A 144,179-nucleotide genomic window follows, 5' to 3' on the forward strand; every position below is an offset into this window, starting at 1 on the left:
CATGTGGCAGCAGAGCAATGCCACAGCAGCAGACTTTAGGCTTGGTTATGTGCCAGATGGCTGGCATTTAGGTAATTTATGCTCTTAAACTTTATTTACATGTACTCTGGGGCTGTGCGTGAAGCAACATCATGCACACACTACATGTTATGACATTACAAAATGGTTAATGTGAACCTCTAGGTCACCGTGGTAACCCATTTCAAACCTGGGGTACCAATCCTAGGGCAGCTGAAAGGACGTTGGTGCTGTTTGGACAGAGCTGGTGTTGTTTTTCTTCACAATGTGGCAGTCAGACATGGACTGTCTGTGCCTCAGGAGGAGAGGATGGAGGAGCCTGAACTAGGCTATGAAAAAAGGTAAACAGAAGGTAAACCATACTAAAACAATGCAAGAATGCGATTAAAGCACTCAACTAAAAGGACACCTAAATAAACCTAAATAACATAACACCTAAATAAAATAAAATAAATAAAACATAAATTCAAATAAAACATAGAGAGAATAAACACTACAAACTAATTCTGATGTGTGAAACATTACTTCTTCAATTTTGCCATGTCTGCAGGGACAAAGCTGCATGGTATTTAACATATGTTTTATAAATGCTCTATAAATTCAGCTGCAAAGTTTATATTGTGCTTGATGTACTTACCAGGGGTGACACACACATTATTATCCTCACAGTCAGCCTGGTTTCCCCCATGATGGCATCAGCCCTGCACTTCTCTGGACCCTCTCCTGTTGCTGCCAATGTGCAGAACCTTTTTTTCTGCCATTGTGCAGAAAGCTGACACTGTGCCACTCCATGGTTTTCCTGCTTATCACTAATACCTAACGATGAACCGCCAAATAAAATACATCATCTGGCTTCTACTTCTCATACGAGCACCTCAAGGGCACAGTAAGAAAGCACAATCAGCTATAACTCGAGCAAGTCAGTTTTTCTTTTTCCCTCTCTCTTGTTTAGGGGGTGGGATTGTTATTTATCATCGACCAAGTTACTGTGTTGTTGTTTTATATCCTGACGTTTCATCTACTGCCATCACCAGGACAGGTTGTAAAGCGACCACTACAGAAACCCTTTTTTTGAAGGTGTTCTGAAATATCAACCTGCTGTATTCAGTGTAATCCCAGCCCAGAGAGCGGGGGGTGGGCAGTCAGACGCAGTATGGGGCTGTTGAGACATGATAGGATGTGATACCTTTATCAACAGGTAAAGGGAGGAGGCATGAGAGGGCAGGAGGGATCACAAAGCCCAGTGAACACAGCTGTGAGATGTCGGAGCACTTTGTGGCATCCTTGACAGACAGACTGTACCTATCATACTCACACACCGTCAGTTGTGGCATGTGTGTGTGTGTGTGGTTGCGATGGTGGGATAGAGAGACAGACGGGTGATGTGAAAAGGTCTTGGCAGCTCAGGCCTATATGAGTGTGTGTGTAGCCGAGTGTCTTCAAAGGTTTATGTCACCGTGGTTACATGTCTGTTTGCACATGTGCTCAGTCATATGTGTTGTATAGCACTCATCTGTCTGGCAAAGCTGCAGTGACATCTCCAGACAAATGGTTCTGCCATGCGGTGCTCCACTATCTGAAATGTTAAAGGTACAATTTGTGCTATAAATGACAAGCGTGTCCTTGGCAGGTGTCATGTGATGCTCACTGTGACATCCAACAGCACTTCAGCATTGTATTATTGTCCCTCAGTCAAATCATTGGACCTGCAACAAACACCTGTGCTCAGTATAACAACAGTCGTAATATTAAAGGGTGCATTTCACTGACTTTGAAGCAGACATGTCCACTAAAAATTAAATATGCTCTCTTATATAATTAATCAATAATCATTGCATACACACAATAAAAGCACGTTAAAATTATTTAAAATAACAGTACATTTTAAAGTAAGAGCAAAAAGTGAAAAGTAGAAAAGTTAAATTCAGTTCTGTGGGTTGGTTACTTTGTTGAATTAGGAATACGGATGGCTTTTGGGAGAAAGCTTTTTTTGAAAACAAGGGGACACAGTAGCTTCTGCTCAAACTAAGCAGAAAGTGGACGTGAGCTGTCAGCCAAGATCGTTCTGGCTTTCTTCCTCATCTTTAAAGTTGGCTCAGAGGCTTTTGTGGTTTTCCCACAATTCTTCTTACCAAGGATACAGTCCTGTTTTACATTTGAGAGGACACTCTCAATGTGCATGCCATACACAAGTTCCAGGATCTGGGAATGAGAAATGATGCGCCAAATCATCCACAACATCCACATTCAAAACTCCATTGTTAAATCTTTAGATTCCTCACACTACTACTGCTACTACTCATCTTGGTGAGGCAACATCTTATCCAGTTTTTGATAAAATGTCTGGACGAGGCTGGATTTGATTGGCAGACTTGACTTGACTCGTCCAAGTGAGGAGAAATTGCACTTTTGTTTTTCTACCAGTTCTAGAATATGAGTTGAACTACTTGTTTGTGTGTGTATTTATTTGTTTGTTGTGGATAGGCTGGGGTACCCCTGAGCAATGTACCCAGTTCTCATTGCTCATTGTTAATTGGACTCTCTAAATTGACCCCAGCCACGGGGTGTACTCCTCCTGTCAGTCCCAAGCCAGGATGAATGGGAGAGTTGCGTCAGGAAGAGCATCCGGCATAAAAATCTCTTCCAAATCAATATACGGCTCATCTACTGTAGTGACCCCTAGAGAGGGAGAAGCTGAAATAAAAAAAAAAAAAATATTCCTGTGAAATTTTAATATACATGAGGTTGTGTTTCATTCAGTGCAGGTAACATTCTTGTAAGGTAAGGTGCATTTTGTGGCTGGACTTAAACTTAAATGGACTTTGACTTAAATTCATAACCAGGAAATGGTTATGACACTAATTTCCCTAAAAAATTGAAAGTGCCTGAAGCCTTTAAAACACTATCTCATTGATATGCATGTTTATAGACTTCTAAAAGGGTAATGTAATTATTTTTCAGAAAATACAATACTTGATAATTGAATTTAGTTGTGTGGTAACAACTTTTGGAATAAAAGATGGCCATACAGCTCTTGATTAAGGAAGATTGTGGTCTGGGTGAAAAAAAAAATAAAAAAAGCAATAAGCCTTTAACTGAGCCATGCACCTAATTTATTGCTGCTCTCGCTCACCTTGAGCTTGAAAAAAAAAAAAACATTCCAGTCAAATAAAGTAGTCAGAAAATGTGGTTTAAGTTTTTGTGTCATTAATGAATTAGTCCTGGAAATTATATTTAGTGTCACCGATATTAAACTTATGTCCCGTTTGAACAGGATTTATTTCTCATGGGGACATGGGTGGAGAGAGGTGATTTTATTACCACCTACTCTGGGTCAGTGATTTTAATCCAGTCCAGAGTGCATATGTGGGCAATTTTTCTCTTCCTACCCAGTAATAATTACAGTTTAAAATGACCAACCTTTTTTTTTTGTTCTTCAGGGAGCTTGCCTTTACTGTTTTAATTTAAAACATGTCCTATGAGGTGACGTCTTTATATTTTGATGAAGAACTGTGTCACTGCTTTATCAAGTGTACATTATTATGTTTCAATAAAGTATCACAGTCTTTAATATAACAATTCAAACCAGGAGCATGTTTTCAAACTTGGCAAATAATATTATTTAAACTAAACTAAAAGCACTATTATTTATGTATTTTTATACTTTATATTTAAATAAAGAAGTCATAGATACCTTTTACCTTTTGGTGGTTTAAGGTATAGGGTGACCATGGCAGGTGAAGTGTTAAAAAACTGTACATGTGTTTCATGTATTGGAGAATGTTTTCCAATTTTAAAGGATTTTTGAGGTGCGGATGGATGAGGTATGTGTTAAGATAAGATAATAGATAAAATAATCCTTTATCTGACCAGTAATGGGGATGAAGGTAAAGATAATGAATAATAAAGTTTAATTTTCACCTCTATGAATGTACACAATAGAAGATATTATTAACTAAGATTATAACAATAGAATACAACACACAATATGATTTTAATATTTACAGTGTAAAGCAGGATTGCACTTGTGAAAATGTGTTTAATTGCACATAGACTGTACAACAAGCAGTCTCAGTAGACCACATGTAACATGGAACTCAAGACCTGAAAACTACTCACATTTGGGATTTTAGTGCTATGCCCAGTGCTGTGATGATGTCCTGCAGAGAGTGGGACATGATGTCCATCAGAGATGATAGTGTTGTTATCATCATCCTCTCTCCTACCACCTCCACTGGGTCAAGGGGGCATTCCAAGACCGAGCTGGCTTTTTTTAAAAATCCGTCTGTCCATCTGGCTGTCAGCACACCACTCAAAAAAAGATTGCTGATGCCACTACACAGTATTAGAAGGTCTAAGGGAGCCTCCCCTGCACCCCTAAAGACCTTATGGCGCTACTTTTTTAACTACCTGATCTTGTGAGGTTCCAAGTGAGCTGAGCTGATGCTATACATGATGTCGTCAGATCTATAGAACTATAGATCAGTTAAAAAGACTTCTGTGTCTCCCTAAATGTTAAGACTTTAAATTCCTAAAAAAAAACTTGTGTTAATACATTTAGCCAGCAAATGTTTAAAATCTCAACATTTAACATGAGTCTGGTGTGCAATCCCACCCCTTCCACTGTATTTCAGTTCAGTGACTGTGTCAGACAGCGTCTGTGCTCCGGTCATGCAGAAAGTACTGAACAAATATTTTTTAATTAACTGAGTCTAATGATTCAGTACACTGTAAACAACTGCTTTACAAGTCACTAGTAAAAAAACAAAGTGCGTGTAAAACAAAGTGCCGCGCTGCGCCGCACCGTGCCGGGGCATGACTGGGACTGTGTAGTGAATAAGTGCCATTAGTCTCCTCAACAGCTAATAGCCTTCTCTGACCGTTCCTGTAGAGGGCAGCAGCATGATCAACCCAGTCCAGTCCTGCTTGTAAAATGTCACCATCTCAATGTCCATGATCTGAAAGTTCACCGGTGTCTCCTCCTTCTACCACCAGTTATTTTGTTATCCCCGCATTGATCTGGATGAGGCTCCACAGGCATCAAAGTCCTGTGTCAGTTCTCTGCAGTTGTCGGCCTCATCGCAGATGATGAAAACCGGGAGTACAGAGGCAATTCATAGTCAGTGTGTTACATATCATATTTGTGCTTTTGGAATGGGGAGACAGTTCTGCTGTGAACGAGGACAGCAGAGAACATATGCAGTTGCCCTGTAACAGAAGGCTCAACTGGCAGCAGTAGCTAATACCCATCTTATACTTCATTATTGATTGTTTCATGATAAATAATTGTGGATTTTTCTACAATGTTGTGGAAGTCTCTTCAATCTTGGCACCTGGTGGATCGCCACACCACCAAAAATCAGAATCAGAAATGTTTCACTAATCCCAAGGGAAAAATTGCACTTGCCACAGTCACTCCAAATAAGAATAGAACAATAACACATTTGCGACCTATTAAAAAGTAGTGTAAGTACACTTAAGAGTATAACAAGAAGAATAATAATTAAAAAATGTAAACAGAAATATGTACATCTGAGTCACAACATGCAAGTCTGAATAGTGAAATTAAAAATCAATTTTCATTATTCTACAGTATGTGACAGAATAGACAAAAATGTCAATCTAAAAACAAATGAATTCAAATAAGTGAACCAGCTTTAGTGTTTAGTGTAAAACAACATAAATATAGAAACTAGCTTTATTTTATACTAACTTTATTTTTCCTTTCTAAAAATGTTAATATTATTGGGAGTTTTTCTTGCTGAAAATAACTCATACATCCTGCTTGAATACGCAGTCTGGCGCAATATAGGTGTGGACCTCTGAATTACTGTTAAGCACTTACTGATTTACACAAAATCTTTGTTAAACCCCAAAAGCTGAAATGGGTCAAATTAATCTGTACTGCTATGATGAGAAAGTTAAATTACCAAGCCAGGGAAGGGGAGAAAAATCAATGCACTAGTTCTTTAAGTGCATCCTCACAGTAGCTGTGAGTTGTTTCACCTGGGATTGTTAATTGTAGAGAGGTGAGAGCCTTGACTTGATTTGCTGAGGAGTTCAGCTGTGGATCAAGTGAAAGCTCAGTCAGTAACAGGCACACGTGCTTGTGTTTGTTCTCCGGAAAATACATCGACAGTTCTTGTTTCCAAAGCAAAATATGAAACTTTGTTTGGCCTAAACTTATCATATGGCTGTTCACACTGATTGCATAGTGGGATGGTGATTTGCCATCATCAGTATTTTTATGTAAATGAGTAAGTAGATCAGTAGTTTCAGAATTAATCAGACCAGACTGGCACCAACAACCATGTCACGTTCAAAGCCACTTAAATCATTTTTCTTCCCCATTCAGTCACAACCACTGTATTTATGCAAGTCCTCTTTGTTTGGACAGTTGTCTTTCAACTTTGTTGTTTTTTTGTGTCTGGGTTTCTGTTCCTCGCTTCCTGCTTTATCTTGTAGTTTTTCCTTGGGTACCTTGTCAATAATTTACTTCCCACATGTTGTTTCTCCTTCATTGTCTGTCTGGCCCTCGTGTGCCTGATTATCCCTACTTATCTTGTGTAGTTTCTGTGCTCCCCAGTATTTTCGTGGACTCATCCTGATTTTCCTTTTCCCCTGTGGTTCCTGTTGCCTTCCCTCCTTGTTTGGATTGTGTTGCCTTTTTGTATTGTTTACTCTGTGTTGTTAATTTGTTCCTCAAATCTGCATTTGGGTCCTCTTCTTTGTTAAAACATCACATTCTGAGGCTCAGTTTGAACTTGAAAATCATCTTGCCCAGGTCAAATTCAGATAGTGAGTGTGTCTCAAAATTATTTCAACAGCATCCATGCAGACAGCATTCTCCCACCGGGTAACCTAAATGGCTGTTTTCAGAGAATAAACCGTCTGAGAACAAAAGAGAAAAAAAATCCACTTCAAACTCTATCTTCATTTTGTGTTCCCACTCCACCTCTAATTTCCACTCCATCAGTCTCAGTCAGTGTTTTACATAGTCAAGACTGACAGGTTTACTTTACCTTTCAGCAAGCAGAGCTGTCAAACTTTTCCAGCCTTTCAAAACAGTGCAATAAAAAACCTCATCCAACTCTGCGGCTCCGGCTGTCTGTGGAGGCGAAGCAAATTGAGTGTACGTATTTATGGAGAGGCTGGGAAGCCTCAGCAAATAAATGAAGGTCAGCTTTCACGTGTAGAATGCTGAGAGGTGGTGCAAATGAACCATGACTGCTCTCCTAATGTTGGAATATGTTATCTGCATTTCATAGAAATCCCCTGTCCACCTCAGACAACAACAACCACTGTGTTTCTGAGCTTCCATTAATTAGATGGCTTCCTAATTCACTTAGCAATTAGGTTAGCGTAAACTCCATGGCCCGTTGCAGGGTTGCAATCCATTTAAGCTCCATGATGGCATGCACTCCTCTTTTCTGAACTCTTTTCTGAATTCAGTGAGCTGTGTTTTTAGCTTTCTGGGTGTTCTTGCTTGCCACACTGGACACATGCACACAGAAAAAAAGCAAGTGATCCTGGGGTGTTTCTCTGTGTTGGCTACAAAGCCTCTGTGTTCCCAGTCAAGTGCCATGGAAATCCTGTTGGGACTGAGCACATAGCTGCATTCACCGCAGCCTAATCAAGTGGTATCTGAGCCCCAATCCTCTTATACTGCTTGATTGGACCACACTTCTCTAAAGCTGGATTGAAGTTCCCAGTTAGAACTCCAGAGAGAGTGAGATGGAGAGAAAGAGAGAGAGCATAATACTGGCGCTGCTTTTGTTTCACACTTAAATGTACACCCTCGACATGTACGTGTATTCATGCATCAGTAACACGGTGAGAAATTATGCGTCTGCTGCTTTTTTTTCTCGACTTCATCAACACAGCAATGGAAAGCAAATGCAGGATGGAAATGAGTGTAAATGAACTCCCCTCTTCATCTACCCTTTCTCTGAATTTGAATGCCTCTCTCTCAGGCTCCAATTATCTTTGTGTGAGGTACAAAGGTTGATCCTTTCTTCCTTCGATTGGGCCCTTTTCACACCAAATGCCATGACCCTGAGACTCAGAAGTACATAGTTCCAGAAGCGGCTCTCGAACCAAGCCACATCCCACCGAGGCAAATCAAGTTAATTTCACGCTTTGTTATCATGTGAAAATCCAGGCCTTTCACTTTTTCGAGAGGCAACAGAAAGACACCGTCAGAGGTTTCGATAGCCCCATCTTCATAAAAGAGGTAAAGACAAGACTCAAGGTCCAGGTCAATCGCTTGGGTGAATTGAAGGAGGTAATTAGCGTTCCCATGGAAGACAGAATTATGGATCAGCCCATGTTGTGTCCAGATGTCAGGGCCAGTGCTCAGGCTGTTAGCGCACTGGTCCATGAGACTTGATCCATAGATGGGAGACAATGTCACTGGCAGTAATTAGCTACACCAGTCAAGTGTCCCTAATGGGATTATGGGTTGGGAAACTGTGTATCCAACAGAGAGCAGTAGCCTTTAGGGGTGAACCAAGCAGAAAGGCACCCCTTGTCAACTCTCAGAGACACTGTGACAGATACTTGTGGATAGTTAGAATCTGGATTTGTAAGTACATCATAGTTAAAACTGTAAAATCAGTTGTACCCAAGGACTTAACAACGCTAAAAAGACAACTCAACTGGGCCACAGAGGATGCTCTGTCTGGTGTCTTTGTTTTCACTTGTTAATGGAAAGCAGATGGGTTATGTGATGACATACTGGAGAGGCTTGTTTAGCATGCATGCTAAGCTTCTCTTTGCCTCCGGAAAACAAAAAGGTGTTTCACAGGGACACAATGCACTGAAAAGGAAACAGCTCGAACAAAAGACTGAGCAAACCATTGTATCAAAAAATCATGCACGCTCTCTGTTCATTTTCGTTTGTTTGAACCCCGCAAGGTCAACAAGAGAGCTGTGCAACTATTCGGTTGCTCATAACACAAAGTGATTAATGCAGCATGAATCTACATCTACATGTGGACTATGTCACAAGCTCACAATGATTTCTTTCAGCGTAAACCGGGACTGGTTTCCCTCAACATGTGTCGTTGTCTCAGCTATAGCTGCTGCTATGATGTGGATATATTACTAACAGATTTTCAGGCAGAACTGTGAAAAACTAACGGAGACTCTGCTGGTTGGAGAAAGAATGGTTTCTTCTATTTGTCAGAATTTAAGTTTTGACTACAAAAGCTTGGATCTCCAAACTCTGAGCAACTTCACAACCGCAACCCCAAATGTTGGATTCCAAGGGGGCTGCCTCCAAACAAGCACTGCTACTTTTACCATGAATAGTGTTTGTTTCACATTAAATCAGTCATGTGCGGAACATCCTGTCCAACGTTCGGCCACATTTTATACAACCCACAGCTTTGGTTTTATAATGCATTTTTCATGGCCAAGGACAGACTGGGACAGAAAACTGGCTTTGGCATTTTTACAAGAATCATGAGCTGTCCCCATTAGCTCAGCTGGTAAAGAGTTGTGCTCTGAAACCTGATTTGGGGTTTCTTGTCTGGGTTGTGACAAACAGATACATGATTGCATGTCAGGGAAAAGAAAGGGGTAATCATTTTTGGTTTATGGTCTATGGTAAAACAACATCTAAACAAGTGATTCTCTTATGAGTTTACAAAAGAATCAACTTCCTTATGATAAGTGGCTCTATTTGCTGGAGAGATGTAGGTCGACAGTAAATCTGAATAGTCTATGCATTTTGCAGTAAACAAGGATTTTTGAAAATGACAAAGAGCCAGAAAGTTCAGAAAATGTAAAGAATTGGATATTGATTAAACCGGTTATTATTTCTAAAGGCCTAATGCTGCTTTGGATAAATAAATGTGAATGTACAGGTTTAAGCTTATTGTCCTATTGTCCTATTAATGACTGAATATAATATATATTCAGTTATGGATATTAAGTTATTCCATCAGACCTGGTATTAACATCCAACCTGAGAGATCTTAAGTGGACAAAAATGTCTGTATTCTAGATCTTACTACCTCATTCAACATACACATGCATATCATTTCTGTTTGTTAGGACCAAATAATGGTTTTGATTATATGTGTTATTATTCACATATGTGATTTTCTTTCTGCAAGCTGTCAAAATGGCTGCTGTGCAAAGAATCATTACATTACATGTCATTTAGCAGACGCTTTTATCCAAAGCGACTTACAATAACTGCATTTAAACATTTGGATACATATAAGAGCTAGAAGTAAGTAAGAGCTTCAAGTAAGCCCAACTATGAAGTGCTAGTCATAAGTGCGATGTATAAGCAAGTATTATTTTTTTTTTTTCCTCGCCTTAGTCAAGGTAGAGTCGGAAGAAATGTGTTTTAGTCTGTGGCGGAAGATGTGGAGGTTTTCCGTGTTCCGGATGTCGATGAGGAGCTCGTTCCACCATTTGGGAGCTAGGACAGTGAACAGTCTCGAGTTCTGCGAATGCCTCTGCGAGCCTCTCAGTGAGGGTGCAGCAAGCCAGTTTGCCGATGCAGAGCGGAGCGGGTGGGCTGGGGTGTAGGTTTTGATCATGTTCTGTATGTAGGCTGGAACGCAAGCACTAGAGTCTTGAAGTGGATGCGAGCAGCTACAGGAAGCCAGTGAAGGGAGCGGAGGAGCGGTGTAGTGTGGGAGAATTTTGGTAAGTTGAAGACCAGTCGAGCTGTGGCATTCTGGATGAGTTGCAGAGGTCGTATAGCACACGCAGGGAGACCAGCCAGGAGGGAGTTGCAGTAATCCAAGCGTGAGATGACAAGAGCCTGGACCAGAACCTATGCCGCCTTCTGGGTTAGAAGAGGCCATATCCTTCTGATGTTGTGCAACATGTATCTGCAAGATCAAGCTGTTGCAGCAATGTTGGCATTGAGGGAGAGATGGTCATCAAGTGTCACACCCAGGTTCCTTGTGGTATGAGAAGGAGGAGTCAATTAATGTCACGGATAGGATCAGGAATGAGTCAATCAGAGGAACAGCACATGTTAGATGATTTGGAGATAAGGTCAGAGAGGCCATAATGAGATGGTTTGGTCATGTACAGAGGAGGGATAGTAAGTATATTGGTAGAAGGATGCTTGGGTTGGAACTGCCAGGCAGGAGGTCTAGAGGAAGACCAAAGAGAAGGTGTAGGGATTTAGTGAAAGAGGACATGAAGTTAGTTGGTGTGAGAGAGGGGGATACAGAGAACAGGGTTCGATGGAGGAGGTTGCCAAAAGGAAAAGAAGAAGATTCAACTTGAGCTAGGTAGTTAATGATAATATAATGTTCCCTGGTGTGACCACTTTGAACTTTTCTCCACAATGACACACAGTGGTTCCCAGGTGACTGAGACAGAATCTAAATCAGTGCTGAACATTAGAACAACAGTTTAAAACAATTCAATATGTTTGCTTTATGAGTAATGGAGTTCAGTGTAATGAAAAAGACAATATTCCAGTTGGAGTGACGGATGAATGATAGGCTTATCAGCTGCCAGTACACACCACAACTATGTGTGACAGAGACATGATTTTACAACTGCATTTGTCATCATGGGATCTATTTTCAGTTGTGTTGAAGCTAAATGCAGGTTATAAATACTATTGATAGGGCAATATGTCAACATTTCATATTGCATTGCAATTCAGTTGAGAGATGATCGTTGGTGGTATTTTTGTGCAGTGCTTGACTTGCTGTGAATGTCTGGCTCAGCTTGTCGCACCTTTGTGTTCCACTCTCCTGGACATGATCATTTTTGATGTATACCAATTACAGTGAAACTGGGCCAGATTTCCACTCCTACACTTAACCACACACAGGTGTAAACACTGCTAATTAACCTGTTTGGATATCAGAGCTTCTGCCTGCTCCACCTGTCAAAACAAAGTAAAGCAAAGCAGCGATGTTGCCAGACAGTTTTCCCCCTGCAAAAAAAGTTAACTTTTATAGCAGAGGTTCCAAACTACCAGGGAGTCAAGTAGTGGTTGATGTGCCGTGATATAAAATCCCAGAGTTTTTCTAGGGACAAGGGGACCGTGGTTTCATATGATATTGGTCACTTAAGTCTGCCTATCTGCCTATATCATGCAGGTTCTATGTGCAGGGGCACTCACAGCATTGACAATGTGTCAGCAACTCAATGAACCACACCATTTATTTAACCTTTGTAGAAATACTAGAAAAACTGTAATAACTGCCAAAGGGACTAAAATAAAACAGCAGAGAGTGGGGTTCAAACATCTGAGAAAATTGTGCCTTGGATTTTTGTATGTTGGTTTTATTAATTTAAATGTCTTAAAACATTTACAGGACCAAGCAAATACCTACTATGATATGAGCTTTAACCAATGCTAATGAAAACTTGAGTAAAAGCTGCCAAAGGTTCAAAGGGATAAGATGCTATTTTGTGCCGTTATGTAACACGCTGTCGAGGTTGAAAGATGTTCAAGCAGAAAACAAACACGAATGTGAGACGTGGGTGTTGCACTCAAACACATGTCCAGCATAATTATGGCCTTTGTGCAGTGAAAACACTGTGGAATATTGCGGTTCACATCACTTGCTCCTTAGTTTGACTGCAGCAATTTTGACATGATTGGCGTTAGATGAACTGTTTCACAAGTAAAGGCATTTTAAAAATGTTAGGGTGAGTGTGAGGGGAGTTATCAGGGCAGAGGAGGTGCAGAGCCACAGCAGAAATGGATTTATTATGACCGGCAGGCATCTCAGAATTCTGACTTGATCTACAGTAGATGACACTTGATATTTCTGGAGCAGCTTAGCTCTTCTTCCATTATTGCAGCATCACCCTTGTTCCCTCAGCAAAGAGACAGTTTTTTTCTTTTCTTTTGATTAAAAAGGAAAAAAAAAAAAATAAAGTGTGTAAATTAATCTTTAAGAATTAAAGGGACAGTTCTGGTTTTGTTTTTATTGTGGTTGAATGACAGACTGACTAATTATCAGCCTCTTACATTCAGCTGACATACACTGTGCTCTCCCTTAGAACCCGAGCAACACAATATTCTTAAGATAGTGAACACTTAAAACTGTATTGTGTGTCAAATAAATGAATATGTGTCTGTTACATACTTGTAATGGTTTGGAACCATTACAACTTCACAGACTGTGACAAAGCATCAGCAATCAGAATCTCCATCCCCCTTTTATGGACAATCTCCAGGTTGTAGTCCTGTATAAACAGGGACCAACGCATAAGGAGATTGTGATTGTACATTCTGGACAGAAAAAAAAGTGGATTATGATCAGTGAAGACCTTTATGGGCTTAACACTTGATCACAAAATGATGTAGTGCAAACAACAGAGCTAAAGCTTCCTTTTCAATTGTAGTTTAGTTGATGTGTTTTAAAACTTGTGTGAAAAGTAACTCACAGGTTCATCGATGATTCATTGATCATCCTCCTGTAGAAGAACAGATCCTGCTCCAACTGTACTAGCATCCATACAAGTATGGGGCAGGCAGAACAGGAGTAGAACATAGTAGCCCTTTTAGACTGTCAAAAGATTGTTGACACGTGACCAGATGAGGGAGTTTCGAGCGACTGGTTAGAGCAGTTAAAGGTGCCGCAGAACCGACAGTAATGGTAATGCCCTGCCATCCCCACAAAACATTGCAGCGCTCTTCTGGTGGTTGGTACTGGAAAATGCCTTAAGGGCCATGTTTTTTTCCATTAGCAGGACACACCTGACCTTGACCCACCTGCTGACCAAGATAGACTACAGTGCATTTCCCAAACTCACATTTTGTGAGATTGAGGGTAAATGCCATGTGACTAGCCCAAGCAGTAAGAGTAAACAACAATATCATCAGGATATGCTCTGCAGTTGGGTACCCATCTCAGTACCATATCTACAAGCCTTTGGAAGGTAGCTGGAGCATTACACAGCCCAAAGGGCATAACAGTGTACTGAAGGAAGCTATCGGGAGTCACAAAGGCAGAAACCTGAGAAGCATGTGGTGTTAGCTCACAACAGGGATGTTGTGAGCAGGGACTACAGCAACAGGCAGAACCTTTTGTTTGTACATATACACTGTAAACAAGAACACTATAGCATTTCAGTTTTACATGTCCTTAAGTTTCCTTGTTCTAGTTATTTGTTTACGGAATTTATGTTAGAATTTATCTATAAATAACTGGGATCAGCAACCAACACTGGTGGCAACCAAAGCAAATTGGTGCTGTATTTTAAGTCATGTCTACAGTGCTAATAGTACAATTTTTGTGGGTTCTCCCAAAAAATCCCACTGAAAAGAGAACTATCCAGCAGATCATGTGACTAAAAGAGGTGGATATACTCTGCATGCAAATCAAATAGAACCAGGCAGTAGAGCCGCGTCACATTTTTTTAAAAGAGGCTGTCGCAAGTATGGGGAACAATAAGGCACTCACTTTCTATAACCAATCGCACTGTATTCCTAAATTAACCAAATCGAAGGCCTGGTAATGACATGTCTTTGCTCAAATATACAATTCAAAATGATGAAGGACTGTTTCAAAATCAAATGGCACTTTTCAATTATAAAGTTCTAGCATAGCATCTATAGTTTGGTATCAGGCTTGTAGTTTCCCATTACTTCATCGACCCCCTTAACGTGGGCCGGGTCATCATAGCATGGCAGAAATGTCCTTGATAAATGTTGGAGATTAACACCTTTCAGGATTTTTAAGTCTTTTTAACTGATTCTTGTGTCGGACATCACGCTCATGCTAATCCCTGTTGACGTCACATTTTAGTATCGACTCAGCTTTCTTGGAACCATGCCAGAGCAGGTACCAAAGAAGCACCAAGTGCCAGGAACTATCCCTTATGGAGAATCAAAAAAACAGTAGATTCTAGCTGAGCCAAGTAGTGCTAGAACTGTATGATGGAAACGTGCCAACAATCAAATCAGGGGTCAGAGAGAGGTGAAAGTAGTGGAAACACATGTGATAGATGATGAGGGGGGTGGGGGTAGTTGCCTTCTGCTTGGGGCCTCAGGCAATCACTCGTGTTTCCAGCCATTTTACCAATAACCTAGCAATTTTACAATAAGGTAATCTGGACTAATCTCCTGGTTTTAGGTTGAATTCCTGTTGGTTTGCTGTTACTCTCCTGAGTTTTCCCAGGAGGCTGTTCATGCTGACTATCACTGCAGGGGCCCGCTGTTTAAACAAGCTAACAGGATATGATGTCAGAGGCATAAACTCTCCACAGGAGCCATTGGAATTGATAGCCAACCCCTGCCTGTGTGTATAAATGACTCTAATTACTCTTGGTGAAAGCTCACCCTGAGTTTATTACATTTTTTTTTTTACTACTGTTGGTTTCTCTCTATTTTTAGACAACTAACTGTTATTACATTCTCCTCTAAATGTTTCAATAAACCCATCTGATTCCACCCAGCTGATCCTTGTTTTGGTGCATAATCATTTATTTTCCTTTGAAAGTTCAGACCCGGGCGAGGAAAGTACAACAGCATGGTTTATTCACAGGGAGCAAATCAAACACTAATTTGCTGTGTGAATTCATCCTCAGTGGGATGTGTTTTGCCTCTAAAAAGCAAAGCAACACACACACAGACTTGTGTCAGTGACAGCAGGAGAGGCCGTGGCAACAGCAAACCCACATAACGGCTCCCGTTTACGAGCTGTTATATCTTCTCGTTCAGATGAAACTGTGACAATTTAAAGAGTACAGCTCCGACAGGAAGCCTGAGCCATAAATATGGTTGATGCTGGGGTAAAGTCACTGGTTTCACAATGTAATAAGATTTGTTTCTGTGGATTTGTGGCTCTTACAATTCCTTCTCTCAGGTTCTCCTCTCGCCTGTTTGATCACCTAACATGAGATTAGGCTATGCCGCGGGATTAGCTCCCCGAGGGAGCGTCCTGGCATCCTAGGTGTGTCTTTCTGCACCCTAAGAGGCTTATGGGAAAATCATATGCTGGCTAATAGCTTTATATTTCAGGAGAGAATCAGATTTCTCTTACCCTGCTCATCCTAAAAAAGTTTTGTTGCTTAGGTGCTGATTTGTCGTTGACACTACAAATCCAGTTTTACTGTGTAATACGTCTGAACATGGTAGTAAAGCTGTGGAGTTAAGTCTGGCTACACCGCAGGAGAGGGGGTTTGCAACAACATGGGCCTGTCGAATGGATACTTGGACTATTCTCATGCAAGAAGAACAGGGCAAAAAAGACTCCTTGTCAAACTCTTGGCTGATCATTACTTGAATTGACTTTGAAGTGCTTTCACACTTTCACTCAGAGAGCACACACCTCCGCCCAGGCTTAAACACTGTCACCTGTGTTCAACGTTCAGTAGAAGATGTTCTGAACAATGCATGTTTCATGTGGTTTCAGTAACATGGATGTGGACAGACATAGGTGGGAACTGCCCAGGAAACCATGGACAAACCCACTTGGCACCCATGTTATCGGTTATATCGGTGCCCACATGGGGATGTAGGCTGGGTAGCTATTACCATCTTATATAATTATGACAAAATGAATCCTGATCTGTTAAGACAGGGGCGTCAAACTCATTTTTGTTCAGGGGCCACATACAGCACAATTTGATCTCAAGTGGGCCGGACCCGTAAAAATAGTAAAATAATAGCATAATAACCTATGAACAACAAGAACTCCTTGATTTTTTTCTCCTTTGTTTTACATTTAATGAAGGATATTTTTTTACAAATCATGAAGTTTCTTGAGAAATATAAGTGCAATTTCAACAATATCGTGCCTAAATGTGCTATTTACACATCACACTGGCTCTATAAAGGCACAAACAATTAGTCACAGGTATCTGGAAGAGATTTAGATTGTAATCGTAGTGTGAAATTTTAACAAATTCATCCTGTGGGCCGGATTGGACCCTCTGGCGGGCCAGTTCTGGCCCCCGGGCCGTATGTTTGACACCCCTGTGTTAAGATGTTGCTGAGATCTCAACTTGTGAAAACTTATATTGCGTAACCTGGATCAGATCTGGATGACATTTAGACTTCAGACCTTGTCTCAGGAAAAAAAAATGTAGTGATGGTTTTGTGTGATAATCCATCAATTTGACACCAAATCGACAGGTTCTGAACTACGCAGACCACCTCACCTGGCACCAACAGCCATTCCACATTGACAGTTGCTGTCAGTTGCCATCATCTTTCTTTTTCAACATTGTGATGGTTGTAGAGCTGCTCGCCTCGACCATACATGCCTAAATGCAATGAGTTGCTGCCCTGTCATTAGCTGATTAAAAATGTGCCTTACAGAAAACTTCAAGTGATGTAGCTAATTAAGTTTGCTGGGATATAGAGTTGATATAGCTGCTCCACTCAGCTTCTCTTGTCAGTTTTCTTTGGCCTTCTCCATTCTTATCATTCAATTTTCCTTTCTTTTTTTCCAGCTGCTCATTTTTCATCTCCCCCCACTTCTTCACCTCACCCCCTCAACTGCACCCACTCTTCCCTGTCATTCCATCCCTCATTCCCCCCCCTCCCCCTCCTTATCTCGTAGCTGGCCGGGTTAGCCAGTGAGCCTGCCTCGTCAGCAGAAACAACAATGGCGGGGGGCCCATTTTGCAGTCGGGTCCCATGCATTGCTAATCAGCCTCTCATTCAACGTGGATGGGATTAGGCAGCAGGTACATGCAGCGCTGTGAAGCAGCCGTGTCTAAAATGCTGTAAATGATTGGTGAAGGAAAAAACGGTGCACCTTGGAAGCCAAGGTATTCTGTCGTACGTCACCGCGCTCTCAAAGCACGAGCTTATATACAGACCACGCAGGCACAGTGGTGCTCTGCATCTGAGGTCGATGTTTCGTCAATGCAGCCTCATAATGGTGGACATTTATGAGCGTATGAAATATATGATGGCCACTCGCTCTGCTCTTAAAGGCATGTCGGCAGGATGGTTATAAATAGGCACATGTGCAGAGGTTGTGTCACAGCAGGTTTATAACCAAGACAGCATGCCAGTGGGCTTATGTTCCTGTTGCTTTCTTGGTGTCTTCTCATCACTGTGACATTTACCCCAGAACAAAAAAAACAAAAAAAACAACAAACGACAGAGAGTGAAAAATCCCTGCCACCCTCACTGAGCACCATCACCTTCAGGTCACACTTCTATCTCCAGTCCAACTCAAATGTCAGCCGTCCACTCTCATTTCTGTCCATCTGCCTTTGCATTTGTCAGGAGATGATTCTAACGTGGGACTGATGCAGTGAACTGGAAACTTCTCTGGATGTCATATTTAGTCAAACATTAATATACTACACACCACACTTTAGTACATGAATAATGTGCTACGCGTGTGCTTTTCAAACAACTAACCATGTAAAGAGTGTATCAAGTATGATAGTAGATATGCCCATTAAAGGTTAAACTTTTTCCCTGGTGTCTTTTGTTCCTTTAAAAAGCCTGTTTATGTTATTTTGTTTAGCACCTGTGGGAATAAATCCCTTTTTTGACTTTTATCTGGCTGTCTGACTTTACATTTTCTGGGTCCCGTTTCCTGCGACACCATGACAACACTAATCATTTTTCAAATGTGCTGTTTCTACTTTAAAACAATTAAAATACACAACAAATATGTTTATGTAATAAAAAAATGTGTTAATGAATGTTGACATGCTTATATTTGAATATTTAATGAATCAATCTTTGATTTAAATATATTTAGTTAAAACAGCAAACGGAAATACACCCGGATAGTGACTCAATATAGTCCTACCAAGTACTTCATTGCATCTGCAGTAGTACTAATAATATATAGTTAGCATTCTAAACAACTAGAAAATAGTACTCTTTCAGTTTATTGGCGTAATATGCTTTTCTATCCAATACATGAAAATGTACATAGGAGCATATAAATTATCTTTATGATATGCTGTTAAAATAACAGTGACATACTGACCAACTAGGTATGTTTACATGATATTAGCTAAAGTTAATTATTGTGTCAGTCAGACTAAAACTGGACTTGTATTTTTCTGGTTTTCTGAAGTTGTACTAAATCAAATTTCACGTTGAAACAAATATGGAGAGATTCAGACGGGTACATTTTTTGGACCAATGAGGAAACCAGTTCAATGTTCTGTCAGATCAAGCATAAGTTGCCATCTTTCCACCACCATAACGTAGAGATTCTTTCCCATCTTGCTATCTTTACTGGTATCCATAAAATCATATACAGGTATCTTTCAGATGGAAATAGTATGTTCGCTTAATGTGCATCAGAAATGTTTTAAAAGTGGACATGAATATAATATACAGGTATGGCTTGCATTGTTTTCTGACAAACACATCTTTAAGGAGCAACATAATGTGCCGGTGCCCACTGGATGGCAAAATGACAACTGTGTGTGTGTTTTTAAACTAACAAAGAGCACCCGTCTTATGTTGATGTGGTGTCAGATGAAAGACAGCGCTACGTGTCGTCCTCTGCTGTTAAAGTCCAGTGACGATCATTCACAGTCTTGTTTTTCTTCCTGATGACCAGCAGGGAAATGAAAAAAAAAAGTAGGTCACAATTTCCTGGACACTTCAGTCTGCATGTCACTCCAACTTGTAAACATCATCCTCCCACAAAGGCAGCAGCCGTTGCTGTGTACACTATGACTAAAGTGCCTTACATCAAGTGAAGGATGACGAAAGGCAGGGAGGGGGCAAACAAAGGGAGGATGTTTCGCTCCAATATATCAAGGGAATTGCTTTGTTTACCTGTGTGGGCTTTTTACTATTACTGGTAGGTAAACCATTGGAATAACACAAGGCCCAATAAAGTACACTCGATATCTGTGCTGCCTTTATTCTCAGAAAACAGCCTCCACCAACGCTGCCGACTGAAATGCGTAATTAATGCATGCGGTGTTTGTTTATACATAGGTTTATTTATCTATTTTTCTAGCGTGTGTATTAGCTTTTATTCGCCCAGGGTTCTCTGGAGGTTTGAATAATTGAAGTGATTTGTATTCTCTTAAAGGCGGTAAAGGAAGGGCCCTAGGGGAATGACGGAGATTGAAAATACACACGGCCAAAAGTTTATCTCCATCCGCCTCCTTAAACGGTCCTGTTACTGTTTAAATATCCCTTATGAGTTTTTAATATGGAGGTAAACAGAAGGGAGAGAGAGAGAAAGGGATTGTTACTGACATGTTTTTCAAGGGCCCGGATGATAAAAAGGCATAATAAACATTTGTTTTAAAAATAAATATCCTCTCTTTTCCTGCAACCCTAAATATAGATGGCTTTTTTTTTGATGTGGTAAGCCGTATATCATCGACTGCCTTTGAGCCTCTCTGTACACAAGGTAAAATGTTGGCAAAGACAATATTATTCAAATGTTGCTCGGAGCCTTGGCAATTGTTTGAAAGGTTAAACAGCACTTTAAACGTGGGCCATCCAAATGTTAAAGCGCAAAAAAATAGCGCTTGCTGTGGCATGAGACATGAAAAAGCACAACAACAGACGAGCATGCCCACACACGCAGGCAAGAGCTGAGAGCTCGGGCACTGATGGTCACTGTGATGTGTTGCCGCCTCGCACAAAGGTTATTCACGCTGCACCTCATGTTAACAACGCAGTTGATCAATTTGCAGTTATGTCAGAGGTGCGTTGTTATACAAAGTGTTTCTCACTTTTAAATGGAGTGCTGGCAGCAATTCTTAAAAAAAAATAAGCAGAGGAAAAACATCCAAAAATTCAATTAGTGGACATCTTCCTACAAATGCACTTATCTGAGGCTCTTCCCTTCATTTACATTTTTCATTTCAACACAAAACCATTTTTTTTACTATTGTGAATTTAAAACTGGGAACGTAGCACATTTCAGTGCAACTGATCAATATTTACATAATAACCTTTCAGCATATTTGCAAACCAAGTTATCTAGTGTAAAGTGTTGCTAATCCAGAATTGATTACAACTGCTTGAACTGCAAAGCGACATAAAAATAGAGACACATTGGACAATAAATGGGATACAAGAGTAGGTATGGTAGAGGGATGGCCTGTCACATATGAAACAAGTGCCTCTGCCCATCTGGTGGATGGGGTTCAAGTGAGAGAGACCCCTCATTCAAAAACTGAGTTCAAACCAAAAGGTCCAGTGTACACAATTAGTGACATCAAATGGTGAGACCGAATATTTGACCAATTGCAGGATCTCTCTGCTCCCTTTCTAATATCAGGAAATGGTAGCCTTCACATAGACGCTTTTACCTCAAAAACACACATTGGCTGGTTTGTCTGTTCGCTGGATGCTGTTGACAAAATTTTGATTTTAAAGCTCCAGCATGGAAAATCTGTTGCCCCATGGTTTTCTGAGGAATTACCAAAACAACCCTCTCCTGCTCTACCCACTCACACATGATTGTGCAGCATTCAATCACATTGAATGCTGCACAATCCCTCAAAGTCATAATGCATTTCCCAGCCCCTAACCCTAACCATCACAACTAAATGCCTAACCCCAACCTGAACCCAATTCTAACTCAAACCCTAAAATCAAGCCCTTAAAAGATATGAGGACCAGACAAAATGTCCACACTTTCACAAAATGCCCTCACTCCATATGGTTCATAGAGTTGGTGGTCCTCACAGAGCTAGAAATACAAACACAAAGACAATTACGGCTACTTTCCATCATGTAGTTCGGTTTGGTAAAGTATTGTACAGTTTGGAATGGTAAAGCACTCAGGAATACTTGCCTGTTGACTGAGAACAGTACTGTGCCCAATGGCCGTGTCAGCAAGATATGTAGAGTGGTGTTGTACAGGTGCACCAACAACAAATGATGACATCCAGCAGCTCTTTTTTTTTCTGCTCAGTTTGTGGCTGTTTTTCTCAAAAAGATGTCAAGCTTTGTATGAGAATAGAATGTGGGCAATGAAGAAACACCAGTAGCAAGGGAAGTGGCGCCTTTCTGTCACCCAATCAGCTGACTGTCGTCGGTGTAGCTCCACCTATACCGTTTCATTACTCTGGTACCCCAAGGGAAGGGTCCCGAGAAAACTATTCCTAATGGAAACACAAAAAAAACATATATTCAACCGATGCGTTACTTATTATTATGTATAATACTAATATTTTACAATATTAATGTATTGCAAAATGGTCAGAGTGCTGAGTGCAACAAACTGAAGATTCCTCCACTCATCTCCCCTTTACCATACATATCACCAAAGTATATGGTGGCCCTCACATATACTTAATGTGAGGGCCAGCATTAACATGTTATAATGTTAATGCTGTCACAACCCTCTCCACTCTTCCAGTTATTCATTTATGTGATTTATGTGGCCAGAGCCATTCTTCTTTGTTTGCATGGCAAGCTTTTCCCTCAAAACATGAAATGGCACAAGATGGCAGCCTGCAAAAAGCAAGGTCCTGGCTTTTATGTGTTATTGTTTTTTATTATTATTTTTTTTTTCTAAAACAATATACACTAATATATAATACCCTTATATAAAAGCTAGTATATTTAATTTCTGCCAGTAAATGTTGCACACTGCATCCTCCACGTTCAATCTGCAGTCAGCAGGATTGCTATAAAAACAGCTGATAGTTGACTTTTTGGGATTGCAGCTTCATCAGATTAACATGGACAGACACATATGCAACCAGTAACCATCCATCTACATCACTGAAACCCTCTGCCCATGCTGAAGCAGGTTTTATTGTTTATTGTCCCTTGTTTTCCTTTAGACTCTCTTGTTTCAAGGTTTCTTTGCAGAATGGGCAGTTTTGAGCTGCATGTGTATGCAGACTAGCATACAAGCCCCCCCGCAAAAAAAAAGTTAATTTGCACCTAAAGAAAACGCTTCTTTTTAAAAGCTCTTTAAATCCACATTTAATTAGCATTAGACGTATAATGTTTATGACCGCCTAAGATCACAGAGAGTTTGGGATAATTTACTTTGATTTTATTGCCAAGTGCTGCAATAGACACAGTTTACAGCTCAAATGCTTGTAGACAGTCGACAGTGGGTAATATGTGTGATGTGTGATGGAGGGAACATGGCGGAGTGTGATGAAAGTCAATTTCCACACCATGTTTTTTTCCTGGATATGAAATATCCATTAAAAATATGTAATTTTCACATATTTTTAATGCTGCTGTGGTGGTAGTGCAGTAGGATAAAAAGAACGTTTTAACAATATCTTCATTGGGAAACTATCCACTCGTGTACATTCAGTACATTTATGTACCTACTATGACGTGTTAATACAGAATGATAACAATGATACAAAAAAAACCTGTACATATTGGTATACTGCTGTGATGGCAATGTAGAACATAAATAGCGTTAGATGTAACATTGCAATCTTATGTCAGGTAATCATTACATACTTTACACAAACTGCACACTTGTCAGTTTTACACATAATATTATATTTAGTATTTATATATTTTTTCATTACTTTGCAGAAACTACTCATTTGCTCCAGTTATTCATTGTTGATATAGATATTTGGTTGGTTAGATTATTTTTTTTCTTAATTCCTTGTACAGCTGTGGTGTATGCCCTCACACGTTACTGTCTATCTTCTCTGTATTTTTTTATTTTTTTTTCTCACTTGCATATTTTTGCTTTTATCTCATATTTTTCTATTTCTTATATTGAATATTTTTACTGTGTCTCAAACTGTGCTGCAGTGTTTAAGTTTGCCCTGGTTCTTGCTGCCTATTTGGCTCGCAGGTACCTGTGGGTGGAGTTCATTAACACAACTGGGAGCACCTGGCCAGTCTGCTCACTCACTGTGATCATTGGGCCTCCAGCACTACGTTAACTTAATTACCATGTGATTCAAGCCAGTATCAAGGTCAAGCTGATTCACAATCCCACAAAACCACTTGTGGGTCAGTCTCAGCTGACATTCTTCACACTTCACCTTGTCTTCACAGCACTGAATAATTACATCCAAGGTTTACAAAAAACTGAAAACATGAACTTGAATGACAAAATAAGAGAAGAAAAAACTATACTTTGACTTTTTAACTTGATCATTTACATACATAGTTTTACTTGACCAGAACACAGCCCCAACATTAAAAGCAGATAAGGTTTGGTCACTTTCATTTTCTTAATAATGAAATAAATCAACAATACACACATCTGCCACAAAAGTATTTAATGTTATGGCTGATCAGTGTCTGTCCTTTTGTCCATTCTGCTCAGTCCACATTTGTTTTTTTGTATTCAGCCTCATTTGCTGACTAAGACCAGGAAGTCAGAAGGTATCATACCAATCCTGAATTCTCTGCATTGGCTACCTTTGAGTTTCAGAATAGATTTTAAGGTCATTTTATTTTATTTTTTTAAAGGGCACTTTCTAAAAGTGGAGGTTAGACGTTGCAGTATACAGAGCCTGTACTATGAAATTTAAACAACAAAGAATGGCAATGACTGGACATTGTCTTTGATTTAGAAAGAAGAAGAACTGCTTGAGATGATAAGAAGCACACTATGTATAGCTTTACAGATTCACAGAGGGAAGTCACATTCAGTCTAATGTATGGTAAATCTTTCACGGTCGATTCTGCCCTGGTGATAAACGACACATCTGAGACTTCAGCTAGATCCAAGAAAAAAACATTCAAATGGTACAAGATTTTGAAGGAGAATGCACTTGGCAAATCACAAAAGAAAACTGCTCCAACATGACAACTATCTGGCACTTTCATTCTCTTGTGCAAACTCTTGAAAAAGACACTGTCAGTTATTATGATAGAGCAGCGGATGATGGCAAAATAAATCATGTTGAGCGTTGTGCCAGGGACAGAGACAAACTCTCACACTGTCATCCTTAAAAATAATGTGCGATGCAGTCATTGTGGCTTTACTCGGGATTTGTCAAAAACAAGTAAATTGGAGATGATCAAAAGATTACTTTCCGGCTGCTTTTGTAAAAACTTGCTCTTGGATTGTTTTGGTTAAATTTGACAGATGCACTTATCTTGTTTATTTATATGTACAAAGCTTTACAGCTTTCTTTGCTGTTTGTTGAATGCACAGGTTGACAACAATTTGCAATTATACAACTGATTTGGAACAAGATTTAGGATCTCCTCCACTCAGGCAGATGCTTCATAGTCCTGCAATGCAGGCCCAGCTCATTACTGCTGTTCATCAAAGCTCTCAATAGTAAATATGGCCAAGAGCCAGCCTCTGTAACTCTGGACGAGTGATGTATTTATGCACTGAGATCTATCTTTTAACAGCATATACTGTATGTGTCCAAGACAAAATGTCTCTAAGACAGTACAGACACACCAAGTGTGGAATATACCAAGAATATGTCCGAACCCCCCTGCTGTTCTTCATAGGTCTGAACGCCCTCCACTAGATCATCATAAAGAGTGTCTTTGGATAGCAATTCAAAAGTGGGGCAACCATCAGTCACTATTTCTATGTGGATGCCATCAAGCTGTATGCCAAGAGTGGTTCTCACTGATCCACTCCATTCAGACTTCATAAATGTGGTCTTATGATATCAAAAGAGGGAAGATGATCAGAACTGAGGGAGTGGTACTTCCTGAATGCAACATAGAAGATGTGCAAGACAAATACCGTGGGGTCCCATAAGCAGACGGGAACCATGATGAAGCCGCAAGGAGCCACATCCAAATATCCACACCGAGTTAGACAGGTCCTCAAGAGTCAGCTGAATGAACACACTCTGCTGGTAACTAGAATCCCTTCTGGCATAAGTGCTTGGCCAAAGGAAGAGATTGCAGCAACTGACAGTAAAACAAGAAAGCTCCTGACCATGTTCAGCCTAAGCATACTGAGGTACACTTAGTAAGGAGGCCAAGGACTAGTGAGTTTCAAAACCACTATCCAGGATGAAACAACTAACATCCAAGAATACATCAGGAAGATCGCCCCTACTGATGACCTGGCAAGTGAATGCCTCAGGCAGCTGAAACCCAAGAGCAAGAGCAGACAATACATACCAATGGCTGGAGAAGGCTGGACTAAAAACATCAGTACAGAGGCACCAATCATGGCTGCACAGGAACAGGCCCTAAGAATTAAATCAATAGAGGCTGGAGTCTATCACACCAGGCAGGACCCCAGGTGTAGGCCTTATAAAGATGCCACCGAGACACATCACAGCTGTATGGTGGCTGGGAAGGTGTTCAAGAAACACCACAACCCAGTGGCTGGAAGAACGTACCAAAACATCTGCACCAAGTATGGACTGGAGATCCCAGCGTCAAGATGGAAGATCTGTACCAAGATGATGGAGCTAAAATTATGGAGCTATAATCCTGTGGGACTTCCAGATCCAGACAGCCCAACCGGTGGTGTTTACAAAAAGTCAACAAAAGTTGACTTAAGTTTTACAAATGATTTAGTCTGTGATATTGACTAATAATCATCACAAGTGGCTGTGCAAATTTCCATGGCTCATTAACATTTTGTTCTCCTCATAAACTTTATTCTCCCCAGGCCATGTTTGGGAGTTGGTTTACTGAAGCATTTAGAGCTCAAACCAAAAGGGACAACACAAATGAAGTGACACATTAATTAGTTCAGTTGGGTGTTATTGAAATGCAGTGCAGTTATTGAAATTCAGCAGGGTTTGTTTGATTGATGAGAGAAGTGCAATATTAGTCTTCCTCTTTAAACTGAAACTTGAAACTTCAGTGACTTCCCTGCCTGAATTTGAACGAGTGTTGCTTTTCCCTTGTAAGGAAAGCATGGTACAGTGACAGTGGTGCTGTCCATGGTGCTGATACATTTTAACACAACTGGAAACTTGTGCTTTTGCTGTTTGATTTTCCTAGAATTTCATTGACAAAGTGGTTGCATTGTAATTTTACTTGAACATAATCAAGCTTAGTTAAACTCCTGTGTACTTAAAATGTGAATGTGTATGGACTTTGGTGTGGGGAGTGACTACCTTACAAACTTCAGTTCCTAGTTTTTAAAAAAAAAAAAAAATGATGTGTCTAAGAATGTCGAAAATGTTGTTAATGGCTGCAGTGTGTCAAATTTTAAATTAAATACAAATACATTTCTGTTACGTTCCAGCCACACACTTCTTATTAAGCCTATCAGCTCCACATGACTTTCTCTCTGTTCCTCAGAATAGCAATGTTTTGTCATGTCACCTGGCAACACTCAAAGGCTCCACACAGGAGGTGATTCATTTGACGTCAAGACTGAAAAAGGGGGGGAACAGAGCAGCAACATTGGCCAAGTTTTACAGCCGGAAACACAAAGTGGCATCCACGAGAAGTTTCAGAAGTGGATTCTACAGCAAAAATTTTCAGAATTACTCAGACTTCCTTTAATTGTAATGACAAAAGCTTAAAGTAGTCCAATGTACAAGAATAAGTGACATCTAATTATCAGACTTCAGGTGATAACAAAAGGAGGACTCCTGCACTTAGAATTTTCATTCATTTCTGCTTCAAAATGTGTCCGCTAGCTGGTTTGTCCTTTCAGGGCAATTGGGAGGGGCCAAGCAAATGGGAAGAGCCTGAAGTAGATGGTAGATGGTCCAAATCAATGGTTCATTTGTCTAAGGGCCCAGCCTTCATACACAGGGTTACCTTAACCCTCACACACATGTTTTGGCATGAAGTTCAAGGAGAGGGAAATTTGAGTGGCAATGTTTGTTTTGATTATGTTCATCCCCTGGATTTGTGTTTGGGTGATTGTCACAGCAGAGAGAGTGACAGAGAGACACAGAGAAATGTTTTGACAGACAAACTCTTTTAACTAATTTTCCAGCTCAGACCGTTACAAATTTTATAGGATTTCAGTGTAGCTAGTGGGTGGTCAATCCACCCTTTCTGACCTGAAACCTACAAAATAAATCAGGAAGACAACTGCTTTGCTACTGTGGAAAATTTAAATATGAATGTTTTTAGTGGCAGGACTAGTACAATTAAATGCACAAAACAATTGTTTGTGGGGTTTTTTTTTGTGTGACAACTATCTGGTAATCCCCAGAAAGTATATTTTGAGCCCTTGATTAAGAACCACTGCATCTTTCAAGCTTTAGTTAAACTTTTCTCAATAACTGAATTGGATTTGAATTTGAAAGACCAGTAATAGGTGTGATAGATTAAAAACATGAGCATGTTGTTTTAGATGTGAATATAAAGAATTACTGAAGCAAGTCAGATGGAGATCTATAGCCAAATTATTTGATATGTAAAAATAAATGGAGATGTGAAACAATTAATTGACCGATAAAGGGAACTTTAACAACCATATGAACATTATATGATGTAATCACAATAATCACAAAGCCTTGGTTGGAGAATCAGAGCTCTAACAAAGTAGGATTTTTGATAGAACAGCTAAACCAAGCTTGCAGGTGGTCTACAGTATCTTTACCTGCGGAGTTGCCAAAGAAAGGTCACACTGATGAAGTATTTAAGAATGTCTGTGAAGGAATCTGGGCTACACAGCTGGTATGAGATTCGAACCCCTGACCATAGGAACTCCAGTCTTTCGCTTAACCACATGAGCTATATGTCCTTGTATGCTTTTTTCCACAATTTAGAGGTCTTTCAATAATAGAACCCACGACTTCCAAAAAATATCAAGCTGATGACTATTTAAGACCGTCTGTCCCTTAAAATGGGCAACATGGTTGGTGTAGAGGTTAGTTCTCTTGCCTTTGCAGCGAGAGGACCCGGGTTCGAAACCCACTTGGAATCAGGATCTTTCTGCATGGAGTTTTAGAGACAAACAACCATTCAACACATTCACTCTGACACCTTTACAAGTCTTTCAATAGTAGATTACCCATGACTTCACAGACCTCAGCCTGATTGACCAGCTCAGTCGGTCAATTTAGAGTGACCAATTTACCCCCCCATACTGCATGTTCTTGGACTGTGGGAGGAAGCCGGAGAACCCGCAGAAAGGCCACGCCCACAGGGGGAGAACATGAAAAACTCCAGAAAGATCTGTGTTCCAAATGGGTCTCGAACCCAAGTCTACTCCCTGCAAAGTCAAGAGCCCTAACCACTACACCAACCATGTTGTCCATATTCAGGGACAGATGTTCATAAATATTTCACAAGTCTGATGTTTTTTTGAAGTCATGAGTTCTATTATTGAAAGACTTCCAAATTTGACTCAAAAGCATATAAGGACATATAGCTCACATGGTTCAGACAAGTACTGGCGTTCCTATGGTCGGAGGTTCGAATCTTACCTGACGTGAATGTTTACCTCATCACTGTATTGCATGTTTTGAATGGACTGGCGAACAGTGCAGGGTGAAACCCGCCTATGACCCTATGACAGCTGAGCTTGGCACAGCAGCCCCCAAGACTCTCCAGTGGACGACAAAGCGGTAGATGATTGATGGACTGTGGGAGGAACCCGGAGAAGAGCCACGCACACACGTGGAGAACATGAAAAATTCGAGAAAGATACTTGTTCCATATGGGTCTCGAACCGAGGTCTTATTGTTTCAAAGGCAAGAGCACTAACCACTACGCCAACCACGCTGCCCATGATGAGGGACAGATGTTGTTAGATATTTCATAAGGCTGAGGTCTGTGACGTCATGAGTTCTATTATTGAAAGACTTCCAAATTGGATGAAAAAGCATACAAGGACAACTAGCTCACACAGTTCAGACAAGGACTGTCGTTCCTATGGTCAGGGGTTCGAATCTTACCTGAAGTGGAAATTTACCTCATGACCGTATTTCATGTTTTGATTGGACTGGCAAACAGTCCAGGGTGAACACCGCCTACGACCCTATGACAGTTGAGCTTGGCACAGCAGCCCCCACGACAAAGTGGTGGGAGGAAGCCAGAGAACGTGGAGAAAAGCCACATTCTCACACGGGGGGAGAACATGAAAAACTCCACAAAGATCCATGTTCCAACAGGGTCTCGAACCCAGGTCTTCATGTTTCAAAGGCAAGAGCACCAACCACTACACCAACTGTTTGGCCCATTATGGAGGACATGTATCCTTAAATACTTCATCAGTCTGAGGTCTTTCTGAAGTCATGTTTGTGCTCATCTGTTATTGAAAGTCGTCCAACGTTGAAGAAGAAGTGTGTGAGGACGAATAGCTCACGTGGTTCAGACAAAGACTGGAGTTCCTGAGGTCAGAGGTTCAAATCTTAGATGAAGCAACTTTTTAAGCCCAATATTCTACACAGAGAGTGAATAGGTGTGAGAAAACCCGAGGAAGAGCGTGGACAGTTAGCTCAGCTGGTTAGAGAGCAGCCTTTCAGTCCTGATGTTGACGGTTCAATTCCTTTATAGGTCAAGGTTTAAGGTTCCACAGCCAAAGTGAGGACTCAAAAACGCCCGGAGCTCCTTCCCAAAGCGCAGAAGGGTTTGTGGCGTGGTGGGTTGGTTCGCAACCGCAAGGTTGTGCCAGTCTGGCTGTGGCTGGTTCAAATCCAGCATGCTCCGAACACTTGGCCCCGGCGCCGGGGCCAAACTGCGCGCTCTCACTGCGATTGTGTGGTGGGGGGCCGGGGCTGGGCTGTGCTCCCCCGGCCCCCGGTACAGAAGACAGCAGGGGGTTATACCATTTTATTTCACATTTTTGGCCCAAAAAAAGCCATAAAAAGACAACAAAAAAAATGATAGGGGTTCTCTCCCTGGACTGTTGACCACACAGTTGGGTCCAGGTGTCCAGTAACTGCTGCTTAAAAACGATGAGCACATGAATTAGACTTCTGCGTGATTAATGTGTTCACATCATTTTTACATTGTTAACAAGTGAAAACTTTGGTCGAGTCAAAGTGGCAATATTCAATCAATGAATACACCATTAAATAACGACTCAAATGTGTCTCACATTCATTCATTCACATTGGAATTAAATACATAAATGTCTCATTATTAAATGTGACATTCAGTCATTAAAATACCAAATTCATTTGATGTAAAAAAAACATATATAATTTCTTCACTATTTAATGAATTATTTCATGATCCTGTGTTGCAGTAAATCATGAAATAATTCATTAAACAGTATTTAAGTAATTCTATATGCTTTTTTTACATTAAATGAATTTGGTATTGGAATGAATGACACATTTACTAAGATGTGTATGTACTTAAATCCAATGTGAACGAATGTGAGACACATTTGAGTCATTATTAAATGGTGCATTTATTGATTGAAGGTTGCCACTTTGACTCGTCCACAGTTTTCACCTGTTAACAATGTAAAAATGATGTGAACACATTAAACAGAGGCTCTGTTGACAAGTGCTGTTAACGTCCATGTGAGGTGATGAAATCACAGGTGAAAGAGTGATGGTTTGGTCCATAAAATGTGCTAAAATGTTGATGAGTGTTGTTTAAAGGTGAAAATGATGATGTTGTCAAACGTGTTGTTTTTGTTCACGAAGCAAAAATGATTGAGTTAGAATGATTACTTTGTTTTTATGGAGCAAAGAAAACAGAACATGTTGCCATTTAAGAAGCTGTAAAATCAGAAAGCTTGAATTAATTCTTTAAAAAACAATAGTTTGTTGTCAGTTTACACCCGACACGGAAATGTGTCGGGATGCACGATGTTATCGTTATGGGTAGATATTGGCTTTGAAAAGTTTTATGGGATATGTGCGAGGTCTGCCAATATGACTAATGACTGCACTCTGATATAAGGGCTTATTATTATTATAATAACAAAGAAATAATTAAAACTGAGTATTGTTTTGGTTTGTGGATTAAAAAAAGACATTTGAGAATCATCATTTCCTATTTTGAGAAACACTGATCAACATTTCTGGCCCAAACAAATACTCAATTAATGAAGAAAATAATAACATTAACATTTGCTGGATTCTTTGTCTTTCTGTAACAATCAGAAAACAACATCATTTGTATCTGAAGAGAAATGAAATGAAAGGTGTGTGTGTTCACATGTGGAGCAGTGACGTCACATTAGCATTAGCAGGTGTAATCTGAACACCTGTGATCGGATCCCTCAGGTCGGACGTTAACAGCAGGTGTGAACAGAGCGTCAACAGAACATCTAAGAAATGTGCAGATCATTTTTAAGCAGCAGTTACCACACACCTGTCCCCGCTGCTCCTCGTCCTCCTCCAGCTCCTCCTGGTCCTCCTCCAGCTCCTCCTGGTCCTCCCCCAGCTCCTCCTGGTCCTGGTCCTGGTCCAAACATAGCTGTAGATCAGTTACAAGGACTTTAAAAATCCTGTAAACGTTTGTAAAATCTCAATATTTAACAGAGGATTCTGATGTATTTAGTGACAGCAATGCCAAAAGCCCCTTTTTACTCTTCACTGTAAAGTCATAGCTTGTTTGTTTTTTTCTTATTGCCCTAAATTCTGATGATAATGACCTCATTCAACCATGCTTGAAAACAGTGCCTTTAACTGCAGCTGTTTGCAGGTGTTCAGTCAGAGGACATGATGACAAAAAGCAGTGTCCACTTTAAAGTGTTCAAATGTGTTCACTGCAGTAAATGAGTGAAGAAATGTGAGGAAAATACATGAAAACCTTTTTACGGTCAACTACATATTGGTCCATATCAACACGGACACTTATTGAAATTTTGAAATTCTACTAAACCACTGCTCCTCAACAGGTTTTTTTTTACTTAACCTGCCCCCTACTGGCCAGACTAGATACTCATTCTTAACAGTTTTAATGGTATAGTGACATTTTTGACAGTTTATAATTGGATAGTTTACTAAATAATATACCTTTTTTTTTTTACAACATACTGTACTAGGACACTTGTTGACAGTATGAAGGCAGTTATATATTTAACACTAAGTCAGTTTTTTGAAAACAGATGCGTTAGGCAGGAAAGGGCTTAGGCAGATCACCAACTACAAGCCTAAAGCCCCCCACTCCTTTAACGACCAACGCCTAGCCAACGACCTGAACGAGTTCTACTGCCGCTTTGAAAGACAGAGGGACAGTCCTGAAACCATCCCCCACAACACCTCCCAACTCCCCCAGCTCCAGTGTTTCACCTACACCTCCCCCACCTCAGCAGGGGCCTGGGCATCTCCACCAATGCCCACCTTAAAGGTCCCCCCCTCCACCTCCCCACCCACCTCAGTGTTGACTCTTTCCATCCATGAGAGGGACGTCAACAAACTCTTCAGGAAACAGAATCCCAGGAAAGCAGCTGGTCCGGATTCTGTCTCCTCATCCAGCTTGAAGCACTGCGCTGATCAGCTGTCTCCAGTGTTCACAGACATTTTCAACACCTCATTGGAGACATGTCACGGGCCAGCCTGCTTCAAGACCTCGACAATAATCCCTGTTCCCAAAAAGCCAAGGACCACAGGACTCAATGACTACAGACCCGTCGCCCTGACCTCTGTTGTTATGAAGTCCTTTGAGCGTCTTGTGCTTTCACACCTGAAAGCCATCACCAACCCCCTCCTGGACCCACTGCAGTTTGCCTACAGAGCCAACAGGTCTGTAGACGATGCAATTAATCTGGCCCTCCACCACATCCTCCCGCACCTGGACTCTGCAGGAACCTACGCCAGGATCCTGTTTGTGGATTTCAGCTCTGCCTTCAACACCATCATCCCGGCTCTGCTCCAGGAGAAGCTCTCCCAGCTGAGCGTGCCTGACTCCATCTGCAGGTGGATCACTGACTTCCTGTCTGACAGGAAGCAGCATGTGAAGCTGGGAAAACATGTCTCCAACTCACAGGTCATCAGCACCGGATCCCCCCAGGGCTGCGTTCTTTCTCCTCTGCTCTTCTCCCTGTACACAAACAGCTGCACCTCCAGTCACCAGTCCGTCAAGCTCCTGAAGTTCGTGGACGACACCACTCTCATCGGACTCATCTCTGATGGTGACGAGTCCGCCTACAGGTGGGAGGTTGACCAGCTGGTCACTTGGTGCAACCAAAACAACCTAGAGCTCAACGCTCTAAAGACAGTGGAGATGGTCGTGGACTTCAGGAAGAACTCAGCCTCACCTGCACCCATCAACCTCTGTGACTCCACAGTTGACACTGTGGATTCCTTTCGCTTCCTGGGAACTATCATCACCCAGGACCTCAAGGGGGAGCTGAACATCAGCTCTCTCATCAAAAAAGCCCAGCAGAGGATGTACTTCCTGCGGCAGCTGAAGAAATTCAACCTGCCAAAGACAATGATGGTGCACTTCTACTCCTCCATCATTGAGTCCATCCTCACCTCCTCCATCACCATTTGGTACGCTGCTGCCACGGCCAAGGACAAGGGCAGACTGCAGCGTGTCATTCGGGCTGCAGAGAAGGTGATCGGCTGCAATCTTCCATCTCTCCAGGACCTGTTCGCCTCCAGAACTCTGAGGCGTGCAGGAAAGATTATGGCTGATCCCTCCCACCGCGGACAGAAACTCTTTGAGTCACTCCCCTCTGGCAGGAGGCTGCGGTCCATCAGGACCAGAACCTCACGCCACAAGAACAGTTTTTTCCCGTCTGCTACTAGCCTTATCAACAAGGCCCGGAGACCCCCCCTGACACTCTGACTCCTCACACTCCTCCTCTGCCTCTACATGTCACATTATCATTACATCCTTTTATGCGTTATATTAACGTCATTACTATTACTTATTACACTTTGCACTGTTACTCACTTCTGCCCAGTCGTACTGCTCTTTACTGCTCTTTACTGCTCTTTCTGTAGTGCTCTTTTTCATCTTTAAAAACATTTATATACTGTGTATATATACGTTTACTGGTCACTTTTAAAAATTTGAGTATTCTCATAATATTACAACTGTATTCTTGCTGCGGAGCAGTGACGTCACGTTAGCATTAGCAGGTGTAATCTGAACACCTGTGGTCGGACGTGAACAGCAGGTGTGAACAGAGCGTCAACAGAGAATCTAAGAAACGTGTGTGTCATTTTTAAACAGCAGTTACCAGGCGTTTGTCCACATGTTTGTTCCCGCTGCTCCTCGTCCTACCGTTTTCTGTCTCTGCGTAGAAGAAGCTCCGCCTCCGACAAAGGAAGTGGAACATTCCAAATAGATCGACTCAGAGGGGAGGAGTGGAATGTACCAAGTCATGGAAAGTACACAAAGGCTTGTAAATCAGTGTGTCTTTGTGCAGGAGCAGCTCCACCTGTAATTAATCAACGTTCATGTCCTCGCTGGACAAATAAAAGAAAAATGGTAGCTGAAATTGTTATTTCAAAATTTTTTGCTAAAATAGAGAAAAAAAAAAACCACTTCTAGGAAATGCTGCCACCTGCTGGACTGACACACACAAACACACACTGGGCTGCTCTCAGCTGTGTTTTCACGCCAAATAAAGTCTTGAAACTTAAATTCACTGCGTTTCGCTGCTTTTTTCCCTCAGGGACACTGATATGTGTCATCACTCGCGTGCAAAAAAACATAAAAATAATAATAATTTAATTCTTTTTTTTATTATTATTAATTAATTGGTGGTCACGGGGCCCTAAGCTGCTGCTTCGTTCGCTTATGCCTTGGGCCGGCTCTGGCCTCAGCTCTTGTCGTATTTGGCTGTGATCACTTTTTTGTATTCCGCACAGCTCTCCATTAAAACAACCTGCTCCTCTTGGCTGAAATAAGCGGCTCGCGATCGCAGCTCAGGTCTACCCTTCATGTAATAACTGCGCCACCCTGTGGCTAACCATCAACACTGAAGTCATAACTTCACAAGTTCTCATTTTCAATGATTATTAACACTATTATTGTGATTTAAAGCCATGTCAGTCTTAACTGTGCGTGATGGGGACCTCTGTTGGGGACTTTATAGATGCTCTTTATTTAGGCAGGGAATGTAATTCGGGTAAAAGTTTTCCACAATGTGCATTCACACACTCAGCTAAAATAATGTTATAGTTTCAGTTGACTAAAATAAATATGAACCATACATGTTACATATTATGCATGATAATAAGTTAGCACGCTACTTTTGTTTTGAGGTTGTTCCATGCCACTTCCGGTCTGTCCGCCAAAAAAACAAAAAATAGGAATTTGCAAAAACCAAATTTGAGCCATTATTTGGTTTTGGTTTTTACGTTTTTTTCGTTTTTTGATACTGAGAGCTGTTATGCCGTGTGGTGCATTTCAAATAATACTCTCACACGGTCAGCGTAGGTTTTGTTCGAACTTTACTGGAGCGACTTTCCACATACAATCCTGCCATGTACTTCCTGTACGCCCCAGTGCCTTCTGGGTCATGCAGTTCCTATAATCTGTACATAACAATATTTTGGTTTTGTTTACGTTTGTTTTGTAAAAAAGCAAACATAATGTATGTTTGGGTGATGCCCTAATACAATGTTCAGCACTATATGTTGAGATTGTTTCAAAAAGTCAAATGTGTGTGTAATTGCTGCATTAATTGCTTCATACATTAATGCTATTACACTTAAGTTGAAATTATTGTGGGGGAAAAAAAATATGATTTACAATTAATCACTCTTTTCACAGTAAAACCAATAATTAAAAGCTCAGTGTCGAACCAGTCGAACTAGAACTCAAATCACTTATTTTTTTACTGCCGCAACAAGAGCGTGGTTTCAGATCCAGACGTTTTCACCAGTCCTGACTAGACTTCTGTTTGATGAACTTCAGGGACAAATAGTAGAGCACCATGAAGCTGAAACAGACGGCCAGCAGGACGACGTAGCACAAGTACAGAGGATACTGGTTCATGTTCATGGCCTCCACCACCTGAGAGAGGAGCAACATGGAGATCATCAGTTTGTCCACATACAGCACAAGACTGTCTCTGTCTGAAGCCTGTGAAAGCTTCATTTCAGGGACTGAATCGGACACGATCGTGGTCACAGTTCAGAAAATGCATCATTAATTCAAGATATATCATAGGTTATTATCTGTGTTTCTGATGTAAAATCCAATTAGTGGACACTGATTCAGTGACAAGCCTGTGTTCAGGGATGTATCTCAACTCTAAATATACAACCTTTGTTGGTTATATATAGAGGCCAGAAGGTGACAGAAGTTTCCGATGGATGGAACCTGCCACAAACAGAAAGTATCGCTTTTCCCCCCAAACAAGAATTCTTTAAAAAAACAATAATAATAATAATATTATACTCACTAATATTTTAAAATGTTCTATCTTTTTTTTTAACATATCCCTTACACCATTTTTCGAAATAAAATCTGTGTATAAATATTTAGAAATCCTAATTATGTTAAAATATAAACAAATAAAAAAAATAGTTGAATAACAATGACTTTATAATGACGTGGTGTGTTTAACTATGTACAACATAAAATACAACCATATCTGAAGGCTGCAGACCCTGAATTGAGACACAGCTAAGCACTCGGCCATGACAGTGTAGTCTTGAACTCACATATATGCCGTCAATATTCATGGTGAAGTTTCCGATGCTCACAGGATACTTGTTTCCTCTGAACTGCACCTGCAGCATTCCCTCAAAACCCCAGCGCATGAAGGAGGCATGAGAAAGCCATGTGGCCACTGAGGAGGTCAAAGGGACAAACACAGACAGTGAGCATCATCTGCATCTCTATCCTCACACCAAGCATAAATGACTAATTATCCAAGGACAATCTCCTCACCAAGCCACATGTTTTCAAGGCTGATGACGAATCCTGCCGTCAAATAGAAGACGGTGAACAAGGCGTTGCCCATGAAGGCTGAGGTCTGCAGGGTGGGCAGAGCGGCAGCTACAAACAGAGCCATGGCACGGCTGCAGTAAACCATCAGCCAAGCCAGCAGGAAGTTGAGCAAGAAACAGGTGGGAGCATCGTTGAGCCCAGCCAGCCAGTAGATGGGCACACTGTAGACCAGGGTGAACACACAGTGCTCTGGTAGTTCTCCCAGAATCTGAAGATATTCCACACATACAGAAGAGATGGAAATGCTGTGTTAATCCTCAAAATCATCATGATACCCAGCAAATGTCTGCTCCATAGATGGAACAGAATTTTGGAAAGAAATCTTCTGGAATCATTTACAAAAGGATCCTAAATGTTCACAGTTGATCACTTTGCGACTTGGCAAAAGAAAGAAAGAAAGAAAGAAAGAAAGAAAGAAGTTTGTGTGCAGACACAGTTCATAAAACATCCCTGTCCTACTGTCCATTACTAAGGCTGCACTGGAGCGACACTGACCCCTAGTGGAAATGCAGTTTTCTGACCGTGGTTCATTCACCTTGGCAAAGAAGTAAGAGGTGACGGAGTACATGCCGTCCTCCAGCTCATGGAAGAGCATGGCTCTCTCTGTGTGACCTGCAGAGAATAATTTAACTCAGTTCACTGCTCATACATACACTAGGTACAGTACAGTGTTAATAAACCAGAATAACAGAATTATGTGCAGTGAAGAGGTGTAAGCAGTATTTTAAATGGATTATACAGGACTCACTAGTTCCTCTTTATGTACAGCTGTTCAACTGCTTATTAAATAAGTAGATAACCAGTCAATAACATGGGCAGCAACGTCATGCAGTTAAATCATGTAGACATGATTCAAACCGAGCGTCAGAATGTTGATTTTAAAAAGGTGCGGTGTGTAACAGTTTATTAGCAGTTATGTTTGTATAAGTGTGTCATCATATTAAAATGAAATTAAAATTAACAATTTATATGAACTCACAAATATGTGTGGGTTAGGGTTAGGGTTAGGGTTAACCCTAACCCATATGTGAGGTCACTACAGCACAGTAACACGGAAAAGCATCTACGAGGTTAAACAGCCTCGTAAGTAATTATAATACAACAACATGGCTTTTATTTACTCACATTTAGCTATGACGTCCAGCACCACAGCAAATGGAGTGAGAGCTCCAATCATGTAGAGGAGGGCAACTGTGTCCTGGATGGACAGACGCTCTGCTCCCGCCCCGTAGTACAGAAAACCGACCAGCAGTGACATGAGCAAGGCCTCAAAGCCGTGGACCAGTAATGTGACTAAGTCTCTGAAGTCATTGTACATGTGACGCCTGTGGGAGAAAAGTTAACTTAACTTATTAGTGCTGTCAATCAATTCTCAATCATGTGTCTGTTTTAGATGTTTCTCTGCTCCAGCACACCTGATTCAAATAAAAGGCTCGTTACCAGGCTTCTGCAGAGCTTGTTAATGAGCTGACTATTTGAATCAGGTGTGTTGGAGCATAATACATACAGGTGTGTGTGTTCTTACCTGATAAGGGTGGTGAATTGGTGAAGTTTACCAGGTAATCTGTCTCTTTGATTGGAAATAGTTATTACTCCCTCTCCCTCTGACATGCTGGCGCTGCAGGAGATGCAGGAAAAAAAAGCAAAGGATGTTTTAGACTGAGGTTGAAGAGTTTCCATCAGCAGTAAAACAAGTTAGCATCTAATGTTCCTTCTTTCTGACTGATGAAGTAAAACAAACCCAGGCACTGACATATTTTCATAGTACAAGATTTATTTTTGCAAATAAGCTGTCTGGTCATTGTTAATACATTGACATTGACATTACTTCAGCCATACTTTGATTTGTATACTTGGCTCAAACACAACAAACACAACATTGTTTAAAAGCCCTAAATTTGTGCACAGGTTACACTATACTATATATTTAGTCGCCTTTTAAATAAAACATTAGCTTTAACATTCCTGTTTGTGTGGTCTGACAACTAGGCATCAAAATGTGTTGTTTTGATTATGTATCTGCCATTTTATTGATTATTTTACTGACATTTTGGCCAAATAATGTCTCACCTCAACTATGTAAAGGAGAAAAAAGAGAGGAAAAAAGGACACATTTAAGGCATAAGACAGGTACACAAACCTTTCAGGTAGTGTTGGTGCTGTGTTGGTCCCAGCTGGTTTCCACATGTAATCATTCATGTCTCTGACCTTCTCCATGAACCGCGCAGACAGAACTCTGGCTCGCTCCAAACATTCGGCCTCTTTCTCTGGACTGCGTCGGTCTATACTGATCAAATCAACTGGACACACACACACACACACAAATGATTGATAAATGGTTTCCAAAGATGAATGAGGCCACATTTGACATGATAGATGAGATGTTGGTGTATTTCCCATTTCCAAGGTTGTGGTGCCAAAAGCATTCTGACCATTTAAAAGCTTTCAAACATTGCCGCTGCTATTTTAACAGCTTTCTACACTCACACTAACCATAGAAGTCTGACGGGTTGCAGTAGCGCGGACATGGATATCCCAGTGCAGTGAAGTAAGGCACCATATCCCGGGCAGCGCCACAGTAAACGGCTGAACCCGACGACATCAGCACGACCAGGTCGAAGAGCTGGAAGATGTCCGATCGAGGCTGGTGGACTGACAGCAGGACCAGACGGTTTCCCCGAGCCAGGCGGGACAGTGTGATCACCAGGTTGTGGGCTGTGAAGCTGTCCAGACCTGACGTGGGCTCGTCCAGGATCAAAATACCTGGAATGGAAAAAGGCGCAGGCACAGATTTTAGAGAGAGATTGGAAAATCTGTCTCAATGTACTTTGAATAAAACACTATCTTATGACAGGATTGAGCTTTAGGAAAGGGCTGAACTGCTATTATTGAAGAGTAAATCCTGGTAGTTACAGCATCAGGTCTACACAAGACTTATCTGCTACTATTACTTGCCAAGAATATGTGAACGTTACCTTCCCATTCTACAACAGTCAGATAGAACAGTTTAATTTCTTTCTCACCAGGGTTCCAGAGAAGTTGTACTGCGATACTGACTCTTCTCCTCTCTCCTCCAGAAACTCCCCGCACGTAGTCGTTTCCCACCCTGGTGTTTGCGCACTGTCGCAGCCGCAGCTCTGCAATCACATCATCCACCTGTGACAGGAAGCATCAAAAATGAAGAGTCAGTAAATAATGTTTTGGTAATTTGGAGGAAAAAGAAATGACAAGTGAGGATTATAAGCACTCATGTTTACCCTCTGATCCCTCTGGGCCTGCGTGAAGTAGGTGGGGAGCCTCAGTTTGGCAACAAAGGCAAGAGTCTCACGGACGGTGAGGTGAGGGAGGAGACGGTCATCTTGACGGACATGAGCGATGCTCTTCTTCGCCAACTGTTTTGTGCTGGGCTTCCCGTTAATCAGAATCTGACCGGACGTCATTATGCCGCCCTCGTCCCGACATGTTATTATGTCCAGCAAAGATGTTTTACCACAACCTAAGAGAAGACACAAGTCAGTACACAAGTCACAGTATCTGGATATAATCAGTCTTGTATAAAGTACCTTAAAGGGATACTTGAGTAAAAGTACAAGTATCTTACCAGAAAATGACTTTGGTAGAAGTTGAGTTAAGTAAAAGTCTTAAAGTATATAACATTTACTGCACTTAAGTATCAAAAGTATTTGTACTTTGTTGCATTACAACACTGCATAAAGTTAAAGTTCAGACTCAAAATACATGTATATAGTTTAGTATTTACTATAAATTAATTAATTATAGTGTATATATATATATATATATATATATATATATATATATATATATATATATATACATATATTGAAGCTTTATGAGAAATGTACAACATATACTGCATTTATAAGAATGATATTTTTGTAATATATTTTATATATACCCAGTGGTGCAGTATAACTAAGTATATTTTATTGAAGTAGAGCTATTTAGTACTAAAACTTAAGTATACTTGATACTTCAAAGTACAATGTTTACTCCTCTACATGTATTTGCCAGCTGTGTTTTTTTATCAGAATAAACATGTTCTATTATAAGATTATAAAATACTCCTATTTGCAACACCATTGTGACTTCAACTTTTAACTGTAAAACTGTACTTAATACCTTCAATTGTTTTCCACTGTATTTTTTAATTACTTAATGACCATTTGAACAGACCTTGACCGATGACGTCCTCTACGAAGGCCATATTAATATCATGATTAAAGACGGTAAGGCCTGAGCTGTGTGTGTGTGTGTGTGTGTGTGTGTATGTGTGTTACCTGAGCTGCCAATGATGGCCAGCATCTGACCACTGCGGACATGGAGGCTGAGTTTGTTAATGGCCGTCTGCTTATCGCCTTTTATTTCCCATGGCAGCTTGAACTCTGACAACCTCTCATACCAGGGGATCTGAGCGGCGGTGTCCACCTGTAAACACACAGATTTACACGATGAGATTGTACTATGTATGTATACAATACAGACACACACACACACACACACTCAAATAGATTACAAGAGTTAAAAGCTAAAGATAACCTCATAGTGCAGGTTGTTGACCTCCAGCTCATTGCACCCTCCACTGTAGGTGAAGTAGAGACTGCTGTCTTCTTCAGACGAGAACAACTCTGTGTCTTGATGCTGTTAAAGAGAAGGAGAGCGTTTGAGTTTCATACACACAAGGACACACTCGTCTGCATTGTTTTGTTACATTAGTGCCACCAGAAGCTGCGCAGAAAGCCACACATTTTATAAAATAGGTGACATTGAGTACTCAACAAAATCTAAAGTGATAATCTTGAATTCACAAAAAACAACCTTGAGTTTAATTTTAACAACTAAGTTTATTGGACAGTCATTTATTTCATGATATTCAGCATATTTAACCGCGTGTGCAGCTCTGCATGTGCAGGATTGTGCTCTGACAAGCACCTGCTTGCAAACACTTGCCTGAGACCTTTTGCAGGTCAAGTCCATAAATCCTGAATCTCTCAAATAAAATAAGCCAGAGGTTCTTTTTTTTTTCCTCAGTCAAGGACTCACTATGACAGTATTCCAAGAAACCCTTCAGGTATTCCCCCCTGAATAATTTGACAATAAAATGCTTGATTAGAGAGTAATGTATGAAGTGATACTGAAATGACAAAATTAACACTTATTAACTATACTTTATTCACTGTAACCTTTAGTTAAAAATAAGTGAAAAATAGAGACCCATAAAAGAGAGAGAAACTACTGGAAATCTGTAACCAGATGTAACATTTATCTCATTGGACTAATTAACTAAACTGTAATGGAAATAATTACAGAACTGATATGGAGTATATATTATATATTTTAATAAACCACTCAGTTCCAGTCCCCAATGGTCAAGAGAAAGTTATTGTCAAATATAAAAAATCAGAAAAATAGATTAATTTAAATTGCGGAGAAAATGGGAAAACACAAATATATTTGACAAAAATGTCACTTTGAGGTAAAAAAATGGAACGGAAATTCCTTATATATACACAAATGAAAAAAAACCTATTTAAATTGCCTCATGCTATATTTTCTGGGTAAAATATAAAATACTTAAGTATCCATAATAATGAAACACTAAAGCAATTGTTTACATTTCCAAAAAAAAAAGATATTTTCCTCAAACTTGGATATTATTGTTTAAAATACCTTCCAGCAACAATAACACACTGAGAGAGAGAAAAAAGATCTTATAGTTTTATAATTAGTTATCAAATGGCTATGCAGCTGTCAAACAAAGGAAATACAATTTGCACATGGTTTGATTTTAATTTAATTATTTTTCATTTTAAATTATTATCAGAGGAATTTAAACAAAGGCCTTTCAGAGAGTTAGAAAAAATGGCAACATGTTTCTGATTTAGTGATCGACTGTAACAGACTGACCTGTGAGGAGCTTTTTCTGTGATAGAGGTCCATGTCTATGTCTGTGTCCATGATGATGCAAGCTGCTGGTCAACGTTTGCAGGGTCAAGAAGTCAACGTCCCCCTCTCCCTCTTCTGCCCTTTTCTGCTTTCCCTTCACTGTTTCCTCTCCTTGTCAGTTTGACTTCAGTCCAGCTGAAGATCTCCTTGTGTCTCAGCTCAAAAGCCTTCTGTCTCAAAGTGTTCAAGTTCATGTCATGTCAGTCCTCCGTCTGCTCTGTCCTGACAGTCATAGCTTTTCTGGTGGCAGTGCTCAGTTTGAGGACTAACAGCCAGTCCCTCTGCTCACCGTGTGTGTTTTTTCTCTTCTTTATACAACTGCAGATCAAAGTTCTCTAAGATAACGCAGTATTCACTGTGTGTTTATGGTTCCTGAGAGACACTGCTGCTTTGTGCGGGGGAATGGATGCAGAGAAACAAAGTCTGGGACTGTGAGACAACTTCACGTTTAGAGCTTCACGCGTTGTAGATGTGTGGGTCTGGATATGAGAAAAGTGCTCTGAGACGGACTAGATACAGTTGTTGTTTGGGGCAGCAGACTGGCTGGAGAACACGGAGACAGATTTTGTGCAATGCAGGCACTGGAACCAGAGGACAGGACCAGAGCTCATGAGTCCTTAAAGTACATGTCAGATGTGAAGAGGGATGTTTGGAGGGACAGTAAAGAGGAGCGATCGGAGCCTCCCTGTTGCCTGAGCGGCAGCAACATCTCCTACACAGTCAGGTAAATGCAGCACAGTCTATAAAGACTTGGTTTTGGTTCAAAATATCTTTCATTTTCTGTGTTCTTTAAGCCCACTGATAAAATGACTAAGTCTCTGGTGTCATTCACTGGGGAAATAAAAAATATGCTCTGTGTGTGTGTGTGTGTGTGTTGCAGTGAGCGTGTGGGTCCATGGTGGGACTTATCATCCTACAGGAAGCGATGGACACGTCAGATCCTCAACGACGTCTCCTTCCATGTAGAAAGTGGACAGATCATGGGCATACTGGGAAATTCAGGTTCGGCTCACTCCTAAGTTTGTTTGTTTTTATGTGTGGATAATGAATCAATGAATATGCTTCAATCAGAAGTTCATTTAAAAGATCATTTTCTAATGGACTGATTTAAGCATTTTTCACACCCATTACCACATTATTGTTTTTCTACTATATAAACAGAGTCATGGAAATTACAATTACAGGGAATTACAGGGTATCCTGCTTTTGGCCAACTAAAGTGAAATCTAAAAATACCACTGTTTGTACAAATGTATTTAAGTGTAATTGTGTGTGTTTTGTGTTTGCTTGGTAAAGGCTCAGGAAAGACCACATTGCTGGACGCCGTCTCTGGCAGGATTGGACACCGTGGTACACTGCTGGGTGAAGTCTTCATTAATGGCAGGAAACTGAAGAGAGAGGAGTATCAGGACTGTTTCTCATATGTGCTGCAGGTAACACACACAGAAACACACATGTATACATGTGTATGAATACACACCATCACCACCATGCTGCTGCAGCACAACAAGGCCAAGAAAATTATAAAAACTCAACGAAAATACTGCTATTTTATAACTTAGATGTAATAATAATAGACAATGTTCCTCATGAGAACTCGAGAACATGGAGTCAGCATATCCTCATTGTCTGTAGCAATTTCAATAGCTGAAGTGTTGAATGAAATTAAATATTGCCAACACATTAATAACAGGAAATGTAAAAGTTATTAGCACCTAATCACACAAGCTTTTCACTTTGGCTGGCTCTGGACACACTCACATGTGGATAGTTTGTATTTAAGTTGTCTGTGTTTCCACTCACCACCATTAAAAACTAAATGAAAACAACATTTTGCTAAAACTCCTGAAAGGCTGCCCCGGCCTCTGTGTGAAATTAACTTAAGACCCTCGATATCCTCCTCATATACTTAATCTCTCAATGAGAGGTGCTCAAGTGTATCCAAAGACCGAATTAATAACAGTGGCGTAAAGCAGGCCTTTGCTTCCTTTCAAATCATCTCTCCTCTCGCTGATAACGCCAACCCTCCCTCGCTCTCTAAGCCTCGTCATTAACTCCCCTCGCTAAGCTGCAGATGAGGAGGTGATATGAGCTCCTGATATCAAAGTCATTCAGGAGAGAGACTGAAGAGGAGAGGGACTGGGAGGCGCCACATGTTAATTGAGGCAGACAGGAGGTTCAGAACTTCGAAACAATGTGTGTGTGTGTGTGTGTTTGTGTGTGTCTTGTAGAAGGGTATATTATAGTCAGTGCCATGCACATGTCAACATACAATGTACATAGACGTGTGAAGATGCTGTGACTAAAACCTATGTCAGGATGTGACGTAGTTTGATGTGCAGGGATGTGAGTGATCATACATGGTGCATAGTGTCATCCATCCATTTTCTACTGCTTTATCCTCCACATGAGATTGGCAGCGACTGTCAGGGCAGTAGGCGGGATACAATCTGGACTGTTCATGTGATGTCAGTCCATCACATATGGCCACATATGGAGACAAACAACAATCCACTCACACCTACTGTCAATTTAGAGTGTCCAATTTACCTAATCCGCATATTGCATGTTTTTGGACTGTGGGAGGAAATCAGATAATCCGGCGAAAACCCATGCACACACGGGGAGAACATGCAAACTCCATGCACAAAGGCCCTTGTTACGACAGGTTCGTGAACCCAGGTCTTCTTGCTGAAAAAGGCAAGAGTGCTAACCACTACACCAACTGCATGGCCCCCCCTATACTCACCAGCCACTTCATTAAGCACACAGTTATCTGCGTTAGTGTTGCCTTCTTAATCATCTTAAACCAGTCTGGTCATTCTCCTCTGGAATCAACAAAGCCTTTTCTCTAACCATTCTCTGTGAAACCCTCGAGACGGTTGTTCTCGCACAACAACCATGTCACATTCAAAGTCACTTAAATAACCTCTCTCCCCCACTCATGGTGTTCTGAACCTCAGCAGGTTGTCTTGACCATGCACTGAGCTGCTGTCATGTGATTGGCTGATTAGATAATAGCGTTATCAAGCAGTTCAACAAGTGTACCTAATAAAGTGTACGTATAAAATGGAGGAGGATTCTACGATGCGGCAAACTAAATAATACTGTATATCCTCAGTTAGTATGAAGGACCCATCAGTGTTTTCACTATGTGTCTCTCTGTTCCCTCCTCTTCTTCTTGTGTCCGCTAGAGTGATAACTTACTGAGTTATCTGACTGTGGAGGAGACTCTGACATACACAGCACAGCTGGCACTGCGGAATCACTCGGCTGATGCGATCAAGAAGAAGGTGACTGTTGAAAGCATCGTCTCTGTGGCTAAATTTGACATTTTACATTTGAGATTATTTGCTTCATTAGTGCTAGGGTCACTTACTGTTTAAATCTATAGTCGATTTATTTTCAAAGAAATTAATGGAAATATTTTCCAGTGATAATCTTGACACTTGACCTTTGACCTGTGGCTGCTGTGCAGGTGTCCTCGGTGATGGCCGAGCTGAGTCTGAGTCACGTGGCCCACAGCGTTATCGGAGGCCGTGTTTTCCCAGGGATCTCTGGGGGCGAGAGGAGGAGGGTCTCCATCGCCTGCCAGCTCCTGCAGGACCCACGTGAGTACCGATCCAGGCTGGGACACTCCTGAGGATAATCATGATCATTTTATTCATGAAGCTCTTTTTAAGCATCAGCACAATGTGCTTTCTAGATAAGCAAAAGGAAAACTGAACAGGAATTCAGACTAACGTGAAAAAAGACAAATCGAAAACCCCCAAATTAAGAAAATGAGATCACATTAAGCAGCACTGAGCTCAAGGTCACTGAAAAAAAAAAAAGAAGCTAATATAGAAGATACTGTCATAAAAGAATAAAACGTCAACATAAAATTAAAAATCTAAATTATAAAAGGGTATAAAAGTTAAAAAGATAGTAACTATAAAATTAGGATACAACACTATGAGAGAAAATAAGAATTTAGAAAATAGAGATAGATAGAGATAGAGATAGAAAATAAGAATTTTAAATAAACAAGAAACGTGATACACAACTCAACTAAATTGTAGTAAAACAAGTGCAAAAATAACTATAACATTAGCATTAAGAGTAAGCCATCTTATAGAAATGTGTTTTTAAAAGGTGGGGTCAACTAATACCAGAAACATACTATTAAACAGAGAAGTGATGATGAGGTGAACTGAGGTAAAAGCCTATGTGTAAACCTTAAATACTTTTATACCTTAAATAATTTTGTCTTTACAGGACTGAAATTGGGATAAATACTGTGGAGATAACCTGAAGTATTAAGGTTGGATTGATATATCAGATAAATCAAATTAAGAACCCTATTAAGTGCATTTCATACATGCTACATTCTCTAAAAACAACAAATCCAAACCAGTGAGGATTGTTTCAACCTGAAAACAAGAGTAAACTTCACGACAAGATCCCTAAAGTGTTCAGAAGTCCACACTGAAAGAACAAAGGGATCTAAAGAGAGGAATAAGTAAAGGACACATGAGGGGATGAAGGGAGAGATGGAGAAGCGTAATGAAAAACTGGGTTATCACCCCACAAAGGGAATGAGCAGAAACTCACCTGTGTGTGTGTGTGTGTGTGTGTCCAAGTCCTTTATCAGGTCTACAGTCCTCTAGGGAGGATGAAAGGTCTCAGTCCTCATTCAGGATTAAAATAACTATAGACAGAGAGAGAGAGGAGAGAGAGAGTAATGAGGAGTTCCTATTCGCTGCCTCTCCAATCAACCAGGAAATGAATTAATCTCACAATTAAAGCACAAGTTAATTCCACTCTACTTTCATCATGCTAAGAGGCAATCTTTTAATTGTCCTAATTATACTAATTAACTGAAAAAAAGAACTGAATTATCTTCATAAGTTGAATTGGCCCCACAGAGAGGCCTGCATCTGCCACTTAATGAAGAGCGCATTGAAAAGTTTCTAACTTAAAAGAAGAGAAATAAAAGTTACTGTGCGGCTCTTTAGCTTATTCTCAACCTTTCACTGAGTGTGTGTGTGTGTGTGTGTGTGTGTGTGTGTGTGTTACAAAATCACGCATGGACCATGACGTCATTGCGGTGATGTCCTTGCAGGCGTGATCCTGTTGGATGAACCCACCACCGGCCTGGACAGCATGACAGCCAATCAGATTGTGGTGCTCCTGGCACAGCTGGCCCAGAGGAACCGTATCGTCATAGTAACGATCCACCAACCGCGCTCCGAGCTCTTCAAGGTGGGTGTTCAGGAACTGGAGAAAGAGAGAGAGAGATTTGTCAATGGAAACTTCATTTAAAAGGAGTCAAAATTCAAATTCAGAGTCAAATTATTTCCATTAAAATAGCAGTGACCACATGTTTGTTTGTGCACTAAAACAGTTTTGTTCTATCTGTTATTCCTCTTCATAGTGGCTGTTTAATTTTGATTGTTCCCCATATTAGCACTTCATCTTAAGAAGTAATTTTCCAGACTACAGTTATTAGTTATTAGTTATAATTAGGTAGACATCTCAGTCATTCCTGTTGGGAGAATGATTTTTAGTTCTCTTAAATGATTGCTGCATGTACATTTGGGCTATGACTATTGTTTTTAGACCTGAGAAATACACTTACTGAGGAAATAAACTTTGTTCTGTGCGTTTGTGTCCATGTTTGTGCGCACAGGTGTTCAGCAGGATTGCGATCATGAGTCGTGGAGAGCTGGTGTTCTGTGGACAACCGGAGGAAATGGTGGACTTCTTCAGTCAGTGCGGCTATGAGTGTCCAGAGTACTGCAACCCCTTTGACATATATGGTAAAGCACATGTATATGTACAGTATATCAATGGCTGTACATTCTGTATGTATGATATACACTGAATATACAAAAGCTTGCATATTTAAATGGCATGTAATATAGATTTTAGTGCATCTACATGTATGTGCATTTAAAAATCAATCTCCTGTGATGTGACACAGTTGACTTCACCTCAGTGGACACACGCAGCAGCGAAAGGGAGGCAGCCACTTTCAATCGCATGCACGAGATCACGTCGTCCTATCAGGGCTCGGCGATCTACCACAGCATGCTGGGAAAAATAGTGCAGAGCCTGCAGCAGGAGGACAAACCAGCCATTCCCTTTAAGAGCAAAGAGTCACCCAGTGGCTCAGCCAAACTGGAGGTTCTGCTCAGGTCAGTGCTGACTGAGAAAGTCTTCAATCCCCTTTGATTTGTGTGTTGTTTGATCTTTGCGAGACATAAGGCACAGGATGCAGCTCAACTTTGTTCTATAATAAGGACAAACAGTGTCAACAACAGTTATTCCACTCACTTGATGTCTTCCTGCCTTTATTTTTTTTTTGTCTGCAGACGGACTGTGAGGAACCTGTCCAGAGATAGGATGGGTGTTCTGATGCGTCTGTCCCAGAACCTGATCTATGGTCTCTTTGTGGCCTTCTTTGTCATGCGTTTAGACAATGACGTCAGTAAGGGCGCAGTGCAGGACCGCATTGGCATCATCTACCAGAGCATCGGTGCCTCACCCTACACTGGCATGCTGAATGCTGTAGCCCTCTGTAAGCCTAATAAACAATTAGACATTTATTTGACTCCCTTTCACTGGTATGTCACCAAGTCCTGGCCCTCAACAGTCACATAATATGTGAGTAACATTATACAAGATACAATCGCTTCAAGGAAATTCTGAAGTGCACGTCGCAGTCTATCACCTTATTAAAAAGGATGTTTTATCTTTGTTTAGCAGCTTGTTACAAACGTCTTTATCTCTGCTGCATAAGCTCATTTATCTCTCGTTCAGTGGGGGAAAGGAGTTCAAATGTGTGCAGCGTTTCTGTTTCCTTCAGCAAAAAATGTGCCAAGTCCAGCTTTGATTTCGTTTGAGGGAGTCGTATGAGAGTCTCCGTCGGGTCAGATTAAGCGATAGGCTGTACATTAATCTAGATCGAAGGTTCAACAGCGGGGCCGGGAATTGTTTTTATTTAATTACATTTTTTTTTCAAAATTTTATTCCCCCCTCAAATTTAAATACACATTAACAAGGTAAGATAAGTTGTGTGCTACACATCAGGGTCAGACATCTCACTAATGTGGGAGTATGTGTGCCATTCACAGATTTCTGACGACATTCATCCATCCATTTTCTCAGGTTGCGGGGGGTGCTGTGCCAATCTAAGCTGACATAGGGTGATAGGCGGGGTACACCCTGGACAGTTCGCCAGTCCATCACAGGGACACATAGAGACAACCATTCACTCTCACTTTTATACTTACGGTCAATTAAGAGTGACCAATTTACCTAATCCCCATATAGCACGTTTTTGGACTGTGGCAGGAAGTCAGAGAACCCACGCACACACAGGGAGAACATGCAAACTCCATGCAGAAAGGCCCTTTTCCAACCGGGGCTTGAACCCAGGTCTTCTTGCTACACAAACATGAATCTGTCAATTATTTGAATAGCTCAGTATGTTCATACATGGCAGTGGCACTACTAGGCCATCACTCATTTTTTGTTTCATCATTTATATTTAAAAATATAAAAACGCCAGTTTGATTAGCTGACTCTTGATATTGGCATTTTAACAAGGTATGTTTATAAATGGCACGGCCATGCTATACTCACTGTACCGTGCACATTTGCACATGAACTGAAGAAGCCTCTTGGGTGAGATGTCTTCAACTTAACTCAAGCATGTCCAGTCACCTTCAGCACTGTACAGTACAGAAGAAGACACATTTGAATAGCTACGTATAGAATGCACTATTTTATAGTAGGGGGTCCCTGCTCCATCTCTACAATATGTTGAAGACCCCTGAGTATTATCCTGTGAGATCAAATGTATTGTTTTGTTTCCCTGGCTTTACACTGTTGTTAGAAAGGTTGCACTTACCTTTACCTGCAGGTGCAGAATGACCTTTACTCTGTTTTTAAACTCAGTGAACCATAGTGCCTTTTTACCCACAGACCTGTAGTGCCTATACCATATCTATACTACTGCATTATCTGTGCATGGGTGTGTTTGTGTTTCACAGAGTTTGGTATTCATAGCTGCCACTGTGACTTCAAATAACCCTGAGTGCAGAGAAACTGTTACACACAGTAGACACAATGAGACATAAATGCTTCACGAGGCCAAATCCACGGTTTCTTTCATCCGCGCTCACTGAATTGCCAGATTGTGCCGTTTGAAAATCTTCAGAAAAGACACTCACTAGAGACCTCTCACTAGATTCTATTCCACGACTGGCTTTGTACACATAGTACACTGTAAGTTCTAGATTATTCAACCAGTGAATGAGCTTGGCTTTGCAGGTTGATTATCCCCTCAATGTATTCCTCAGTTATCAGGCTGTTACAGATACTGAGGATAAGAGATACGATAAAACACTGGCCTCAGCACAATCCACATTAAAATGTAAAAGGTGTTGCAGCCAAACAGCCACAAACAGTGATTAAACACATCACGCTGACCTTGAATCTCTTGAACACCAGCTGATAAGATACCAAAATTGGTTCACTCATCATGAAAGTGGCTCCAGAACACAGCAGGCCTTATTCATTTTAATGATCAACCCTTTGTCAGCTGTTTCGATTTTTCAAAATGCTTGTTCATTCAATTGCTCTTCATTAACAAATACCAAATATTTGTTTTTAAGCTTTCATCCTGTCACATTGTCTCCTCTGTCTCATCCTCAGTCCCGGCGTTGCGAGCCATCAGTGATCAGGAGAGTCAGGATGGTCTGTACAGTAAATGGCAAATGTTTCTGGCCTACATCTTCCACATCCTGCCCCTGAGCATCCTGGCCATCATAGTGTTCAGCTCTTTCCTTTACTGGTGGGTAAAAAGACTGCATGGCTCTTAGGATGAGGTTTTTGTTTATGGATAATGCATAAAGTTACATTTAATCTTTTTTTTTTTCCCCTGCCTTTCTCTCAGGACGGTGGGCATGCACCCTGATACTATACGCTTCCTGTGTTTCACTGCTGTTGTCCTGGTGCCACATATCATAGGTGAGCTGATGTGATTTAAAGCTCCAGTGCAGAACCTATATTACTATATGTGGACTTCTGAGACAGCAAAGATGGTGGACACTGCACTACATTCTGGGAAAAAGGTCCCGTCCCTCTACAAGTGGCTCTATAAAGTGCGGAATTAGCATTGCAGTTTCAAGCCTTGGACCAAGTGTCACTAGTATTCTAGTAATACAAATCCAAATGCAAATCAGTGAAGTATTCCTTTAAGTCTGACTGAAGGTCCAGATTTATGTTTAGCAGAAGAATCAACTTGTAAAACTATTCATGGACACTTCTTGGTGATTTTAGCTTGCTTCATTCGTACCGTATCTGCCTCACATACTAAGTTGTGATATAAAGTGTCACTCTGTGTGCAGTGCGGGAATGTCGCCACACGCACGCACGCATGCATGCACACGCACGCACGCATGCATGCACACACACACACACACAAAAACTATGCCATACTGAGAAACACAGAGAGAGTCTTGTGGAGCTGATGGGCTTAATCAGCGTTGTGTGCAGTACAGCTTAAAGTGGGAGAATCATGCTTTAAATGAGCTCCCTTGTACAGTACATTAAGTATTCACAGTAATCTCCTTATTAAGCTTTGTTTTACATGTATTATATTCATATTCTGTAACTATTGTAAAGTTTGACTCAAAAGCTAATTTTAATTTCAAAACACATTAGAAGGTAACTCTAGATGGGATTTAATACTGAACTTAGCACAAAAAGTAAGCACATTTGTGTCGATTCTTTCTTTGTTGTATGGTTCTTCCACATGCTACTGATGAATAAATTGTTAAATTGCCAATTCACTTGTTTCTTCCGACTTCAATCATCCAATCCAATAAACAACACCAAACAGTCAATAGCAGAATAAGCTGTTTGGCATTGACAGAAAAGATTTGGCAAGTTTTTCATGGGCACAACCCAAAAATGTATTTTCCTTTCAAACGTGGCTCCAAAATAAACAGGCTTTCCCACAGTAAGATTTATATATATATATATATATATATATATATATATATATATATATATATGTATATATAATAGGCATTATTACAACAAAGAAAGAATCGACCAAGCACAAATTTTCCTTACTTGTTGTGCTATGTTTCTTCTGTTTGTGGCTGTCATTACATACTTGATGCTCTTTTCTTCAGGTGAGTTGCTGACTGTGGTGCTCTTAGGTGTGGTCCAAGACCCTTACATGGTCAACACTGGTGTGGCTCTGCTCAATATTGCAGGGATCTTGGTGGGATCTGGATTCCTAAGGTGAGACTTTGAAAGGCCTTTGTTGTACATAAAGGATCTGTGCTTCCCACTGCTGCCAATAACACACTTTCCTTTCAACAGAAGCACACAGCAGATGCCGGAGGTTTTCCAGTGGCTCAGCTACTTGACTTTCCAAAAGTACAGCTGTGAGCTTCTCATTGTCACCGAGTTCCATGGACTCGAGTTCACGTGCAGTAAGTTGTCTATACCATGAAAGCAGCCTTTGTCCGAACAGCCTGAGAATGAAGAGTGACATGTCATTTTGAATAGAGTGGTTATACTGTATATCTATTTAAATGGTTATAACATTTTATAATTGTTGATTGCTGATTTAACTTATTTTGGAAGCTGCAGTTTGTAGTCTTTTCATTATTTTATGTAACCTGTTCATATTAATGAGCTTAGGCTAAATAAGTATCTCTATTTAAGCTGTTTAACATTAGCGCAGCAAAACTGTATCAATGCTCTACAACAACTTTTACTGAAACTGAAAATTGTTGACCTGAAATTTGGATTCACTGCAGGACTTTTGAATTACTTTTCTCTCGGTTCCTCTTTTCGATTGGCAAACGACTGTATGATATAAAAGATTAAAGATAAGTTATCATTATACTGATGCTCTTATTTACAATGAATGATCAAATATGGGTCCAGCGGTCAAGGACACTTGGTAGGAGAGACTCATTGGCTGTTTTGAGATCTGCTGCTGTGTTTGTGAAATCAGATAACTATTTAATCTTTCTCCTTGGTGTGCCGTGTTGTGTTGCTGCAGATACGACCAAACCTCTTCCAGGAGCCTGTCTGATCACTCACGGCAATCAGATCATTGATGAAGGCTATCCCGGCGCTCTGTCCCGATACACACAAGACTTTCTTCTCCTCTACTCCTTCCTCCCTGTTCTCCTGCTGCTCGGCATGATCAGCTTCAAGATCAGAGATAAGCTTGTACGCCATTAGAACATCAGAGAATAACCGAGTTGGGTTCAGATGATCTAAATCCAGTATGACGTTATTCACACATAATGATGTACTGTATATAGTAAAGTGGCACCGTCTATTACAACGTGTTATTGTGTTTGCACTCAACCATTTCCTCTTAAACTAGAGAGATTATACCTTAATGTTTAAAAACAATTAAGTATCTACTATACAGGATACTGTATACTATTTGTGATTTACTTTTCAGTCAAGGTTCAATTCAGTATTCACTATGTAATATATTTAAAATGTAATTGAGCATTAGCACATTTCACCATCAATATAGTAAACTTTTCCTCTTTTTTCTAAACGATTTCCAACGTGTGAGTTGTTTTTTGCTTTTTTTTAAATTTGCATTAAAGACAGAACTGTCAAAAGTGGAATAACCAATTAGCAGTCTTTCTGATTTAATAACTGTATTGTTTTTAGCTGACATTTTGATTTGAAAATTATTGTTCAGTTTAAAATGAATGATTATGTAACAAAATGATACATAAAAGTACATTCAACTTAAAATGATATATAACCAATTTAATTGAAAACAACTGAATGACTTTGTAGTATTATGTAAATGATAATTTACATGTCACTCATGTATTACTTTGCCCAACCTATATTGTGACTGTAACGCATCATTAAAAGAAAGTCATACCTACTGTAACAATTTAAAAGTGTTTATTTTACACATTTTATCCTCAGTGCACTGTACAAGAAGGTTTTTAGCATTCCAAACCTTGAAGAAAGACATCTCTCTAATAATGTACAATTTGAATGACTTTTTTTTAATCAAATACGACCATGACACACTAGTGAACAATTAATGTCAAATGCATATGAACATTGATTTGTGGTGTGTGTGTGTGTGTGTGTGTGTGTGTGTGTGTGAGAGACCATAAAGCTGATAATCTCAGGTGTCCAGCTCCAGTCCTTTCCATGACTTGGCTGCATTTCTCTTATACTGCTCCAACTCCTGAAAAAGCAAACACACAGAAAGTATGAAAACACAGACATTTGCCACCACATATTTATTATTATCTTTAATAAATAAATAAAAAGGTTGACATAAATTGAGAAATAAATAACTAAAACTCAGTTAAAAGCCAAGTAAAAACACAGCTACAGATATGGGACATAGAAAATGATTGTTTACAACATCGGTGATGCATTTCACAACAGAAGGGTAAAACATTAATTGAGGCTTTATCCAGACACATAATCTGGGTTATTCTGTCATTTTCTCGAGCTGGTCTACAGGAGTCACCACCAAAGACTAGGTCTGGACATACAGGAGATTTTTATTGGGTTACAAAATGAGTGGCACAGATCAGTGCCGCAGGGGCACCCGTGGTAAATTGCCGTGGGAATAATACACAACTCTAATATGGACATCCTGGGATGTGTGTTTATAGGTCACATCTTTTTTTTCTTCTTCTTATGTGCTGTTGAGTCAAAATTAGGATTAATTTTATGTCGCATATTTTTTTTCTGAAAAAGTGGGAGTAGTGAAGAAGTCACAAAATACACACATTTTCTTCTATTTTTGTTCATAAAAACGAACCAAGTGAACTTCACAAATTCAGTCTTTTTAAAGATTTGAGTACTTTTTGCTCAGGTAGGTGAAAATGGAAACAAAAATCGGATTGCTAAAAAAAGATATAAGATACTATATACTGCACATTATTATAAACTCTGTACATAGGTTTTAACATAGTCATGTTAAAAAGCAGCTGAAATGATCTGTGTTCTGAGGGTTAAGATATGTGTTTATGTTTACATATACTGTATATATACACATATCTCTTGTAAATGTCTGGTTTACCAATTCAAGTTAAGCATTATAGTATGCACAACCTTTGTATTGTGAATTAGTATGCTGTGGTTTCTTTCCGAAATAAAGGTTTGGAAAATTTAAATTTCAACAGCATTAAAATGCTGTATTGATGTTATAGTATTAGTCTATGAGGGTAATCTGGAAATACACTTTCTCTTAATGCCTTTTATTATTATTATTATTATTATAATTATTATTGCACTTGGTATAAGAAGGTACATTTGTGTAAACTTGTGGCTAGATAACTGTTATAATAGGTGTATATTACTATGTCATTTTCACTTGAGCCTTGACAGGATGCCTCTCTGAAAGCTTGAATATATTATTTTTAGTTTCTGCCTCCCAAATGAGGAGATATAGCAGCCCCTGATTTCAACAGTTATTTTTCAATATAACCCTTCTGGAACATCCAGAAAACAAAAACAAATGCTTAGCTCTGTGACATGAATATAATTTGAAGCAGCTATCAGTTCACATATCAGTTAACAATCTGCTCTGACAGGCATATATTATGCTTTCACAAACTTTATTCGTTCCAATCAGGAGAAATAAACCTTTAACCCCTTTAATCTGACTGGTTATCCAGACCAATTACATAATGCGTCAGCCAATCAAGGAGCAGGATGACCAGCATCAGGCCAGACTCCCTCACTGATAACAGTGAGCAGATGTTTGTTTGTGAGTTGAACAGGTTACTACAGTTCAACTGCCAAAGTGGCACCTGTGCAAGTAGACCTCTAATCTCGGATTTTATCAACACAGACTATATTTTAGTGTGTGTTAATGAGGACCCGAAAGTAACAGTGCAACATATAGACTACTGTTGGACAGGAGGTTACTCCCGGGCATTCAACTTGTCTAAGATAAGTGTAGTGCAAAGGGCCTATAGTGTCACTATACTTTTATTAACCAAGGAAATTAATCATTATAACAAAGAGGAACAATTACTTCCTTACATGACTTTCTGGGCTCCTCATATATCAAATCTCTTGACTAAAACTTGCGACACCACTCAAAATGTGTTCTTTTCTCAATACGTGTTCGACGAGGTCAACCCGAGTGTCATAGTGTAAAGCAGATATAAAGTAACAGAATACAGGGATGAGAATGTGAAAAAATGTTGTACCTGGTCTTTCTGGGCTCTCATGGCATCAATCTGAGGCTCGCTGTACTGTGGGTCTTTGGCTGGATCCTTGAGTTCCCTCTGCTCACTGATACTCTGAGGAGTCACACGTTAAGAACTGATTGTTTACAGAAGACCTTGTTTGTGTAGACATGCTATTTATAACAGGGAATACTGGATTTTACATAGAGTACACATGTGATTGTACAATATGAATGTGTGAAAGACAAATGGTGCCACAACTACCTCTTGAGGGAAGACACGTTCATAGACTTTCTTCCAGAGATCCATTGGGTTTTTTGCATGAAGCGAAGTGATATCCACATCAGGAGAAGGAGGAGTACCTTAAAATATTAGGAACATTATTCTTTATTCAATAAAGCAAAAGCAAAAGCGTTTATCTTTATTTTTTTACCACTAGGTGATGCTGTGCTCACCTATTTGACTGAAGGAGTCAGAACCTGCTGGAATGATGAGAGGCTTGGAGGAGTCACTGGACACAGTTTTCCTGTCAACACATAAACAGAAATCTAAATAATACAGTCAAATATAGTATACTGTTGACGTTTTTGATGGTGTGAAAATAAATGCTGTCATACTAGATTGGTTTAGTGTTTTAACCAACATTCACTGTAATTTACTCATAATCCTGATAAAGCACAAACATGACATGCAGTTGTGTCACACTAAACTGGTTTTTAAGAAAAATAGCACAATTCCAGCCCCAGTCCTTTCACTACTTGTTGGTGTTGTGCTGTGTTTTTCTTCTCACCCCTTGTCCTGGCCAAAAGCCAGGTGGGAGAAGAAACTCTTGGTCTTTGACATGAGGCTCTCTGACTTGATGCTGGTGAACTGATAACAAAGAATTACAAACAGGAAAAGAAAGACAAATTATGGTAAATGTGAAGTTTATATACCGCATATATAGAGGATAGTAAGCATGCACTTACAATAACAGAGGCTGCATAGTAGTGAGCAACAAAACGCAGTGTTTTACTGACCACTTTCCTCTTCTCAGAGTCAAATTCCTGCAACACAAATAAATAAAAAATACCTCTCAACGTGTAATACTATTATTATTATTATAATACTATATTAAACCAGGCTGCCGCAAAATGAAAGTCTCATTGTACATTTTATATTTCAACCATAACTATAAACTATCATCCTTTTACACCTAGAAATGTATTCAATTTACATTACAGGATATGGAATTAAAAAGTAAAATTAGGTTTAAGTATTTGTTTTACCTGGAAGAGGTCATATTTGCTGCCAATGATGAGCAGAGGAACAGAAAAGGGGCTGATCAGCTCTCTGTCCTGGTAAAAGAGTTTACAGTTGACTGAGGATGCATTCAACCACTAGATGCAACTATAAATGTCTAAATGTTGGACATTTATACTTTATTTATAGACAGTCAAGGATATTCAGGTCACTAACTGACTTGACACACATATATAGACAGAGCGTGAAAATCAGCAAGGTTATCCAAGAAAGCAACACATGCCACATGACATGAGTGTCATTTGTGCTGCAGGCGTGTAGAATGAGCAGAAGAAAAGTAAGATGACCAATTAAAGATGAGGAGGAGATTCAGGCTGTCTTTCACCAAGGTGTAGTTAAGCAGGCTGATGATGCTACAGTGCCAGAGGAACCTCCAGAACAATGGAGGGTGTATGACATTGAGCAGAGATTATGTTAAAATACCATTAAGGTTAAGTGAAATTAGGTCTTACAGGATAGTCTTTAGGTAAGACACGTGCTGCTGAGTGGACAGGTGTCTGGTGTTTGGCTCCAGCTTTGCCTTTCTCTGCTTGTTGAGCCTGTGCAGAGACTTTCTCTAAGTGAGCTTGTGCTGCCTGCAGCAACTTTTCCATGGTTCCCCACAGGGCATTGGGTTTAGAAAGGTCCAAAACGAGAATAACAGAGAGAGACCTGATAAAAACAAGTGAAATACTTTCTTTGAATTTATTAGAATATAGGAAAGATAAGATGTCAGGAATGAGTGTAAGTGACCTACCTGAGGCTGACAGGAGTAATGGGGATTTGAACCAGGTCTGACAACGAGGTCCCACCTGCCAGCTCCCATAGGTGGGCTATGTCTTTAGGCTGAGGGAGGAAATCACCAGGCTGTGAGTTTGATCGCCTCATTACAAGCGACACATTGTGACAGTGCTTGCTACAAAGTCTCACTGTGTTTATTTGCTTAAGAAAACCAATTGGTAAACAGTTTGTAATGCACCATAACACACCAACTCTCACAGTGAGCCTGGTGTTAGAGTCAAGTCCCGCAGGACGCCCTTACTGAGCTGTGTCCTCGAGCCCGTCTGCCGAAAGTGTACTCCAGTGCCAGAGTTGGTTTGGATTGTTCATCCCTGGCAGAATAAAACAAAACCATGTCACTAACTCTGTTGTCTGAGGAGGACAGTGGGCTGCAGCTCAGATTTTGAGAGCTATTAAAGCTACGGTTGGCAGATTCACTGACAAAAAAGCTGATTTTTGACTTTCATCCACAGGTTTCAAAATACTCTGCTCTGTTCTGAGCTCCTCTCACCAAATGAGCACATACAGTCTCACTTGTTTCATACACAACAGATGATCTGAAGAAATCTCTCCATCTCCAAACTCTATTGCCAATATTGACATGTGTTTAAGTGCATTTATCATCTGACTCTGTTTTTTTGTTGACTCATTTATTGATCAATAAATGAGTCAACAAAGTCCTGCCTGCCGTACCTTTAAGCAAAAAGTATTATTGATAACTGTCATGTTCCAGAGTGATTTGGGTGAACTGTCTCTTTTAAAGGTCAAGTGTTACTGACATCTAAGGGTCAGACTGCAGATGCCATGGCGGTAAAAAATAGTGGCCACTGTGTGAACTATAGGTAGTGTAGTCAGTTTCTGCCAGTACACACTGGGCCCTTAATAGCATTTCACACTAATGTGCAAAGGTAAACTTTAATATTTGATGAGGGTAGATTTAAAGAGAAAGCTCTCTCTCACCTGTCCAGGCACCTGAGCAGAATGGACGTCTTACCCTGAAAAACAAAGCATAGTTGACATATAACCTATGTAGCTGTGAGTTAATAACAAGCAAAGCACGTCTTTCTCTCACTGTGTGTGTGTTTTATGACTCTGGAGTGATAAACAAACCCCAGACTTGCTCCCAATCACGAACACACTCCTCTCGCTGACCGTCTCTCCTCTGTCCTCCTCGCCGCCTCCGCGCTCTCTGTCTCGGACCTCGGCTGCAGCCAGCTCCCATAGCGTGTCGGAGCTGACAAACACAGAACAGGAACGCAAAGTTCGAACGTTATTCATAATTTTTGTGAGAATGTTAAAAAATAAACATTAGTCTTTCAGAAAAAAAAGACTCTTACATTGTTTTCGGCATTAATCTCGCTGTGTCTCCACAAAGTTGACAAACTAGCTACATACGATAAGGCTCAACCGTTGCCACAGTAACGACGCACCTTTATGACGTAACCGCTGCTTGATTTTTTTCAGGCATTGTGGGAGATGTAGTGTCTTCGTGAAGACGTTCTGGTCAAGTTGTTCCGAGAATACAACAAAAAGCTTTGTTGTATTGTATATTACATGCACAGGAACTGTCTGTTATAAAACTGTTGATTAATTACATTGTAATGCAATTCCCAACAAATGCTTGTGTATTTTTACTGATATTTCTGTCAAACCTAATTTCATTTCCAACAGGTAAACCAGCAACCCACAAATTGTGCAGCCTTTGGTGACCCATAAATAATGATTTCCAGTGACTCGTCTTTGGGTCCTGACTCATTTTTTCTGTTTATTCAATTCTGACTTTTTTCAAGACAGATAAATCCAATCGTCAATTGCAGTTATCAAATCAGATCTGTGTTACTTCAGTGTGTGGTTCTGGATCAGATATACTGTATATCCAATACATTTTTGTCTAACTTTCTAACTTAACCATGGATACATTGTACAATCAATCAAACCACAAAGAATGAATCCCATATCAGAACCTGATAGTTATTGCAGTAATACAATTTCAAGAAAAATAAAATAGATCAAAGTTGGATCTGTGAATACTCTTACTTTTAGTAACAACGCGGTGGGATATTGTTGCATATCTGTCTAAGTGCAGTAGAATAATTCGCTACTGGAAAAAAGAAACACTTTTACATGAAATTTAATGAAAAACATTATATTACATTTGACAAAACACTAAACATGCTGTCTAAACTATGTTGTCCATTATACAGCAGAGACTTCTTGAAACAGAACAGCGGAGATCTCCAGTAAGTCAAAAACATTTCTTCATGAGGCCATCATCTGAACAACATGAAATATTTTGTTTAAAGCCTTTGTATTGAATATGGATTTTAATGTAGGTAGATATTGAGTCCCTTTTTGTGATGAGAATGATTTAATGTCAAATCAGCTGTTAAGACTTCTTTTTCCTGGGCTGGTCACAATAGGGCACATTCTCCAGTAGAAGGCCTTCTCTGGGTCGAAGCACTGAGAGAGGGAGAGAGAGAAAAAAACTGGTTCATATAAAAACAGCATATTGTGATAAGTAAGAAAGAAGCTATAATTCTTGATGTATACTATATTCTTGGCACAGATTTCGTCCTAGCATTGTATGAAATTTGGAGGATAAGGAGAGAGAAGGAAAAGGATAATATCATACATAGTTTGTTTTCTCCCACATGCTCCATTTGCACCACAGTCTGTCGAAGCACAGCCTCCACATCTGAACCTATTTTGATCATCTGAAAAAGAAAAAGAGTTATGAGGTTTTCAGGATGTGCTGGGGACACGGATGGATGAAAAACTATTGGCCAGTTAACCATAAAATGAAAAGGCGCAGTTACTGGGTAAAAACTATTCCTTTCTAATTAATTTCAGATAACTAGTGACCAGCACCATCTAGTGAGTGAAAAAACTGTTCTGTCAGAGAGCACTGCAGAGATATTCTGTGATTATCAGCTTTTATAAAAGCATGTTTACAGCAGCCTTCACTGTGTAGGTGAATTACGCAAGGAAAAAAAAAATAAAATACATGCACTGTCAGATAAGGAAAATATGATCAATAAAATTTGAGTTTTGTTTTGGACTTTGCAAACAAACACAAATAATGAACAAAGATATGAATGACATATGATAACAAATGAATGGCAGCCAATAGGGCTTCCTCATGTTTTTATAATTTTAGAGGGGACTTTAGCATGCATCTTATCAAATGCGCAGCATTTTTAGCCATTAAAGCACTGATCGGTGTTTAAGACCAGCTCACAGCATTTCCGTTAATTCACAAATGAGAGTACGAAATGCTGAAAAAGAAACAGACACTTTACCTTATTAATGTTTTCTTCTGATGCTTCATTTTTGTTTTTCTTGAACTCCTCATTAATCTTTAATCTTGCAGCTTAAAGGGAGGAAACAGAAATATTTCATTTGAAACGGAAGACCATTTTCTCTCACTCTCTGTCACACATACACATGCTTGTTTTAACACATGTTTTAACCTCAACCATCACAACTAAATGTCCAACACTTACCTAAACCTAATTCTCAACTTAACCCAAAACCAGGTCTTAAACCGCAAAAAAAACCCATTAAAGTTGTGTGGACGAGCCAAAATGTACTCACAAGGTCAAAATGTCCTCACAAAGATAGGTTTGTTTGACAATAGAATAGAATAGAATAGAAATACTTTATTCATCCCCAAGGTGAAATTGTTTCAACATAGCAGCAACACAAACAAATATTATAAACATAAACTGTAAAATGTGCAACAGTGGGAAAAAAATAGTGCAATAATAAAGGAGTGGCATAATGGAGTGCAATGTCATACTATATGTCACGGCGAGAAAACGTGCATTGCGCAAATGAGCAGTTTTTTTTGTTTTTGTTTTTTTTACTATTACAGGGAGTTATTGTAAGTTTTGATGGCTGATGGCAGGAATGACTTCCTGAATCTGTCTTGTGACAGCGGACAATTGGTCCACACAACTTGTACGTACACACACACACCCACACCTGTCAGTGCTCTGTTGTCATCTCTGAACACATCAAGCCTCGTCCTGTGCAGCGCTTTAAACACGTTCAGAACCTGCATGAATACAAACAGTCAGTCGTCTTATCTCACCTAAAGTAGCTGAGGATGACAAAAACGTTCAACCAAACGATACAACGTTAACTTGAATGTGTCTGTTTTACTTCAGCACACTGCCGTGTTGGTGTTTACACATTTTTGAGCGACAAAACATTTAAACTAACTGTACATTTAAACGAACATGAAGACAGTTGTGTCTACGATAGAACATAACAACGTAAAACATCGTTCTGACTGCGTTTTCTTTGTAAAAACGCAAGTCCTCACCTTCAAACGAGTCCCCATCTTGACTTCTTTACCTCATTTCCGGTGCAGAGAACGCAATAAAATATTAACCAATCAAAGCAGACTTTGAAATTACGCAATTTTGTGGTCTATCGGCGTCTGTTTGTAGTTCGCTATTTTATTGTGATATTTACTCATGTATTTTTCATCTCTTTTTTTTTTTACTTAATATTTTAGTTGTTTGTTACTATGTACCTAAAAAAAAAAAAAGAATGATTAAGTGACGCCAGCAGGGGGCAGTGATGCACCGAAATGGATGTGAGCTGCCGTTAAACCCAAAAAAGGAGAAGAAGAGGCGAGGGGTCGCTTCATTCTGTGTCAACATGGCTGATGAAACAGCTAAGGCGCAGGCTGCCCAGCCGGGCGGGGACACGATATTTGGAAAAATCATACGTAAAGAGATTCCAGTCGACCTAATTTACGAGGATGATAAGGTATGCATTGTACATTTTCACTTTCAAGTCTTTTTAAGTCACGCGTGGTAGCTGATTCTGCCGTTTAGCAACTGCTAACACTCTGCTTTAGCTTTGAATAAAGTATGTGGTCAAACATAAACCTACACGTAACTGAATGCGCTGTTTATAGCTTGAACGCACAGCTGTTAATGTAGAAAATGAACATTTGTTTTAACTGGACACGGTTCAGCTTCTCTTCTGCGGCTTTGAGATAGTTTCCTTTTCTAGCCACTTGCCTTCTGCTGCAGTTAGCTGGCTCTGGCTCTGTATCAATGTGTGACACATGCAGCGCACCGCCCCTCCAGCAGATCCCCTCACCGTTCACCCTGCTGTTCACGTGTATTATTATTTATCAAAATGAATAAATAGACTGCGAAATGGAGCATTGCTATTATCTTAAACGTACAATTAAAGGCAGCACTGTCATAATGCCAGAAGTCATGTTCAACCCACTGATTCAAAAGATTAAGTATTATTTAATTTAAACATGAAACTGTTTCAGCTCCAACTAAACAGATGAGGCCATAATCCAGAAATACTGGTCCAGTTATTCTGCTCACTACATGTTAGCATGGCTGCAATTACACTGATATTACATCATAATATTACTGTGGAAAGAGGCATAAGACAAGTGACTGCAATGTAATAGTTAATGTGCTCACTAGAGCCACATTTGTCAGCTATGGTCAAATGTTGCTTTGCTTCATGTGTTCCTCTGTATTTCAGTGTGTTGTCTTCCCAGACATCAATCCTCAAGCTCCCACTCACTTCCTTGTCGTCCCAAAAAAGCCGATTGTTCAGATGTCACAAGCAGAGGACGGTGATGCTGAAGTAAGTATGATTATATGACACTCATTGGTTTCATAATGGGCTGTAAAAATAACTTTTTTCCACTTTCATCATAAAAAACTATCAGAAAGCACAGACCTCTGCCAAACTGACTCACTTTCTGTGTTCGGATCAGCACTGAAATGTTATCATTACTTCCTTTGGACATAAAAAAACATCCCAAAAAAATGTTATCAAAATATTTTTACTGACAGATTAATGCAGGCAAAACATGATTTATTTGGTCTAGTTAACAGCAAATTACTAAAAGTGACCACTAGATGGAGCCCTTTACATGTAGTTTAAAGCCTATGCATAATTATCTGCTGTACCTAAACAATATATGTGATTTAATCTAATCTAGGGGTTGAAATGTTTAATGAACACCTCATTGTCAGTCATTATCTCTCTCTCTTTCTCTCTTTCAGTTGTTGGGCCACCTGCTGATTGTTGCAAAAAAGTGTGCTAAAGATGCAGGTCTGTCTAAAGGCTATAGGGTTGTCATCAATGATGGACCAGATGGGGGCCAGTCTGTCTATCACATCCATGTCCATGTCCTGGGTGGACGCGTAATGGGTTGGCCACCCGGCTAACATCCATCTCCTCATTGCACATTTCATCCTGTCATTATGCACATCTGTTGTTTGGCAACCACCAAAACTGTTGAAATGTATACTTAAAACTGGTTGTCACCTGAAATGAGTCAAAGCAAAACCAGGAAATTCACAAAGGGAAATAAAATGCACTTCTCAGCAAATGAGTCTCTCTTTTTAATGAAGTTGTTTTGTTGAGACTTCTGTCTGAAGATGGCTTTTGTTATTAGGCTCCAAGATTTTAGCATCTGATCCAATGATTACTGTAAACAGCAAGGTGGATATTTCTTATTGAAGTAACCTCAACATTTTTTATGTTCCTCAAACAACTTTCAACTGATGTTGAGGGGTAAACTTGGTCAGCAGCAACTTGTGAGCAGTTGGTATGTGCAAAATGAATTTCCACATGAAGGTTAGGACCCAGTTTTACACACCAAATTCAAGAATTGACTCTTGCTGCCTAGTTCATATTAAACCAGGTGCCAGTGTATCCAGATATTTAGTTTATTCTCTCAGTGTTGGCTGATAAGTTGAAGAAGTGAATGATGGGTCAGAAAATATCAAGAAAGACACTCCAGTGACATCGTCTAGCTAAGGTTTCAAGGAGACACTTGTTTGTATTAACAGAAAATGTATGTGTAGTGGAAATCAGGTTAAATAGGTATTTAAGGCGTTTCTCATTGGATTTAAATGTCGAGCACAAGAACACCAGAGAAACAAGTGAATGGCTCTGTTTTATTAACAGTAAGAGACAATGCAGAAAGTTGAAGAAATATAAAATACATGAAACATCCATAAAATATTAAAACAAAAATAAATAAAATAGTCTTTTCACAGAAATGACAAGGGAAAAAAAGCCCCTGACACTAATCAATTGACACAGATTTGAACAAACATGTACCTAGCATTCACAGTCCCCCATTTCTTTTTTTCTTCCTTTTTTTTGATAAAATTGTGTGGGAGAAAAAACAAACATGGTTAAAGGCTTTGTTTGTACAGACAGAATAGATCTAGAGAAGCAAGGCAGTCATTTCTGATATCAAGCATAGCGCCGTCATTCTTCATCATTCTTTGCCAAACCATCTGACATTAGATGCAGGCTTACACCGCTTCTTCACTACTCCTGTATAAGGGGAAAAAAAACAATCTGATGTGCAAAATAAATCTTTTAGACAGCTACATATTTTTCCTTCTTTTAATGAATGCCCTTCTCTAGACAAAATGGGCACTTGGAGGCATTTAAAGACATTGTACAGTACAGCATAGAGAGAAGGAAATGGACTTCTATTCTGGTACCTAACATTCACTAGTGCGAGAATATTTAAGTAGTGTTACACTGCCTTTTACTAAATCTTACCCTAAAACACAAACTACAAGCTGAAGAGAGATTCAGGAAGTGTTAGTCCCAAAAAATGTCATCTGAAAATTCAGCAGAGAAAAACAGGGATACTGTACTGTCTGTCTGCAATTGAAATACTGAACACTGATGGAAACCTTTTGTATATACATCGATATGAAGGTGTATTAGGAGCCAAATTCATAAAAAAAGATATCTTATTGTCACATGTATCATCAGTTCTATCCATGAGACGTGAATGAAACCAACAGTATATCCAGCAGCTATGTTCGATGAGGTGACTTGAAGCATTAAAAAGTATAAGGTATCCTGTATCTACAATATGATAATAGTATTTATATTATCTAAAATATTTTGTTAAAACAGCTCATCGCTGCCAGATAAAGAAGACATCACACCAGTGACTGGAAAAAGTATAAAAAAGCCAATTGGAAATCATAGGACACTTGAGTGGATTTGCTAAGAGCACTGGTTTTGACACGGGACAAAGACAGATGTGATAGCAGTGAATTAGCTTGTGTTTCAGTATAATAAGTAGAGGAAGGAATTCTTCTTCTAAAACACACTATGAAAGCAACATTAGCTTTTTGCACAACAGACAATTTTAAGATGGCCACTGTTTGAAAAATGTTAACAAAAAGGTTAAATTTGGCAAGTGAATATTTTGACTGAAAAATAATCACTTAGTTTCCCAAAAGGCTGATACTTGTGTGTGGAACTACCATTAGTTAGATCAGTTTGCTCTAAGCTCTGTCTTTGACACATTACTGGAGTGACATGTCATTTTTTCCAACCACTAGGAGGGAGCTGAACGAAATAATAACAGAAAACAGGTGAAAGGAAGACGTGTGATGACAGAAATGAGGAGGCACTACAAATCCCGGTTGATCACGGTTCAATGGACGGACAGTTTTTAAGTTATGATGAAATGTATAAAACAGCTGCACATTCTGCTTAATGTGTGAACCGTTGAAGGTATAAATCATGACTGCACTTTTCCAGGATGGTTATTTAAGGCTGCTGAAATATTCTGAATAAGAGCTCATAAATTATTGCAGTGTTGCATTTTCTTTCTCAGTGTACATATTACATTGCTTGCAAGATTTGTTTTACAGTGCATTCTGTTAGTCTGAAATGACCGTTTGAAAGTCTTTAGATGCTGTCTCGTATAATATTTGAGGGGTTACACAGCTACTATCAAGGGTGTGTTTTAAGGCATGCCCTTGGTGTCGGTTGGGTCCTGACACATGAAGAAGGCAAGAGGAGAGGACTGGAGCAACAGAGGAGACTCCGCTGAGAGAGCAGACAGGTAGCATTTAGTCTTCGAGTTGGAAAGTAAGTGTGAAGGTTTAGAAGCTTGAAATCAGTCATGAGTACATTTCCATTCATATGTGTATTCAAAATGCATCGGTTGGGGTTTTTGCTAAATGATCTTGGTATTAAATGTACAGTATATTCCAAGAGGTCTGTGAAGGTTCTCAGTCATCCAGGTCATTGTATCATTGAGAGAGTAGATATAGGCGTCTATAAGTTGCTTATATCTATCTTGAATATATTCCTAGAGTGGCACAGTCAGCAGAATGGGAACTATTCTGTCGGGGAAAAAAGTGGTGTTTCTATTCCTTGTTGTTAACACTGATTGCTAGACATGTGAACTTCATTATTCACATAACCTTGGTTTCAAGGTTTTCACTTCTGTGCAATGGCCTCCTCGCCGCTTGGCCGGATGCGACTAAAGTGCAACCCTCCAACTCCTGCTAACCCCAGACCCACGCTGGGGTCTCGCACAGTTTGCTCCGTGCTGGCAGATGAAGCCTGAACTCTGGCAGAAGCTGTTGATCCTCCAGGCCCGGGGAGGATCTCCAGCAGTGATTCTTTGGCTCGGGGCACAGACCCGGGACTGGCAGCGGAGGGGGAAGTTGTTGTTTTGGGGGTTAGGGGCTTGGTGGGAGTGGTAGGGCTGGTCAGGTCGAGGCTGGCCAGGGCATCCAGAGTCCCATCTGGGTCAACCATGACATTGATCACTGGGAAAGAAAGATAATCAATGTGGTGTATACCAGGTGTATATCAATCAGGTCTGATCAAACTCCAGTTTCTATCACTGAAGTAGTTGATTAAATGGGTTAAGGGGGTTTAGTTTGATTTTCCCAGCGCCATAAATTCCCCTGAAAACATTCCTGCCCACCAGCTGTTGTAAAGCACTTTCTCACAGTTCCATACACTAATGCCAGTCAATGTCACTGTCTTTATAGGGAATCACTCGGCCCTTATTTATAAATGTCACTACTTAAGTTGTTTACACTCTTTAAAATCCCTCTAGCATGAATGCAACCTTACAAACAGAAGCAGCTGCTTAAAACTCACATAATTAAATACAGCAGCTTATTTAAGTGTATGTTTGCCGTCCAGGTTAAGTTCAGGTTTGTTAGTATGTCCGACATGTGCATGTCTGTTACCTACCTTGAAGCTGCTTCTCAACTCTCTTCAGCTCGAGCAGAATTGAGGAAATCTCCTGCATGAGGTGAAATGATTGGGGGAAAATTATTACATTGGCTTTCAAGTGTCGCTGTGCTTTCATTCATTTCAAATGTTGCTCAGACAGACAGATTTCTGTACCTTATTGGAGGTTTTCAGGAGTGGCACGTCACCTTCTGATCGCAATTTGTTCTCAATTTCATCCCAGTTTCTGTCCTTATCCTTAAACAAAATCCTAAAAGAAAGTGACACAGAACAGGACATGTGGTCATTCACAGTTTTCTGCAATACAAAGCAGCACAATGAAATAAGACACACTACACATTGATACAAGCATGAGTTTGTGTGGTTATAACACCACAAAGTACAATTACCTGATTTTTCCCGCAGTTTTGTCGACAGAGGTTCTGATCTTGGAGGACAATTGAGAGACGGAATGGAGCAGCAGGCTGTCCAACACCGCCTGAATACAGAGAGGAAAATAAACAAAGTGTGACATATGACAGCCTGAGGGTGAGTGCAAACACATATCTGATGTCATGCTCTCGGCATCGGCTCTCACCTCCTCTCGGTTCCAGGTTCGTCTCCTCAAAGCTCGGGGCTCCAGACTGTCAGGAGCACGGGGGCGGAGCTCCGCTGGCTTACCGTTGATCTCTGGTGGCTTATTAGTTGAGATCACTGGTGGGATCTTTCTGAAGTTAAGGCTTTCGTCAAACACCCGGTCAACAAGCTGGACACAGAGGGGGAGAGATTTGAAGTGAAAAGCACTGACTTTGAAGCAATACTATCACACTTGTCAGAGAATGTGTTTGTGTGTAAACACTGGCAACACAGAAGCAGTTGGGCTTGAAAGCGTTTATCCCATAAAAGTGCTGAATGACTGGGTTTTTGTATGGCAGAACTTACATGAATCAGCATTGACAATGGTCTGAATGAAACTGACATGTTTTACTGTATATATAAAATATAAGTACTACAGTTTTAAATAAACCTCTGTGAGAAAGGAAGGACTTAACAATAAGCAGTTCTGAAAAAGTCCTGATCCTGTGATAAATGACCTCACAGCTGATGAGTGGCAGTTTTATCCAAGCAGCGGGTGAGATGGGAAAGGCGTAATGGAAGCACATAGAGTTAAGCAGTGATAGAAAAAGAAAAACCGGCACCTTTCTCATGCTCTCCTGTATGTCCGGCTGCGTGGAACGTGCAGGGCCTACCTCTTCCCGGGTGTCAATAGCTGATCCCGGGGTGGTGGCGGCAGTACTGACGGTGGTGCTGGGTGCTGTGCCCGATGAGCTGACTGAGTCAATCTCGCCGGCGACATCGTGGATCTCACGGGCCAAGATAGCCAAGTCCTTAGCCAGGTCCTGGCTGATCCTGCGCACACAGGGGAATAACCTGTTAACCATCAGACAGGGTTCTTTAGGACTCAGGATAGACATGAAATTGAACAGTAAAACTTAAACCATTAATGATGGCTCCAACTTAAAATATTGCATTAAACATAAAACACCTCTTTTAATTAATAGATCTCTCTTCTTCAGATCATTACCTGGCTATTTCCTCGCTGTGTGCTGTCCAGTCCCTGATGTATTCTTCCTGCTCTTTCATGCGATGTTTGATTCCCATGCCACCCGGACCGGTTGCCGCTGCAGAGCCTGGACTCGCTGTGGTGCTGAGCCTTGAGTTGCGGTGTGGAACGAGGTGATGAGGCCGCACGTGCGAGCGTCCCCCGTGCTTCGGAGAATTCCGATTGGAGCCGAACTCTTCCTCAGAGGTGGAGCCGTACTCTGGTGGCAGACGTCTCCACCTGCTGCTGCTGGACACTATGATGGCAACAGCAGGAGAACACAGCAGTTAAGAATGCTTATTAGTATATTCCAGTACCACATTTGGTATGCATGAAGTTAATGAATGTACTTATGAACATGAGAGGCTTTGTTACTGGGGAAGACAGACACGTGTAAAAGCATAATACTTCTCGTTTTGTTAAGTTCTTGTTAATGAACAGCTGCAGGGATGTTTTTTTTATGATAATGAAGCCATACTGAAAACAACAGCAACAGCAACAGAGGCTATTTGAGTTAATCTAAAAACAACAAACCCCATGCAGCCAACAAATGCGTCCAACAACATCAAATCCAGACAGAGCCAGGAACGTGTTAAGCTGCTTCAAAACCATGATGAGACAACAACATGCTCTATCAATCTCTTAACAGTAAACCAGGTCCAGGCGCAAGTGTCTGCAATTAAAATCTACAAATGGCTGGACACTGATCCAAAGCCATTTGCTGGATTCTGCAGTTTACACTAATGTTGTCAAATGTTTCATCAGAAATAGAGTGTGAATAGAGCATAAGGGTCTTCATCAAATTATCTGGATGGATTTAGGGGAAGGAGACAGAGTTAACACTGCAGTATATGCTAGAGCTGGGTCACACCCTTAAAAAAAATTCCCCAAAAAATTCTAACTAAACTTAAAACTTAAAATTTACATCAAGAAACATATTCCAAGCAAAATAAAGATGATTCTGCATCATCAGTATTTATAGTCCATAACAAAGAACTTCTAATAGTTGCTTTACGACTGAATCCTCTAAGTGCATCGCCACAGTCATGTCAAATTTTAATTTAATGCTAACATGACAAACCAGCTCCTATTCTGGGACCCAGGTCTGACACACAAACATAAGAACACACACACACACACACAGGCCTAACAAGGCTCTACAATTCTGGTACGGTACCCATCAGCTCCTCCTCTGCATCAGCACCCTCAGGTTCAGGCTGAGAGCTCTCTGGACGATGAGAACCAGTGCACATGTAACGTCACTTCACAGTGGGAATGTTTGCATACAAATGTTTACATATTGACACAGTAATGAGGTATGAAATGGAGCAGTTTTATTTGATAAAATAAGAGATAAAATAAAGTAACATTGAGGTTAAGTATTCGTTCAGTCAGACAGAAAAATAAGGTATTTTGGTTACCTTGACATCTTTCGACCACTTCTTGAGGTCTTTCTCACATGACGTTACATGTGATGTGTCTTGCTTCCTGTTTTATATCTTATTTTTCTGTCTGACTGAATGAAAGTTAAGCTCAATGATATTACCAAGAAGACAGTATGAACCTATTTGGAGTGAAAAATAAAGTAATGTTTCCTTTCCTACTTTAATAAACAAAACAAAATCAGAATAAACAGAAATAAGAGGCTCAGTTGATGTGCTCACCTGTGGGCGAGCAGTACCCAGATGTCGTGGTCTTAGGCTTGGACTCATTCAGTTTGGATACACTGTTGGCCCTCATCCTGGGCGTCAGTCTGTTCTCCGTCGGTGTTGATGAGCGCAAGCCCAGACGCAGAGCAGTCTCAGCTGACAGGCGGGGTGAGGAGGTGGAGCTCCGTGTCATTGTACACTCTGAGTCACTGCGAGCTGAGATGGAGCCCACGCGGGTCCTGCGCGGCTGAGCCAGCAAATCCAGTCGTGACATTCCCTTCCGACCGGACGGCGGCTTAGAGGTGGAGCTGGTAGTGGACACCTCAGAAGCCACAGAAACCCTGTCAGCATCAGCTAGGTCTGTGTCAGATGTATCTCCCAGCCGGGCTCGACGAAGAAGGGAGGCTCTTGTGGGCCGTGGCTGCGGCAGTGAGGCCTGCTTGCTCAGAGAGGAGGTAGTGGCTGCCTGGAGAGTGCGGCTGGTTTTGGACAAACCATTGGTGGAGGTCTTTGCAGACCTGCTATCGTGTTTGGAATTGTGGGCATCATCTAAGCCACGTCCATGGACTAAGAGCCCCAATGGTGCATAGGACTCCTGGTCTGAGGAGAGGATGTCAGAGATGGGGAAGGAAGTCTGATCATCATCAGTGAGATCCAGTGAAGGTTGACGGGCTCTGGAGGAGGAAGAAGATGGCTGAGTGGAGCGGCGTGCATCAGTCCTACTTGTCGTCTCCACAGTTCTTGTTTTAGTCTTCCTCTCCAAGCGCTCACGGGCACTTGTATTAGTGACGCTGGTCTTGGAGGTCGTGCTCATGTTGCTCTTTTCCCGGTGCATGCTGCTGAAGGAACGTCTTTTTTGTGCACCAGGTGCTTGTTTCCTTTCTGCCTCTCCAGCCACATGACTAGCTGCGCTGGCCGTGTCCACGTCTGACTCTGGAGAGATGGAGTCCGATCGAAGGGGGAATCCAGAACCCGAAACCTGAGTGCCAGTTTTACTGCTTTTCTGATCTAGTTTGTTTTCATCTCTTAGTTTGGCCTCCAGGAAGGCCATGACAGCTTCAGTGTCTTTCAAGAGTGTAGCCGTATCCATGCTGCTCACAGAGTCACTGCGTTCGCGCCCACTGCTGCCTCTGTTAATGCGAGGGATGAGCTCCGCCGGCACATTAGCACTGGGCTTCTCAATAGTGAAGCTGCCCTGTCGCACTAGAGGCTTCCCAGACTTTTCTCCTCCTTCTACAAGTCCTCCTCCTCCTTTCCTCTCCTCTGACCTCTTTCTCCGCTCTGAGCTGCTGGAGGTCCGGAGACGAGCCTTGGATGGAGAAGAAGTGGAGCTTTGTTTCCGTTTACCGGTCATTTCACCGTCTTCCATGGGAGTTGGGGACTCCCCGTCTCCCTTGTTCTCTTTTTCTTGGGGTTCAGTGTCCTGTTTCTCCCCAATCTCAGACCTCAAATCTTTGATGCTGGATTTAGCTCTGGAGTCATCCACAGGAAGCTGGGGGAGGGTCCTGCGCTTACGGTCGGTCAGACTTGAGGAGGATTCACCTCTGCTGAGTGATGCACCATCAACTCCTGCAGAAAAAAAAGATACATTTTATTAAATTAACTTTAAATTAACTTTTCATTAAATTTCATATGTTTTTAAATATGATTTTTTTTTTGTTGAAAACTTAATATTAATAATAATTCATATTTGAAATACAACACTTTATTTAGTCATTCTGTGTTAGGCAATGTTTTACCTCTCTCTTTTAGCAGAAATGCAGCTGTTTCTGCTCCTGATCCTTCCGGGTCTGTCCTGGTGTGATTGGCAGCCAGATTGGCCCACTGAGAAACCCAGCTCGAGTCACCAGGAATAGCCTGTAACGAGAAGAGAAGGAGGGGAGGAGCGACGAGAGAGAGAGAGAGAGAGAGAGTGAGAGAGAGAGAGAATATGTGTAAGAAAATGAGAAGTAAATCAGCAGTAGAGGCAGCTTAGATGCCTCAAAATAATGCATGTATTACATAGATATTTGTATACAAATCCCAAACAATCACTGTACATGTTATAAGTTTTGAGAAAAGTTGAACAATTGCTCATTTTGCTTGGGAAAAATCTAAACCAAAATGACACAAAAGACTTGATAGAAAGGCTGTCAATGCTCATACACAGCCACCTCCCCTCCTCCCTCATATAAAATTGCCCGGGGGGCTGAATGTGTCTCTTCTCATCATGTGCACGGTGTGTGTCTGTGTGTGCGTGTGTCTAAGTATGATCTAGGTCAATCTCTGGGAGGACTAGCCTACTCCCTCTAACAGGCTCAGGGAGTAGAGTGGTCAGGTCATGGGAGTGACAGTGACTCACGTAATGAAACATGAATCTTGTTGTAACTCAGATGGACTGTTAGAGACTCAGACGTCATTTTCCTCAAACTGACTTACTTAATCCAAAACTAATTTCACAAGTAAAAAAAATTTGTAATCTTGGGCAACATTAGTATGTAGGAATGGGGATGTATTTGTGAAGAAATGACAAACAGAAAGTAAACTAATAACTCAGAAAACTAAAAAAATGTACCTCTTTCCTAGTCTCCTCTTCCTTCTTTCCTTTTGCTTCTCCTTTCAGGTCTGACAGAACAGAAGAGCCTTGGTTCTGCTCAACACCAAACACCTAAAACAGTTGAAAAAGCAAGAGTATAATGCAGACACATCTTCAATCATACATTTGCATGTACTGTGATAATGTCTAATTCGTCTTTATTCTGTATGCACTTTACAGGTACAGCAGCACACTTTGTAATGAAAATGAAGTACCTGTAACATATTAATACTATGTTAATCTTATTCTATACTTTGCTTGAAGAGAAGTGAACTGAGCAGCCAGAGGAAGCTGCTGTTGAATTAAAACGCTGATCTGCACTTGATAGTTCAGTACCATGGCAACAAACGGGAATCACACACACACACACAACCTGATTACAAAAATGGAGAGCAAACAAAAGTGGACTGACTGAGAGCAGTGTGCCACTTAGTGTCAGTTAATTACAGGCATTAACATAACACTACTTCTAGTTTTGAAGGTAAAGCATTCAGACTGACACTCACTAGAAATACACCCCACTAATTACATCATTGCTCGCCCTAGGATAACACCTGTATATAACATATAACTGGAACTGTAAGATGTTATTTCTAAGTTTAATTATATCTATAAAAAACCCACTTTATTGGCAATATCTTAACTTCCAGTAAATAAGCAGGTGTGCTTCTCCGCCAAGCTTCTGCATCTACAAGGTGGTATTTAGAAAGACTTGTGAACTTCTGCCTGGTGTGGTTTTGCACTCTTTGCTTTTGTTGTTCCTATTTAAGGAAAGTCTTTAATTCCTACATGACTTGCGGTGGTAGTCTAAAGAAACTCTTAGCTTGAAACTAACATGAAATCACCTCTGTCTCAGTGTATTATTTTGTCCCTTTCAGACATGTTTCTTCAACCTTGAGAGGGTTCGTTACAGGTCAGGGGCTGCAGTAGTTGTGATGAAGGTTTTCAGCCTCCCTGGAGCGTCGTTTAATAAAACAGGGCACTGCTTGATGGAGCAAGTCTCTCAAGGCTATTACAGAAGCATTAGGTTTACCAGTGAGGCAGAGAGGAGATAGAGTGGTTGTCAAACAAGGCAATGCAAAGATCGTAGTTTTGTTTTAGTGGCAAATGTCTCAAATGGGCATTAGGTTGGGTAATAAAGTCACTTTTTACATTGCTCAACTCTGTTTGGCCAGTTCCTTTACTTTAGACTTACTACACAGTAACTTTAAATAATGATGAATGTTGATTGAAACAATTGAATTATTGGTAATGAAATGATAATGAGGGCCACATGGAGCTGTTGTCTTGCAGCAAAAAGACCCAGGTTCATGACCCGGTCAGAAAAATGGTTCTCATGCATGCATGTTTTTTTTCAGGTACTCTGGTTTCTTCCCACAGTCCAAAAACATGCAGAGGTTCACTGAACACTCTAAATTGCCCATAAATGTGAGAATGAATGGTTGTTTGTCTCAGTGTGTTTGCCCTGCTATGGACTGGTGTCCTGTCCACGGTGTACCCTGCCTTTCGCCCTGTGTCAGCTGGAATTGGCCTCAGTGACGCGCGACCCTCATGCGGAGGATAAAGCAGTAGACGATGGATGAAATAATAATGATTTGAATTGTTTATCAAACCAATATATGGTAGTGCAAAAGAAAAACAACAATGTTTTACTCCATTTCTAACAAGTACAAATGTAACAAAGCAGTGCAGCTGTACAGCCTTCCAAGGAAATTGGCTTTTTGTTGAAATGTTCCGTCGATGAGATTTTAGTACTTAAATGTAATTGCTTAAATTACAATAAAAATACCTGCTCCTTAGCAAAACATGCAACAACAGATTATCAGATATAGTCACTTTTCTAAACTGCAAAAGCTACTGCATAAGAAAATTTCCAGTTTTCTGTAATTGTGGATTTGGTCCAAATGAATGATATCATAATGCTGTAATTAAAACATTAAAGTAATTGTTGTTCTTCTTGGAGTTTTACAGCGGTGTGTAATGCTGCATTAGTGCATTCTCTTGAAACACCCATCTTCTTGTCAAAGTGTTGTGGTTAGACTCATTTAGATGAAATAGATGCTAACATGTCAGTACATCCTTACCTTGTCTATCATGCGCCTGGCCTCCTCTTCCTCTGGGTTCTTGTTTTCTAGTTCGATAGTGTAGGTCCCCTTATCACTGTGATCATCCTGTTCCTCTCCTCCAGCCGTCTCTGCTCCCCTCCCGAGCACTGAGGCGTCCTCACTGGTGGGGCTACCTGTCGCCAGCCCTGTGCTGATTGAGCTCCGACCAATACTTGGGTCCTCAGATCTCTGCTTGAGCAGCACACGGGCAGCAGTCGGTGCCCCAGCAGTCACTGTAGCTGGTATTGGAGCTGGGGTTTTACCTAATCAAAACCAAAATGGGAAAAATATACATGCTTTACCGAAGATTAAGATACAGAAACAACATGTGGTAAGTGAAATGTTAAAGGTCTAGCTCCTGCTTAACAGATCTGCACATTTTATCAACTGACAAGACTTTTGGTTTTCCTTTTCATACAAAAAGAAGTGAAACTGCAGAAACATGCACCACGTTGTTCATAAAAGCAGTATCATAGAATTTGTACAGACAAATTACCTGACTCTGAGGCTGTAGTAGCAGAGGTGGAAATGCTGAACACCTTGGGATGAGATGGAGGCTGAGGGCACAGTCCCTCTCCACCAGCTCCTCCACCCACGAGTGGTGCAGTCTGGGAAAAAGAGTACGATCGGCGCTTGCGAGGGTTTTCCTCGTCGTAGAACTCGATCATAAAGGCAGTGCGAGGGCTAGCGGTTCGGCTACTGCTCACTGTTATGTTCCCTCCACTTGCTCCTCCTATTCCTGCTCCCACGTGGCTGTGCGCTGCCTTTAGACGTTCCTCGATGGTGTGGCGGCGGTTGGCAAAACGCAAGCCCAGTCCATTTTCACAGTCACTCTGGGTGCCATCCTCATGCTTGCTACCTGTGAGGTAACAAAAGAAACAGATAACAAAAGAATGACTTAAATGCATATTTTCTTTCAACAAATGGCTCAAGCTTGCAGCACTTCTTATGTTACTATTACAAAATGGATGTTTGAATAACAAGTTATGTTTACAATAAGACTGACATTAACAGACTGGCTTTGCTTCACTAACATGTAGGAAGTCACAGCCAACATGAATCAACAGTAAGCAAAGCATAGAATCAGACACTACACTACACTGAAGTACACTGCAGAGCAAGAAGAAAAAAGTAAAATACTGACCACAGCACAAAACCACACTTTCCTGAAACCACATCCATTTTGGAAACCACAACAAGAAACAAATGTTTCAGCAAAACTGTTCGATAAACTTTCAACCATGGCCTGAAAAATCATTAAACTCTGAAGTCTCTGACTGCTTACCTGCCGCTTAACTGCTATTTCTACATTTGGACAAGTGTGGGTCACATCAGCACGTCCTCTCAGTGTTGTGTGATGGCAGGATGGCAATTTAATCCAGACAAGCCACCCACCACAGTGAACTGGCCCTGCCTACTTTACTGACACTGAGAGACTACAAGGAGGGGGAGGGTAGGAGGGAAATGAGGGGGAAAGAGAAGGAGTATGGGTGTGAGTGTGGTGTCTGTGTGTGATAGTGGGGTGCTTAAATGATAGAAGGGGAGGTGGAAGGAGAAAGGGGAAAGACATGAACAAGAGTACCATCTAGCTGGGGGATGCTAGATGGTAATAGAGAGAAACAGGATTAAGAGCCAGAGAGGAGAAAGCCAAACAGAGAAAGAAGGAATCCTAATTTGCGGGACACTTGGGATATCGCGTGTCATTAGGGTTGACAGACATCACACAATCAGCCAGTTAGGGTATGAGAGACAGGTGGAGATAAGACACCACATGACTGCTACTGTGTGTAACTATCAGAAAACAATGCACAGCTTCTGATCTAGGCAAACAGTGCACTGCAATTTGTGTAACAAATTAGCTCATTAGATCAGGATTTGCTACAACATGTAAAAGATAGAGTGCTAGAAGCAGACAGAAAAGAGGACATACTGCTCCCGTTGTCTGAGTGAAATCGAGTGGCTTGCCTGAGGATTTTGAATCGCTCTGATGCTTTAATGTCACTTCACTTTTTGTAAAATCACTGAAGGTCAAAGTGTGGGTCATAATATCTGTGATATGTATCTATATCTATATCTATATATCTATAGATAATGTAATATAATTATACAGATGGTGCACACTGGAAATACAATAGCACATTATCACTTCACTATCATATATTTACCATGCATTTATTGATTTTACACAAGGGTCAGGTCACTTGCTGAAGTTATTCAGTGTGTGTAATTAGGTAATATTCTGTGTGGTTGAAGAGGAGCTTTCTCATGTCTGAGAAAATAACCCTTTTCACAAAAATTCTGCAATCACAAATCACAGTGACTCTTTTTTAGAGTCTGCAGCCAATGTGTTACATTCTCCTATCCACCTCCTCCTTCAGCTCTCCTTCACTTCATCATCAATGAAATGAAATAAAGCATATTTCATTAAAAGGAGGTAAAAGATACCATATGAGCTGCAGTGTGTTGCTATAGCTTTAGCAGATCAGCAGATAAGACACACACACACACACACAGTGGCAGGTCTTTCATGCTATGTGCCTCGGACAAAGGCGCTTTTGGCACAGCCAGAGGAGAACAGAGCTCTCTGTGAGAGTCCAGTGCTCTGCCCCACTCACCCCACCATGACTATCACCATGAGATCACAGTGGAGCTGCCCGCTGTCTCTGCTGGCCACACACACACACACACACACACACACACACACACACACACACACACACACACACACACACACACACACACACACACACACACACACACACACACACACACACACCGGTTTGAGCTATCCTTTTAGGGACTCTCATTGACTTCCAGTCATTTGAATGGCCAAAACAGATGTTATTCCTAATCTGAACCATAACAAACTAATAACTAATCATAAGCTTAGCCTAACCACATTTTCTTCCCTAAACTTAACCAGTTCCTCACAAATGAGATTCTGCCTCATTAGGACCAGTTTTTGTCTCCATGAGGACAACTGGTCCTGATTAGGTTATGGTTATGAAGAGGTCTTACAAAGGTAACAAATGCAAGTATACACCCACACTCGTGTGCACACAGCTGCAAAAGCAAACAGATAAGCAAATGTGCAACCCCCAAACATGATCACATGATCACACAGTTCAGTACTGAAGTTCAATCAATGTGTTTGCTATGCTTGTTCTATTTATCTTACTCAAAAGAACGTCTTCTCAATATAATCAATGAATCTAAAATTTAGAGACGAGAGTCAGAATCTTATTGGCAAGGGAAATCCAATACATTTTGGAGGTTACAGCTATACACACATGACAGTTCATGTTCCAACACTAACAGAAATAACACAGTAAAATCATCAAAATCAAATGCATCATCTACAAGAAGAGGAGAAAGACTCACCTTAATGGTTCCAAATCAAAAAAGCTTTGGCTTGTTTGCCTCCTCTCAATCTCTTTAGTAAACCTCTGCCTCCAACTCTGCCGAGCACCTCTATGACACACCCTACGCACATCTCGCATGCCTCTTCTAACACATGCTGCACTGCTTGTCCGCAGATCGGTGCTGAGCATGTTCCAAACACACACACACATGCAGCAAACACAGGCATGAAACCCATCTGCCACACAAATCCAAATATAAGGAGCCCATGCCTCAGTCACCCAACCAATAGACACACATACAGATGTTCACTGCTTACTATTTTTTTCTAAATGTACGTCTCTATTCTCTCTTCTGCTGCCATCACTTGCAACACTGTTTCTATAACAACTATCTACCAAAAACTGCTCTCTCCCCACCAACATCCATTTCTACTTGCACTGCAGTCCAGACAACAACCCTCTCTCACCGCTCTTCTTCTTTGTCCAGTCACCTTTGTTGTAATTGCTGCAAATGCTGTTCTCAGCATTACAGTGAGGTTCTCCTGCCCTCATCACTTTGTCAACAATCTCCTCCCTGTACCTATTTCAGCTGCCATCCACCTGTCCTCTATCCATCCCTCTTTGCCCTCTTCTTCCCTCTTCTCCTCCTTAATCCACCCTCCATTTATCTGTCTTCAGTGGTTATTATTTGTTTGCTGTAACCCCTGTAACAACCCTAGTATTCTCATAGTTTTTTTCCGATCACCTTCAGGGACTGAATACCAAGGCGCATCTCAGGAACTGCAGTATTTAGTAGTCTCAAAGTCAGTCAGACGGTCATTCAGTTAGCAGCATAATCATCCATCAGGTGAGCCATTCTGTCAGCCAGTTGTCACACATGTAGGACTGAGTCCATCTACTGAATTAGCTCCTCTGACTCCAGCTACCTCACAGACTTCCATTTTAATCAACTACTGCTCTTGGTCCCTCCCCCACACATAAACAGCATCATAAATCAGCATCAGTATCATAGCCTCCATTTAATCAACACATGACCAGTGTACTGTATAGTCTACCACAACTAAGGCAACACAAAACAGAGTTTCTTCATTCAAATTCCCCTGGCAGCAGTAATCAGCCGTTGCGTCAGCTTACAGGTAAATGGAACAAACAGACATAGAGAGGGATGCAGTTTATAGTCAGCAACGTCAAACTTTACCCCAAGGATACATAGAAACATGTCCACATAGGTAAACACAGGTGAGTAGTGCTTGTAGCCAAAGAGGATCGGCTATAAAGTGAATACATAGAGCATCCACACTAGAGAATATTATGTGTAAATGGTGAAAATGTGAAAATCCAATGGGGGCTGTGCTATGCTACTAAAGCTAAGCCTTGTCAGTGGCTGACAGTGCATAAGAGGAGTAGATAGGGTTTAAATGTTTCTGTCTGGTAGCAGCTAATCCCCTGGTTTGGTTACCACTGCCAACAACCCCAGCTCTTAACAAGAGCCTACCCAGTCTTCATATATTTGAGGGAGAGACAAATGGTACAGCATGTAAAATCTTGTGATATTGAGGTATAACACTACTATTGTGATAATTCTGGTGCAACAATTGATAATGCTAGAGGAAAGTATTATTGTAGAATAGATGGTTGTGTCAAAAAAGAATGACAAACAAAATGATGAAACAGAAAAGGGTACAGCAACAAACTCACAAAATAGGCAGACAAAGAAAAGAACTGCCACCTTTCAATCTTTTGAGGTAGACCGGCACGTCACTCTTGATGCTCTTGCTGTCGTCCTCTGTGGACTCGCTGCGAATCAGAGTGGGGTCGTTCTGGGCCAGCCAATCAGCCACCTTGCTCTCTGATGCCATCATAGCCACTTGAAGTGTACTCAGGTCCTTCCCTACTGCACCTCCACTTCCTCCTCCACTCTTCTTGGAGCGAGATTTGTGGTGGTCAGGCGTGAACTTTGACACGTGGTCTTTAATGGTGACTTTCCCCGGAGAGGTGTTGTCAAACTCAATGGTGAAAGAGGCGTGACCTTGAGCTGTGGAGCAGAAATGGCAGTTTTGTTACTGTGTCAGTCAAGATTACTGAATACAATGTTGGCATAAATAGATTATGTAAAAATACATAGACATCATCATATAATAGGTTGCTACTAAACAATATATCAAATTAATATCTAATTCTACCATTAAGGATCTAACATTTTTCCTGAAAATATCATCTTGATGAAATTAAAATGTGTACTTTTGTCACAAACTACAACATCTTATCTGCTATAATTATAAACAATTTAAAAAAGGAAATAAATTCACAATATTAACAAACAAAAATCTAATATCTCATTTTAAAATGTAATGATACAGGTATTTTTATTCAGAATAAATGAATAAAATAAATGAAAACTAAACTTTACCTGCAGCGGCCTGACCTCCCTCAGTGTCCTTAGTGGGAATCTCATGGATGCCGTTATTGGCTGTGTTACTGTCCTTGGTGGGGATATCAAAGTAGTCTTTGGTGGTGGATGCATGCAGGTCATCCTCTTTAGCTTTCTCCCCTCGACGTGCCTCTTTGCTATCTGACACTGAAAAACATATAGAACCATTGATTGACCAATGATTTGAATTTTAAGGGAACCTTGAGGTTTTTATAATATATATATACTATATATATAATAGTTTTTATAACAGAAAAGTTGAACAAACCAGTTATATGCCCATAAGTGAATTCATATTTTGTTCAGTTTCAGTGATATTGTACAGGAATATCACTGTCTATCACAGCTTCTGTCTGAACTAGTTTGATAACATAAAACTTGTGCTGAAAAGCCAGAGTGAAAGTTGATTTTGTTGACTTCATTTCAAAGGTTGGAAGTGAAATATCAAACAAGGCCTCAAATTAGTCTGTTCTTTAATAAGCGTGTATCACAATTACAGTCTCCTTCTTGGGGAGGACGCAAATTTACAAAACATGGACATAAAGTGTATGATACGCTACTGGTCATCTCTTTCCATTGTCTTTCACACAGACACAGTCAATCAGGGTAACATGTGTTCTAGAGCACTTACAATAAGGAGCATTTATTTTCTCATCTGTTCATATTAACAAACAGCCTCTGTGGGGTATGAATATGATAAATGATGCTTTCAGGAATTAAGAGGGCCATCTGCTTCATGTTGGGGAGCAAACATAGGAACATATGGCAAATTGCAATTACAAACAAGAAACACAAATTTACTTATATACAAGTAGAATTAAAGTCAAACATTTAGCATGTGATATATTTGAAGTAAATATTCATGTGCCAAATATGGTTCTTCCCAAAAACAGAATCCTTAAACAGAATCTCTTTAAATTACAAATCTTGGATTTGTTTTTGAATTGAGGTCAGCGTTAGCGGCATAAGCTGCTTTGCAGGTTTGTGAGGATTTATAACATGGAGGTTTTTTTTTTTAAGCGTACAAATATGAGGTAGATGAAATACGTTAAATTATACTGGAGATGCACCACACATATAGGAAGAAACGACACAAACAAAAAAGAAGAAGGTAGTGATGCAACATTACAGATGCCAACTGCCATAAAACACCAAGAACAAACAACAAACTAGATGCAACTGAGAAAGTAATACCAGACACAGAAGTCCTACAAAACATGTACAACTATGTCAAACAGCATCAGTTATAGTGTGTTTATAGTATAATTGCTGATCAATCTCTACAAAGAACCATGTAAATACTCCCTTCCTCCTTGAAACTATAATTAACTGAGTAAACGAGAACTTCCCCTGATATCACCATAGGTCAAATGGTTTGTCTGAGAAGCACCCATATGAATTTCTGTGAAAATGAATAAATGACACACTAACAAAATGCGTCCGCTAAGAGGGAAGAGTGACTGACTTTAAATGACAGTGGAAAAACAATTACCTTTTGGCCTGTGTTGACTTCTCATTTCAAATATTTAACTGGCCACATGGTGAGACTATGACAAACCGATCTTAATTGAAGGCGCTTTCCCAGTTCCATTAGCGTATTTGAAATTGGAAGCAGCACTTACCAGAGAATTAGAGAGTGGTTAACTAATGATTGCAGTAGTGTAGAGTGACAGAAAGGTATGTGTGTGTGTGTTAGTGTTTTCTCTATGAAAGAGATGAAGAAAAGACGCTACAATAAAACTCCAAAGTGGCCTCGACTTGAGACCAAAAATAGAAAAGGCACACACATTGAAATTAAATTAAAATTTCAAAAAAAAAAAAAATTAAAACAAAAACACAAACAAAATCACTTCCAGCTTGAAACCTCTCTTTATTTCTTTCACTTCCCTATTCACATGCTACAGCTGACGTCAACTGTTACAATCACATGTACACAGTGTGTGCAACAACTTTGGGAGCACGTAAGTGACTTCACACAACAAATCCAACATCACAACATCCATTCTGCACGTAATCTGAAAGTCAATTCTCCACAGACAAAATTCCCCTCACTCACCCACTTCCATGACTGTAGTTGCCAATTCCTTTTAATTGTTTTGGAAAGTCTTTAGGGTTTTCACTCACCCTGCTATGCTCACAAAGATTTTATCCAAAACCATTCTTGCTAATGTCTTCTATAACACAGAACAACGATCTGCAAAAATCCAAAAAACAAATAAAAACACTTTCTGTTGACAGTTGATACACGTAATTTCCATTTTAAAGTAGGTAAAGATGTTGCACACTCAGTGTCTTCAGCCAGATATGGTGAGAGAATTGAGGATGAGGATGCTTCAGTCTGCTCCAGTGTTTGATTTACCTCCCCACACTCTTTCTGACTACAATGGTGCAGAATAAAGCAGCCTGGCCACAGACTGACTTTGCATCACCAAGCTGTCTTCCTATTGGTGTAACCTCTAATCTTGTTACACTGGCTATTCAACTCCAACCGACGGGACCACCCCCAGTGCAATGGTCACCATACATAAACACACTAAGAGCAAACAGAGACAAATACAAGCTCTGAGAAACAAAATCTATAGGGTGCACCTGGTTGATGCACATACAAACACAGCAAACCAGTCAGCTTCACACATAAACTACAGAGAAGATAGTGGCTGTGTTTAATGTGCTACATTTACACTTTAAAATAGCCAATACATTAAAGCTGCAGTACGTAACTTTTGTTTGTCGTGGTATTTCTCATTAAACTGATGGACAATCACGTTTTTTGAGCAGTGGGATTCACTTTTGAATCTTTTCATGGGCACTTCTTAATCAATATTGGGTGAATTATATGACAATCGTTTTAATATTTAAAAGTTATGCAGGGCTCACACGGCAGAGAAGTGGCTAGCGCCGTTGCCTCACAACAAAAAGGTTGTGGTCCAACCAAGGGCCTTTCTGTGTGGAGTTTGCATGTCCTCTACATTCTACACACTAGATTGACAAGAGTGAATGGCTGTTCAACTCTGTGTGTTGGCCCTGTGATGGACTGGCAACCTGTCCGGGGATGCATCCCGCCTTTCACCCTATGTCAGCTGCGATTGGCTCCTTCGAACCCCCACGACCCTCATGTGGAAGTTGAAGTGGTCAACAATGACTGAATGAATACAATTGCACACAAAATTTTAAAGACTGATATATTACATCATATTTTGTATGAAGTCAGTGTGTAATGTGGCCATGGTATTGTTACTTTACAGGTTTTCTGTATAGTTGCTGTTTTTACAACATTTCCAGCAATAATAAGCTTTCCACCTTTCTTGCAGTAACAAGGTTTGGTGTCTGATACAAACATTCTTATAACGTCGACTTCAAATGTATTTGCAGGACCAGTTTTTTGGGGAATATTTTCTCCATAGCATGTATGAAACATATAGTGGTGAGGAGATGATGTGTCTAATGACAGTAGGAAGATTTTAACAGCAGTACATCCTACCTGAAATGGAGCTGTCATGCTTTTTGGAGGATGACTTTGTTTCCTGTTTGAAGGAGTTCTCGTCATCTGCATCCCCATCCCCCCACCAAGACGGCTGGCCGTACAGAGGCGTCCCACGATGGAGTGCTGCAACATCCGCTGAGATGGATGCACACAAGCAGATACGTCATGTTTTCTGTGTAGCTTACATACTCTGGTACTGCTGACAAACTCTATCGTGGTGCCAAAAAGTGACATATCCTCTAGTCAGGACTTGCCCCACTGACCTATTTTCAGCAAACTAGTGCACGTGCACACTCTCTTTATCATGCGCTCTCTCTTTATTTCACCCTCTCTCTCAAACACATGTTCTAAATGAAAGAGGGTTTTTCCATTTCCCAAACTTAAAGCGGTCATGTGATGAGTATCCTGTGGCAGAATTGGACACCGTAAAAGAAAAGCAACAGGAAAAGCTTAAGATAGAGCGGAATAACACACACACATACTTACCAGAGGTCTCCAGCCAGATTTTAACTGGTAATGTTGCCTCTTAGACCACTGTGTCAGAGGACGCCTCATCCTGTGTTAACATCTCTCAGCTCTTTCCTTTTCCTTCCCTTATTTTCCATAAGTACTCCCCATCCTGAGCAATGGAAGTTATATCACAGATTCTACAGATAATTATAGATGCTCAGCGCCAAATAGCACGCAGTAAGAGGGGGATTCTCTATAAAAGCTACTGAATGTATAGTCTCAATGTGGTATAATATCTGGGTGATGGCATTACAGTAGTAATACTGTAGGATTACATCCTCAGAACCACAGAGAGGTTTGTGTAAAAACATGTGCAGCAGATGGGTTGACTTACAACAGCAAACGTGTATATTTGCTTGTTTTATGCCAAAATGTGTGTAATGTGTGCAACTAGTGCTGGCATGTGGCTTTGCATTATGCAGGCATTCTGATCCTATTATTGCTTAATCTGTGCAATAACACAAGCCCTGTGTGGCCTTGTTTCAACATCTGGAAATCATCCAGGCTCCTGCCAGCACCTTAGCTTGGTCAGTGATGTAATTTTTTGACATCAAACCTGAATTACATTCATCTTACTTTATCAAAGAGTGACTGTTGGTATTCCTGGGGAGCACGTCCACCCCCTACTGGTCTGAAATAAATCTCCACCACACTTAATTTCACAATATTCTGTAAAACGTTTGGTTTCCTTAGAAAGGAAAATCCACCATAAATTTTATAGAACATCTCCAAATCAAACAGTGTATACAGCATAATTTAATATGCATTTTTGAGTCTTGCACAAATACGGTTGATATAAAGTTGTTAAATTATTTTGGTATTTAATGAAGAGAAAATTACTTTTTAAATGAATATAAAATTGAAGGATAGAATACAAATGGTAGATTAAACAAAACGTAGCAAAATCCATTAATTCATAATATAAATTTAAGGTGTGGTAAACAAGATACTGTTAGTGTTATTGATCAACAATTCCATTCCATATTCTGTTTCAGCATGATTTCATCATAAGACTTTGACCTCTTCTGCTCATCTGGTGAGAGGGACTCAGGACAGAGATCCACAATTCCAAAATTGTATTATTTTGAATAAAATGACCTGCCTACAGCACCTTAAGAGTACTAAAATCGCACTAAAACACTGAAATAAGATAATAGTATCAAGGCAAATCACTTTATTTCTACCCATAAGAAGGTCCTGAAGGTAGATTTTACAGAGGTTCACATTTCCATAGTTGCCGTATCTCACCTCCCATCCTCTCCTCTGCTTTGTGACTGTCCACATGTTTTGCTGGTGGCTCTTTGCAGGACACGACCCCATCTGCTGCTCTGCTCTCTACTGGCCTCAGGGTGCCACCACTGGGAGACCTCAGTGCTTTTGTTGGGGTCTTCGCGGGGGACTTGTGGCTTGAAGTTGTGGTGGTGGTAGTGGTTTCACCATTAGATGGCTTTTTGCTGAGCTGGAGGCCACTTGTAAACTTTTCATGCTAGAGAAAAATGAAATTAATTATTATATTGTTAATTAAAACAAATATTTAGAGAACTATAATGTATATGGCTGTGTATACTGGTGAACATGCGAGTGTGTGTGAGAGTGTTCTTGCCTTGAGTGCCTCCTCGGGCACAGTGAGCTCTCCTCTCACCACCGTGAACAGGTTGGTATGTGTGTCAGGTTAGGGAAAAGGCTGTAAATTCTACTATCTTCATACACACCAAACATTTTGTCGTGAACATTTATGCATGAATGACGCTATATACCAAACATTATTCATGTATAAATGTCCATATGGTCATGGCAATGTGTTTGACAATATACACTGCCCAATGTGTGAAGGGATGGAGAGATAAGAAGACCAGCAAAGTGAAAGGATATCATATCCAAACCTCAGCTTGTCCTCCAGCTTCAGCGTGATATACATCTGCTCCTGGATGCGGACATCATTTACAAAGGTCTGCAGTGGGGAGGGAAAGATAAGGTAAAATCTTAAATGAACAATAACGTAATAAAAATACCACAACTTCAACAACAATTATAGTAAAGGAAGATAATATAACAAGTTGACTGATGGTCCAAATTGTGTTGGTGCTTCAGCTGCTATAATAAAACATCTCTACGTCCTCTTTCTTGAGATTAACTAATGACAGTTTTACAACCCAGTAGTAAAACACCTCCAGTATAGGTTCACTACTACTGTGGCAAATCTCTTTATATCCACTGACTCAGCCGGGGAAAACCTCCTCTGACTCCAGCTAAAGAAGCTGGATTGTTAATGACACAGCAGGAAGTGGCTTTGACTCTTGCTTCCTGTCTGAGAGCGGGAGAGGATGTGAAGGCAGTGTGCATGTGTGTCCAATCTGTGGGACTGTGGCTGTGAGTGCTAAAAATCACCACACATGACTAATGCCAAACGGGAACTGTAAAAATGTTTTCTAAGATCAATCTTAGTTATAGGTCTAAAGGTGTTTCATTTTAGTGGCAGAGTGACCCTTTTAAAATCACAAGACTTTGCCCTTAAGTTGTGATTTGCATAATTAGGTTTAGATTAAAATTGACCTCAGCTCTGACATAAATCTTCATTGACACAGAGATTGATTAGGTCCTCATCCCATTAACTCTCAAAATAGGTTAGCCTCTAACCCTTCACTCATCTCCATCTACGTCTTTTTTCCCCTTTGTATATCTTGATTTGTCTCCATCTTCATCTGAACCTCATTTCTTCACACCAGCAGGTTAAAATCATTCTCTTATCTCTCTTCATCCCCCATACATTGTGTGACCCTCCTCTTCTCTTTTTTTCTGTCCTGTCCTCACCATTTCTGTGTTTCACTTTTACCTTTTGTCTTAACCTCACTTTGTTTTGCACATTTGCATCTGTGTACTCACCCCATTTAAGCTGCCCAGGTCCTTGACCTTGTGTTCATCAGTCCCTGTTTCATAGTTGATGACTGCGTGCTGTTTATCCACACTGCGGGACTATAAAACAACAACACAAGCAAACGTGATTAACCCATCATTAAGATCAAATGTGAACATGCAGAAGAAATATGTTTCACTCTTCATCTTTGCTGCTATACTAAAAAGGTTCCTCATTGGCCTTTGACCTATGCTGCATAAAGGTTAAGGAGAAAGTGAGCTAAATGAACTGCATCAGAGCAACTGTTTCTTGTAGAAGCCAATAAAAGCTGTGGGAATGGAGCAAACTGTACCATGTTAAATATTTGGAGGTATGAGCATCTTGTCAGGAATGGAACCTTGGAAGTAAGTCTCAATGTTACAACCCAAAGCAATGTCAGCAGGTATTTCAATGTCTAACATCATACTGGCACCTTGACATTCATGCAGATCTGTACACACCAACACACGCACACATACATGGACAGATGCACAAAGGAGAACAGTTGAGTAATGAAGGACTGGAGGAGGTAAAAGTATTGATTTCCTGCTGGCGCCAGATACAAGCCCATCAGCTGCTTTGAGGATAAATTGTTTCCAACACAAACGGTGAACTGTGGAATCTGGCAAATATTCCTCCATATCAATGTCTCAGAATGTATGCGCTGACACCAAATGGGGGGGAAATTTAGCTGTGTCTCCAAAATGTCTGTTAGGACGCCCTTCAGATATACAAAAAAGTGTTCTGGAATCGTTTGTTTCATCACTGCCGAAGCAAAACCTATTTTAATTTGATTCATGTACTTTTATTTTGTGAAAACAAAAATGAATATAAAAAACAAACAAACAAGTCATTTGTGTGATGAGAAGAAAGAAAGTATTGTACTAAGGTCAAGTACACGCATGCTTTGGTTTCATGATAGCACTTAATTACAGCAAAGGGAAGCAGCCAGAGCTTCACCTTAAACAGATTATGGTAGTGAGATTGGATCAGATCAAACAAGATGGAAACAAACTGAGGTGCCTATTGTACCTCACACCACAGAGCCAACTAGTGGTGTTAAGGATACAGTATACTGCTGAGCAAATGAAGTTAATGCAGTCCCTACTTAGAATACAAATGTGAAGTGGAAACAAAAAAGTGACTGTTCGCCACTCAGAGTGAAAAGATTGAGTGATAAAGGAAGAGGCACACAAGACAACATAAGGCAGATCAAATTTTAATCAACATACACACACAGATGCACACTTATGACACTGCACTGACTGCCATTCATTCTGACAGCCTAAACAAAGGTTTTGGTCTCCACTACAAGTATACACGCACGCACGCACACACGCATCCATTCAGCTAGAGACAGAAGATATAATTCTGACAGATATGACTCAGATTGCCATCATAGTGCTGTCTTCCTGTATTCTCAATGCTCCTTCCCAGAAAAAAATAATAATTACATTTTATTTTCCAGTTTGTAAATAACAGAACTGTAAGAATCATATAAGCATGTGCCTTAATTTTTCCTAGGTGACACCAAAACATTAACATAACACTCTCGCAGACCACTAATGAAACGTGTGTGATAATTTTCGATCATTCATTTATTAAATGTTAGGTGTTTATTTTTTCCTGCAAGTGAGTGCATTTGTGTTTGAAGCCGCATGACACGAGCAGCCAGTTTAGCCATGTGATGAGACCTTGGCACACGCATGCAGTCACATGGAGGACAACTGCAAGCAACCACTGAGAGTGTTAAACAAACATGCACATGCACAAAGGCAGAAGATTTCCCTTATCTAATGTTGTATCATTCAAAAGAAGATCACAATGACAGGGAAAACCCTCCCAGAAACACACAGATTCATAGGGAAAAAAAATAAAAACAGATCAGAAACAAATTAGGTATTTGTTGTTTGCAAATAAAGCAGGTATTATAAAATTCTACATGTATAGTAAACTGTCCTTGTTGCTGTTCTGAAGTCTCTGCACGCAAGGAGAGAACTGTGAAGAGTGTGATTTTAGAAAGTGGAATAGTCCCATGTTCATTTTCATTTATAAATCAAATGCATTTTTACAAGCTTTCACTTTTCCATTTCTGCTTTCCTCTTCCAACACACAGGTCCCATTACTGGATTAGATTTCTAAGACTTTATACTGCTAGGAGCAACATAACCAGTGGGTCCAAACTGTATCCAGAAGGCATGGTTACATTATTCAAATTCCCTACAAGGAATCTATATATTTTTATTATTAAAAAGTTAGAAAAGCCCTGTACATAGAGTAAAACATGTATTAACTTTAATGTGGTAATAAAATATATAGGTACAAAAGTTTCATTAGATAGTAAAGTCAGTCTGATAACTGATAACTTGACTACAAGAAATACATGAAATGTCATCATAACAGAGGGAGCTTTGGCCATAGATACACTTTCTACCCACTACAAGTGACTCAGTCAGATAAGACCTAACTCAAGAGGTATCTGCCCCACTTTCTATTAATAGTGCAATGACCAGAGGTACACACACACACACAAGCATACCCGTGGTCTCTGGATGTACTGTATGCAGCTGCAGGGACACAGCTTCAGTACACAAACACAGACTCAGTGACATGCACACATAAACACACAGACACAAAACAAGCTCTGTTACTGCAAGAGCAGCAGCATGGAGGCTCATTTGTTGTGTCCTCAGTCAGACTCAGTAAACAGATATTTTATCGGCGTGAGGTCAGCAGCCTATTCATGTGACAATATATATATGATATTTTAATGAGAGTCAGGCTCTGTTTCCTAAGGAATTTAAATGTTCTTCTTTGAAATTCTTAAGAAAGAGAGGACATTCACAAATTGGATTAGTGAAAATCCAACAATACACCCAACAACATCTGCTTTATTTAGACGACTGCAGCAAAAATGTCATTCAAGCACGTTTGTTCTCTTACCTGTAACATGAGTTCACAGTCGTCCCGGCCGACAAAGATCATTTCCCGGGGGAGCCGGTGGCGAGTCCCCCCACTGCTCACGAGGAACCAGGAGGTCACACTCATCTCTGCTCCCTGCTGCCGCCTCTGCTACACTCCTGCTAAGTCAAAAGCAAATACATAACCGATCAACTAATCTGTAACCCAATAAACAGAAAACTCAATAAGCTTCATTAGACCCCGCAGATTCATCTTTATAGCATAATATGAACATCCATTTAACGTTATACTAAAAATCCAGTCCTTCAATAACAATTAATGTTAATAGTACATCACATCAAATACAAATCTGAAACCGTAAAAGACAAAACAAAATAAAATCTTTGTTTTGGTTTAACTTAAGTTAACTAAAGGAGCAGGGCCAGTAGAATACAGTAGGTACAAAAGAAGGTAGAGCCTTCACACTTCACAAAGTTTCAATTCCAATGTGGATATACACAGCCAGGCCAAAAAAAGGGCGCCACCTGGATTAAACTAAGCAAATAGGTAAGGGGTTGCTGCAGTTGGCCAGGTCTAGGTTCAGCAACATTATGTGCCCTAAGAATGAGGTCAGCTGACTATCTGAATATAATGAATGACCAGATTATTCCATCAATGCATTTTTTTCTTCCCTGATGACATGGGCATATTCCAAGATGACAATACCAGGATTCATCAGGCTCAAATTGTGAAAGAGTGGTTCAAGGAGCATGAGACATCATTTTCACACACAGACCTTAACCCCATTGAGAATCTTTGGGATGTGCTGGCGAAGGCTTTGCTTAGTGGCCCGACTCTCCCATCATCAATACAAGATCTTGGTGAACAATGAATGCAACACTGGATGGAAATAAATCTTATGACATTGCAGTAGCTTATGGAAACAATGCCAAAGTGAATGAGTGCGTTTTTTTGGCCAGGCAGTGTATTCCTGAAGTGATCAATCAAACATCTGTCTCACCTGAGGAAGATCTACAACCAACTCAAACACTGTGTCCTCAATAAATTTCTGTGGCACAGAGAAGTTCTTGGACTTTACCTCCTTATGCCTGTTTGTGTACATGTACAGACATAAGACAATCTAAATGCAAGAAAGCTGTTAAAAAATAGTAAAATTGACAACATACCTGTGGTCCAGGTAGCTCACTGGTGATAGAAAACTGAAAGCACAACTCAGCTAGGCCATCCTGAGGGGAAAAAAGTAGGAAGAGAGCGTTTAGTTTGTTTATAGCACTCTTAGAAACAGTTCATTTGTATCATGACACAATAAACAATAGGGCTAAAGTAATTACTCCATTATTAATCAAAGTGGTTTTTTAAAAAAAAAGAAAAAAAAGAATTATAACAGGTTCTCAGTTTGACACTGGTCAACATTTTTCAACATGTTCTGCCATTTTATGGACCAATTACTCTGCAATTATGAAAATAATCGTTAGTTGCAGCCCCAATAACCAGTGATATATGAAAGATAGTGTGAAAAGAAGAGTTTAGATAGACAGAAGAATCACAAATGAAGTGTTAACGCTCCATCTTGCTTCATTTTGTTGTGCTGGTAGGAGGAATGAGACTGAGTGGGCGGTCTTGCAATGTGATGCCTCACTCGTGTCTACGTCTGGAAATGAACAGTGATCCATCCAGTAACACACATCCTTTTTCTCTACCCGTCTGCTCTGATCATTGCCAGATGTTTTAGGAGGAAGTGATGTAGGAATGTTGGCCTGCCTCACCAGTAGGACATTTCTGTTCCCTCCCGCTTCCCTCCTCCCCTTCCTCTTTCTCCCTCTTTCTCCCTCTTTCTCTTTAGATGTGCTGGAAAGGAGGTCAAAGCCAGCTCCTCTGACTTTCTGACTGTCCGGCCCTGAAAGAACAACATTCAGCAGAACTAATAGCCAGCCATGTTACACTTTTGTATGACTGTTTTTCTAACTGCTTGCTGTTGTTCAGTTTAAAAGCCTAACAGTAGCTGTTTGACTAAGTGACTGGATGCAGAGTTTAGCAGCCACAAGTTCATTTCATAATTGGATATTTGTTGTCACAAGATAATGACAACATCAATGAGAGTGAGACAAAATCCAATTTAAAAAACTGCTGCTCTTAGTTACTGCCTTTACGTTGTACTAAAATTAAGAAAGTTGTTCAAGTTACAGTTATTTATTTCTACATTTAACACAGGTTTCATAGGAAGGGGAGTTGTTAATGGTAATTTTAGAAAGCACTTTAATACTCTACTGTACTGTCTTGTGTAGAAAGTACCAAGAAAAGCCCATCAGAGAGGGAATTACAGATTATTGAGCTAAACTCAAACTCACTTAACCTCTTAAGTACTATGTATACTAACACAGAAATCCCCAGGGTAAAAGTTTAATCAACTGCACACCTCAGATGGTTCCTTACATGATTACTGTTGAGAAAGTGACTATTCCAACTGCTGTCTCTCAAACAAATCATTTCGGCAGACATAATAAGCAGCGATAAGCAATCTGAATATACTGCAATCAGTAGTAAGTCACAGAATCAGTCACAGAAAAAGCTTTCTTGACATACACCCGTTATTTTTGCCTTCAAGTTGAAGCACATGACGACTGAAACGGCCTAAAATAAAGTAAGAACTTTATGACCAAGATTGGATGCATTTAGGGTGGATTTGGACCAGGCTAATGAATACTTTATTTCTCATAAAACACAATAAAACGTATGCTGTCCTCTACCAAATACACATTAATAACTTTCAAATACATGTATTTGTCACCACAATAATCCATCCCAACATAACAGACCTCACATATACAACTACATTTAATAGTAATAGTTTTGACAAAATGAACTACATTGAAAGAAAGGACAACAGATGCAGCAGCCAATGATCTTAAATCTAAAAATCATATCTCATTCATGCAAATACATGTCATGTTCCTCTACTGTTTTGTCGCCATTTCTATATTCACATGACCACATTGCATGTCAGATATGATGGATATAAAGCAGATATTGTGCTTGGGTGCAAAGCAAAGCATATATTTTTAGAGAAACAGAATAACTGCACTACACCATAAAAATGTGTGGTTGCATTTCCTCACTCAAACCAAACCATTAGAGAGTTTGCTGTCGCAGTAACCACTGCACACTCACTGCAGTCTGCAAGGTTAATGAGAGTGTGGTTGTTGAGGAGGCTGAACATGATGCATGCCAGCCTGTGTGTGTGGTGCCTTAAAAAAAAACAAAAAAACAGCCTTCTCACTATCACACATGAAAGCGAGGCACAGCTGGAGGAATGCAGAGGCTGGTCTGATAAAGGAGACACAGCTGTGAGGAAGTTCTGTCAGCTAAATATGTGTTCCTTTAAGACTTAATGTTATATTACAAATAATATACCTTCTCTCTTGTAAGATTTGAAATTACTTGATTTGTCCAACAAACTTAAAAATATTCCATTTTCTACTGTATATGATGAATAAAAGGAAAAAAAAGGTTTCACTGATGAAAACAGTTTGTTTTCAACCTTGATTTCTTTTGTAGAATCAATGACAACCATCAATGCAATTCAGTCATTCATCAGAGAAAGACATACAGCAATAAAAACTACAAAAACACTACTTGATGATATATGTTTATGTGTTTAGACAGGACAGGCTAAAATCAAACTCAAGTCCCGGATCTCTCTCATCTATATTCTAACCATTCATCAGCATTCTTGCTGGGACTAACAAGAAGGAATAGTGACCTCATAGTTTTGGCAGGAATTCCTCAACCCTCAGACCTTTACATACACTCACATCGTCCACATACCCACACAAATTATTATGCACACAGATGCACACATACGCAGAGGATTAAGGCGTGAAAGGCCAGGATTATTCCAAGATGACTGGGAATTCTTTGTATGGAGGAGACTGAAAGGACAGGAAGCATGCACACACTTCCTGTGCTGGACTCTCATGTTTGAATCCACAGTGAGTGTAGCTTACTTTGATTTATAGACCAACATGAATGGAAAACCGCGTGTCTCTACAGTGAGGCAGCTCACACTGTCATGAGGGAATTCGTTTGGGGACTGATTTCACACAACTTAGTCTATGCAAGGATATATTTTATAATGTTCAGAAACTATAAATAAGCATGGTGATAAGACTGATTAACTGTGACAAATTGCCTTTATCTTTCCATTCTCTGGAAAAATGCTGTTGAGCAGTCTTTTAGGCTGTTCAAACCAATCACAAATACAAGCTAAAAGAATAAGCCGACAACAGTTTATTTCACGTCATATGTTTCTTTGCTGTAACACATGGCTGTTGCTCTCCATGTAGCATCTGGCCTCAGGGAGCATGATGAAGGCATGACGATGATGCAACAGCTGGGTGACCATCAGTACTACTCATCAGCTTTTTCCCTCCAACCTTCCAAACCATCACAATCCTCATAGCTGACTCACACCACAACACACACACACTGACAGATGCTCTGTGTAGCCTCAACATGCACTGACACAAACACCAACATGCTAAGCAAACAAGAGTGAGGAAAGACAGTAGGAGAGAGAAAAAGACCGACACAAACAGAGAGACCACTCATGCTGTCATCACACACTTTTTCATTGTCTCATGATGTGAGCCAAACATTGCCCTAGTAAGGGTGTGTTTAACAAGGTGGATGCTGATTCTACAGAACTTTGACATTGTAAAAACAGTGGCACGGTCTATGTGCAGTCATTTTACGGGATGCAATGAATGGTCATGTTTGGATAGTTTGTTCCGAGCAGAAATGGTAGACATGAGATGATGCACTTAATGTTTGCAACATCAGCAAAACTGATGTTCTGATATAAATAGCACTGTGGTTACAGTCAATTTAACAGAGATAGCATCCTCTGACTGAATAAAGGACAGACAATTTAGTCATTCTGACATTGATGCTGTTATCAATATTTAAGTTGTGCAACGACGATAAAACGATGAACTTGTGGCTGCTAAACTCTGCATCCAGTTACTCAGTCAAACAGCTTCTGTTATGCTTTTCTTTAAGTGGAGTAAGACAGCATCTTGTAGATATAAAGCCAGTAGAAAGACAAATAGAACACAGCAGGATATTCCCTCAAAACTGCAGTAGGAAGGTATTTTAGGACATAGTCATAGTCAGGAAGTAACGGAAAACAGGGTGAATTGGTTTTGTAAACCAAGAGATGCTTTGGGAGCAGGGAAGCCTACAGACCCTGAGGGGGTGTAAAGAACAGAAAAGGATGATCATGAGACAACCAAACAATGTCTGGCCAGTCAAACACATTGGCTAGACAGGCAGACAGACAGACAAAGGTTTCTTATTATCCCCAGTCGGTGATTCTTCTCTCGATGTACAGAGATCAAAGTGTTCAGTGGAGGAGGGTTACAGTCTATTGTCTACACAGAGGTACAGTGTTATTCTGTGACTGAGATAAAAATATGCCTTGATATATAAACTATATAGTCCAGGTTGTCATTGTAAATGATAACTAAAGGTAAAATATCCACTATACTCTATACCAGTGGTCAGCAACTGGCGGCCCATAAGGTAAAATTGGCCAGCCAGCAGCAGTATCTGGCCTGGCAGATGATAAATGTTTTATTTGCTTATCTGCACAAACAATTACAATTTCATACAAAATGTATTCATGTATTCAAACACTGATGTTTTAATGGATAGCCAGGTTTGGAGAATAAATCTCAAATAACTATTATCATATGCTAGACTGAAAGAAACAGTGATTCTCAAAATGTAAACGATGCACAAAAAACAGAACAAAAAGGGAAAATATAGTTTGTTAAGAGCATTTTTTGACATTTTATCCTCTGCATCGCACACATTTGTGTATCAAACGAGTCATTGGAGCAAGTTGTTGATTAAAGACAAGTCCACATTATCACCTTGCCAATATTATTAGCCAAATGTACTTGCTGATCCCTCCTGTATATCTTACTTTGACACCTGTGAACACTGTGGTGTCATATAACTCACACTTATACAGCTATTCTAGAAACAGATTTTGTATGCATGTGTGATACAACTAACCCATATGAGCTTACATGGCTGCTAGTCAATCACCAGAGTTTTATATGATAGCAGTAAAATAGTACAGTTTTTTTGTCCAATGTTTTGGCTGCTCTGGGGTTTTCAGTCTCAAAGTGGGTGATTCCATTTGACATTTGAATTAAGTTGGCCTACTTTAACTCTAAAATTAAAAAAGCCAGCAAAAAGGGAAAATACTTAAAAGATATATTCTGTTAGGGTAACCTTATTTGACTTAGTATGAGAAAGAACCCTTGTCTAAACATTTTTCTTTTCTTGCACCACTGATACCTGAACTCAATTCAGTAATTTGTCAGAGAAAAGCCTCAACCAATGCTGCAGGCTGAAATCCTTCATAAGTAAGCCTGTATTCTGAGTTTGCCATTATAGAGGCTTGTAAAGAGGCCTAAAGCTGAATGTAGTTTGGCAGCTGAGCCTCGTTTTTACCGAGCAGTACAGTGGTGCAATTTGGAACAGAAAACCCTGATCTGGCTTGTTTCCACCACAGGGTGATAGCTGTGTCAGCTACGTAAATTAAGTGACATCATACCAGCAAAACACAGTGTTGCCTGCCAATGAATACCATTACTAAGAACACAACGTAGTAAACAAAAGATGACAATGGAGGACATCCTGCATTTCTTGGCATGTGGCTGTTCATCACAAGAAGATTGGTTTTGTTTGAGAAAAGGCTGGAAGTTGCTAAGCAAAACGCCACCATTATTTCCTGCTGTCATGTGACCAATGATTTTCAGTCAACCAATCAGCACCCATAGGAGCTGAATCACTGTGCTAGGTACCCCAGAGGAAGGGTGGTACAGATTGGCTATTTTGGTACCGTTCTCAATGTTTGACAATGGAAACACAAATAATTGCATAATGTACCATACCAAACTGAAGTAAACTGAACCACTTGGTGAAAACAGGGCCTTTGTATCCCAGCCAAGGCTACCCACAAATACACATATACTAAATGCAGAGAACAACTGCATTAACTGTCTTTTTTCACGTGTTTAATGACAAGTTTATATACAACAACATGGAGATATGCACAGTATTAAATGACAAAGAAAAGTGGGTCATGCTTTCCCCACTGTGCTTCTATAAATCTAAATCCTGGCATTAGATTAAAAAAAAAAGTACTTAACTTAAAATTCTAATTGAATATTAAATAAAGAATTAAGAAGGCATACTATACACCATCAATAATTTATGCTGCCAGATAAAGACTACACACCAACATTAATCTTTTCATGACAGGTATATAGCACCATGTGAGATGATAAATTATGATGATGTCAGGATAAAACTTCAAGTCGGCAGAAACTTCAGTGAGCAGCGGCTTCATGTGTGTTAATGTGGCTTATACAGGACATGTAGTATGTGGGTGAAAAAAAAAAGCCAATGCAGCAAAAAAGACCATATGGTGCTGAAAAGCGGCCCCACACACACACATGCACACACACACACATCACAGTTGGCAAGAGGAACAAACAAGCAAAAACCTCCATTTAGCCAGCATCCGTCCATCCGCTTCATTGTTATTACCATACACAACCCAGCACAGTGAGCACACCCACTGGCCTTAAGAAATAAAGACACCACATGCTCGGTGACCTCTGTATACCTCATGACCTACAGACCTACATATGGAAATTTTGATTTCATGCATGCTGAAAACTATAAGGCATAATAATAAAAACGATCTTCCCTTCGGCACTATATGAGAAAATTAAGTGATTATTCCTATAGAATATGAAGAGATAATTGATTATTAATAATCCAAGAGAATGATGAAGACAATGTCCTGCAGCATTGTCTGTTCCAGTGTATGTGATCAAGTCATGTGAGCATGCAGTGCATTGTACAGATAGCACTCTGAGATACACTTATTTCAAGAGACAGTTTTCTCAGTAGGACAAAACAAAATGTAGAAGAAACAGGACATTAAGCATTAAGTTAAGGGGGGCCTGTTACGTATGGAATGTTTTCACTAAATTACATATTTAACAACCTATTCATTCATTTTTAAAACTGTACTGTGTAATGCCAGATCTCAGGTCACCTGGTGATGTTCCTGCACTGTACACAGGAAGTTTTATGTCAGGACAGATGGACCCAATTGCAGCATTGCGCTAGTAAAGCGAGATGACTGCAAACTGGTTGGAGTACAACTAAAACTAAAACAAGTGCTGACAAAAGGTTTCAGAGGTAAATTCTATTGCTCAAAAAAACGGGTCATTTAGCAGTTTGAAGGGATAAACACTTCTTGTGTTCACACAAACAATCCCTCAGTCAGGTCTGATAGTTTTGCCTAACAGAGCCCCTTTTCAGATGAAGGATGCATCATATAAATACTGTCATATCTCTTCTGTTCAGAAAGACCAGGCAGAGGCAGAAAAACAAAAAACAACAAAGGTTACGCACTGCAGCTTTAAGTCCACTACATAGAACTGTGAATACATCACTGTATTATATAGCTATAAAAGCTGTACTTATAATTTTTTAATCCCCTTAGGGAAAGTATTCCTCTGCATTTGACCCATCCTAGAATTAGGAGCAGTGGGCTGCCATACTGAGTAGCGCCCGGGGAGCATTGGGGGTTGGGTACCTTGCTCAGGGGTACCCCAGCCCTTTTTGGCCGGGTGGGGATTTGAACCGGCGACTCTCCGGTTACAAGTGAAGTTCCCTTTCCACTTGGCCACGATTGCCCCAAGCTGCCCGTAGCGCTGGTGAGTTCTCTCATGGCCCTTTGTAGCCCTGGCTGAACAGATAATGACTGACCTGTGGCACTTGAAAAGGAATACTGTAAGTATTTGGCCAACCCTGTCACGATTATGGCCACAGCATTATGCTGCCCACAGTGATAGCATTAGCAGCAGCTGACAAAAATAGTGAGGAGGAAAAAACGTTAGCATAATAGGACAATTGGGATAGGAAAATACCAAAATACAAGATCAATATCTGCAGTGGAAAGAAGCACAAAATACAGGAAACTCGCTAGGGAGTATGTTACACCCCAAAACAGATGTGAAGTTCAATCCGTTTAATTCTGTCATTTTGAGAAGTTAAATTAAGCAAAAAAAACAGACTCGCCCTCAGTGTTCCATAACAAGGAAAAAGCCAATGATTAGTTATTTGTTCTTATTTTCAAACTTCTCCGTACACCTCCCTTGTTTTTCTCTCTCACCGCACACAAGCATGAGCCTCACCAGGCCGAGCAGTGCGAACCCTGACAACATAACCCTGACAACATTTCTGCCATGACAGATTACAGAAGTGAGATTCACTGCTATATTTAACCATACAAAAAGCGCTTAAAGAAAACACTTGAGTAGAATTTAATGGAATAATAAGTTTCAGGCAGGGTTGTTTTGAGTCACAAATAATACTCCCTGACCAGTGAAGTAAAATTAACTCACTTCCTAAACTTCCTACTACACACAATAGCCATAGACAACAAAGTCCATGGTACCAGCCATGGACTGTGATGAATGATCATGCTACAACAATTTACCACAGGATTCTATCAAGAACGCAAATGTAAGTAGCAAAGATAAATAAAAGAAGCACAACTGTTTTTGTTTTGTCAGTTCAGTGTTAATAGTAAACTTATGAATACACACAGACTGTTAACAACAAGAACACTAATTCATATGATGCCAAGGTTAGTAGTTTTTCACAGGAACACAATCAATCCAAGACAATTTCAACAACTACGTGCCGTTTTACGATTTATTTACATGATGTCCTGTTATGATCAACATTTTGCAATGAACATTGCTCTGGTGAAACACCGACAGTTTTCAAAAATGCAACTGCCTGCAGAGCCAACCGGCTTGCCGTCTGCCACATTTTCAGCGGTCATGAAAGAGGGTGGAAAAAAGGCAGGGTAAAAGAGAGAGGGAGGAAGGAGAAGAAACTGGACTGGATGGTATTATCTGCACATTCTATGGCTCACAACCAAAAAAATTTGAATTCTTACAGCTGAGGGAGGAGGAGGAGACCAACAACTCTCACTGCAGTCGCCAATATATACTTAAGCTCTTTCGAGAACAAATCAGCCCAGTATGTGACAAGTTAACTGTGTTACAAACCATTATCAGGAATGTATGTAACCTTCACTGACTTTATTGCACTAAATGCAATAAAGGGAAATTATTGAGATGAATAGATACAACCAGGCTGCTGCGGCCCTGAATGGAAGTCTGTTTCCAGTGTTTCAAACAGATGAACAACTTAGTAATTATTTGTCATGCATCATGGTCTGGCCCTGATGATCAAACACCATTTACTGTGTTTATGATTAAGATGTCATCCTAATTAGGAGATGAAAAGCATCAGTATTAAAGATGTGGAAATGTATGTATACGAAATGATTTGGGATTCCACTACTTATGTGCTGATGACAGCAAAACTCAAAGTCATAAAACACAAAGAGAGAACGGATGCATGTAGGCCAGCTACATCTGCCCCACGAAAACAAAGCCTCCACACAGGAGAAGAGGAGGAGGAGCGAGTCGGACATCAGCAAACGCTGCAGCCACATAATAACACAGTCAAATGCATACTATTAGATTTAAATTTTTAATTTAAATTGATTAAAATAAATTCGGAGATGAGTGTGTGTCTCCAGTGAGGGAAGCACAAAGCGTTCAACGCGACCGCTCGTCATTGATGTGCATCCCGCTGCCTCCACAGCCTCCATGCGGTTACAGGAGGATGTAACTAACAGGGCGAAAAACAGGTCATTGGGAAATATAATGATGGAGCATATAGAGACAATGTGACCGGTAATAGAGCAGGCAGTAGAGTGGTGAGGCTGTGTGGTTTTACAAAGGCGGAGCAGGACACGCTGGTCATGCCGCTGCTGCTGACAATAGTAGCCATACAGTTAGCCAACACAGTCAAAGCAGACTGTGCCGTTATTAGCATAACAGTATATGTGCTTGTTTATTAAACGCTGTGCATCAAATACCACTAAGGTTTTTTCTGTTTTTGATGTCACGAAGCTCCGAAATCGAACGATAATGTTTTTTATATGTGGACACTGGAAACCCAAATAAACACAAAACACAAAAGCAGAAAAAGCCTAAAATCGACTCTTTCCATAATTATTTCTGGCGTGAACGTCACATGGTCGGTTGTCCAACTAAACGCCTACTTTTTAAACAGGCGGTAAATAAATAGCATTCCCCAAATAAAAGTAAAAGTCCAGTCCTCACTTACCCCGTTTTTCTCTCTTGTGTGCTGCTGTTGAGGGTGTGTATATGTGTGTGTGAGGAGCCCAGCCCTGCCGCAGCAGTTCGCTCTGCCTCTGTGCGGCGGCGGTAGCAGCAGCGGCAGCAGCGACGGCCTTCTCTCTTTCCGTTGCTCAGCAAAACGTTGCTGCATGCCACGGAGCGGCGCGCGGACAAACGTCAACGCTCTGACGTCAACGCGGCGGAAATAACAACTAGGACTGCCGCTATCAACTTTCAAATTAAAAGCACAATGCATATTATATACAGCCCCCTTAGCTAAGTAGTTAATATATTAATTTGAATAACAAAACCAATAGTTGTACCATTTACATGAAGCAAGGTAGTTTTAGACAGACCTCCTGGATCCATAATATACTGAAATATTGTCATTGTATAGGCTAGGAAATGAAGAGATTTGAGTTCTATCTTCTTTTCTTATTTGTTGTATTTTAGTTGTATCTTGTTAGTTAATTGAAAATAACACATATATCTATTGTCCATTATGAATAACTGAAGAAGGATCACAGCATTTCATAATTAAAACAAAGCTTAAATTATGTTTATCTTGCATAATTATGGTCAATTCGCTGTGCTAGATAAAAGATTGATGGTCTTTTCCTGAAATGATCTTTTGTGCCATTTCATATAAACTATGCAAGGGATAATTTAACATACTGTGTATTAGTTAAGGTTAATTAACATGTGGTTTATTATGGAAGTGAAAAAAGTGGTTTGATTTTCTTTGGAGCATACTATGGATTGAAGATATGTTTTGCTGTTTTAGCTGCACCTGCAGGAAATGTGTGGTAAACTCGACATAAAATAGAATAATATAGCCTACTGAAATAAAACAAATGGAGGAAACATACTATAGATGACACAAGAGACTGATATCACAAATGGTTTCAAGTGGTAATATATTCATAGAATTTGATCTACCTTTTATTTTTTAAAAACAGTCGTCGTAATTTCCTGTGTTTCGGTTTTTGAGTACGGGTTCATGCAGTTCTTCCAGAAGCGCCTGCGTCCACATTTCCAACCGTGGATTCCTCCAACTCGACTCAGACAGAGGGAGGGTGAAGAGAAGAGCTGGTTTCCTGGTTTGCCTGATCACGTTTCAGGGTCTTTTGTGTGACTGTGCGTCCCATCGTCAGCTGACTGTTCCTGCTGCATATTAAGTGCAGTTCAAATGAATTGGTTTCACCGGGAACCACTAATTATTGTAATGTTCGACTTAAATAAAGACATTTGCAATGCGTTTCTACATCCTTCCCCTGTGCTGAACACGTGCACTGCCTTCCTTAGGTTAATTTTTCAGTTAATAAAGACTTAAATACCCACATTTAGAATGTAATAAATACATTCATAATCCATAAACAGTTTATTTAGATGTTAATTTAGCAGCTAATTGGTAAGACATCAGTTTTTGTTTTATGATACCTCAATGACAAAATATATTTTTTTAAAAATTCAAAAATCAAAACCGGTACACTCCTGCTTTGTTTGGCATGTGACGTCATGACGCCACCTCTCTGTAGGCGTAAAAGCACTCGGTTTACTACCGAGGACCTTCCGTCGAGAAAGGCGGATAATGTGTTTCAAATCTAATTTAAGTCACTTCGTTTAACCGCGGTGTCTTTTCCTTTCATAATAGTTTTGTTATTAATTCGAATGTTTTTATAATGCTATCGCTTCTTGAATTGTGGTCGCTTTTACTGTAGTTTTGAGGTGATTAATACGAGTTTTAGGATATGGAGCATCATAAGCAAAGTAAATATTAACATATTTTGATATTAATATGTTTGAATTTCCGTAGTAGTTTAATATATTTCGTGAATGTATATATACAATTTAAACTGTCTTATCTTTTTTTTTCCCTGGACAATATTTCCCTTCCGGCAAATCAGGTGACAAAATCGAACAGCCTCGTCCGTTAGCGGTTGGAGCAGGAATGTGCTGCCTGTGTTGTTGTTGGCTGTTCGGGAAACATGGACAGCCAGCGGGACGTTCAAAGTTCTAAACGACACGGAGGCACTAGGTCGTTACTGTCGGCCGGTTCCGCCACCGCCATGGAGGTTAAACGCAAGAAAATACGACAGAGCACTTTATTCCAACAAACAGAGGTATGTTTGGTCAAAGACTTACACACCAGAGTTGTTGGTTTTAGCTTGTATTGTAATGACAGTTGTCACCGGAGGGCGTCTTAAACGCAAAGCTACTAAGGCAAGCAAGATAATACGTGGTCCCTCTGTTTCGTTTGCACAGCTTTAATAACATATTTGGAAGCCTTTATTCAAATAACTTGCAAATAACAATTGTATTTTCTAATATTTGTCTCAAACATTCTCAGTGGTTCCCAAACTAGGGGCCTTAATTATACTAACCGGGGTGGGTTGAGACACATGCTTGTAGAGATTCCACGATTACTCAGTAAATCAGTTATTAATCGATTACTAACTAAATCACCTATTCACATTCATTGTTTTTAATCAATTTAAATTAATTAATTAATTATTTTGATAATCACCATGAGTGGATTTTCTTATTTATATATATATATATATATATGTATATGTATATATATATATGTGTATGTATATGTATATGTATATATATATATATATATATATATACATATACATATATGTATGTGTGTGAATGATATGTTTTCTATGATCTATGAAAGTCTTTTATTTTATGGTTCCTGCAAGAAACAAGACATTTGATGACATCGTCATATGAAACATTTATACATATTCGACAATTTTCTCACATTTTATGGGTGAAACAACTAATTGACAGATTAATTGTGAATAAAAAAATAATAATTAGTTGCAGCCCTATTGCACTTTTAGCAAAGCATGGATATGATTGTGGAGGAAGTGGCACATTTTTTGTGTGTGTGATTTTTATGTTATAAATAATAATTTTCTTAACAATTCAAGTAAACAATGAATGTTATAGCTGTGAAATAGTACCGCTGCTAACTAACTTTCACTTCCATGGGAAAAGCCAGTTGCACCAGTTGCTCAGAACAGGGAGTCGACCCTTTATGCTGTTTCGTGAAACCAGAGACCCCCCCTCCACCCCCACCCCACTGCATTGTTTCTAAGCATGTAAAGAAATAATGTCCTTGTCTTTGTTGTCTTTGCTCTAACTCTGCACAAACTAATGTCCTTTCAGGCTAAAAGCATGAAACAATGTCCAAGTCTTCTGAATGACACCTTTCAGATAGTGGAGGATATGAATTTGTTATACATACGACAAATTTCTAAGACGTTACAGGTGCATATGTGTAAATATTTTTAAAATAAAAAGCTGTAGATGGTGTACTTGAAGATGGAGTATTTTTAATAAGGCATGGGATAGTTTCAGAATTGCCCTGATTAGTTGCTTGTACCATACTATTCCTGCATTTCTAGCATATGAGCTAATGTCACTCTGCTTGTTAGTCATTATGAAACTAGCTGATCCCCTTCTGCATTCACCATGACAGCTCCCTTTTTCCAACAAGTTGCTCTTGAGTGATGAAAAAAACACCTCTTGACATGGGCTACACATTTAAAACATCCCATCAGTGTGGTTGTAGCTACCAATACTTTATAGTATCACAAGATTCCACCAATATTCTGTTCGCAAGTAGAACGATTGTTCCAGAAACATTTTGCCTTCTTCTGTTTTTGCCAAAATCAATTCAGGTACAAGGTACACACATACTGTATATGTACATCACTTACTGACAGGACAGAGCAATGTCACACCTTCATTGGTGCCATAACAACACTCAAGGGCAACTTAACTCTAACTTCACTATAGCAAATCCATGTTTGGTCTTATCATGTCCATCTCTCATCCTCTTTCTTTTATAGCATATTGTTTGATGGACTAACACAAGTTCAGAACAAGCTACCTGTCTGCGTTTTTACATAATTTGGTCATTTTGAAATTTCTCCTGTTTATGTTCTTTCCCACGAAGAACACTAACTTGCAAGAAAAGCTGGACTTTGAGGTGCGAATGCGAGAGGGGGCCTATAAGCTGCTGCTCGCCTGCAGTAAGAGAGAGCAAGTTCTCAACACCTCCAAGAACCTACTGACCTGCAATGCCAGGATCAAGGCTTATTTGACTCATCTCCAGAAGATAAAACAGGAACAAGACATGATGGGGTCAGCCAAGGGGTAAGGGATGTGGGTGCTTGCTGGTTTTTAAGTGTGTAAGAATTTGGAAATGATGAATCACTGTTGGTCAGGCTCAGAACACATCAAAGTATATAGTTGCAGATCAGGTTGTAATACACTCTAATTGATTGGATTGGGATTTTGGAAGCAAGTTTAAATCTGTTTTTAGATGCAACAATGATACCCAGATTGTGACCAGTTTTAACAGTGAATTCAAATTCTTAATTCAGACCTGATCCAGATTCAGATGACCGTGTGCCCTGTAATGGGACAATTGCAATATCAGGTAAGATTGCACCCCCACCCACAATCATTCCATCTTCTAGTGCTGTGTTGTGAATAGAGTTTTCTCATCTCTGATGTAGGGCTGCGTGTTCCTTTGCTGTGGAGGGATTCGGACCACTTTAACAATAGAGGGAGTAAGTTTGTTCGTGTTTTACTACCATTTAGGCCTTCTGTTCAGCTTTACTGTGTGTTATTTGCAGATTCCTTTTTGTACTAGCATGGACTGTGCTCTCCCTGTTTTAATTAGGCTCTCGTCGAGTGGCAGTGTTCTGTCTGCTGCAGACTGGCTCCGAGGTGTTTGACACAGAGATGGTGGTGGTAGACAGATCAATTACTGACATCTGCTTTGAGGGGGTCACCATCTTGTAAGTATTTCTTTGTACATGTTAAATATGCAGAGTGGAACCGTTAGACGAGCTGCACTCGCTCATTTGAGTTTGGTGTACTGGTTTTCATTTTTAATTTCATGGTTTATTCATGCATATTCCTCTCTCTTCCCCTGACATAGTAAAGAAGCAGTTCCTCAGTTTGACCTGAGGGTGGAGCTGTGGAGCTGTGCCCTGGAGGAAGAGCTCACAATGGCAAACACACCAAAGAAACTGGCCAAGAAGTTCCGAAACTCCTTTGGAAAACACATCCAAACAGTTAAATCATAGCTAAATCAAACACTTAGGGTACAGATGTTTTTCTTATGAGATTTTGACTTTATTGTTGTGGTTTATATTTTGAGACAGTAGAAAATGAACAAAATCACAAAACAGCTTCATCTCAGCTGAATACCCACACAAAAAGACATTCATAGAAAAACACATCCAAACAGTGAAATCATAGCAAAATTAAACACTGAGGGTACAAGAATATATCTTTTGAGAAGTTGACTCTATTTTGTGTGGTTTATATTTTGGCATGATAGAAAAATAAGAAAAAAATGAAAACAGCTTTCTCTCAACTTAATCTTTAAAAACTAAGCTATAGTAAACACATCCAAACAGTGAAATCATAGCTAAATCAAACACTGAGGGTACAAGAATATATCTTTTGAGAAGTTGACTCTATTTTGTGTGGTTTATATTTTGGCACAGTAGAAAAATGAAAAAAATGAGAAAACAGCTTTCTCTCAGCTTAATGCGCACAAAAACAAACACTAATAGTAAACACATCCAAACAGTTAAATCATAGTAAAATCAAACACTAAGGGGACAGAGGTTTATCTTATGAGATGTTGACTTTATTTGTGTGGTTTATATTTTGGCACAGTAGAAAAATGAAAAAAATGAGAAAACAGCTTTCTCTCAGCTTAATGCGCACAAAAACAAACACTAATAGTAAACACATCCAAACAGTTAAATCATAGTAAAATCAAACACTAAGGGGACAGAGGTTTATCTTATGAGATGTTGACTTTATTTGTGTGGTTTATATTTTGGGACGGTAGAAAAATGAACAAAATCAGAAAACAGCTTTATCTCAGCTGAATACCCACACAAAAAGACATTCATAGAAAAACACATCCAAACAGTGAAATCATAGCAAAATCAAACACTGAGGGTACAGAAGTTTATCTTATGAGATGTTGACTTTATTTGTGTGGTTTATATTTTGGCACAGTAGAAAAATGAAAAAAATGAGAAAACAGCTTTATCTCAGCTTAATGCGCACAAAAACAAACACAAATAGAAAAACACATCCAAACAGTGAAATCATAGCAAATTCAAACACTGAGTGTACAAAAATATATATTTTGAGATGTTGACATATTTGTGTGGTTTAAATTTTGGGACAGTAGAAAAATGAACAAAATCAGAAAACTGCTTTAACTCAGCTGAATACCCACACAAAAAGACATTCATAGAAAAACACATCCAAACAGTGAAATCATAGCAAAATCAAACACTGAGGGTACAAGAATATATCTTTTGAGAAGTTGACTCTATTTTGTGTGGTTTATATTTTGGCACAGTAGAAAAATGAAAAAAATGAGAAAACAGCTTTCTCTCAGCTTAATGCGCACAAAAACAAACACTAATAGTAAACACATCCAAAGATAAGATTTTGACTTTATTGTTGTGGTTTATATTTTGGGACAGTAGATAAATGAACAAAATCACATAACAGCTTTATCTCAGCTTAATGCGCACAAAAACAAACACTAATAGAAAAAATCATCCAAAATGTGAAATTCATAGCAAATTCAAACACTGAGTGTACAAAAATATATCTTTTGAGATGTTGACTTATTTGTGTGGTTTATATTTTGGGACAGTAGAAAAATGAACAAAATCAGAAAACAGCTTTAACTCAGCTGAATACCCACACAAAAAGACATTCATAGAAAAACACATCCAAACAGTAAAATCATAGCAAAATCAAACACTGAGGGTACAGAAGTTTATCTTAAGGGATGTTGACTTTATTTGTGTGGTTTATATTTTGGGACAGTAGAAAAATGAACAAAATCAGAAAACAGCTTTATCTCAGCTTAATGCGCACAAAAACAAACACTATTAGTAAACACATCATTATTTTTTTTTTACATTACATGTCATTTAGCAGACGCTTTTATCCAAAGCGACTTACAATGGAATTGATTACAGTCAGCGAGGGGTGGAATCGAACTTGCGACCATTGCGACCATGATGTTTTTCGCACATAGGGTACCGGTCTTAACCACTGAGCCACTCCACCACATCAAAACAGTGAAATCATAGCAAAATCAAACACTGAGGGTACGGCAGTTTATCTTGTGAGATGGTAACTTTATTTGTGCGGTTTATATTTTGAGACAGTAGAAACATTTAAAAAATCAGAAAACAGCTTTATCTCAGCTGAATACCCACACAAAAAGACACATATAGAAAAACACATCCAAACAGTGAAATCATAGCAAAATCAAACAATGAGGGTACAGAAGTATATCTTATGAATGTTGACTTAATTTGTGTTTATATTTTGGGACAGTAGAAAAATGAACAAAATCACAAAACAGCTTTAACTCAGCTGAATACCCACAAAAAAAGACATTCATAGAAAAACACATCCAAACAGTGAAATCATTGCTAAATCAAACACTGAGGGTACAGAAGTTTATCTTATGAGATTTTGACTTTATTGTTGTGGTTTATATTTTGAGACAGTAGAAAATGAACAAAATCACAAAACAGCTTCATCTCAGCTGAATACCCACACAAAAAGACATTCATAGAAAAACACATCCAAACAGTGAAATCATAGCAAAATCAAACACTGAGGGTACAAGAATATATCTTTTGAGAAGTTGACTCTATTTTGTGTGGTTTATATTTTGGCACAGTAGAAAAATGAAAAAAATGAGAAAACAGCTTTATCTCAGCTTAATGCGCACAAAAACAAAAACTAATAGTAAACACATCCAAACAGTTAAATCATAGTAAAATCAAACACGAAGGGGACAGAAGTTTATCTTATGAGATGTTGACTTTATTGTTGTGGTTTTAATTTTGGACAGTAGAAAAATAAACAAAATCAGAAAACAGCTTTATCTCAGCTTTAACGCGCACAAAAACAAACACTTATAGTAAACACATCCAAAAAGTGAAATCATAGTCAAATCAAACACTGAGGGTACAGCAGTTTATCTTGTGAGATGGTAACTTTATTTTTGCGGTTTATATTTTGAGACAGTAGACACATTTAAAAAATCAGAAAACAGCTTTATCTCAGCTGAATACCCACACGAAAAGACACATATAGAAAAACACATCCAAACAGTGAAATCATAGCAAAATCAAACACTGAGGGTACAGAAGTATATCTTATGAATGTTGACTTTATTTGTGTTGTTTATATTTTAAGACAGTAGAAAAATGAACAAAATCACAAAACATCTTTAACTCAGCTGAATACCCACACAAAAAGACATTCATAGAAAAACACATCCAAACAGTAAAATCATAGCTAAATCAAACACTGAGGGTACAGAAGTTTTTCTTATGAGATTTTGACTTTATTGTTGTGGTTTATATTTTGAGACAGTAGAAAAATAAAAAAAATAAAAAACAGCTTTATCTCAGCTTAATGCGCACAAAAACAAACACTCATAGAAAAAATCATCCAAAATGTGAAATTCATAGCAAATTCAAACACTGAGTGTACAAAAATATATCTTTTGAGATGTTGACATATTTGTGTGGTTTAAATTTTGGGACAGTAGAAAAATGAACAAAATGAGAAAACAGCTTTATCTTAGCTGAATTCCCACACTAAAAGACACATATAGAAAAACACATCCAAACAGTGAAATCATAGCAAAATCAAACACTGAGGGTACAGAAGTTTATCTTATGAGATTTTGACTTTATTTGTGTGGTTTATATTTTGGGACAGTAGAAAAATGAACAAAATCAGAAAACAGCTTTAACTCAGCTGAATAGCCACACAAAAAGACATTCATAGAAAAACACATCCAAACAGTGAAATCATAGCTAAATCAAACACTGAGGGTACAGAAGTTTATCTTATGAGATGTTGACTTTATTTGTGTGGTTTATATTTTGGCACAGTAGAAAAATGAAAAAAATGAGAAAACAGCTCTATCTCAGCTTAATGCGCACAAAAACAAACACTAATAGTAAACACATCCAAAAAGTGAAATCATAGTCAAATTAAACACTGAGGGTACAGCAGTTTATCTTGTGAGATGGTAACTTTATTTGTGCGGTTTATATTTTGAGACAGTAGAAACATTTAAAAAATCAGAAAATAGGTTTATCTCAGCTGAATACCCACACGAAAAGACACATATAGAAAAATACATCCAAACAGTGAAATCATAGCAAAATCAAACACTGAGGGTACAGAAGTATATCTTATGAATGTTGACTTAATTTGTGTTTATATTTTGGGACAGTAGAAAAATGAACAAAATCACAAAACAGCTTTAACTCAGCTGAATACCCACACAAAAAGACATTCATAGAAAAACACATCCAAACAGTGAAATCATAGCTAAATCAAACACTGAGGGTACAGAAGTTTTTCTTATGAGATTTTGACTTTATTGTTGTGGTTTATATTTTGAGACAGTAGAAAATGAACAAAATCACAAAACAGCTTAATCTCAGCTGAATACCCACACAAAAAGACATTCATAGAAAAACACATCCAAACAGAAAAATCATAGCTAAATCAAACACTGAGGGTACAGAAGTTTATCTTATGAGATTTTGACTTTATTGTTGTGGTTTATATTTTGAGACAGTAGAAAAATAAAAAAAAATAAAAAAAACAGCTTTATCTCAGCTTAATGCGCACAAAAACAAACACTCATAGAAAAAATCATCCAAAATGTGAAATTCATAGCAAATTCAAACACTGAGAGTACAAAAATATATCTTTTGAGATGTTGACATATTTGTGTGGTTTAAGTTTTGGGACAGTAGAAAAATGAACAAAATCAGAAAACAGCTTTAACTCAGCTGAATACCCACACCAAAAGACATTCATAGAAAAACACATCCAAACAGTGAAATCATAGCTAAATCAAACACTGAGGGTACAGCAGTTTATCTTGTGAGATGGTAACTTTATTTGTGCGGTTTATATTTTGAGACAGTAGAAACATTTAAAAATTCAGAAAACAGCTTTATCTCAGCTGAATTCCCACACCAAAAGACACATATAGAAAAACACATCCAAACAGTGAAATCATAGCAAAATCAAACACTGAGGGTACAGAAGTATATCTTATGAATGTTGACTTTATTTGTGTTGTTTATATTTTGGCACAGTAGAAAAATGAACAAAATCAGAAAACAGTTTTATCTCAGCTTAATGCGCACAAAAACAAACACTAATAGTAAACACATCCAAACAGTGAAATCATAGTCAAATCAAACACTGAGGGTACAGCAGTTTATCTTGTGAGATGGTAACTTTATTTGTGCGGTTTATATTTTGGGACAGTAGAAAAATTAACAAAATCAGAAAACAGCTTTAACTCAGCTGAATACCCACACAAAAAGACATTCATAGAAAAACACATCCAAACAGTGAAATCATAGCTAAATCAAACACTGAGGGTACAGAAGTTTATCTTATGAGATGTTGACTTTATTTGTGTGGTTTATATTTTGTCACAGTAGAAAAATGAAAAAAATGAGAAAACAGCTCTATCTCAGCTTAATGCGCACAAAAACAAACACTAATAGTAAACACATCCAAAAAGTGAAATCATAGCAAATTCAAACACTGAGTGTACAAAAATATATCTTTTGAGATGTTGACATATTTGTGTGGTTTAAATTTTGGGACAGTAGAAAAATGAACAAAATCACAAAACAGCTTTAACTCAGCTGAATACCCACACAAAAAGACATTCATAGAAAAACACATCCAAACAGTGAAATCATAGCTAAATCAAACACTGAGGGTACAGAAGTTTATCTTATGAGATTTTGACTTTATTGTTGTGATTTATATTTTGAGACAGAAGAAAAATTAAAAAAAATCAGAAAACAGCTTTATCTCAGCTGAATACCCACACGAAAATACACATATAGAATAACACATCCAAACATTGAAATCATAGCAAAATCAAACACCGAGGGTACAAGAATATATCCTTTGAGAAGTTGACTCTATTTTGCGTGGTTTATATTTTGGCACAGTAGAAAAATGAAAAAAATGAGAAAACAGCTTTATCTTAGCTTAATACCCACAAAAACAAACTCTAATAGAAAACACATCCAAAAAGATAAATCATAGCAAAATAAAACACTGTGGGTACAGAAGTATATCTTATGAGATGTTGACTTTATTTGTGTGGTTTATATTTTGGCACAGTAGAAAAATGAACAAAATCAGAAAACAGCTTTATCTCAGCTTAATGCGCACAAAAACAAACACAAATAGAAAAAAAACATCCAAACAGTTAAATCATAGTAAAATCAAACACTAAGGGGACAGAAGTTTATCTTATGAGATGTTGACTTTATTTGTGTGGTTTATATTTTGGGACAGTAGAAATATGAACAAAATCAGAAAACAGCTTTCTCTAAGCTTAATGCGCACAAAAACAAACACTAATAGTAAACACATCCAAACAGTGAAATCATAGTAAAATCAAACACTGAGGGTACAGAAGTTTATCTTATGAGATGTTGTCTTTATTTGTGTGGTTTATATTTTGGGACTGTAGAAAAATGAACAAAATCAGAAAACAGCTTTATCTCAGCTGAATACCCACACAAACAAACTCTAATAGAAAACACATCCAAAAAGTTAAATCATAGCAAAATAAAACACTGTGGGTACAGAAGTATATCTTATGAATGTTAACTTTATTTTTGTTGTTTATATATTGGGACAGTAGAAAAATTAACAAAATCACAAAACAGCTTCATCTCAGCTGAATACCCACACAAAAAAGACATTCATAAGAAAAACACATCCAAACAGTGAAATCATAGCTAAATCAAACACTGAGGGTAGGTACAGCAGATTATCTTATGAGATTTTGACTTTATTGTTGTGGTTTATATTTTGAGACAGTAGAAACATGAAAAAAAAAATCAAAAAAACAACTTTACTCTCCTTAATATGGACAAAAAATAAAACTAATAGAAAAATACATCCAAACAGTGAAATCATAGTAACATCAAACACTGAGGGTACAGAAGTATATCTTATGAGATGTTGACTTTATTTGTGTGGTTAAAATTTGGGACAGTAGAAAAATGAAAAAAATCAAAAATCAACTTTTGCGCAGCTTAATGCGCACAAAAACAAACACCTATAGAAAAAAACATCCAAACAGTGTAATTCAAAGCAAAATCTAACACAGAGGATACAAAAATATAAATTATGAGATGTTGATTTTATTGTTGTGGTTTATATTTTGAGACAGTAGAAAAATAAAAAAAAATCAGAAAACAGCTTTATCTCACCTTAATGCGCACAAAAACAAACACTCATTGAAAAAATCATCAAAACTGTGAAATTCATAGCAAAATCAAACACTGAGGGTACAGAAAAACATCTTATGAGAGGTTGACTTTATTGTTGTGATTTATATTTTGAGACAGTAGAAAAATGAGAAAAAAAATCAAAAAACAGCTTTATCTCAGCTTAATGCGCACAAATATAGACAACACATCCAAACAGTGAAATTCATAGCAAAATCAAATACTGAGGTTACAGAGAATATCTCACGAGATGTTGACTTCAATTTTGTGGTTTATATTATGAGACAGTAGAAAAATAAAATAAAAAATCAGAAAACAGCTGAATCCGCACAAATACAGACACAAATAGAAAAATACATCCAAGCAGTGAAATCATTGCAAAATCAAACACCGAAGGTAATTAAATAAAAAATAAATATTAAAAAAATGAGAAAAAAGCCGTATATGTGAATATTTTCTACTTTTACATGTTTCAACGTCTTAACTGTGAATATGTTCTACTTTCTTTCATTTTTCAGATTTTAAATGTGAATATTTTCTACTTTCTGACATTTTGCAGTTTCTTAAATGTGAATATTTTCCACTTTCTTTCAATTTTCAGCATCTTAACTGTGAACATGTTCTACTTTATTTCAATTTTCAACTTTCTGACACTTTTTAGCTTCTTCAATGTGAATATCTTCCACTTTCTGTCATTTTTCAGCTTCTTAAATGTGAATATTTTCTACTTTCTGACATTTTCAGCTTCTTAAATGTGAATATTTTCTACTTTTTGACATTTTGCAGCTCCTTAACTGTGAATGTCATTTTTCAGCTTCTCTATTGTGAATATGTTCTACTTTCTTTCATTTTTCAGCTTCTTAAATGTGAATATTTTCTACTTTCTGACATTTTGCAGTTTCTTAAATGTGAATATTTTCCAATTTCTTTCAATTTTCAGCTTCTTAATTGTGAACATGTTCTACATTCTTTCGTTTTTTCAGCTTCTTGGATGTAAATATTTTCAACTTTCTGACAATTTCCAGTTTCTTAACTGAGAATATTTTCTACTTTTTTTACATTTTCAGCTTCTAAAATGTGAATATGTTCTACTTTCTTTAATTTTCAGCTTCTTAATTGTGAATATTTTCTACTTTTCGACATTTTGCAGTAGAAATATGTTCTACTTTCTGACATTTTGCAGCTTCTTAAATGTGAATATCTTCTACTTTCTGACATTTTCCAGTTTCTTAACTGTGAATATTTTCTACTTTTTGACATTTTGCAGATCCTTAACTATGAATGTTTGATACTTTTACATGTTTCAGCTTCTTTACTGTAAACATGTTCTAGTTTATTTCAATTTTCAACTTTCTGACACTTTTCAGCTTCTTAAATGTGAATATGTTCTACTTTCTTTCATTTTTCAGCTTCTTTAATGTCAATATTTTCTACTTTTTGACATTTAGCAGCTTCTTAACTGTGAATATCTTCCACTTTCTGTTATTTTTAAGCTTCTTAACTGTGAATATTTTCTACTTTCTGAAATTTTGCAGCTTCTTAACTGTGAATGTTTTCTACTTTTACATGTTTCAACTTCTTAAATGTGAATAGTCTACTTTCTTTCAATTTTCAACATTCTGACACTTTTCAGTTTCTTAAATGTGAATATCTTCCACTTTCTGTCTTTTTTTAGCTTCTTAACTGTGAATATGTTCTACTTTCTTTCATTTTTTAGCTCCTTAAATGTGAATATTTTCTACTTTCTGACATTTTGCAATTTCTTAAATGTGAATATTTTCCTCTTTCTTTCAATTGTCAGCTTCTTAAATGTGAATATGTTCTACTTTCTTTCATTTTTCAGCTTTTTAAATGTGAATATCTTCTACTTTCTGACATGTTTCAGTTTCTGAAATGTGAATATTTTCCACTTTCTGACAATTTCCAGTATCTTAACTGTGAATATTTTCTACTTTCTGACATTTTGGAGCTTCGTAACTGTGAATGTTTTCTACTTTTACATGTTTCATCTTCTTAACTGTGAATATTCTACTTTCTTTCAATTTTCAACTTTCTGACACTTTTCAATTTCTTAAATGTGAATATCTTCCACTTTCTGCCATTTTTCAGTTTCTTAAATGTGAATATCTTCTACTTTCTGACATGTTTCAGTTTCTGAACTGTGAATATTTTCTACTTTCTGACATTTTGCAGCTTCTTAACTGTGAATGTTTTCTACATGTTTCAGCTTCTTAACTGTGAACATGTTCTACTTTCTTTCAATTTTCTACTTTCTTTAATTTTTCACTTTCTTAAATGTGAATATCTTCCACTTTCTGTCATTTTTCAGCTTCTTAACTGTCTATTTTCTTTCTTTTTTTTCAGCTTATTGGATATAAATATTTTCTACTTTCTGACATTTTGCAGTTTCTTAAATGTGAATATTTTCCACTTTCTGTCATTTTTCAGCTTCTTAACTGTGAACATGTTCTACATTCTTTCGTTTTTCAGCTTCTTGGATGTAAATATTTTCTACTTTCTGACATTTTGCAGTTTCTTAAATGTTAATATTTTCCACTTTCTTTCAATTTTCAGCTTCTTAAATGTGAATATGTTCTACTTTCTTTCATTTTTTAGGCTTTTAAATGTGAATATCTTCTACTTTCTGACATATTTCAGTTTCTGAACTGTGAATATTTTATACTTTCTGACAATTTCCAGTTTCAAAACTGAGAATATTTTCTACTTTTTTAAATTTTCAGCTTCTTAAATGTGAATATGTTCTACTTTCTTTCATTTTCAGCTTCTTAAATGTGAATATTTTCTACTTTTTGACATTTTGCAGTAGAAATATGTTCTACTTTCTGACATTTTGCAGCTTCTTAAATGTGAATATTTTCCAATTTCTTTATATTTTCACTTTCTTAAATGTGAATATCTTCCACTTTCTGACATTTTGCAGCTAAATGTTCTACTTTGTAACATTTTCAGCTTCTTAAATATGAATATGTTCTACTTTCTAACATTTTGCGGCTTCTTAAATGTGAATATCTTCTACTTTCTGACATGTTTCAGTTTCTGAACTGTGAATATTTTCTACTTTCTGACATTTTGCAGCTTCTTAACTGTGAATGTTTTCTACTTTTACATGTCTCAGCTTCTTAACTGTGAACATGTTCTACTTTCTTTCAATTTTCTACTTTCTTTAATTTTTCACTTTCTTAAATGTGAATATCTTCCACTTTCTGTCATTTTTCAGCTTCTTAACTGTGAACATGTTCTACATTCTTACGTTTTTCAGCTTCTTTGATGTAAATATTTTCTACTTTCTGACATTTTGCAGTTTCTTAACTGATAATATTTTCTACTTTTTGACTTTTTTCAGCTTCTTAAATGTGAATATCTTTCACTTTCTGTCATTTTTCAGCTTCTTAACTGTGAATATGTTCTATATTCTTTCGTTTTTCAGCTTCTTTAATGTCAATATTTTCTACTTTCTGACATTTTGCATCTTCTTAACTGTGAATATTTTCTACTTTCTGGCATTTTTCAGCAAAATGTTCTACTTTGTAATATTTTCAGCTTCTAAAATGTGAATATCTTCTACTTTCTGACATTTTTCAACTTCTTAACGTGAACATGTTCTACTTTCTTTCAATTTTCAACTTTCTAACATTTTTCAGTTTCTTAAATGTGAATATTTTCCACTTTCTTTCAATTTTCAGCTTCTTAAATGTGAATATGTTCTACTTTCTTTCATTTTTTAGCTTCTTAAATGTGAATATCTTCTACTTTCAGATATTTTGCAGCTTCTTAACTGTGAATGTTTTCTACTTCAACATATTTCAGCTTCTTAACAGTGAACATGTTCTACTTTCTTTCAATTTTCTACTTTCATTAATTTTTCACTTTCTTAAATGTGAAAATCTTCCACTTTCTGACATTTTGCAGCTAAATGTTCTACTTTGTAACATTTTCAGCTTCTTAAATATGAATATGTTCTACTTTTTGACATGTTTCAGTTTCTGAACTGTGAATATCTTCTACTTTCTGACATTTTCCAGTTTCTTAACTGTGAATATCGTCCACTTTCTGCCATTTTTCAGCTTCTTAACTGTGAATATGTTCTACTTTCTTTCATTTTTCAGCTTCTAATATGTGAATATATTCTACTTTCTGACATTTTACACTTTCTTAACTGAGAATATTTTCTACTTTTTTGACTTTTTTCAGCTTCTTAAATGTGAATATGTTCTACTTTCTTTCATTTTTCAGCTTCTTAAATGTGAATAGTTTCTACTTTTAAACATTTTGCAGCTTCTTAACTGTGAATGTTTTCTACTTTTACATGTTTCAGCTTCTTAACTGTGAATATTCTACTTTCTTGCAATTTTCAACTTTCTGACACTTTTCAGCTTCTTAAATGTGAATAGTTTCTACTTTTAAGCATTTTCAGCTTCTAAATGTGAATAGTTTCTACTTTCTGACATTTTGCAGTTTCTTAAATGTGAATGTTTTCTACTTTTACATGTTTCAGCTTCTTAACTGTGAACATGTTCTACTTTCTTTCAATGTTCTACTTTCTTTAATTTTTCACTTTCTTAAATGTGAATATTTTCTACTTTCTTTCATTTTTCAGCTTCTGAACTGTGAATATCTTCTACTTTCTGACATTTTTCAGTTTCTTATCTTTGAATATCTTCCTTTTTTTCATTTTTCAGTTTCTGAACTGTGAATATTTTCTACTGACATGTTTCAACTTCTTTACTGTGAATATCTTCTACTTTCTGACGTTTTTCAGCTTCTTAACTGTAAATATTCTCTACTTTCTTTCATTTTTCAGCTTCTGAACTGTGAATATTTTCTACTTTATTTCATTGTTCAGCTTCTGAACTGTGAATATTTTCTACTTTATTTCATTTTTCAGCTTCTTAACTACGAATATTTTCTACTTTGTAACATTTTTCAGCTTCTTAAATGTGAATATCTTCTACTTTCTGACATTTTTCAGTTTCTTAACTTTGAATATCTTCTAATTTTTTTCATTTTTTATCTTATTAACTGTGAATATTTTTTACTTTCTGACACTTTGGAGCTTTTTAACTGTGAATATGTTCTACTTTGTAACATTTTTCAGCTTCTTAAATGTGAATATCTCAATTTTTTTTTCATTTTTCAGTTTCTCAACTTTGACTATTTTCCACTTTCTTTCATTTTTCATCTTCTGAACTGTGAATATTTTATACTTTCTGACATGTTTCAACTTCTTAACTGTGAAAATCTTCTACTCGCTGACACGTTTAAACTTCTGAGCTGTGAATATTTTCTACTTTCTTTCATTTTTCAGCTTCTGAACTGTGAATATTTTCTACTGTGTGACATTTTCGAGCTAAATGTTCTACTTTGTAACATTTTTCAGCTTCTTAAATGTGAATATTTTCTACTGTGTGACATTTTCCAGCTAAATGTTCTACTTTGTAACATTTTTCAGCTTCTTAAATGTGAATATCTTCTACTTTCTGACATTTTTCAGTTTCTTATCTTTGAATATCTTCCTTTTTTTCATTTTTCAGTTTCTGAACTGTGAATATTTTCTACTGTCTGACATGTTTCAACTTCTTTACCATGAATATCTTCTACTTTCTGACGTTTTTCAGCTTCTTAACTTTGAATATGTTCTACTTTCTTTCATTTTTCAACTTCTTAATTGTGAATATGTTCTACTTTCTTTCATTTTCCGCTTCTTAAATGTGAATATTTTCTACTTTCTGACATTTAGCAGTTCATTAATATTAAACATTTTCCACTCTGTAACATTTTTCAGCTTCTTAAATGTGAATATCTTCTCATTTTTTTTCATTTTTCAGTTTCTCAACTTTGAATAGTTTCCACTTTCTTTCATTTTTCAGCTTCTGAACTTTGAATATTTTATACTTTCTGACATGTTTCAACTTCTTAACTGTGAAAATCTTCTACTTGCTGACATGTTTCAACTTCTTAACTGTGAATATCTTCTACTTTCTGACGTTTTTGAGTTTCTTAACTGTGAATATCTTGTACTTTTTTTTAATTTTCCAGTTTCTGAACTGTAAATATCTTCTACTTTTTTTTCATTTTTCAGTTTCTTAACTGTGAATATCTTCTACTTTCTGACATGTTTGAGTTTCTTAAGTGTGAATATCTTCTACTTTCTTTCATCTTTCAGCTTCTGAACTGTGAATATCTTCTTCTTTCTGTCATTTTGCAGCTTCTTAACCATGTACATTTTCTACTTTCTTTCTTTTTCAGCTTCTGAACTGTGAATATTTTCTACTTTCTGACATTTTGGAGCTTCTTATCTGAACATTTTCTACTTTCTGACATTTTGCAGCTTCTGAACTGTGAATATCTTCTACTTTTTTTAATTTTTCAGTTTCTGAACTGGGAATATTTTCTACTTTATGACATTTTGCAGCTTCTTAACTAGGAATATCTTCAACTTTCTTTCATTTTTCAGCTTCTGAACTCTGAACATTTCCTACTTCCTGACATGTTTCAACTTGAATATCTTCTACTTTCTGTAATTTTTCAGTTTCTTAACTGTGAATATCATTTACTTTTTTTAATTTTTCAGTTTCTGAACTGGGAATATTTTCTACTTTATGACATTTTGCAGCTTCTTAACTAGGAATATCTTCAACTTTCTTTCATTTTTCAGCTTCTGAACTCTGAACATTTCCTACTTCCTGACATGTTTCAACTTGAATATCTTCTACTTTCTGTAATTTTTCAGTTTCTTAACTGTGAATATCATTTACTTTTTTTAATTTTTCAGTTTCTGAACTGGGAATATTTTCTACTTTATGACATTTTGCAGCTTCTTAACTAGGAATATCTTCAACTTTCTTTCATTTTTCAGCTTCTGAACTCTGAACATTTCCTACTTTTTTTGACATTTTGGAGCTTTTTAACTGTGGATTTGTTCTACTTTCTGGCGTGTTTCAACTACTTAAGTTTGAATATCTTCTACTTTTTTTTTCATTTTTCAGTTTCTTAACTGTGAATATCTTCTACTTTCTGACATTTGTGAGTTTCTTAAGTGTGAATATCTTCTACCTTCTTTCATCTTTCAGCTTCTGAACTGTGAATATCTTCTACTTTCTGTCATTTTGCAGCTTCTTAACTGTGGATATTTTCTACTTTTTTTCATTTTTCAGCATCTGAACTGTGAATATTTTCTACTTTCTGACATTTTGCAGCTTTTTAAATGTGAATATTTTCTACTTTGTGACATTTTTCAGCTTCTTAAATGTGAATAGTTTCTACTTTCTGTCATTTTGCAGCTTCTTAACTGTGAATATTTTCTACTTTCTTTCATTTTTCAGCTTCTGAACTGTGAATATTTTCTACTTTCTGACATTTTTGAGTTTCTTAAATGTGAATATTTTCTACTGTGTGACATTTTCCAGCTAAATGTTCTACTTTGTAACATTTTTCAGCTTCTTAAATGTGACTATCTTCTACTTTCTGACATTTTTCAGTTTCTTATCTTTGAATATCTTCCTTTTTTTCATTTTTCAGTTTCTGAACTTTGAATATTTTCTACTTTCTTTCATTTTTCAGCTTCTGAACTGTGAATATTTTCTACTTTCTGACATTTTTCAACTTCTTAACCATGAATATCTTCTACTTTCTGACGTTTTTCAGCTTTTTAACTTTGAATATGTTCTACTTTCTTTCATTTTTCAACTTCTTAATTGTGAATATGTTCTACTTTCTTGAATTTTCCGCTTCTTAAATGTGAATATTTTCTACTTTCTGACATTTAGCAGTTTATTAATATTAAACATTTTCCACTCTGTAACATTTTTCAGCTTCTTAAATGTGAATATTTTCTACTGTGTGACATTTTCCAGCTAAATGTTCTACTTTGTAACATTTTTTTAGCTTCTTAAATGTGAATATTTTTTACTTTCTGACATTTTTCAGCTTCTTAAATGTGAATAGTTTCCACTTTCTGTCATTTTGCAGCTTCTTAACCGTGAATATTTTCTACTTTCTTTCATTTTTCAGCTTCTGAACTGGGAATATTTTCTACTTTATGACATTTTGCAGCTTCTTAATTAGGAATATCTTCTATTTTCTTTCATTTTTCAGCTTCTGAACTCTGAACATTTCCTACTTCCTGACATGTTTCAACTTGAATATCTTCTACTTTCTGTAATTTTTCAGTTTCTTAACTGTGAATATATTTTACTTTTTTCATTTTTCAGTTTCTTAACTGTGAATATTTTCTACTTTCTGTCATGTTTCAACTTCTTAACTGTGAAAATCTTCTACTCGCTGTCATGTTTCAACTTCTTAACTGTGAATATCTCCTACTTTTTGACATTTTTCAGTTTCTTAACTGTGAATATCTTCTACTTTCTGACATTTTTCAGTTTCTTAACTGTGAATATCTTCTACTTTTTTTCATTTTCCAGTTTCTGAACTGTAAATATTTTCTACTTTCTTTCATTTTTCAGCTTCTGAACTGTGAATATTTTTCTACTTTCTTTCATTTTTCAGCTTCTGAACTGTGAATATTTTCTACTTTCTGACATTTTGGAGCTTCTTACCTGAACATTTTCTACTTTCTGACATTTTGCAGCTTCTTTACTGAATATGTTCTACTTAGTAAAATCTTTCAGCTTCTTAAATGTGAATTTTTTCTACTTTGTAACATTTTTCATCTTCTTAAATGTGAATATTTTCTACTTTCTGTCATTTTTCAGCTTCTTAACTGTGAAAATCTTCAACTTTCTTTCATTTTCAACTTCTTAACTGTGAATATCTTCTACTTTTTTTCATTTTCCAGTTTCTCAACTGTAAATATTTTCTACTTTCTTTCATTTTTCAGCTTCTGAACTGTGAATATTTTCTACTTTCTGACATTTTGCAGCTTCTTAGCTGTGAATATTTTCTACTTTCTGACATGTTTCAACTTCCTAACTGTGAATATCTTCAACTTTCTGCGATTTTTCAGTTTCTTAACTGTGAACATGTTCTACTTTTTTCATTTTTCAGTTTCTGAACTGTGAATATTTTCTACTTTTTGACATTTTGCAGCTTCTTCACCAGGAATATCTTCTACTTTCATTCATTATTTAGCTTCTGAACTGTGAATATTTTCTACTTTCTGACATGTTTCAATTGGAATATCTTCTACTTTCTGTAATTTTTCAGTTTCTTAACTGTGAATATCTTCTCCTTTTTCATTTTTCAGTTTCTTAACTGTGAATAGTTTCTACTTTCTGACACTTTGCAGCTTCTTACTAGGAATATTTTCTACTTTCTGACACTTTGCAGCTTCTTACTAGGAATATTTTCTACTTCAATAATTTTTCAGCTTCTGAACAATGAATATTTTCTACTTTATGACATGTTTCATTTTCTTAACTGTGAATATCTTCTACTTTTTTTCATTTTTCAGTTTCTGAACTGGGAATATTTTCTACTTTATGACATTTTGCAGCTTCTTAACTAGGAATATCTTCTGCTTTCTTTCATTTTTCAGCTTCTGAACTCTGAACATTTCCTACTTCCTGACATGTTTCAACTTGAATATCTTCTTCTTTCTGTAATTTTTCAGTTTCTTAACTGTGAATATATTTTACTTTTTTCATTTTTCAGTTTCTTAACTGTGAATATTTTCTACTTTCTGTCATGTTCCAACTTCTTAACTGTGAAAATCTTCTGCTCGCTGTCATGTTTCAACTTCTTAACTGTGAATATCTTCTACTTTCTGACATTTTGCAGCTTCTTAACTGTGAATATTTTCTACTTTCTGACATGTTTCAACTTCCTAACTGTGAATATCTTCAACTTTCTGACATTTTTCAGTTTCTTAACTGTGAACATTGTTTACTTTTTTCATTTTTCAGTTTCTGAACTGTGAATATTTTCTATTTTTGACATTTTGCAGCTTCTTAACTAGGAATATCTTCTACTTTCTTTCATTATTCAGCTTCTGAACTGTGAATAGTTTCTACTTTCTGACACATTGAAGCTTCTAACTAGGAATATTTTCTACTTTCTGACACTTTGCAGCTTCTTACTAGGAATATTTTCTACTTTCAATATTTTTTCAGCTTCTGAACAATGAATATTTTCTACTTTATGCCACTTTGCAGCTTCTTACTAGGAATATTTTCTACTTTCAATATTTTTTCAGTTTCTGAACTGGGAATATTTTCTACTTTCTTTCATTTTTCAGCTTCTTAACTGTGAATATTTTCTACTTTCTGACATTTTGCAGCTTCTTAACTGAATATGTTCTACTTAGTAAAATCATCCAGCTTCTTAAATGTGAATTTTTTCTACTTTGTAACATTTTTCATCTTCTTATCTGTGAATATCTTCAACCTTCCTATCATTTTCAACTTCTGAACTGTGAATATTTTCTACTTTCTTTCATTTTTCAGCTTCTGAACTGTGAATATTTTCTACTTTCTGACATTTTGCAGCTTCTTAACTGAATATGTTCTACTTAGTAAAATCATCCAGCTTCTTAAATGTGAATTTTTTCTACTTTGTAACATTTTTCATCTTCTTATCTGTGAATATCTTCAACTTTCTTTCATTTTCAACTTCTTAACTGTGAATATCTTCTACTTTTTTTCATGTTCCAGTTTCTGAACTGTAAATATTTTCTACTTTCTTTCATTTTTCAGCTTCTGAACTGTGAATATTTTCTACTTTATTTCATTGTTCAGCTTCTGAACTGTGAATATTTTCTACTTTATTTCATTTTTCAGCTTCTGAACTGTGAATATTTTCTACTTTTTGACATTTTCCAGTTTCTTAACTGTGAATATTTTCTACTTTCTTACATTTTGCAGCTTCTTAACTACGAATATTTTCTACTTTGTAACATTTTTCAGCTTCTTAAATGTGAATATCTTCTACTTTCTGACATTTTTCAGTTTCTTATCTTTGAATATCTTCCTTTTTTTCATTTTTCAGTTTCTGAACTGTGAATATTTTCTACTGTCTGACATGTTTCAACTTCTTTACCATGAATATCTTCTACTTTCTGACGTTTTTCAGCTTCTTAACTTTGAATATGTTCTACTTTCTTTCATTTTTCAACTTCTTAATTGTGAATATGTTCTACTTTCTTTCATTTTCCGCTTCTTAAATGTGAATATTTTCTACTTTCTGACATTTAGCAGTTTATTAATATTAAACATTTTCCACTCTGTAACATTTTTCAGCTTCTTAAATGTGAATATTTTCTACTGTGTGACATTTTCCAGCTAAATGTTCTACTTTGTAACATTTTTTTAGCTTCTTAAATGTGAATATTTTTTACTTTCTGACATTTTTCAGCTTCTTAAATGTGAATAGTTTCCACTTTCTGTCATTTTGCAGCTTCTTAACCGTGAATATTTTCTACTTTCTTTCATTTTTCAGCTTCTGAACTGGGAATATTTTCTACTTTATGACATTTTGCAGCTTCTTAACTAGGAATATCTTCTATTTTCTTTCATTTTTCAGCTTCTGAACTCTGAACATTTCCTACTTCCTGACATGTTTCAACTTGAATATCTTCTACTTTCTGTAATTTTTCAGTTTCTTAACTGTGAATATCATTTACTTTTTTCATTTTTCAGTTTCTTAACTGTGAATATTTCCTACTTTCTGTCATGTTTCAACTTCTTAACTGTGAAAATCTTCTACTCGCTGTCATGTTTCAACTTCTTAACTGTGAATATCTTCTACTTTTTGACATTTTGGAGCTTTTTAACTGTGAATTTGTTCTACTTTCTGACGTGTTTCAACTACTTAAGTGTGAATATCTTCTACTTTTTTTTTCATTTTTCAGTTTCTTAACTGTGAATATCTTCTACTTTCTGACATTTGTGAGTTTCTTAAGTGTGAATATCTTCTACCTTCTTTCATCTTTCAGCTTCTGAACTGTGAATATCTTCTACTTTCTGTCATTTTGCAGCTTCTTAACTGTGGATATTTTCTACTTTTTTTCATTTTTCAGCATCTGAACTGTGAATATTTTCTACTTTCTGACATTTTGCAGCTTTTTAAATGTGAATATTTTCTACTTTGTGACATTTTTCAGCTTCTTAAATGTGAATAGTTTCTACTTTCTGTCATTTTGCAGCTTCTTAACTGTGAATATTTTCTACTTTCTTTCATTTTTCAGCTTCTTAACTGTGAATATTTTCTACTTTCTGACATTTTTGAGTTTCTTAAATGTGAATATTTTCTACTATGTGACATTTTCCAGCTAAATGTTCTACTTTGTAACATTTTTCAGCTTCTTAAATGTGACTATCTTCTACTTTCTGACATTTTTCAGTTTCTTATCTTTGAATATCTTCCTTTTTTTCATTTTTCAGTTTCTGAACTTTGAATATTTTCTACTTTCTTTCATTTTTCAGCTTCTGAACTGTGAATATTTTCTACTTTCTGACATTTTTCAACTTCTTAACCATGAATATCTTCTACTTTCTGACGTTTTTCAGCTTTTTAACTTTGAATATGTTCTACTTTCTTTCATTTTTCAACTTCTTAATTGTGAATATGTTCTACTTTCTTGAATTTTCCGCTTCTTAAATGTGAATATTTTCTACTTTCTGACATTTAGCAGTTTATTAATATTAAACATTTTCCACTCTGTAACATTTTTCAGCTTCTTAAATGTGAATATTTTCTACTGTGTGACATTTTCCAGCTAAATGTTCTACTTTGTAACATTTTTTTAGCTTCTTAAATGTGAATATTTTTTACTTTCTGACATTTTTCAGCTTCTTAAATGTGAATAGTTTCCACTTTCTGTCATTTTGCAGCTTCTTAACCGTGAATATTTTCTACTTTCTTTCATTTTTCAGCTTCTGAACTGGGAATATTTTCTACTTTATGACATTTTGCAGCTTCTTAACTAGGAATATCTTCTATTTTCTTTCATTTTTCAGCTTCTGAACTCTGAACATTTCCTACTTCCTGACATGTTTCAACTTGAATATCTTCTACTTTCTGTAATTTTTCAGTTTCTTAACTGTGAATATCTTTTACTTTTTTCATTTTTCAGTTTCTTAACTGTGAATATTTTCTACTTTCTGTCATGTTTCAACTTCTTAACTGTGAAAATCTTCTACTCGCTGTCATGTTTCAACTTCTTAACTGTGAATATCTCCTACTTTTTGACATTTTTCAGTTTCTTAACTGTGAATATCTTCTACTTTCTGACATTTTTCAGTTTCTTAACTGTGAATATCTTCAACTTTTTTTCATTTTCCAGTTTCTGAACTGTAAATATTTTCTACTTTCTTTCATTTTTCAGCTTCTGAACTGTGAATATTTTTCTACTTTCTTTCATTTTTCAGCTTCTGAACTGTGAATATTTTCTACTTTCTGACATTTTGGAGCTTCTTACCTGAACATTTTCTACTTTCTGACATTTTGCAGCTTCTTTACTGAATATGTTCTACTTAGTAAAATCTTTCAGCTTCTTAAATGTGAATTTTTTCTACTTTGTAACATTTTTCATCTTCTTAAATGTGAATATTTTCTACTTTCTGTCATTTTTCAGCTTCTTAACTGTGAAAATCTTCAACTTTCTTTCATTTTCAACTTCTTAACTGTGAATATCTTCTACTTTTTTTCATTTTCCAGTTTCTCAACTGTAAATATTTTCTACTTTCTTTCATTTTTCAGCTTCTGAACTGTGAATATTTTCTACTTTCTGACATTTTGCAGCTTCTTAGCTGTGAATATTTTCTACTTTCTGACATGTTTCAACTTCCTAACTGTGAATATCTTCAACTTTCTGCGATTTTTCAGTTTCTTAACTGTGAACATGTTCTACTTTTTTCATTTTTCAGTTTCTGAACTGTGAATATTTTCTACTTTTTGACATTTTGCAGCTTCTTCACCAGGAATATCTTCTACTTTCATTCATTATTTAGCTTCTGAACTGTGAATATTTTCTACTTTCTGACATGTTTCAATTGGAATATCTTCTACTTTCTGTAATTTTTCAGTTTCTTAACTGTGAATATCTTCTCCTTTTTCATTTTTCAGTTTCTTAACTGTGAATAGTTTCTACTTTCTGACACTTTGCAGCTTCTTACTAGGAATATTTTCTACTTTCTGACACTTTGCAGCTTCTTACTAGGAATATTTTCTACTTCAATAATTTTTCAGCTTCTGAACAATGAATATTTTCTACTTTATGACATGTTTCATTTTCTTAACTGTGAATATCTTCTACTTTTTTTCATTTTTCAGTTTCTGAACTGGGAATATTTTCTACTTTATGACATTTTGCAGCTTCTTAACTAGGAATATCTTCTGCTTTCTTTCATTTTTCAGCTTCTGAACTCTGAACATTTCCTACTTCCTGACATGTTTCAACTTGAATATCTTCTTCTTTCTGTAATTTTTCAGTTTCTTAACTGTGAATATATTTTACTTTTTTCATTTTTCAGTTTCTTAACTGTGAATATTTTCTACTTTCTGTCATGTTTCAACTTCTTAACTGTGAAAATCTTCTACTCGCTGTCATGTTTCAACTTCTTAACTGTGAATATCTTCTACTTTCTGACATTTTGCAGCTTCTTAACTGTGAATATTTTCTACTTTCTGACATGTTTCAACTTCCTAACTGTGAATATCTTCCACTTTCTGACATTTTTCAGTTTCTTAACTGTGAACATTGTTTACTTTTTTCATTTTTCAGTTTCTGAACTGTGAATATTTTCTACTTTTTGACATTTTGCAGCTTCTTAACTAGGAATATCTTCTACTTTCTTTCATTATTCAGCTTCTGAACTGTGAATAGTTTCTACTTTCTGACACATTGAAGCTTCTAACTAGGAATATTTTCTACTTTCTGACACTTTGCAGCTTCTTACTAGGAATATTTTCTACTTTCAATATTTTTTCAGCTTCTGAACAATGAATATTTTCTACTTTATGCCACTTTGCAGCTTCTTACTAGGAATATTTTCTACTTTCAATATTTTTTCAGCTTCTGAACAATGAATATTTTCTACTTTCTGACATTTTGCAGCTTCTTAACTGTGAATATTTTCTACTTTCTGACATGTTTCAACTTCCTAACTGTGAATATCTTCCACTTTCTGACATTTTTCAGTTTCTTAACTGTGAACATTGTTTACTTTTTTCATTTTTCAGTTTCTGAACTGTGAATATTTTCTACTTTTTGACATTTTGCAGCTTCTTAACTAGGAATATCTTCTACTTTCTTTCATTATTCAGCTTCTGAACTGTGAATAGTTTCTACTTTCTGACACATTGCAGCTTCTAACTAGGAATATTTTCTACTTTCTGACACTTTGCAGCTTCTTACTAGGAATATTTTCTACTTTCAACATTTTTTCAGCTTCTGAACAATGAATATTTTCTACTTTATGACATGTTTCATTTTCTTAACTGTGAATATCTTCTACTTGCTGAAATTTTGCAGCTTCTTAACTGTGAATATCTTCTACTTTTTTCATTTTTCAGTTTCTGAACTGGGAATATTTTCTACTTTCTTTCATTTTTCAGCTTCTGAACTGTGAATATTTTCTACTTTCTGACATTTTGCAGCTTCTTAACTGAATATGTTCTACTTAGTAAAATCATCCAGCTTCTTAAATGTGAATTTTTTCTACTTTGTAACATTTTTCATCTTCTTATCTGTGAATATCTTCAACTTTCTTTCATTTTCAACTTCTGAACTGTGAATATTTTCTACTTTCTTTCATTTTTCAGCTTCTGAACTGTGAATATTTTCTACTTTCTGACATTTTGCAGCTTCTTAACTGAATATGTTCTACTTAGTAAAATCATCCAGCTTCTTAAATGTGAATTTTTTCTACTTTGTAACATTTTTCATCTTCTTATCTGTGAATATCTTCAACTTTCTTTCATTTTCAACTTCTTAACTGTGAATATCTTCTACTTTTTTTCATGTTCCAGTTTCTGAACTGTAAATATTTTCTACTTTCTTTCATTTTTCAGCTTCTGAACTGTGAATATTTTCTACTTTATTTCATTTTTCAGCTTCTGAACTGTGAATATTTTCTACTTTATTTCATTTTTCAGCTTCTGAACTGTGAATATTTTCTACTTTTTGACATTTTCCAGTTTCTTAACTGTGAATATTTTCTACTTTCTGACATTTTGCAGCTTCTTAACTACGAATATTTTCTACTTTGTAACATTTTTCAGCTTCTTAAATGTGAATATCTTCTACTTTCTGACATTTTTCAGTTTCTTAACTTTGAATATCTTCTAATTTTTTTCATTTTTTAGTTTATTAACTGTGAATATTTTTTACTTTCTGACACTTTGGAGCTTTTTAACTGTGAATAAGTTCTACTTTGTAACATTTTTCAGCTTCTTAAATGTGAATATCTCAAATTTTTTTTCATTTTTCAGTTTCTCAACTTTGACTATTTTCCACTTTCTTTCATTTTTCATCTTCTGAACTGTGAATATTTTATACTTTCTGACATGTTTCAACTTCTTAACTGTGAAAATCTTCTACTCGCTGACACGTTTAAACTTCTGAGCTGTGAATATTTTCTACTTTCTTTCATTTTTCAGCTTCTGAACTGTGAATATTTTCTACTGTGTGACATTTTCGAGCTAAATGTTCTACTTTGTAACATTTTTCAGCTTCTTAAATGTGAATATTTTCTACTGTGTGACATTTTCCAGCTAAATGTTCTACTTTGTAACATTTTTCAGCTTCTTAAATGTGAATATCTTCTACTTTCTGACATTTTTCAGTTTCTTATCTTTGAATATCTTCCTTTTTTTCATTTTTCAGTTTCTGAACTGTGAATATTTTCTTCTGTCTGACATGTTTCAACTTCTTTACCATGAATATCTTCTACTTTCTGACGTTTTTCAGCTTCTTAACTTTGAATATGTTCTACTTTCTTTCATTTTTCAACTTCTTAATTGTGAATATGTTCTACTTTCTTTCATTTTCCGCTTCTTAAATGTGAATATTTTCTACTTTCTGACATTTAGCAGTTCATTAATATTAAACATTTTCCACTCTGTAACATTTTTCAGCTTCTTAAATGTGAATATCTTCTCATTTTTTTTCATTTTTCAGTTTCTCAACTTTGAATAGTTTCCACTTTCTTTCATTTTTCAGCTTCTGAACTTTGAATATTTTATAATTTCTGACATGTTTCAACTTCTTAACTGTGAAAATCTTCTACTTGCTGACATGTTTCAACTTCTTAACTGTGAATATCTTCTACTTTCTGACGTTTTTGAGTTTCTTAACTGTGAATATCTTCTACTTTTTTTTAATTTTCCAGTTTCTGAACTGTAAATATCTTCTACTTTTTTTTCAATTTTCAGTTTCTTAACTGTGAATATCTTCTACTTTCTGACATGTTTGAGTTTCTTAAGTGTGAATATCTTCTACTTTCTTCCATCTTTCAGCTTCTGAACTGTGAATATCTTCTTCTTTCTGTCATTTTGCAGCTTCTTAACCATGTACATTTTCTACTTTCTTTCATTTTTCAGCTTCTGAACTGTGAATATTTTCTACTTTCTGACATTTTGGAGCTTCTTATCTGAACATTTTCTACTTTCTGACATTTTGCAGCTTCTGAACTGTGAATATCTTCTACTTTTTTTAATTTTTCAGTTTCTGAACTGGGAATATTTTCTACTTTATGACATTTTGCAGCTTCTTAACTAGGAATATCTTCAACTTTCTTTCATTTTTCAGCTTCTGAACTCTGAACATTTCCTACTTCCTGACATGTTTCAACTTGAATATCTTCTACTTTCTGTAATTTTTCAGTTTCTTAACTGTGAATATCATTTACTTTTTTTAATTTTTCAGTTTCTGAACTGGGAATATTTTCTACTTTATGACATTTTGCAGCTTCTTAACTAGGAATATCTTCAACTTTCTTTCATTTTTCAGCTTCTGAACTCTGAACATTTCCTACTTCCTGACATGTTTCAACTTGAATATCTTCTACTTTCTGTAATTTTTCAGTTTCTTAACTGTGAATATCATTTACTTTTTTTAATTTTTCAGTTTCTGAACTGGGAATATTTTCTACTTTCTTTTCATGTTTCAACTTAACTGTGAAAATCTTCTACTGCTGTCATGTTTCAACTTCTTAACTGTGAATATCTTCTACTTTTTGACATTTTGGAGCTTTTTAACTGTGAATTTGTTCTACTTTCTGACATGTTTCAACTACTTAAGTGTGAATATCTTCTACTTTTTTTTTCATTTTTCAGTTTCTTAACTGTGAATATCTTCTACTTTCTGACATTTTTGAGTTTCTTAAGTGTGAATATCTTCTACCTTCTTTCATCTTTCAGCTTCTGAACTGTGAATATCTTCTACTTTCTGTCATTTTGCAGCTTCTTAACTGTGGATATTTTCTACTTTTTTTCATTTTTCAGCATCTGAACTGTGAATATTTTCTACTTTCTGACATTTTGCAGCTTTTTAAATGTGAATATTTTCTACTTTGTGACATTTTTCAGCTTCTTAAATGTGAATAGTTTCTACTTTCTGTCATTTTGCAGCTTCTTAACTGTGAATATTTTCTACTTTCTTTCATTTTTCAGCTTCTGAACTGTGAATATTTTCTACTTTCTGACATTTTGGAGCTTCTTAACCGTGGATATTTTCTACTTTCTTTCATTTTTCAGCTTCTGAACTGTGAATATTTTCAACTTTCTGGCAATTTTCAGCTTCTTACTTGAATATTTTCAACTTTATTTCATTTTTCAGTTGCTGAACTGTGAATATTTTCTACTTTCTGATATTCTTCAGCTTCTTGACTGAACATATTCTACTTTATTTCATTTTTCAGCTTCTTAAATGTGAATATGTTCTACTTTTTTCATTTTTCAGCTTCTGAACTGTGATTATTTTCTACTTTCTTACAATTTTCAGATTCTTAACTGAATATTTTCAATTTTCTGGCATGTTTCAGCCTCTTACCTGAATATTTTCAACTTTATTTCATTTTTCAGCTTCTTAAATGTGAATATGTTTTACTTTCTTTCATTTTCATCTTCTCAAATGTGAATATCTTCTACTTTCTTTCATTTTTTAGCTTCTGAAATGTGAATATTTTCTACTGTGTGACATTTTTCAGCTTCTTAAATGTGAATATTTTCTAATTTGTGATATTTTTCAGCTTCTTAACTGAATATTTTCAACTTTCTGGCAATTTTTAGCTTAACTGAACATTTTCATTTTTCTGGCATTTTTCAGATTCTTTGCTGAATATGTCCTACTTTATTTAATTTTTCAGCTTCTTAAATGTGAGTATGTTCCACTTTCTCACATTTTTCAGCTTCTTAACTGAATTTTTTCAATTTTCTGACAGTTTCCATTTTCTTAACTGTGAATATTTTCCAATTTCTAACATTTTACAGCTGAATGTTCTACTTTTTAACATTTTTCATCTTCTTCAATTTAAATATTTTCTACTTTGTGACTTTTTTCAGCTTCTTAAATGTGAATATTTTCTACTTTGTGTCATTTTCAGTGTCTTAATTAAGAATATATTCTACTTTCTTGCATTTTTCAGCTTCTGAACCGTGAATATTTTCTAGTTTCTGACATTTTTCAGTTTCTTAACTGTGAATATGTTCTACTTTTTTTCATTTGTCAGTTTCTGAACTATGAATATTTTCTACTCTCTGACATTTTTCAGCTTCTTAACTGAATATTTTCAACTTTCTGGCAATTTTCAGTTTCTTAAATGTGAATATGTTCTACCTTGTGACATTTTCTTAATTAAGAATATATTCTACTTTCTCACATTTTTCAGCTTCTTAACTGAATTTTTTAAATTTTCTGACATTTTCCAGTTTCTTAACTGTGAATATTTTCTAATTTCTAACATTTTACAGCTGAATGTTCTACTTTTTACCATTTTTCAGCTTCTTAAATGTGAATATTTTCTATTTTGTGACTTTTTTCAGCTTCTTAAATGTGAATATTTTCTATTTCCTGTCATTTTTCAGCTTCTAAAAAGTGAATATTTTCTACTTTCTAACATTTTTCAGCGAAATGTTCTACTTTGTAACATTTTTCAGCTTCTTAAATATGAATATTTTCTACTTTCTGACATTTTTCAGTTTCTCAACTGTGAATATGTTCTACTTTTTTTCATTTTTCAGTTTCTGAACTGTGAATATTTTCTACTTTCTTACAATTTTCAGCTTTTTAACTGAATATGTTCTACTTTATTTCATTTTTCAGCTTCTGAAATGTAAATATTTTATACTTTGTGACTTTTTTCAGCTTCTTTAATGTGAATATTTTCTACTTTCTGACATTTTTCAGTTTCTTACCTGAAAATGTTCAACTTTCTGACATTTTTCAACTTCTTAACTGTGAATATCTTCTACTTTCTTTAATTTGTCAGCTTCTTAAATGTGGATATTTTCTACTTTGACATGTTTCAGCTTCTTAACTGTGAATATTTTCTACTTTCTGACATTTTGCAGCTTCTTGATTGTGAATATGTTCTACTTTCTTTCATTTTTCAGCTTCTTAACTGTGAATATGTTCTACTTTCTTTCATTTTTGAGCTTCTTAAATGTGAATATCTTCTACTTACTGACATTTTCCTGTGAATATTTTCTACTTTCTTTCATTGTTCAGCTTCTTTAATGTGAATATTTTCTACTTTCTGCTGAACTCATATATTTTATAACAAATTTTTGGAAAATAATCCATGCTGCACGCTCACATTCAAATATCAACATGTTATGAAGACTCACAGCTGTAAACAGAATTCGAAATTTTTCTGTGCCTCAGCACAATGTTCATTTGATGAATGCAAAGCTGTTTCTCCAAAAAAAGAAGATTGAAGATAGAAGATTGCCAAAGCTCTAACCAGTGGTGTCAGTAACTATTATTACAGTATGTTGAAAAAAACGCAGAGGGAAGAGATCATGGCTGGCAACATCACTAGAAGCCTCACCAAAGACATTCTGAAGAAAATATCCTCTGAAGTGAAGAAGAGTGCAAGGCTCCACAACGATATAATGCTTGAGCTCATGTTGACTCAAAAAGTCATCAATGCGAGCAGTCTTCATGCATCATCAAAAGGCTATCTTCACCACCTCCAAATAGATCCTTTTGCTATACATTTACAGACAGACACAGGGACAAAGATTTTGGCTGAACACTTAAAGCAACCATCACCCATCTCCCTCTATCTTGATGCTACAGGTAGTGTGATACAGAAAATACCTGAACAAAAGAAACCATTTTTGTATTATGCTTTAGTTTTGCCAGGCATGGGAAAGGATAAGCCACCCTTGCCTGTCACAGAACTAATATGCAACAGGCATTCCATTCCCACCATTACCCATTGGCTCATGGAATTCAAGAGGAAATGATCTTACACAACAAAAAGATGAATATCACAGGTTGAAACGGATTACAGTTGGGCTTTGATGAACAGTGTTCTTCTATCTTTCAACAAGGAGAATATTTCGGTCTACCTTGCCAGAGCTTTCGAAACAGTGTCTGGACAACCTGCAGTGATTCCCAGCTTCACTGTCCTGCACCTGTGTTCTGCTCACACCATGAAGGCTGTCTTCACAGCATTTGGGGGAAAAAAAACCCAAGACAGAGGCATACAGGAGTATGCAACAATCTGTTTTGCTTACCTCCTCAACTGCACAAGTATGCATGTGGCCCTTGAGGGTTTTTATCACATGTGTGTGATTTTTGATGCAAAAGATTCCAGTGATTTGGTCAAACAGAGCAAAACTTATCTTGACAAGTGTGTTTTACAAACCAAGGACATGAAGCTGGAGGAAGATGTACTGGTGATGGTAGAGGAGGAAGGCACCATTGGGAAAACTGCCAACAGTATAGTTGGAAAATCACCTTTCACAGGTGCTTTTCAACTCAGACGGGACCAAGCAGAGTGCAATATCCTGTCAGATGATGTAGTTGGTCAAAAAAACCATTACCGCTGTCCCGGTGTCATTGATTTGCTGATGAGAAACTATATGTGGATTTTCCCATTGTGGAGTGGGTTGTTGCTTGGCAATCTGTCACGGCATGGAAAAAGCCCAAGTATTGATAAAAAAGACAACATAGCCAAAACAAGGGATACCAACTGCCACGTTGAACTGTGGTTTGGTTTGGTCAAACACTCCATCCAGAGGTGCTAATCTGCCAATTCAGATTGTGGACAAAAACCCTCAAATGCTCAGTTCAAGCAAGCCAGAGGACGACCATGAAGAATAGTGGAAGAAACGAGATAGCTCTGCTGGTCACTCCAAGTCCAGGTCAAAGTATTTCAGTCCACCTAAAAACCTACCGAAACCCAAATGTCCCGAAAGAGTTGAGAAAAGAAAAGTGGCTCAGGAGCAGCAAAACAAAAAAAAAACAGGTAAATGGATTTATTTTTATTGCGCTTATTTTTTTTTTTTAAGAAATATAAGGCTTTCCTTCAAAGTAAATTGCACTTTTTTTTCTTTCAATTCCCTGAATGAAAATATTAAAAAGCATGTTATCATTTCCTTACAGTTAACCTTCACAGATTAAGGGGCGCAACATACTCATACATCACAGCGACCTGTGCACACTGCGACCATACCAATGGTTGGTGGGGGAGGTATATGACTGTTTTTCTTACTCTTTTCTTACTTACTATCTCTGGCATTTGCAGATTTATATCACAAAGTAATTAATATTAATTTACCATCATGTTGATTTGCCAGGTCATTGAAGGACTGTTTCATGTTGCTGCCCATACCTTCAACATGGTGGACACCATCTACATCATGAACCCCTATACAGCAGGTGGGATTTTGTTTGCCAACAGAACTGATCTTCCTCATCACAGTTTACCAAAGGTATGAGTGTGTTGTGTATGTTGTGCGTAGTGATGGGGGTGTGGGGTGTGGTGGGATGGAGAAAGGGAGTTTTCAAACTTATACATTAACTACATCAAAAAACAGCCAAACTGTTGACAATTCTTCAACTCATTTCCTCACATAACTGATTACTTTCTCCTCTCTGGTTGTTTCTGTAAACCATGGTGAAATCACACCATGGTTTGTTTGTTTTAAAGTTAATATACTAACTCTTGCACAGGAAATTCCTAAGCACAACAAATATAGGGCAAAAGACTGTAGGTAAAATTTGACAACTATGGCGCTATTCTGTCATTTGTTCTTGTCAACAACAACCACTGGAAATTACTGGTTTGTAATTTACATTTCATTATGTAATATTCATACTTCAAAAGTAATGTTTTTGTGTAGTATTTTCTAACTTTTGTTCTGTCACAGTACATGAATGCATTACATTACATTACATTACATGTCATTTAGCAGACGCTTTTATCCAAAGCGACTTACAAAAGTGCATTTAAACATTTGGGTACAAATAAGAGCTAGAAGTAAGTAAGAGCTTCAAGTAGATCAAACTATGAAGTGCTAGTCATAAGTGCGATGTACAATTTATTATTTTTTATTTATTTATTTATTTATTTTATTTTTTTTGTCGTCTTAGTCGAGGTAGAGTCGGAATTCAGCCATCAGTAGTGTATTCATACTGGATCCAGCCTCATCATCATCAGAGCTTGCTGACTTGCTGAACATGCTGCTAAAAGAATACAGTAAATAAACATTCACGTTTTTTTGATTATGTTATATTCAATACATAAATATTTAAATTAAGTCCCATCTAGTTTCATACATTCATTCACATTTCACAAATAACACTGTTAGCTGATACTGTAATTATGAACATTTCAACTGAAAAATATCAAAGTTATTTTATTTATTCAGTACTACACATTCCTCAGTGTTAAAGTGAATACATGCAATGGTTATTTAATGGTGACACCAAACATATGCCTTTTAATACAATGTACTTAACGTGTATTTATTCAGGGAATACTTGAGAATGAGGCGAACACGCTATGGAAAGACGGACTGGGTGGAAGTGAAGTGGAGAGTTATGTCCCACACACTTCAACAAGATGGAAGCAGTTGCGGCATCATTGTTGTCAAGGTAAGATTTTTTTATTTCATCATCTCATGTTATTTTTTTTCTGTGGAAGGCAATTTACAAATCTGTTCAAACATTTGGGAGGCATTCAGGCAGATGTCTTCTATAATGTGTCACCCATGTTGGACTGTCTGTGTTATTAATTTACAATGAAGAGCAAACACCCTCTATAACACAACTGTTTTTTGTTTAGATGGCAGAAGCACTAATAAAGGCCTTCCCTCTGATTCGGGAAATTCATTTTGAAACAACGAGAAAAGACATGACAAGGGGGAGGAGAGATCTGGCTCTCAAAATCCTACAGGCATCAGGTAGACATGCCATAAATCACACAAGCATATCTACAATTTAATTTGTAAACAATTAAATAATAACATTTCTTGTTTAAGTCTTTGATGAGCAAAGCTGTTGTGCAATGTGTGCAGCAGTAAAGCCTCCAGGATCTGGACCTCCAGTTACAGACTAGGTGAGTTGTTTCAAAACAGTAATAACAATGAAGAATTGTGCTTTAGACATAAGAGGTTCACCTGAGTAAATCTAAGGGAAAGAATATAATGGAATAAAAAATAATACCCAATTAATAAATACATAATTTCTTATTTCAACAGGTCCAGTGTGATGCTGTGACAGATGGTTTCATAGGCTGTGTGTGGAAATGGACAAAAAGACATATTCAGTGGCCAAGACAGGAACTTGGGAGTGTGTCCTGTGCAAGTAAACATCCATCCATCCATTATCTACCAATTCTCCAACGGAGGGTCGCAGGGCGTGCTACGCCAATCTCAGCTGAGGGTACTAGGCGGAGTACACCCCTGGACAATTGCCAGTCCATCGCAGGGCCATAGAGACAAACAACCATTCACTCTCACATTCACAACTATGGTCAATTTAACATGACCAATGGACCTGCACACATGTTTTACGACTGCGGGAGGAAGCTGGAGATCCCTGAGAAAAAACACACACGGGGGGAGAACATGCAAACTCCATGCAGAAAGGCCCTTGTTCTGACAGGGGCTTGAACCCGGGTCTTCTTGCCTGCAATGTGTGCCAATAAATAGTATATTTGAAATGTGGTCAACTTTGGTCTCATTCATAAGTAGAAAGACCATTTTGCATTGTTTAGGCTCACTAGATCACATAATGTGGAAGTTATTGATAAGTACAAGCTTTTTTGTCTAGAAATATTCAGTTAAATACAATAACTAACTAATTTACTATCATAATATTCAATATTTAAGCTCTGTTTTTCTGTACCATAACTGTATCCGTTACAAAAAAACACAGGACACCTCTTTTTATTCCATTTCAATACTTAATACTCAATAGCTTTCAGACCATGTGACCTAAAGACACCAAATCATTGCAAAAACATAGTTCTGGACTGCTTAGTCAGGACACATCTCTTTTTATTCCATTTCAATACTGCCAACATTTCTACAAAGTCAGGACACACCTCTTTTTATTCCATTTAAATACTTCCCAAATGTTTTATAATTTTTTTAATGTAAATATTAGCATTTTAGCTCAATAGCTTCCAGGTCATGTGACCTAAAGACGCCAAATCAGTATAGGGCCATAGTGCTAGACTGCCTTGTCAGGACACACATCTTTTTATTCCATTTTAGTACCTCATATATATGTTTTTCTCAATTTTTATGTAAATATTGGCTTTTCAAGAGTAATTTTTGACGGTCCCTAAATAAGACCACAAAAGTCAAGAGCGATGGGTCAGCCGTGATCGTGCACCTATCTCGGGGTGGAGAGGGAGAGGGGTTTCGTTGGATCTGGAGCGAATGTCCAATTAATATCCAACCTGAAACTGATTTCACCACGGTCTATGTCAGCTGAGATTGGCACAGCATCCCCCGCGACCCTCCGGTGGAGGATAAAGCGGTGAATAATGGATGGATGGACATGCAGCGTGTGATGGTCACACACGCAGTCTTTCTATAGCTGTGTCTAGCTGAACTACTTTAGTTTCGATCAAAAATTTGAAAAATGTAAATACATCATGGTTAAAGTAATGTGATTATTAAAGACTTACCCAAACAATTCTGAATTCAGCCGAGGAATGGCGAATAACGTCCGCTTTCCAGGGTTCCCAGAGTAGATACCAATTTCTGCCGCCCAAAGTCTTAAAGTGGCGGTATGTTTGTGAGCGTGCGCCAAAAATTCAAACAGGATGGCCTGCACAAATTAAGACAAGCTTGTCTTTTTTGAGCAACATTTAATCAAACAAAATATGATAGTCATAATGTTGACATGCTTGCCTAGTATATGCAACATTTACAAGAGGTCAGAATATTTTTTTTCAGTGTTGTTTTATTCACAACAGCTAATAACTGCATCAGCAGACAGGGTTAGCAGGGTTAACACATGATGCTTTTTCTCGGTCAGCAGTGCTAATGTGTAAACTAGCAGTAATGCTAATAATTCAGTCTGACATAAGTGTTTTGTTTTATGGTGGCAGAGCAAACATTTGGTTTGTTAGTCAGCCATTGGAGCAGTAAGTGCAGTCTAAAAAACCCTGTCGACAAAGCAAATATTGTTGAGACGCCACAGCAGTGGTCATACCATTATTAAGATAGTTGTTATAACAGCACAAGTGTGCAATTGCCCACTGCCCATTTCTTTGCAGTAGTTTGTGTGCATTTTCTCTTGTTTTTCATATTGAATAGTCAAAAACAGTTAAATAAAATTTACTGTACTTAAGTTGCACAAGTTGTAGGCACCACAGTCTTCTGAATGACCTAAATTCAAGTAACTTAAACAGAACCACTAGTTTTTTTTAAAAAAAACAAAAAAACAAAGTGGTATTCTGTTATCATGTAATTTTTTGATATTTGCAGATTTGCCTCATAACATTATGTTTCAATGGGAAACCTTAAGGATGAAAAATGTATTTTGTATTAAATGTATTTGCCATAGAAATAAAGTGTAACCAAGGTTGATTAAGATAGCAATAAATAAATTAAGGTGAATTCTCATTGTCCACTTTACATAATGAATGAATTCACTTCCTGCGAAGTGAATGTGTTTGTTT

The 144,179-nt window shown here is 37.9% G+C and overlaps 7 protein-coding genes and 1 long non-coding RNA gene across 15 annotated transcripts; 4 read left to right on the forward strand and 4 right to left on the reverse strand.

Moving 5' to 3' along the window:
• Positions 1–36,076: 36,076 nt before the first annotated feature.
• Positions 36,077–43,906, reverse strand: LOC122778323 (ATP-binding cassette sub-family G member 8-like). The gene is made up of 13 exons (XM_044040078.1): positions 43,526–43,906; positions 42,158–42,259; positions 41,899–42,046; positions 40,858–41,096; positions 40,624–40,756; positions 40,094–40,363; positions 39,741–39,900; positions 39,126–39,218; positions 38,726–38,925; positions 38,136–38,212; positions 37,541–37,808; positions 37,312–37,439; positions 36,077–36,658 (listed from the first exon to the last, which is right to left on the reverse strand). Exons 1-13 carry the CDS (start codon positions 43,574–43,576, stop codon positions 36,521–36,523), a joined length of 2,007 nt encoding a protein of 668 aa, XP_043896013.1. The 5' UTR covers positions 43,577–43,906; the 3' UTR covers positions 36,077–36,520.
• Positions 43,907–43,935: 29 nt separating this feature from the next.
• LOC122778324 (ATP-binding cassette sub-family G member 5-like) lies at positions 43,936–55,135 on the forward strand. Its single transcript, XM_044040079.1, has 14 exons — positions 43,936–44,288; positions 44,445–44,566; positions 44,861–44,997; positions 46,759–46,857; positions 47,043–47,175; positions 48,669–48,808; positions 49,236–49,365; positions 49,530–49,743; positions 49,921–50,126; positions 52,268–52,406; positions 52,509–52,582; positions 53,755–53,866; positions 53,948–54,060; positions 54,639–55,135. Exons 1-14 carry the CDS (start codon positions 44,137–44,139, stop codon positions 54,821–54,823), a joined length of 1,956 nt encoding a protein of 651 aa, XP_043896014.1. The 5' UTR covers positions 43,936–44,136; the 3' UTR covers positions 54,824–55,135.
• Positions 55,136–55,502: 367 nt separating this feature from the next.
• On the reverse strand, positions 55,503–61,291 carry dync2li1 (dynein, cytoplasmic 2, light intermediate chain 1). Its single transcript, XM_044040081.1, has 13 exons — positions 61,179–61,291; positions 60,952–61,075; positions 60,802–60,836; positions 60,104–60,173; positions 59,819–59,907; positions 59,535–59,733; positions 59,049–59,117; positions 58,749–58,826; positions 58,571–58,650; positions 58,236–58,306; positions 58,045–58,142; positions 57,802–57,894; positions 55,503–55,814 (listed from the first exon to the last, which is right to left on the reverse strand). Exons 1-13 carry the CDS (start codon positions 61,190–61,192, stop codon positions 55,752–55,754), a joined length of 1,083 nt encoding a protein of 360 aa, XP_043896016.1. The 5' UTR covers positions 61,193–61,291; the 3' UTR covers positions 55,503–55,751.
• A 665-nt stretch (positions 61,292–61,956) lies between these two features.
• Positions 61,957–64,255, reverse strand: lyrm7 (LYR motif containing 7). The gene is made up of 5 exons (XM_044040082.1): positions 64,169–64,255; positions 63,826–63,898; positions 63,141–63,211; positions 62,474–62,555; positions 61,957–62,301 (listed from the first exon to the last, which is right to left on the reverse strand). Exons 1-5 carry the CDS (start codon positions 64,184–64,186, stop codon positions 62,228–62,230), a joined length of 318 nt encoding a protein of 105 aa, XP_043896017.1. The 5' UTR covers positions 64,187–64,255; the 3' UTR covers positions 61,957–62,227.
• Positions 64,256–64,474: 219 nt separating this feature from the next.
• hint1 (histidine triad nucleotide binding protein 1) lies at positions 64,475–66,226 on the forward strand. Its single transcript, XM_044040026.1, has 3 exons — positions 64,475–64,620; positions 65,368–65,472; positions 65,898–66,226. Exons 1-3 carry the CDS (start codon positions 64,510–64,512, stop codon positions 66,060–66,062), a joined length of 381 nt encoding a protein of 126 aa, XP_043895961.1. The 5' UTR covers positions 64,475–64,509; the 3' UTR covers positions 66,063–66,226.
• Positions 66,227–66,779: 553 nt separating this feature from the next.
• cep170aa (centrosomal protein 170Aa) lies at positions 66,780–104,815 on the reverse strand. Of its 8 annotated transcripts, none has more exons than XM_044040023.1 (23): positions 104,697–104,815; positions 94,559–94,618; positions 93,414–93,550; positions 90,461–90,550; positions 89,450–89,528; positions 89,181–89,239; positions 88,826–89,063; positions 87,065–87,202; positions 83,563–83,730; positions 82,882–83,187; positions 78,287–78,649; positions 77,770–78,053; positions 75,665–75,757; positions 74,850–74,967; positions 73,126–74,679; positions 72,639–72,689; positions 71,444–71,717; positions 71,109–71,268; positions 70,457–70,624; positions 70,269–70,357; positions 70,036–70,129; positions 69,880–69,931; positions 66,780–69,443 (listed from the first exon to the last, which is right to left on the reverse strand). In XM_044040023.1, exons 3-23 carry the CDS (start codon positions 93,516–93,518, stop codon positions 69,109–69,111), a joined length of 4,818 nt encoding a protein of 1,605 aa, XP_043895958.1. In that variant the 5' UTR covers positions 93,519–93,550; positions 94,559–94,618; positions 104,697–104,815; the 3' UTR covers positions 66,780–69,108. The 8 variants fall into 8 exon arrangements, with proteins under 8 accessions (XP_043895958.1, XP_043895955.1, XP_043895957.1 ...); XM_044040020.1 differs by having other exon boundaries at positions 71,058–71,268; XM_044040022.1 differs by having other exon boundaries at positions 71,109–71,289.
• A 1,446-nt stretch (positions 104,816–106,261) lies between these two features.
• LOC122778804 (rhotekin-2-like) lies at positions 106,262–120,400 on the forward strand. Its single transcript, XM_044040900.1, has 9 exons — positions 106,262–106,480; positions 106,618–106,833; positions 107,894–107,995; positions 108,687–108,886; positions 109,117–109,172; positions 109,252–109,305; positions 109,419–109,536; positions 109,680–109,815; positions 120,392–120,400. The coding sequence occupies exons 2-9, from the start codon at positions 106,699–106,701 to the stop codon at positions 120,398–120,400; spliced, it is 810 nt and encodes a 269-aa protein (XP_043896835.1). The 5' UTR covers positions 106,262–106,480; positions 106,618–106,698.
• A 20,969-nt stretch (positions 120,401–141,369) lies between these two features.
• LOC122778272 lies at positions 141,370–141,847 on the forward strand. Its single transcript, XR_006361424.1, has 3 exons — positions 141,370–141,444; positions 141,523–141,599; positions 141,742–141,847. It is a non-coding gene; the product is annotated as an uncharacterized LOC122778272 (long non-coding RNA).
• Positions 141,848–144,179: the final 2,332 nt, after the last annotated feature.

Source organism: Solea senegalensis, linkage group LG12 (assembly GCF_019176455.1).
Source record: "Solea senegalensis isolate Sse05_10M linkage group LG12, IFAPA_SoseM_1, whole genome shotgun sequence".
NCBI classification, from domain to species: Eukaryota; Metazoa; Chordata; class Actinopteri; order Pleuronectiformes; family Soleidae; genus Solea; species Solea senegalensis.

Excerpts from the sequence above, each read along its gene's own strand:
- LOC122778323 (XM_044040078.1), bottom strand. The coding sequence starts at position 43,576 with ATGGACACAGACATAGACATGGACCTCTATCACAGAAAAAGCTCCTCA. Across the intron at positions 42,047-42,157 it reads TCAACAACCTGCACTATGAG|GTGGACACCGCCGCTCAGAT; the intron begins GTTATCTTTAGC and ends GTGTGTTTACAG. Across the intron at positions 41,097-41,898 it reads GGCCATCATTGGCAGCTCAG|GTTGTGGTAAAACATCTTTG; the intron begins GTAACACACATA and ends GTCTTCTCTTAG.
- LOC122778324 (XM_044040079.1), top strand. The coding sequence starts at position 44,137 with ATGCAGGCACTGGAACCAGAGGACAGGACCAGAGCTCATGAGTCCTTA. Across the intron at positions 44,998-46,758 it reads GTTTCTCATATGTGCTGCAG|AGTGATAACTTACTGAGTTA; the intron begins GTAACACACACA and ends TGTGTCCGCTAG. Across the intron at positions 52,407-52,508 it reads TTCAGCTCTTTCCTTTACTG|GACGGTGGGCATGCACCCTG; the intron begins GTGGGTAAAAAG and ends CCTTTCTCTCAG.
- dync2li1 (XM_044040081.1), bottom strand. Across the intron at positions 60,174-60,801 it reads CTGCTCAGGTGCCTGGACAG|GGATGAACAATCCAAACCAA; the intron begins GTGAGAGAGAGC and ends TTATTCTGCCAG. Across the intron at positions 59,734-59,818 it reads ATTACTCCTGTCAGCCTCAG|GTCTCTCTCTGTTATTCTCG; the intron begins GTAGGTCACTTA and ends TGTTTTTATCAG.
- lyrm7 (XM_044040082.1), bottom strand. Across the intron at positions 63,212-63,825 it reads TGACAACAGAGCACTGACAG|CTGCAAGATTAAAGATTAAT; the intron begins GTGTGGGTGTGT and ends CCTCCCTTTAAG. Across the intron at positions 62,302-62,473 it reads TGTGGGAGAAAACAAACTAT|TGCTTCGACCCAGAGAAGGC; the intron begins GTATGATATTAT and ends TCCCTCTCTCAG.
- hint1 (XM_044040026.1), top strand. The coding sequence starts at position 64,510 with ATGGCTGATGAAACAGCTAAGGCGCAGGCTGCCCAGCCGGGCGGGGAC. Across the intron at positions 64,621-65,367 it reads TAATTTACGAGGATGATAAG|TGTGTTGTCTTCCCAGACAT; the intron begins GTATGCATTGTA and ends TCTGTATTTCAG. Across the intron at positions 65,473-65,897 it reads CAGAGGACGGTGATGCTGAA|TTGTTGGGCCACCTGCTGAT; the intron begins GTAAGTATGATT and ends TCTCTCTTTCAG.
- cep170aa (XM_044040018.1), bottom strand. The coding sequence starts at position 93,518 with ATGAGTGTGACCTCCTGGTTCCTCGTGAGCAGTGGGGGGACTCGCCAC. Across the intron at positions 89,529-90,460 it reads ACCTGGGCAGCTTAAATGGG|ACCTTTGTAAATGATGTCCG; the intron begins GTGAGTACACAG and ends TCCCCACTGCAG. Across the intron at positions 69,932-70,035 it reads TCCTGAAAACCTCCAATAAG|GAGATTTCCTCAATTCTGCT; the intron begins GTACAGAAATCT and ends CACCTCATGCAG.
- LOC122778804 (XM_044040900.1), top strand. The coding sequence starts at position 106,699 with ATGGACAGCCAGCGGGACGTTCAAAGTTCTAAACGACACGGAGGCACT. Across the intron at positions 109,306-109,418 it reads CCACTTTAACAATAGAGGGA|GCTCTCGTCGAGTGGCAGTG; the intron begins GTAAGTTTGTTC and ends TGTTTTAATTAG. Across the intron at positions 109,537-109,679 it reads TTTGAGGGGGTCACCATCTT|TAAAGAAGCAGTTCCTCAGT; the intron begins GTAAGTATTTCT and ends CCCCTGACATAG.